The 144,179-nt window shown below is 38.6% G+C and overlaps 2 protein-coding genes and 1 long non-coding RNA gene across 9 annotated transcripts; 2 read left to right on the plus strand and 1 right to left on the minus strand.

Moving 5' to 3' along the window:
* The first annotated feature begins 19,899 nt into the window (after positions 1–19,899).
* Positions 19,900–31,225, plus strand: LOC106145155 (myoregulin). Of its 2 annotated transcripts, XM_013362411.4 has the most exons (3): positions 19,900–20,163; positions 30,227–30,356; positions 31,003–31,225. In XM_013362411.4, exon 3 carries the CDS (start codon positions 31,024–31,026, stop codon positions 31,162–31,164), a length of 141 nt encoding a protein of 46 aa, XP_013217865.1. In that variant the 5' UTR covers positions 19,900–20,163; positions 30,227–30,356; positions 31,003–31,023; the 3' UTR covers positions 31,165–31,225. The 2 variants fall into 2 exon arrangements, with proteins under 2 accessions (XP_013217865.1, XP_077897894.1); XM_078041768.1 differs by lacking the exons at positions 19,900–20,163; positions 30,227–30,356 and adding an exon at positions 30,379–30,837.
* An 8,358-nt stretch (positions 31,226–39,583) lies between these two features.
* Positions 39,584–52,273, minus strand: LOC144376001 (uncharacterized). Its single transcript, XR_013435988.1, has 3 exons — positions 52,094–52,273; positions 42,882–42,969; positions 39,584–42,781 (listed from the first exon to the last, which is right to left on the minus strand). It is a non-coding gene; the product is annotated as an uncharacterized LOC144376001 (long non-coding RNA).
* A 291-nt stretch (positions 52,274–52,564) lies between these two features.
* Slc16a9 (solute carrier family 16 member 9) lies at positions 52,565–108,447 on the plus strand. 6 transcript variants are annotated; one of them, XM_078041780.1, is made up of 6 exons: positions 52,711–52,867; positions 74,065–74,291; positions 89,810–89,953; positions 99,784–99,879; positions 104,530–105,447; positions 105,779–108,447. In XM_078041780.1, the coding sequence occupies exons 2-6, from the start codon at positions 74,096–74,098 to the stop codon at positions 105,955–105,957; spliced, it is 1,533 nt and encodes a 510-aa protein (XP_077897906.1). In that variant the 5' UTR covers positions 52,711–52,867; positions 74,065–74,095; the 3' UTR covers positions 105,958–108,447. The 6 variants fall into 6 exon arrangements, with proteins under 6 accessions (XP_077897922.1, XP_077897906.1, XP_077897926.1 ...); XM_078041783.1 differs by lacking the exon at positions 52,711–52,867 and adding an exon at positions 52,886–53,118; XM_078041786.1 differs by lacking the exon at positions 52,711–52,867 and adding an exon at positions 54,816–54,967.
* The last annotated feature ends 35,732 nt before the right edge of the window (positions 108,448–144,179 follow it).

A 144,179-nucleotide genomic window follows, 5' to 3' on the forward strand; every position in this document is an offset into this window, starting at 1 on the left:
CAAAACACATTTATGTCTTTCCATGATGTCAAAATTTATTGAATAATGATAAATTCACAGGTTACATCACTTTATCAGTGGTAGTTTACTGAATACTTCCGAGTCGCTTGGTAGTCATAAACTGGGAAAACACACAATCTTTTATTCCAGTCTTAATTTCTAATATATAAATACTCAAGTCCCACGTACTTTACAGAATGATATATAAATAACTCACAGAATTGTCCAAGCAGAGGGTCCAAACGAACAGAAGAACAGATGGCGGTTTCAGTTTCAGAGTGTCCGTTTGAGGTGTGTCAGCTTGGAGTGGGCAGTGTGTGGTCATGATACGCAGAGAAACTGTACTTGGCTGAAGCCCAATAGAGACAGAAGATTGGTGGCTCATTGTAGTGGCATTTTTTTTCTGGACAAGATCTGTGATGAATGAGTGAGCAGGTAACAGGGTCAAGGTACTACTGTGTTCAGTCTTAGAGGGCTGAAGTGAGGGGTTCTCATTTGGTGGGGTTGATAAGTTCTCATGTCTGGTGTTCCTGATATGATTGGGGATGTCCACATATCTAGGCATTCCTTGAGTTAGTTTGATAAATTGGCACATGTAAGTTTTTAAAAAAATCAATTTCTGCCGTATAGTGGTGCCAGACAAATGATGGGTGTTTACTTGCACAAACAATGTGTGGAGTTATTTTACCTTGGTACTTGTGCTCAAAATGGAACAGTTCATGGCAAATTACTATTTCACAAAATGAAGTAGCTCAGGTTTAGGTATGCCTGATAATAGCTGTTCTATATATCAAAGAGTCGTTTAGAGCAGGGCAGAGCTGCTGTCCACACAGCCCTATGAGAAGGATTCTTGGGAGGCTCCTGAGATCCAGACTCCCAGTAGACTCGCATTTGCAGGCCCTAGGAGTGCCTATTCTCTCTCAAGAAGACACTACCAAAGTTCCTAAGGTCTTAATAGACCTAAGCCCCAACAGCTGAAACTCTCCTTATGGAACTCTGTAGCAGCTCCAACCTGGGAGTTCGTCAGTCTAGTCTGTGCCAACAAAACTCCAACCAACAGTACTTCCCATCCCATTTAGCTTATACTGGTAATAAGGAAAGCTGAGAGTTCTTTCAACCATCTCCAGTTTTAGGCTATTCCAACAGTCAACTCAGCGAGCTACACTAAAAGAGGAAAAGGTTAACACCCTCCATCCTTGATCTCTCTCGCTCTCTCTGTATGTAGCCAAAGAAGAAACACTAAGGACAGTTGGGCATTCTTGTTGACTATGACTGACTCAGTGGAGAGTATGTCTTCGTTTTTCATTATGAACCTTTTCCCCATTAATTTTTTTGTTATTTTTTTCTGCTAAGGGTTTTTGCTGTGCTGATTAGTTCATGGACTTATATACATATACATATTTGTTTTCTTTTTTCTCACTTTTAATGTAGTTATTTTTTCTTTTGAGAGTTAGGGTTTTGGGTTTCTTTATTTTTGTTATGCTTTTGTTCCTATTTGTTTCTCTTTCTCTCCTCTCTTCTCCCACTCACAGCCAAATTCTCTTATTCTTTCTCTCTTTCTTGACTTTTTCCTCTATTTTTCATCCTTCCTTAAGCCTGTCACCTGTCACATCTCTTCTACATTCTCTGTGTTCACTTTTTGAACATTGAAAATTTTCTTCTACCTTCCTGTATCATTTTCTTTTCTCTTAATGTACTGCACTTTTGCCATCCTTTAGAACAAATTGGTTTCTATAATTCCTGTCCCCAAAATTCATGCTGTTGCAAATATTAGTGCTGTGGATGACACAGTGAACACCTTCTGTTTGCTTTAATGCCAGAACTAGTTCGTGGTTATTTATCGTTTTTGCTATTGGCAATTGCTGACCCCACAGTTCCTGTATTTTTTTTTTTTTTTTTTGGTAACAAGTGTTTTAGTATCACACTAGGAACTGGGTGTTTATTTTAAGGCTGTATATTGTTTACCTCAGTACTTGCTGTTTATTTCCCCCTATTATGTGAAGTCCTGGGAACCTACAGGGACACTAGAATTCACAGAATAGAGATGCTGCTGCTTAACTAAACTCAGCCAAAAGACATTACTCCTTGCTCCACATAAAATCAACAACATTCAAACTTCAGCTACACTTTAATACAAGGAATAGAAGACACACAAACCCACATTAACAACCAGACCCCAAGTAGGAATGTCTACAGGTGAGCCCTCAGAGCCCACTGATGGATACCCACTGCTGCAGCAAAAACAAAATTAACACAAAATTTGTGAAAACCACACCTACCAGGATGTATCATTCCAGATCACTTTAGAACACTTTGGCAAGAGAAGGCTGTGCCCCAATAGGAAAGAGAAATTCATTTCAACTGAGCAACATTAAGAAACCAAATGTAAGAATCTTTGGAAGGATTATAAAATGTAGGCTAATGGAATAAATAACCTCTTCAGGGAAGTAACAACAGAAAATTTCCAAACTTTGAGAATGAGATGGACATTCAGATACAGGGTGCCTTCAGAAACCCAAACAGACAAGATCATAAAAGAACCTGTCCATGACACACTTACATTTAAATTGCCTAACCTACAGAAAAATGATAGAATTTTAAAAGCCTCAAGAGAAAGATGTCTGCTCTCATGTAGAGGCAAGCCAATCAGAATTACTTCTCATTTTTCAGCACAACATCAGGAAGCCTTGGAATGATGTGTTACAAGTCCTGAAAGAAAATAACTGCCAACCAAGATTGCTATATCCAGTAAAGGCATCCTTCAAAATCAAAGAAGAAGTAAAACCCTTCCAAGATAAGCAGAAACTCAAATAATTTCTCACTACTAAGGTGTCAGTACAGAACTTGCTTAAAGAAACACTCCACAAAGAAGAAATAAAAAACAAACCCCAGAGCTCACAAATGAACAAGTCTCATTGAAGGAGTAGCTAAGCAAATGAGAAACAGAAAAAAAATTAAACATTAGAAATAAATCAAAATGGCAGGAATTAATGAACACTTTTCTATAATAACATTGAATGTAAATGGTCTTGATGCTTCAATTAAACGACATGGGTTAGCAAAAATGGATTAAAAGCAAATATTCAACTATACATTGTTTGCATGAGACTCACCTTACTGCTAGAGACAGTCAAAGGTTGAAAGTGAAAGGATGGAAATTGGAGTACCATGCAAATGAAAACAAGCAGAAGTATCTACTTTCACACTCAACAAAGAAGATTTCAAACCAAAATTAACCAGAATAAAGAAAGGTCACTTCATATTGGTAAAAGGAACAAGGCAACAATAAAATACAACAACAATAAATATTTATGCCACAAATGTGGGTATAACTATTCACATAAAAGAGATATTACTTAAATTGAAGCCACAGATCCCTCCCTGCACAATAATACTGGGTGACTTCAATACACTTCTCTCTCCAATAGATAGGTCATAAACTAAATAAAAACCTTTTGGACTAGAAAAATGTTATACATCAAATGGACTTAACAGACATCTATAGAATATTTCGTCCAACAAAAGTTGAATACACTTTCTTCTCAGTACTTCCTTCTCCAAAACAGACCATATATTAGGCCACAAACTCTTAGAAAATAAAAAAATTAATATACTTCCTTGCATCTTATCAGATCATAATGGAAAATAATTAGAAATCAAGACACGATTTCATTCTATAACACATGGAGATTGAACAATATTCTTTTGAATGACAAATGGGTGATAGAAGAAACCAAGGGAGAAATTTAAATCAAAACAGGAATAGTAATACAACATACCAGAACCTCTGTGACACTACAAGGCAGTTTTAAGAGGAAAGCTTACAGCTATGAGTGGCTATAAAAACAAACAAATAAAAAAACCAGAAAGATCTCAAATAAACCTCCTGATGATGCATCTCAAGGTGCTTCAAAAGCAAGAGCAAACTTAAGATCAGAGTCAAAAATCAATAAAATTAAGAATGAAAACCCACAAAGGAATAGTGAAACAAAGTATTGGTTCTTTAGAAAGACAAGCAAGATTGAGAAGCCCTTAGCCAAAATAAAAAAAATTAAAAGAGAGAACCCCCAAATTCATAAAACTAAACATGAATAGGAGAAGTCATCACAGATATTACAGAAATCCAGTGGGTCATTAGGAACTATTTTGAAAATTTATACTGTGATAAGAATTGGAAAGCCTAGAAGAAATCGATACATTTCTAAATACATAATACCTGCCAAAATTGAATCAAGAGGACTTAGAAAACCTGAAAAAACAAACAAACAAACAAACAAACAAACAAACAAAAAAACAACTGTCAATGAGATAGAAGCACCTTTCCAATAAAGAAAAGCCCAGGACCAGATGGATTCTCAACTGATTTCTGCCATACCTTTAAAGAAGAATTAATTCCAATATTCCTCAAATTATTTCATAAAATAAAAAGAGATGGAACACTTTCAAATTCACTCTATGAAACCATTATCTCATTCCTACTAAAACCAGATAAGGACACATCAAAGAAAGAAAACTATAGACCAATATTCCTGATGAATTTAGATGCAAAAATCGTTAATAAAATATTAGCAAATCACATTCAACATATGAAGATGATGGCACATCATGCCCAAGTGGGTTTTATCCAAGGGATGCAAGAATAGTTTAACATACACAAATTAATAATTGTAATTTAGCACACAAATGTAATCAAGAAAAAAAATCACTTGTCTAAATACAAGAGAAAACCTTTAACAAATTCAGCATTCATGATAAAGACACTGTTTCAAGAAAGTAGGGATAGAAGGAACCTACTTCAATATGATAAAGGCAATGTACAAAAAAATCCAAAGGCAACCCCATAGTAAATGGAGAAAACATATAAAAGCAACATAAAATGATCAATACCTTTCCTATTTACCAACAATGATTCTGTTGAGAAAGAAATCAGGAAAAATATCCTATTCACAATAGCCTTAAACAAATAAAACACCTAGGAATAAATCTAACCAAGGAGGAGAAAGACCTATACAATAAAAACCTTGGAGAAAGAAATTGAAAAAGACACAGAAAGATGGAAAGACCTCCTATGTTCATGGATAGGTATAATTAATTTTATCAAAATGGTCATACTCCCAAAAGCAATGTACATATTCAATACAATCCCCATCAAAATACCAATAACATTCTTCACAAAACTAGGTAAAATAGTCCTAAAATTCATTTGGAAGAATAAAAGACCCAGAACAGCCAAAGCAATTCTAAGTCAAAAAAAGCAATACTGGAGGGATCACAATACCTGACTTCTAATTATGCTATAGAGCTATAGTAACAAAAACCACATGAGACTGGCATAAAACAGACACAATAGACCAATGGTGTGGAATAGAAGATACAAAGACAAACACACCCATCTTGTTCATCTGATCTTTGACAAAGTTGCCAAAAACATACATTGGAGAAAAGAGTCTTTTTAAATATATGCTGTTAAGAAAAGTAGTTATCCATGTATAGAGGAATGATGCTAAACCCTTATCTTTTACCCCCCACAAAAATCAACTCAAAATGGATCAAAGACTCCTAGAAGAAAGTGTAAGTTCAATACTCCAACATATAGGCACAGGCAATAACTTTCTTACTATAACCCCTAAATCTCAAAAAATAATGCCAAGAGTTAGTAAATGGGATTGCATCAAATTAAAAATCTTCTGCATAGCAAATGAAACAAGAATGTGAAGAGAGAAGCTAGAGAATGGGAGAAATCTTTGCTAGCTACTATTTTGACAGAGGATTAATATCTAGAACATATTAACACTTGAAAAATGTAATACCAAAAATCCAAATAACCCAATTAACAAATGAATTTTACGGACATTCATGAAAAGAAAAAAATACAAATGTTCAACAAATATATGAAAAAATGTTCAATATTATTAGCCACTAGGGAAATGCAAATCAAAACTGTACTGAGATTTCATCTTATAATAAACAGAATGTCAATCATCCAGAATATAAAAAATAATAAATGCTAGAGAATATGAGAAGACAAAGGGATACATTTACATGGTTGGTAGGATTATTAGTACAATCACTATGGATATAGTCTGGAGGCCCCTTCAAAGGAAGACATGTAACCACCATATGACCCACGTATACATACACCACTACTTAGTTTTTATCCTAAAGAATTAAAGTCATTATACTACAGTGATACATGTATACCTATGTTTATGGCAGTATAATTCACTATAGCCAAATTATGGAACCAACCAGTGCCCATCAATGGATGAATGATAAAATGTGTATATAAAAACAATAGAGAACTCTAGATAGGGCAGATGGGTTGGAGGGGAAGGGAAGGGGCATGGAGTTATTAATGATGGTGGAATGTGATGATCATTATTATCCAAAGTACATGTATGAAGACACGAATTGGTGTGAATATACTATGCATACAACCAGAGATACGAAAAATTGTGCTCTATATACGCATTCCACTGTCATATATAAATTACAAATAAATAAATAAATGAATAAATAAATACAATAGAGTTTATTCAGCCATAAAGAAAAATGAAATTGGGCTGGGATGTGGCTCATGCAGTAGTGCGCTCACCTGGCATGTATGTGGCCCGGGTTCGATCCTCAGCACCACATACAAGTAAAGATGTTGTGTCCGCAGAACACTAAAAAATAAATATTAAAAATTCTCTCTCTCTCTCTAGAAAAAAAGAAAGATGAAATTTTGTAATTCACAGAAAAATGGACGGAATTTGAGAAAATTATTAAGCAAAATGAGCCAAACTCAGAAGGTTACAGGTCATATTTTTCTCTCTTGTATGGAAGCTAGAAAGGAAAAAGGAATAAGGGGGCAAAATCTCATGAAATTCCAAGGAAGATGAGTAGAATGGAGGAAAGGGACCAGAGGATGCAGGGAGGTGGGTATGGGTAAAGTGCTCTGGAGTGATATTGGCCAAATTATATTGTTATATTGTGTGAATACACAGATATTTTAAAAATCCCACCATTATGTACAGCTATAATGCACCAATAAAAAATGTGGGGGAGAAATCAATTCTGGGTTTGAATACCAGTTCTTGCCCTGGGCCAGTTACTTATACTCTTTCAGGCTGTAAAATAACATGGTATACATATGCCTTGGCAAAATGAGAAAATTAGTTTGAAAATATGGTTCAATTCTTCAAACAATAAAACATGGACTACTCCCACATCCATTCATTCAAGAACAAACATAGAATTAATATTTGGAATGATATCTACATGCATTTTGTGGAGGGAGTGTGGTTTGTCAGTTGCCTTTTGTACGCCCATATCAATTACAATTCACGTAATGGGAAGAAAATGCACAATACTTAGCAGGCTTCTCTCTTAGGAATAAGTTTCAACAACTTATTTGTGATACTGTCTTGTGAGTGGAAACTATTTAAATCTAGACCCTTTTCTGTATAAAAGTAAATTCAACTTGTGTAAGTCTTGGCTCAGTGTGGCTTAAGCAAGATTCCATTTTTACTATTAATGCAATGAGTTTTTAATTTGGTCAGGCATGAGGTCAAATGAAATGACCAAATGACAAGACAGCTATTTGCCCTTGGCAGCTCTGTTTTAATTGTAATTTGGTGAAAATATTGACCAAGAAATAACCTAAGTCTTGACCTCATTCACCAGCTTCAGTTTTCTATATGAGGGGGATAACTATTCTCACAAGTATAGTTTGAAGAAAACAGGATTAAAAGTACTTTAACAGGGTTGAGGGTAGAGCTTAGTAGTAAAGTACTTGCCTACCATGTGGGAGGCACTAGTTAAAAAAAAAACATTCTAAAAGACTTTAGCAGCAAATAAATAACTAAAATTTAAGGCACATGTGTGTTTTTCTCTTTCTTCTTCTTCTTTTTTTTTTTTTTTTTGATATTGGAGATTGAACTCAGGGGCACTCTACCATAGAGCTATATCTCCATCACTTTTTAGTTTTTGAGAAAGGGTTTTGCTGAATTAGCTGAGGCTGGTCTCAAACTTGCTATCCTCCTGCCTCAGCCTCTTGAGTTTCTCTTTTGATAACTTTTAAAAGCGTAAGTGTTCACATGACTTTTATAATTAAAATAGTTGGTTTAGAATATCTTATTTTTGTGAAAAACTCTAAGTAAATCTGGGAACTTGTTTTAATGCATAGGTTTTTAATTTAAAAAAACCTTTTAATTTTTTTTAGATGTAGATGGACACAATACCTCTATCTTATTTATTTTTATATATGGTGCTGAGATCAAACCCAGTGCCCCATACATGCGAGGCAAGTGCTTCACCACTGAGCCACAACCTCAGCCCCTAATTTAAAAAATTTAAAAAAATTTAGTTGTAGATAAACATAATATCTTTATTTTATTTATTTATTTTTATGTGGTGCTGAGCATTGAACCCAGTGCCTCACACATGTTAGGCAAGTGCTGTACCACTGAGCTACAGCCCTAATGTGAAAATGCAGTTTTTCCATCACTAATGTCTAATACAGGCTTAAAAGATTTAACCTTCTTTTTACATTGCATTGATATGCTATTGAAATAAATATATTTAGGTATTTTCCCAGAAATCTTATTTTCTGCAACACAACTACAGCTTGAATAGTCCTTATCTAAAATGCATATAACCAAAAGTATTTCAGGTTTCTGATTTATTCAGATTTTAGAATATTTGTGTATATATGATGAAACATCTTGACATAGGATCCAAGTCTAAATATAGAATTCATTTATAATTTTTATATACCTAATACATATGGCCTTATGGTAATTTTATACAATGTTTTTAATAATTTTGTACATGAAGCAAAATGGGACTTTCTACTTGGGCCATGATGAGTCACTCTAAATGTTTTGGAATTTGAAACATCTCAGATTTCAAATTTGCATAATGGGGATGCTCAACCTATAATAATTTAATGTAATTTTAAGATTACCAATTACCCAGCAGGATATTTTAGTGATTAATCTTTTAAAAAGGGAAAAAACAGACTTAGAAGTGAAACAGAGATAGAATAAGTAGATAATGATGTTATAACGGTTATTAAAATGAGGGGAAAAATAGAGAATATTAGAGCCCTAAATTGAATTTCAGCAATAAGAAATACAATAGGTGAAATTAAATAAAAAAATTGTTTTAAGTCCTTTGTGGATTTTAGTTTCTATTCTGGAAATACTTCCGAGCCATATTACAAGGCAACTTCTTAAATTCAAATTAAGCATAATTGACCTAATTTTTTATTTTTTATTTTAGTTTTTTGTTTGTTTGTTGCCCTACTCTTCTGCACACCCAGAAAGCTTTGTCTGTTCTGGGAAGAACACTAACCTCAAGTATATCCTACCCCAATGGGTCACTATAACCTTGGGTATAAAGTCTGAAGGTGTCAGGCAGCTGTACAGTGGAAAGCATCTTGCAAGTTCAAGTCTGGTCTAAGTCCAGTCTTTGGAACTTCAGTTTCCCCATCTATAAGATAGGAATAAATATACTTAATGGAATATTACTCAGCTTTAAAGAAGAGTGAAGTTATGACATTTGCCAGTAAATGGTTGGAGCTGGAGAATGTCATGCTGAGCCAAATAAGCCAATCCCACAAAACCAAAGGCCAAATGTTTTCTCTAATATGCGGATGCTAATTCCTCATTCCCCAATTATCCTATGCAAGGGAATCACAAACTCAAAAGTGCACATAACTCATCCTATAATAATTGTTAGGCAGAATAGTTCTGAAGATGGACAGGTGTTTCTCTGCTTTTCTAGGTGTAATTACTACTTAGCCCCAGTGGAGAGTGTAATGTGGCCCTGCTGCCATCTTATTATTTTTTTTAGGAGATGTTATAATTTTGATTTTTTTCAAAATAAAAAAGAAAGAAAGAAAATCTTCCTCATTTTAAATTAAAAATATTTAAAATTATCTTGAATACTTTAGGCTAAACAAAATGATGATGAGATATTTGGTCCCCAGGCATCTGTAGCAGATCTTGAGGAATCACGTCACATCCCTGAGGCCCACCTTATTTCACCATGGATACTCTTGAACCTTGTTGGCACTCCTCATCAAGCATGGGGTGGGCACTTGTCATGGCTTTGGTGCCTCAGGCTTATGCAGAAGACACTTAAGCACAATCTGGAAGAACGAATGTGGAGGCTCATTCTCTCCGCAGATCACCTCAAACAGGGTGTTCAAGGAGTTGATGGATCCAAGTCCCAGAAGCCTGATCCTCTAGTGGAGCAATTCTGAAGTGTGTTCTATGTGATTCCTTGGGGCTAACCACTGGAATTAAGCTCACGTTGCCGACGTTGTTAACCAACCAACTCTGTTCACGTAAACTCCCTCTACTCTGATTCTATCTCCTAGAATACCTATACTTCACTTATGATTGTAAAGAGCAGTGATTTGAATTATGGCCTGACTGTCATGGCTGCATTTACTCTAGGACCTGCCAGATCTAGTGTGTATGTTTGGGAAAGAGACATGGAAATTGGAAGGCCAGTTAGGAGAGAGTCCTGTGTTGGAAGTTCCTAGCACAAGTCCAGCTAATAAAAGGAAAGTAAAATATAGGTACATAAAGGACTTGGAAAATCAAACAATTTCTAAATAAATATTTTTAGTGGTAGACAGACAAAATACCTTCATTTTATTTATTTATTTTTATGTAGTGCTGAGGATCGAATCCATTGCCTCATACATGTGAGGCAAGTGCTCCACCACTGAGCCACAACCCCAGCCAGAGATGAGACAGGATTGAAATGTTCCTGGAGTCTCTTCTCTGTGCTATCATCCAATTTGTCCCTAACATTGCAAACTGGATACTCAGCAGGGTGAGTTGAGGATGTGCTCCTGTGCATAGAGATGAGTCAGATGGGGGTGATGACAGGTGTTTAAGAGTCCTGCTTTCTGGGAGAATGGCCCTGATTGGTATTGCTTGTCAATTTTTGTGATGTAAATTCTTCCCACCATAACTGAGTTGGGCAGTAGCACACCATTATATAGTTTTTCTTCCGTATATATTAAATATACATTACCTTAAGAGCACAATAAAAGCAAGATAATTAGAAAGCGAGATGCTTTGAGTATTTATTACCTTGGTTTTTAATCTTTTTAATTAAAATTCTATATAATTTAAGTGTCTATGTTTAACTATCAGCTCACAAAATTCCTGGAAATTTAGCAATTGGCTCCCCTGGGCCTTTCTGAGATAATTTCTAGCACATCTCTGGGCCTGAGAGGTCAGTGGAGGCTCCTTTATCAAGGTCTGAGATGCTTGCAGGTTCCATTTCAAATGTGGCAGTAACAGTGGGGGAAGAGATTTATTTTGAGAAACTCAAACCCTGTGCATAGCTGCAGACTCAGAGCTTGGATCAGAACATGGTGGAGGACAAGAAATGGTGTGAGTCTCCCTTGGGACTCTCAAGATAGCTGAGGCAGCTGCTCTTATGGGAAGGGTCTTGTGTCAAGTGCAATGTTGTGGACTAGAAATGGACACATTCCCCTTGGGAGTTTGCATATGTGCATGTCTGAGGCAGCATGGTTTTTGCACTGTTTTCCATCCTACCCTGCCCTTAGCTTCTCTTTCCATCATCCTAAATAGACTAGGATAAGAGGCCAGGAGTTCATTGCACAGAAGCAGGGGCATCACAAGGGGACCTGAGGAGCTCCTCTGGGTGATCACTTTTCTCTCAGCTTTCCTTATTCTTAGGCAGTCTAGATTAAGTTGGCTGCCCTTCATCCCATTTCTCTTTGTCTATAAACTGCATTCTATGAAGTTTAACTAACTTGTTGGAATCATGTGGCAAGTGACAAGGCCAAACAGTCTGGTTCCAGAACACGTGTTCTTGGCCACTTAATGGGGAAAAGAAATGTAGGAACAAGGTGGGTGTGTCCATGGTGAGACAGACTGACAGACTTAAGTAATTTCAGGCAATGACCCTTGGCAGCTACCATGAAATCCCTCAGAAGCTGTTGGGAATATAGGAAGAAAGAGTAAGGGGGAGCAATTTGATTCAGATTGGAGTGAAGAGAAGCCTGTGAACTTTTGAAGATGTATCTGACTTATTTGCCTGTGTATCTGTGCAGGGGAAGTCTGCTCTTGGAGCAAAGAAGCCTATCTATGTTCAATTCAGCACTTGCAAGGCCAAGGACATCCAGACCAGAGAGAGAATGAACACTCCCCAAATATTGAACATTAAAGAATATTATTAATTTCATTTCTAGCTATAATGATGATATTGTGATTATTTACTTTTTTAAAGGGTTTTTATCTTAGGCAATGGGAATTTTCTGAGATCCTGGTCTGCAGATCCATGAGAAGCAACAGAAACCTAGAATGAAGCTGTTGGGGAAACTCAATCCTACATATGGGGAAGATTCCAGGCTTCTCATGATTCTTTTCTCCAGGATTTTAGGCAGATGGTGTCCCTGGGGAAAATTTCTCCTTGCTCAGTAGAGCTATCAGGGAGTTAACAAGGTTGCCTGGGAAGTACAAGAGTATTCTGGAGTAGGGCAGAACCTCAAGCAACAAAAGATGCAGGTTTGAGATGAATCAGATATTGCCTGATTTATGAGAGTTCCCAAATGTTTCTATTTATTTCATGTTATTTTTTCTACTTTTTATTGATACTTAAGATACGTTTGTCAGTTTCTTATCTTTTTTGGTAAAAATAGTAATATTAAAGACCTGTACCTTTTAAAGGTTCATCAGTATAATAAGGAAGCGATGATATAATATTTTCTGTTTGCTTTAAAATAACTCATGAGGAGGATGGAGTAGTGGTGGTGGGGATAGAGGAGACAAGGTGGGCAATATGTCAATTGCCTAAACCTGATTATACTATTCTGTACTTTTGTATATGCTTAAGAGTTTCTTTCTTTTTATCAGGGTTTTGTTTTGTTTTGTTGTGTTGTGTTTTTTGGTGGTGGTGCCAGGGATTGAACCCAAGGTTTCTCCACCACTGAGCTATATCCTTAGCCCCCCTGTTACTTTGATTTTAAAACAGTTTCTCCTACGTTGCCAAGGCTGACTTTGAACTTGTCAGTCTCCTGCTTCAACCTCCCAAGTTGCTGCGATTACAAGTGTACACCACCACACCAGGGCTGCTTAAGATTTTCATAGCAAAGTTTTCAAAAATGGAAGGGATGGGTATCAGGAGATTTTAAGGATGGAAAAAAAGAAATAAGTCTTGAGAAAGAATACTACAGATGTCAACATAGAAAATTCTAATTTTTGCAAGAAAGCAGGAGTATCTTATATACCAATGTCCAAAATGAGAAACAGCAAAAAGTTGCTCTAAACATGGAAAAGTTTATGGGTTTAGGAGTTGTGAGTGAGTTCTAGGCAACTGGTTTGAAATAATTGACATCATGTTAGAGTTGAAGCTAAGAAAATGTTCTCTTTTTGATCCCATCTACACATATCTACGGATAATAGGATTGACATGGTGGGGCTGCCATTTGCTTAGGAAAGGCTACTAATTTTTAATGGGCATGTGATGTTGCTGTCATTATGCTTCGGATTACCTTATGGTACTTCTCTTAGCATGTTCAAGGCCCTGGATTCAATTCCTAGCACTAGTAAGGGAGGGGGCGGTAAGGATTGAATCATGCAGCTAGAGAAAAATAATCTACGTTTATCCAAGTATCATAGTAAGACACCAATGAGTATGTTTGAGCTGAAGAACTAGATTAGGGACATTAGGGTTTTTTTTTCCCTGTATGGATTTTGGTGGTGGTGCCAGGGATTGAACCCAGGGTTCAATCCCTGGGTTCTTTGTGGAAATATAAGATTTAAACTTTGGGCAATTTTTGATGGCTTTTCTCTCTATGAAGTATTTGTGACTCATTGTGAAATCTTTCATTGTGTACAATGGAGGCCCCCAAGTTGGGCAGCATGGCTGGGCATATAAATCAAGGGAATATATAGAATGAGGTCAACCTGATGGTGTGGTTCCAAAATGAGCTCAGGGTCCTCTTGACCAACTTCAGACATTGGTAGCAGCTTCTAACTTCTGTCTCAATGGCCCTAGGTCAGTACTAATGAACTAATATAAAAATTGTTGTAATTGGCCACATTGGTGTGGATGCACTTTTTGGATACTCTAAGCTCCTTCTCTAAGGGGATTGTCACACCTTTGGTCTTGACTGTTAAACCAAATGGTTTAATAGAACTAAAAGTAGAGCGCTGTAGGATGCAGGAAACTGTCAGTCTTCTCTCAGTTCTCTTAAGAACTTCAGTACGTCTCTTCTTAAGTTCTCCACAAGGGCAGAATCTGTTAATCCTATTGGGTTAGAATCTAAATGAGAGCAGTGGTTTCATCAGGGATCTACAGGAACCCAGATTTTCAGCCTCTTTCTTAAGTCTGAGAAATCTTCATATTTTATTGCCTCATTTGAAAAGAAGTCTTGTGTTTTCTTGATCCTAAAGAAAAGACCACAGGGATCCATTTAGCTCAGCTACCCAGAGTTGACTGACTGAGACAGGAAGTGTAGAATATACCTAGGAGGGGGAAAAGAGTGATTTTACTTGTGAAGCAATTAACAACCAAGTGCTTTTTTTTAATGTGACTTACTCTCTATGTACCTTAGGAAAGAAGTTGACTTAATTGGCATTAAGACCCTCAATTATTAAGTAACTTTTTAAAAATTGTTTTTATTTTGTTATGTAAGATAGCAGAATGCATTGCAATTCATATAACACATTTAGAGCACAATTTTTCATCTCTGGTTGTACATAAAGTATATTCACACCATTTGTGTCTTCATACACATACTTAGGGTAATGATGTCCATCTCATTCCACCATCTTTCCTACTCTCATGCCCACTCCTTTACCCTCCCTCCCCTTTGCTCTATCTAGAATTCTTCTAATCTCCCCATGTCCCCCCCCACCAAACCCATTATGAATCAGCATCCTTATATCAGAGAAAACATTCAGCATTGGTTTTTGGGGATTGGCTAACTTAGTATTATATTCTCCAACTCCATCCATTTACCTGCAAATACCATGATTTTGTTCTCTTTTATTGCTAAGTAATATTCTATTATATATATGAATGGATAACAAAAATGTGGTGATATCCATTGTTACCATTCATGTATGTGATATATATATATATATATATATCACATTTTGTTATTCATTCATCTACTGAAGTGCATCTAGGTTGGTTCCATAGTTTAGTTATTGTGAATTGTGCTGCTATGAGCATTGATGTGGCTGTGATGTGGCTGTGTACCTGTAATATGCTGTTTTTAAGTCCTTTGGGTATAGATCGAGGAGAGGGACAGCTGGGTCAAATGGTAGTTCCATTCTCAATTTTCCAAGGAATCTCCATACTGCTTTCCATATTGACTGCACCAATTTACAGACCCACCAGCAATGTATGAGTGTGCCTTTTCCCCCACATCCTTGCCAACCCTTATTGTTGTTTGTATTCTTAATAGCTGCCATTCTGACTGGAGTGAGATGAAATCTTAGAGTATTTTTGATTTGCATTTCTCTAACTGCTAGAGATGTTCAACATTTTTTCATATATTTGTTTATTGATTATATATCATCTTCTGAGAAGTGTCTGTTCAATTTCTTGGCCCATTTATTAATTGGATCATTTGGGGTTTTTTTGGTGTTAAGATTTTTGAGTTCTTTATATATTCTAGAGATTTGTGCTCTATCTGATGTACATGTGGTAAAAATTTGCTCCCAAGACGTAGCTCTCTATTCACCTCACTGATTGTTTCTTTTGCTGTGAAGAAACTTTTTTTAGGTTGAACCCATCTCATTTATTGATTCTTGACTTTAATTCTTGTGCTATAGGAGTCTTATTAAGAAAATTGGTGTGTAATCTGACATGATGAAGATTAAGGCCTAATTTTTCTTCTATTAGTGAAGTGTCTCTGATTTGATTCCTAGTTCCTTGATCCACTTTGAGTTTTGTGCATGGGGAGAAATAAGAGCTTAATTTCATTATGACGCATATGGATTTCCAGTTTCCCCAGCACCATTTGTTGAAGAGGCTATCTTTTCTCCAATGTATGTTCTTGGCACCTTTGTCTAATATAAGATAACTGTAGTTATTTGGGTTTGTCTCTGAATCCTCTATTCTATACCATTGGTCTAGGAAAGAGGTAAAAGACCTCTATGACAAAAACTACAGAACACTAAAGAAAGAAATTACAGAAGACCTTAGAAGAAAGATCTACCTTGTTCTTGGATAGGCAGAATTAATACTGTCAAAAAGACCATACTACCAAAAAACACTATACAGATTTAATGCAAATCCAATCCCAATGACTTTCCTCATAGAAATAGAAAAAGAAGTTTTGAAATTTATCTGGAAGAAAAAAAGAGCCAGAATAGCTAAAGCAATCATAGTAAGAAGAGCGAAGTAGATGGCATCAGAATACCAGATCTTAAATTATACTACATATCTTAAACTATACTAAAAACAGCATGGTATTAAGTAACTTTTATTGCCTTTCAGACAAAACAAAGGTGATTCATAGTATTGACCTTCTTTATGTTGTAGAGTTCCTTGAAAAGCTGGGCTGATAGGGGAGTAGATACTCACATATCAAACCCAGCCAGTTTGACCTGATGTATTCAGGAGCCCAAACCCTGACTTAAATTTTTTTTTCATGATAAATGGAATTCTCTATAAGTGGATCCACCCATCAATACCTCTGGAGGAATGTTTGACCTGTGAAGAGGATATCAGCCTGCACCCCCTCTGAACTCTCCAGCTTCATCAATGTCTGAGAGTTTTCCTTCTCCAGAATTTTCCTTCTTGTCAAATCTGGTTACAGGGGAGACCCCAGTACATAGTTCAGTTGACACTGGGTGTGGCTTCTTTACCTCCCTCCTTCCCTTCCTGCCTACTTCCCTTCCTATTTGGGCATCAAAATGTATTATTGCTTTTGCTACAGCTACTCCTGTATATTTTTGAGAGCATGGGGCTGACAGTAGGGTATTGGGACCAGAATGCCTCATTTCACATACTGGCTCTGACATCTGTTTCCTGGGATAAGTTCTATAATCACTCTAAAGCTCTCTTTTCTTCATCAAGTCATATGAGGATAAATGTGTTACCGAATGTGAAGCTTTTAGGAGGAGTTAAGTTCTCAATATATGAGAAACTTATATTAGATAATCCTATATTCAATGTGTGTTAGTCAGCTTTGCATCACTGAAACCAAAATATCTGCCAAGAACAATTTAGAGGAGGGAAAGTTTATATTGGATCATGGTTTTGAGATGTAGTTCATGGTCAGCCAAATCCATTGTTCTGGGTCCAAGGTGAGGCAGAACATCATGTAGAAGGGCACAGTGGAGGAAAGCTCAATTTATGACAGCTCAGAAGATGCACCCTTCCAGGGCACACCCCAGTGACTCACCTCCTCTATCCATGCCCCACAGCCTACATTTACCACCCAGTCAGTCCATTCAAACTAGGATGGACTGATTAGGTTACAGCTCTCACAATCCAATAATTTTACCTCTGAATACTCCTGCATTCACACAGAAGTTTTAGGAGGACACCTCATATCCAAGTAATAGCACAATAGTTTCCCAACATTAAGATTGCCACAACATTGTTCTGATGGTAAAAGTCAACATAACTTGTCATATCTTCATTTCTCTTATTAAACACTTATTTCTGAAAATGCAAAAAAAAAAAAGTTTGTATTCTTCAAAACGGACTTAATTTTCCTGGTAGCAGTGGTGTACAAAGGCTATAGTTAATTGATATAATATCACCTTTCCAAATTTTTTTCTGAGTTTTATATATCTCCTTTGCAGTGCTTTGATTTGTTAAGAATTGCTGATGTATCTTATTCTTATCAAGTTCCCACTTTCGAAATGTGATAACGTCTCTGTCAGTTCCAAAAACTGAGCAGAAGTATCTGCCTGTGAGTTCTTGAATCAGCCACACAAATTCCCCTGAACTTGCTCCAAAATTATAACTGGGCCTGAATTGAGCCAGGCAGGGCAGAGGCACGGGTAACGGCATTAGATGACTGTTCTTTGTCAGTTCCTCCCCACTACCCTGGCCATCACAAACACATTCTCATCTCTTAAAAACAAAAATCTTGAGTTGATTAAAGACAGGAAGTTAGTTTCCTGATAAATATTATGGCTGAAGGGCCATCCTTTCATCACAAATTGCCAGTTGACTTAATTTGGAAAAGTCTTCCTGCAAAAAGTCTGTCTCCCTTCCTGGAAGAAAGCTCGATCACATGGAATACTGTGTATTCTGATAAGGAAGCATGTGAACAAACCTCCTCCAACTTCAACCACATTGTCAGGCGCTGCGTAAAGCCTGGGAGTTTTACGTGTGCTTCCTTCTGCTCCTTGAGGGCACCTGGAGGGAGATGGATTCCTGTCATGGGAGTGTGTTGGCTCTTGCATTTTATTGTTTGAGGATTTCCTTAATGTTCTTACCAGGTTCACCAATTCCTTCATTTGACACACAGTTATCAAGCTTAGTTCTGCTTAATAACAAAACCCCAAACCAACTTCTTTAAATGATATAAGGGAAACATATTTTAGGTTTTTAATCATTTGTGATATCCAATGGGAATTTGTAATCATGACTATTCCAATAACTAAAGAAAACAAAAAAGAAAGCACACAACCACACAGAATTACTTTTTTAATAATCCGGAGACGGCTCTGGGTCCTTCAGGGTCCTTGGAAAGAGAGAGAGCCACCAGAATTCTTTATTCTTATATAGGGAACACACAAGGAGAGATTCCATGGAACATTCTATCCCCAAAAGGGCAAAAAGGTAGGATTACAAAGGAACAGGTGTAGCTCAACCCCTCTGGGTGCTGCCTACTCCTAGGGCCATGCTTTGTTATCTAAGCGAGGGAAAAGCCGTCAGGAACCATGGCACTACCCTGCCAGGCTACAGTGATCTTTCAGATCCCAGGAGTGCATCAGGACTGAAAGGTGCCTGCATTTGGAGTGACTCCCCTCAGTTTGTGGTTACCAAACTGTGTCTCACCACAGTGTGCCACTGAAAAACAGATTAAGTTGAAAAAATGGAGAGTTTTCAGTCCTGTGCTAGAGTAACAGACAAGTGGAGCTTAAAAACTAAACAATTGGGCTGGGATTGTGGCTCAGTGGTAGAGCGCTGGCCTAGCACAGGTGGGACCTGGGTTTGATTCTCAGCACCACTTAAAAATAAAGGCATTGTGTTGTGTCCATGTTAAAAAAAAATTTTTTTCTCTCTCTCCTTTTATAAAAATGAAGCAATTTTAACAAGTATGGCTCCATTCAAAACATATGATGCACCTTAATATAGTTCAATAACTTTTGTCTGAGTATCAATTTTTTTAACACTCATAACAGATCCAGTGTTTACTGTCATTTATTTCCAAAGACACATTATTAGGAATCTGAACAATTTGATGTCAACTGAGAGGAAGCTGGGGAGGACACAGTTTTGAAATATAGGTTTTCTAAAGAAGAGAGTCACTGCGGATCAGAAGCCAGGTCATGACTCTTACTCCTGTTTCTACGATGTCAGTTTTGCAGGTTTCCTGTTATGAATGGCACCAACCCCAGGTCCACTCCCCTCATCCCTCACATAACTATATTTTTCCAGGAATAATTTAAGGATCCTGGAGGAAAGGAGACTAATGAGCTAAGAGGTAAACAAACTTTAAAAAAGTGATAACGTACATTTGAAAATCCATTTGCGGATATATTTTGAAAACAGGAGAGTCAAAATAAATAAGGCGAAATGTATACATTTAAAAATATATTCAGTTATCTACAGAAAAGGAGTGATCAGCAGTGCTGAGGGTAGTATAACCATTGTGTTTTCAATATGAAGGGTATTTTTGTAGGTTGGCTGTGGAACTCAGAGCACTTAACCTCAGGGCCTATTGATCATGGAGAAGCTGATTCCCTCCTGGTGGCTTATTTGAGCTGCTGTATGGGATATTTTTGCCATAATTTATTCCACCTGTGTCTGTCAGTTCCTTTCCACTTGCCTTCTCCATGACATTCTGGCTCATGTTTCTTCATAAAGCTCTAAGCCAGTTATTAATAACAGCCCAGTGAGCTCCTGATCCACCAACAGCATATGGTGTTTTTCACCAGAAAGAGAGATCATTCCTTTGACTTTGGACTTTGCTTATTGAACCCCTGAACTGTAAGTGCTGGGTTTTCGTTTTGTTGTTTTTTTTTAACTATGGCATTTTAAGATATTGGTGTAGGAGGAAATTTAAGGGGGACTCTTGTTTGCTTCTGGTAGAAGGAGAATATAGTAGGTTAAGATTCACAAAGCCCCTTTCCATTTCCTGCATTTCAACATCTCTGCAAGTTTTATAGGGTGGACTATGAGAAATATTAATTAATTAGAATCCCATGCCTTTCATTTCCTTTCTGGCTAAATAAAAGCAGGAAGAGAAGCAAGGGATTAATGATGCTGTATATAAATTATTTGACTAAGCCCTGTGGCAGGCTTGGTAGTCTTTGACAGTGATGTCAAAGATTAGTTTCACATTTGAAAGTAACACGGGGGAGTTGGATGGGAGACATGGGCCCTTGTGTGTTCCACATTCCATGTTTGGGTGAGAGAGGGTGCTGTCTTGTTACTTCCTTGCTTTTTAGCCAAAGGCTTTGTGTCTGCAGTCTTTTTTTTTTTTTTTTTTTTTTTAATAACCGCTGTTTTTGAGAGTCTTGCAAAGCAGTCACTGTGCTTACTTTCTGGAAAAGGAGGGTCCTGAAGTCCAGAACGACAGACACTTTGCTTGCTCCTTGTGGACAGAGCTGAAACCTGACACTGCAGTCCTTCTGCAGGACCACAGACTAGCATAGCTTTCTACTTTGCTTATATATGTTCAGACCCTAAACATGTGCCTCAGGCTTCCAGATAGAATGTGTAAGGGAGGCATTATAATGACTTGGAAAGGGGCAGATATGTACCCGGTGTGGAATCCTGGTTTGGACCACTTACAAGTTGTGCGATGGCAAGCAAGAATTCAACCACCCTGAGCTTCAGTTTCCTCCCTTGTGAAATGGGAACCATAACTTGTTTTACTGGGCTTTCCAGTTTATTCATGATGTACATAGTGGCCAAGTATAGTGACAGCTATCTTACAGTTATTTATAGAATTCTCCTTCAAAATTTTCTTAAATCTTCCTAATCAGCTCTCATTTGTTTCAAATTCAGACCCAGAGCCTCCAAATATAGTCTCTAATGGGAAACATTAATCTAGAGTATAGAGACAATATTAAACTTTCACTGCTTTTAATGTCTTCATTTTTAGGATGGTATAAGCCTGTGAATGCAGAGAATGGATGGATAGAAGTAGGGTATTAGCAGCTCAGGACAATAAGTCTACAGTTACAATCAATGTTGATGGGAAGTTCCAGAAACTGTTCAGAACATAAGCTATTGCTTTTTATAAACTTACCTGACTGTTATAATCATCATTCCAAATTTTTCTTTTGGCTACTATTCTTCTACAGTTCTAAATATTACCTCCTTGCCACATTTGATTCCATTCTGTGTCTGTCTACAACAGAAAGGAAAGTTGTCTCTGAGGTGCATGCTTCCCACAGATTACTCTGTGGAGTAGTATCAGGAGATATTATAAGATTTGTTTTTCTTGTATAAAGTTTCATTCTGCAAAGATGCACTTAAGTCCTACTGGGTGAAACATACAGAGCTAGGCCAGGAAGTGGCTCATAAGCCTTTTAATATGGAGAAAGAATCCATTTTGTGAATAACTTTGGTAAGAGCCAGAATGGACTTGCTCTGATTCAGTGCTTTTCAGAACCTCTCCTTGAGTGTCATCTTCCAAGTAATGACTTTGTGAGGCATAGAAGAAAGACACCTTGATGTCACACCTCTCCTTTTTCCTCCACCATGAAAGAAAAAAAAAATGGTCGAGCACCAACTTTGTTGGAAGCTCTATGCTAAATGCTGGAAAGATCACTTCTTTTCTAAAGGAGGTCACAGTCTTTGACTGAAACTTGAAATTGTGCTCTTCTATTTACTATCTACTTTCTCAACTGAGCTTGACTCAACATGAAATCCAGCTGGTTTCAGAAATCACTTCTGCACCTAGAAAACATTAAGAGAAAATGCAGCAGTGAATCTCTGCAGAGGGGTGTGTGGTGCATGCCCAGTATGCAGTTAAAGAGGTTTTGCCAAATGATCTTGAGAACTTAAACAAGTTCGGAGATCCTATACTCTTTGTTCCTTGACCTCAAACCAGGGAGGACACTTCTTTGGATAGCTGAGTTCTGCAGATGAAAAACCCCACCAGTCAACAAATAACCCTCTCATTCCTTTTTCTTCATATCTCTTAAAAAATACATACACACACACACACACACACAAACACATACACACATATACATACATACATATATATATATATATATATATATATATATATGTTATAGATGGACTCAATATCTTTCTGTTTTTCTTTATTTTTATGTGGTGCTGAGGATCAAACACAGTGCCTTATCTGTGCGAGGCAAGCACTCTACCACTGAGCCCCAGCCCCAGCCCTCTTCATACAGCTTTGATTAGTGCCTCTGTGTTGGGGCTTTGGATGCAAACACATCTCCATTCAAATCCTTGGTCACCTCTTGCTAAATGTGTAATAGCACATTTGTATGGATTGTCTAGTTCTCTGGGCTTGGGTCTTTTGACTAAGAGAGCAGTGGTATTAATATTCCACCTCATAAAGTTTTATGAGATGGAAGTCAAAGTGTGTGTGGGCTTAACTTTAGTTTTGAATTAAGTCCTTTCAGATCACGTAAAACAGATGTTATTATCGCTTATTCTCCAGATGAAGTTAAGTGCCTTGTCCAAGGCTGCAAAGCTAACAGCACCAGAGCCAGGATCTAAAACCATTCTATATGGCTCCAAAATCTACATTATCTTGTAACCCCATCTGTGACAAATCACGTGTGTTTTAGTCCTCTTTTTCATCACTGTGACCAAAAGACCTGATAACAACAGCAGAGAGGAGGCAAAGTTCATTTTGGTTCATGGTTTCAGAGTTTCAGTCCACAAACAGCTTAATCCATAATTCTTGGCCTGGATGAGGCAGACCATCTTGGTGGAAGGCTGTGACAAAGAAAAGCAGCTCAGGACTTGACAACCAAGAAGCAGAAAGAGCTCTGCTTTCTAAAGTCCAAATATACACCCCAAATGTCAAGACCTCAGTGACAAACTTCCTCTAGCTACACACTCACCTGCTTAGAGTTACTGCCCAGTTAATCTATATCAGTGGATTAGTGCACTGATTAGGGTATACATCCCATAAATTTATAATTTACTAATTAACCTTCTTTCATTGTAGCACACATGAACTTTGGGTGGGGGATACCAAATATCTAAACCATTACAATAGCTTTTTGTTTTCAGTCAAAATTTACTTTGTCAAGTGCTTTACCTTTAGATATTGACCTGTTTCACTTGAGATTTACTTTATTCTGGCCTTTCTGGTCTTACATTAGCCTGAATCAATGATGTTGGAAGATGGAGAAGGCAGTCTTTACAAATAGCCAAGTCTGACGAAACACAGAACCTAATTTATCATGAATATCAAAAAAAAAAATGGCTACTGTTGCTTTCTGTGACCTCGGACAAGCCTACATCTCTGGGCCTCATTTGCCAAATGAGAAGTTTATGCAAGATCAAATGTCATTTCCGATACCAACAATTCTTTATTAATTCAAACTTTTTACAACTATTGTTTCTCTTAGTTGAAGAGAGGAAAATCACCTTGAAATCATGTTGTAAAATGGAAAAAAAGTACAACAATCAGGGCTGCCGTCACTTAAAATCCATAACCTTTTTGTTTATTCTTATACAAGCTTTCTCATATAAGGTTTATGTCAGTGATAAGTCAATTTTCAGATATGTGGTAGAATTTCCTTTCTGATATAATTCAGCTTTGGGCAGATGTAATGGCACCTTGATTAGTTCAGAAAATAAAACTTAAACCAAATGTCAGAAACTAATAAGACACTCAAAATCCATTTGCCATTAAATATGCACATTTTTCAATGAACTCCTTACTCACACGAATTTGAGGAGCTTAATGAGGGAACATCTTCCTTATGCCATAGGAGCAGTGGCCATCCCAGAAGGACACTCCTGTCCTGGACCCTGCAGGTCCTCTGCCACATTGTTGTTACCTTCCAAAAACTTGACTTAGTTCCCTAATTCCAAGCAAAAAACAAGAAAAGCAACAGCATTGACATAATTTTCATTTGATTTCTCATGTTTCAAGAAGGCAATTTTATTAAGCATAATCTTTATGGGAAAGGAGACATTTTCCAAATGGAAATAAGATGAAAGCACTCAACATTGGGGTTTATTTTTTAAAATTATTTTCTGGATAATTATTTTAAATATCTATATCTATATCTGTATATCATGTTTTCCTTACTGTAACTGTCATTTGAAAGAAATGAGCTTTCAGTTTTCCATGAAATCTTCTACCTGAAGTGCAGCTCTTAAGTTGATACTAGTTGAAAAATAATCATTGCCAGAGACTCTGAAGTTTTAGGATTCAGGAGAGACAAGGCTGTCCCCAACTTCTAGAAAGACAGCAACTGTCCATGGCATTGTGAGTGGTAATGGATAGAACACAGTGTAGTGACCGGCCATTTGTTATATAAAATTGGGAAATAAATTCTGAGGTGGTCAGAATGGATCCTGGAGGAGGTAACATTGAGTCTGAAAAGATGAGAAGTTTGACAGATCTATGTTTAGTTGCTAAAAAAGCCTGAGAATAATTCATTTAAGGGGTACAGTTTAGCAGGCAGCATGCTAAAGTATAATTAATAATAATTATTATCATTGATTATTTACTTTCTAGGCACAAATATTATTGCATTTAATTCTCCCACTATCCTATGAAATAGGACATTTTACCATCCTCAATTAATAGAAGTTCTGAGTACAGTTAATATAACTTGCTCAAGGTCTCATGATAAGTGGCAGACATGAGACCTAAACCTTAGTCTGATTCCAGATCTTTACTCAACCATCAGGTCCTGGGAACATTCTTCTTGGGTCTAGTTAATTTTAAGAGGTTAAGGGGAGAAGTTTTTCAGGTATAAGGTTACCAGTGATTAGAAACAAGAGCAAATTTTCATATCAGTAATAAACAAGAATAAATTAGATAATAAAAATAGACAATAAGAAACTGTTCTTTTAGCTAAACTTGTTGCTAGACAGTGATCTTGTAGTTGTGGTCTGGGGAATGTCCCATGGGCAAAAGGCAGATTGTTTTCATATGAATAAATTAACAGCTCACTGCTAATTGAAAAACCTCTGAGCCCAGATTGGTCACTGATGATCCATCAATTGTTCAACAAGTATTTCATATTTATAGAAAGTAGCCAGGATCAAAGAAGGAGCATGGCTCTTAATGATTATATGGATAGTTCCTTTCCAGTATGATCAATTACCATTGCATTACAGTTTCTTTCCAAAGTAACCTCATTTGAAAACATTGATTAATCAGTAGAGTTAAAAGAGATTGACATCTTCAGGTAGAGTCCTAGGTAGTATCTGGACTCCAGCACAGAATATTGGCAGCTTGGGTGGGTTACTCAGTGTCTTTCATCTCCCAGTAGTACATAATCAGTGCTTTAGTCAGCTTTTTTTCACTGTGATCAAAAGATCTGAACAGAACAATTTTGAAGAGAAAATGTGTATTTGGAGCTCAGGATTTCAGAAGTCTGTCTTAAAATATAGAGGACCAACTCCATTATTTTGGGCCCAAGGTTAGGCAGAGCATCATGGAGGAAGGGTGTGGCAGAGGAAAGCAGCTCAAGTCACCAAGAAGCAGAGAGACTACTCTGCTCAGCAAGGACAAAATATAAACTCCTCCTCCAGCCACACCCCACCTGCTTAGTTACTACCCGGTTAATCCATTCAAGTGGCTTAGAGCAATGATTAGGTTAAGGCTCCCACAACCCCATCATTTCCCCTCTGAACTTGAATTGTCTCACACGTGAGCTTTTGGGGGCACCTCCTATCTAAACCAAAATAATCAGGGACCAGCACATAGTAGTCCCTGAAAAAACAGAAGTTATCAAAATTAAGTGACCTATTAAGAAAAAATGGACAGATATCCATAGTTTCACTTTTCCACATGTGTCTCTAGGGAACTTCCATGAATATTATCTTAACTGTTAGATATTGATGGAAACAGGAGTAGGTTTAGAAAATTCTTGTCAAAAAAAGAAAATATTTTTGAAATGTAACTCATACTGTTAAGATTATAAACTTGAATCCAATGAAAAGTATCTTTCTTTTGATTATAATACAGACTTTGCAAAGTATGTTCTGTTCTTTGTCTTGACCAAAAGTTCACATCTAATAAAGGGAAGTAGTAAGGGTCGAAGGAAATTGAGAAAAGGGAACTAGTAATACATTTTTATGATAGATGGTTTACATTATTGTTTGTTTTGTTTTGTTTTGCCCCCAGAAGATCAAGCTATTTAGGAAATTCACTCGTAATGTAATCCCCAAGAGTTGGGGTTGATTTGGGAAACTTTTTAATATGAAAATAATAAGATAATAAAGCTTACAAAGGCAAGGACCAGCAAGCTGGTGGCGAGTGAAGAACAGGGAATACCATGAAGTCCAGCTCCTAGAAACCAAGAGTTATTGCTATTCTCCACTTGTCTAATGTACTGGGTGCACTACTCAGCTGTCCAATCAACAATGAACAGGTCAATTTGAATTAGATTATTTGAACCTAAATCTTGATAGAGTCAAGAAAAAGTAAAGAAAAAAATTTAAAAACTAGATAAGAGATTACCCATTTTACTTTCAATATGGCATTTTAGAAAATAATGAACAGGGCCAAGCTTGGTGGCATTTCCTGTAATCTCTGCTATTCTGGAAACTAAAGCAGGAAGATTGCAAGTCTAAGGCCATCCTTGGGAATTTAGGGAGACCCTGTCTCAAAAAATAAAAAGAACTGGGGTTGTAGTTCAGTGGTAAAATGCCCCTGGGTTCAACCCTCATCGTCTAAATAAAAAAATAAATAAAATAATAAAGTGACTCCCATGTGGCCTTAGGAAACGAGAAAAAGAAAGGGAGACACATTCAAATGGGAGGGGAAATTGTGATCATGCAAAGTTTCAATATAAATTTGCATAAAAATATGCTTTACCCCTAATAACTTAGGGTGTCATTGAAAGTCATGTCATTTAGCTGTATTTACTTGTCTATTTATTCACCTATCTATCGATCTATTTATTTCTATTTTTTGGTACTGAATATTGAACCCAGGTCCTTCAATATAAGTGCTCTAAGACTGAGCTACACCCAGATCTCTTTTTAGTTTATTTTGAGACAATGTTTCCCTCAGTTGCCCAGGATGGCCTGGAATTTGTTATCCTCCTGCATCAGCCTCTTGAGTAGCTGGGATTACAAGTGTGGCCAACTCAGATATAATGTTAAAAATTCTACATTCAAGATAAAACCAAAGCCTGGAGAGATTCACACTTAATAAGTTCCAGCATAGCTTTTACAGTATCATTGTCCCTCCAAGTGATGATTATTATCAAATAAAACCATAGAGATACTACTTAGAAAATACTAAATGGCTGGGCATGATGGCACATGACTGGAATACCAGCGGCTCAGGAGGCTGAGGCAGGAGGATCTTGAGTTCAAGGACAGCCTCAAAAAAGCAAGGTGCTAAGCAACCTAGTGAGACCCTGTCTCCCTCTAAATAAAATACAGAATAGGGTTGGAGATGTGGATCAGTGGTCAACTGCCTCTGAGTTCAATCCCTGGTATCCCCCCCAAAAGAAAATATTAAGTAATTAAATATGATTACAACTCATGCTTTAGCTTGTCATTAAACCCCTAGATTTTAAAAGCTGTAAGAATTAATATAAATCAAAATATTGTGATGATCATAATTTTAATCCTCAGTAAAACCAGTGTGTGTTAAAAACACTTTGTAATGATATAAACTTGTGTCTTCCAGTGATTTCAATCTAGAAACAAGGGGAAAAACAAAACAGGAATTAGCCAGGTTCCTGTTCGTCATGAACATTTTGAGCAAGATAGGAATGTGTCCTTTAGTGAAAGAGATTTGTGTTGTTGAGCACACAAATTACACATTTTCATTAAAATGTTCCATTGATAAATGTAATTTTCCTTGGATTCATGTTTGTTGTGTTTGGCTTGACAAAAGTACAATCAGAATAAATTACTTTTAAATGGATGGACAGGAAAAAAGACTACTTTCTGTATTTTCTGGCATTATAGAGACAACCACTTCCTAAATGAAATAGTATGAAAAATAGAAACAGGGTCACCCATACTCCTCCTTCCAAGCTTAACTACTATGACTACTACTGACATTTGTATATGTGTGTCTCATCTTTTTAAAATATTTCTATTATCAGGTGTAAAATACATACAGAAGAGCACAGAAAACTTCTATATACAGTTTAACAAATAGTTAAAAAACCGTTTGCCAGTGTAAACACCACCCAGGACTAGAAATGAAACATTGCTAGAAGCTCCTGTCTGTCCATTTCTGGTTTTTTTTTTTGTTGTTGTTGTTGTTGTTGTTTGTTTTTTCTGCTGTAACTAAGAGACCTGGCAAGAAAAATTTTAGCAGAGGAAAAGTTTATCTAGGGGCTCATAATTTCAGAGTCTCAGTCCCTACACAGGGATTCCATTCCCTGAGGAATGGGGATCCATTCCTCAGGGAATGGTGTGAGGTATAACATCAGGCGGAAGAGTGTGGGGGATAGAAGCAGCTCACATGATGATTAAGAAGCAGAGAGAGAGAGAGAGAGAGAGAGAGAGACTCTACTCAACAGATACAAAATATATACATGTTATGGTTTGGATGTGAGGTGTCAAATGTTCACATGTCAGAAAACGCAAGAAAATGCAGAGGTTCAGAGGAGAAATGATTGGGTTGTGAGAGTCTCAACCCAATCAGTGAATTAACCCCCTAATAGGGATCAACTGAGCTGTAACTGAAGTGGTAGGGTGTGGCTGGAGGAGGTGGGAGCTGGGAGCATGGCTTTGGGGTACATATTTATATTTGACAGTGGAGGCCTCGCTCTCTCTGCTTCCTGATGGTCATGTCAGCTGCTTCTCTCCACCATGCTCTTCCACCATGATGTTTAGTCTTACCTCCAGCCCTAAGGAATGGAGCCTACCTTTTATGAAATAAGACCTCCGAAACCGTGAGCCCTCAAGTAAACGTTTCCTCCTTTAAATTGGTTCTGGTCAGGTTCTTTAGTCACAGCAGCAAAAGAGCTGACTCAAGCCATACCCCAAAGCCAAGTTCCCCAGTGCCCCACCTCCTCCAGCCATGCCCTACACACCTTCAGTTGCCTGTCAGTTAATCCTGCCAGAGGATTAATTCATTGATTGGGTTAAGACCCTCCTAAGCCAATCATTTTACCTCTGAGCCTTCTTACATTGTCTCACACATGAGCTTTTGGAGGACACCTCCCACTCAAACCATAACACTTCTCTCCCCTTCACTTAGGTGCCGTGCCCTGAGCTGGTATTCATGAATGTTATACAAAATCTTTTATTTATCTATTTATCTCTTTCTTTTTTCTTTCTTTCCTTTCTGGTACCAGAGATTGAAGTCAGAGACACTCAACCATTAAGCCACATCCCCAGACCTTTTATGTGTTTTATTTAGAGACAAGGTCTCAGTGAGTTCCTTAGGGCCTCACTAAATTGCTGAGGCTGGCTTTGAACCCGAGGTCCTCCTGCCTCACCCTCCGGAGCTGCTGGGATTACAGGTGTGCACGGCCACAAAATCTTATCATACTTAAAAATCAAGCATATAATATGATGAGCCACTCTCCTACAAAGAGAAGTTTTTGTTTTGTTTTGCTTTTAGTGTTGTTTTGCCATGAAGATATTGAAGCATTTGTTTTAAAATATTTATTAGGGGATTTTTCCTTTAAAAATTGTGAATGTTTGCCCTGCCAGGAAAACTCTGGAATTCAGCTGAATCCTTCTGTTCAATGTTCAGGGTTTAGCTATACAGTTCTCTGATCAAATAAAAAGAATATTTCACATTTTCTAAAGTCCACTCTTCAACATCTCCTTCCTTCCTGTCTACTTTTGAAAGTAATTTCAGAGTTTCTGCAGGCAGGCTCCCCACCCCTCCACTACCTCCACTACCTCAAGGTCCAATTAAACCTTTTAATGTGCTTTGACACAGGAGCCAAGGCTGCTAGGAGACCACCTGTGCTGAATGTACTGGGCCTAGCAAGAGCAGACTGAGGAAAAATAAATAAATAAATAAATAAAATAAGGAGCTCGTTACCTACGACTACCTGGGATTGATTCAGGTGAGTTCAATTCAGAGATGTGGAGGAAATAAAACATTTGATGTCCCATTCAGTGACCAAAACATGAGGGAGAAATTTGAGGAAAAGTCAAAGAAGGAAAGGCTTTTTTAATTCTGGGCTGGCGGTGTGGCTCAGTGATAGAGCACTTGCCTAGCATGTGTGAGGCACTGGGTTTGATCCCAAACATTCGGTGGTGGTGGGGAATACACACACACACACACACACACTTATATATATAGTCATTACCTACCTTTCCCCATGCCTTCAAATCCTCATTTCCTAGTAATAACAACTGAACAGGTTAGAGGAATGGCAACTTCATGAATGCCAATAAAATGATCAAGTGATCAATGACTGAAGATCTCTCCTAAGTAAACTGCTGATGATGTGAAAAGAGCTATTTCTCTTCCTTAGAATGAAAGGAAGTTCAGCATTTGGCCTATAGACCAACCCATGATGGCCATGACATAGAATGGTGAATGTGAGTTGGGAAAAAATATTATGTTTGGTGACAAATAGGTGTGAAGTATTCCATAGAAGACATATCTTCATCACTGAATTTTAATCATGTAAATATTAGGTTGAGTGGAAAGAATATGGATTATAAATGGGTTCACTATGGATACTTTTCTCTTTTTTCCTCTAGGGAGCCAGGAATATTCTGAATATGACTGGAAAAAGCTGGATATTAATTTCTACTACTGCCCCCCAAAGTCTGGAAGATGAAATTGTAGGAAGACTTCTAAAAATTTTGTTTGTTTTATTTGTTGACCTAATGTCTATTATGTATGTGGTTATAACTTCTTAGAAAACTGATTTCACATGGGCATTTCAAATTAAATTCCAGTGAATAAAGATTTGTATTTTAATATGTTGAGTGATTTTAATTCGATGACATCACCAATTCATTCTAGAAGCCAACAGAACATTACAATAAAAACAACATTGTGCATTCTTCAGTACTTCATGGTTTATAAATAAAGCTCACAAAAATTGAAGTGGTAGGTTCCCCGTCCTCCCCCCACCAAAAAAAATCAACACTACTGAATTTTAAAACTGCTCAATTCTTAAACATTGTTGTTATTTGTTGTATTGACTAAAATTTGTAGGTGAAATTATAAGTGAAGTTAATTTTTAAGGATCTAGGCCTATGTGAAATTTTATGTTATTCTTTTTAACACACCACACCTAACATCCCAGAAGCACAATCTTTACATACAAAATAGCATTAGTTTATACCCATTTTCTTATAGACCTGTTTTATTAATTTATAGGTAGATTGCTTTTCTTAACCTTGAGCAATTAAATAAGAAGTATATTTCTATCAACAAAGACTTAAGAGTTAGGAATGGAAATATTTAAACAGATTCTTTTAGGAAAACAGTATTTATAAGAAAAGAGGGGAAATAGAGGATGGCCTGTGTTAGTTTCATATATGGAAATAAATACTCATTATATGCCTTTTAATAGGCATACAAGAAACCTAGGAGACAGGTGAGACAGGTGTGTGTTGTCCCCATTTTACCAGTGAAAAAAACAAATCTCAGAGGGATTATGCCAGATTGAGTCCATAATCAGAAGTAGAAGAAGTAGGCCTTGAGCTTTCCCAATCCATGGTATCAGATTCCTTCCAGAGGAAACCAGTAACATGTTACTAATATAATACAGTTAAAATCTGTAGAGCTCAACTTTTTTTTTTTTTTTTTTTTTTTTTGTACCAGGGGTTGAACTCAGGGGCACTAAACCACTGAGCCACATCCCCAGCCCTATTTTGTATTTTATGAGAGACAGGGTCTCACTGAGTTGCTTAGCACCTCACTGTTGCTGAGGCTGACTTTGAACTCTTGATCCTCCTGTCTCAGCCTCCTGAGCCACTGAGATTATAGGCATGCACCCACAGCGCACAGCTCAACTTTTTTTTTTTTTAAGAAAAATAATGCTCCATTTGTGTCCCTATTAGTGTATGTAGTATTGCCTATGTTTATTTTTTTAATTCCACTTTTAAAACTCTTTTATTAAGAAGGGGTATAGCTCTGTATTAGAGCACCTACCTAGCATGTACCCTTGGTTCCACACCCAGCCCTGGAAAGAACAGAAAAGAAAAAAATTTACCTTCTTATAATGTCTAAACTGAATTCTTTTGCCTTGTTTTCTTAATTCCTTCATTTTCTAACTACCAGTGTTAAAATATAACTGCTGAACTCCTTTGTAAACTTTTGAAAATCAAGATCTCTGTGTCCTTTAGACTTTTGTTTTCCTCCCTGGTACTGGGGATTGAACCCAGGGATGTGCTACCACTGAGCTGCATTTCCTATTCTTTTTATTTTTTATTTTGAGACAAGTCTTGTAAAATTGCTGAGATTGGCCTCAAAGTTGTAATCTTTTCTGCCTCAATCTCCCTAGTTGCTGGGATGATAGGTATGTGTCCCTGTTCTCAGGTGACTTTTTGAGTTTTTACATTGGATACACACACTTTAAAAAAAAATTCTGATTTCTTCCATACCATGACTGTCCTCTCAGATTTGGCCCAATCATTAATGCAAGGTTTCATAAGGGACCTAATGAAGTGTGGAAGGAACTGGACTTTGAGTCGTGTTCCTTCACTGATTCTTACCTAACCTTTCAGTGGTGTTGGATATTTAACCATAAGCCAAACAGAGACAAATGGAGCATTAATTGAAAATTGTAGCAGAAAATCGTACTCTTTTCAGCACCACCCTTTCAGACTCTTCCTTTTGTGTATAAGGGCCACCTCCTGGTGATGTGATATGTTTCTCCTCAACTCTTCTGGCTGGAACTTGTTGGAGCCTATTATTGGGTCACCAACAGATGAGTAAAATCACTTTCATCTTTTGGCAATCATTTTTTTTTTCCTGGAAACTTGCACACAGTAGGCAACCTTGTTAGAAACGTGAAACCTGAAGCTAGACTGTGTGGGTACAATGTCTGGCTTCACCTCTTATCATGTGATAACCCTATATCAACTTTTTACCTAAGGATGAGTCCCTAGATCCTAGATTTGTAGAGGAGATGAATTGAGATGACTGGTGCAGAATGCTTGGCACAATACCTAGCATATGGCAAATCCTCAATTTATAATCAATTGTTGTTCAGGACCTAGCAATTAGGGCTAGGTATCATATGTGACTTGAGAGAAGAAAAGATACATGATAAACATCCTTTTTCAAGAAGCAGAGTAATAATATGCAAACACTATGATTTTGTAGTTTGAGGTAGTTTGTTTTCCCTTCATGTTTCAAAAAATACTCATTCACTTTCTTTTTTACCAGAAATGGTGCTGGGCACCATTGTGTTATGGCAGCACAATTCATAATAGCTAAACTGTGGAACCAACCTAGATGCCCTTCAATAGATGAATGGGTTAAAAAAATGTGGCATCTATGGAGTATTACACAATGGAGTATTACTCAGCAATAAAAGAGAATTAAATCATGGCATTTGCAGGTAAATGGATGGAGTTAGAGAAGATAATGCTAAGTGAAGTTAGCCAATCCCAAAAGAGCAAATGCTGAATGTCTTCTTTGATATAAGGAGGCTGATGCATAGTGGGATAGGGAGTATAGACGAACTCTAGATAGGTCAGAGGGGTTGGAGGGAAAGGAAGGGGACATGGTTTTATTAATGATGGTGGAATGTGATGATCATTATTATCAAAAGTACAGCTTCAAAGACACGAATTGGTGTGAACATACTGTGTATACAACCAGAGATATGAAAAATTGTGCTCTATATGTGTAATAAGAATTGTTACGCATTCCACAGTTATATATAAATAAAAAATAAAATAAAATAAAAAAACAAATTTATGAGAGCAATAGAAGTGATCTAATTCTGTTAACTTTAGCAAATGACTTAACTTCTAAATGGTAGTTTTCTCATAAACAAAATGGTAACATTAATGCCTATTTTATTGGATTTTACTATGAGAAAATGCATGTAAAGTAGCTAGAACCTAGTGGGCATCCACCCTAGTTTAGATCAGTTCCTTTTCTTTCTTAGCACTATGGTTTCATTATCATTAGTGAAACATGCTGAGTGTACTTTTCAAATTGCTGTGTTGATTTTAAGCTTTTTCACTGAAAAAAAAGTTATTAAAAATAAATCCCAGTAAAGATGATAGATATTTTGGCAGGAAAACAAATGCTACACAAATGCAATCTCTACAGAGTTAACAGGGTCTAACCATAAAGAAGAAATATTTTATTTTAGAAAAGAGGCCAAAATGACTTCTATTAGCTTTGGCCATTGCCTGGCAAGGTAAGGTTTTATGCCAAATTTATAAAGTTAGCAAGTTTCTTGTCCCATGATCATTGAGTAAAATGTGACACCAATGTTTACCAAGGGGTGGTACTTTCTGGTGTCACTTGCCTTGTGCTGTGATGAGGTCCTAGCTTCATCCAGGGACTGATTCATTCCTCAGGTGAAACATCAGCCTCCTTAGCCATGTCTGAAGAGAATGGCAGACCTGTGACATTGATTGATCAATCATTGTAGCCACATCACAGGGCAAGAAGTTGAAAGATTTCCTAATATCTATGATCCACAAATGTGTGCCATTTAAATGCAGTGACATATCTGTTATAGAAGTGGCACATTATGCAAATGAAGTTTACATTCTTCTTTTTTTCACTTTGGCAACAGAATTACATGTTGGGGGTTGAGTTTAGGTCAGTGGTAGAGCACTTACTCAGCATCCACAAGACCCAGGGTCACATCTATAACACATGTATTACTTCTTATAGCAACTCTTCCTTTTCTTTGAAGCCAGGGTCAGAGAAATTCCTGCAGAGCAAAAGTAAGTGCTTAAGCACTATACTAAGCATAAAGAATAAAAATATCATGAAATTGGAAATAATGAGTGTTAAAAATAAAATTTAATATAAACTTTGCCAGGCTGTCTTTGATGTGAATGATTATATTCCATTTGTTTTACCCTCAGTGTTTTTCTTAGTCAATCCACGTATATCTCCCTACTACAGACTTCCTCTAATATCCTCATTTTATTTATACTCCCTTGCAAACCTTAGCTCACGGAGAAGCATTCTCATAACACAATCATATCACAAGATTGTGGTTAGGCAAGACCAAAATGATATATATGACATATATTCAAATGTCAGAAGTTAGTATTCAGATTTAAGAACCAGGGTGGTTACTAATTCCATGGAGGTTATGTTAGCATTTATTGTAGAGAATTGTAGTAATTTCATGTTTGTTACTGCCTGAAAGCAGAGTAAAGGACACTGGCTGAATTTCCCCTTATTCTTCAACAACACAACAGGTGTATCAGCAAGGGCTCTGCCTAACCTTCCGGGGCTGTCATTCATATCAAGCTGGTTCTAGCAATTGCAAGCCACTGAAGCTCCAAGACATGATGTCATCTGCTGAAGGATTCCAGTCTGTTGTGACAGAATAATTGCTCCCTGTTACAAAGGAAGCATATGCCATTGATCATGAAAACTCTGCCGCTTGATGTCAGGAATAAAAATTATAAAAAGTGATAAAATTTTAAAAAATCCCGCTCTTATGGAGTTCAGAGCCTCGTGGGGAAAATGAATGAATGAATACCTGAGTATCCCAGTGGTACAACTGCAATTGGGGAATAGTAGGAAGGACATGCCCAGAGAATAATGGTGGTATTAGAATGACAATCCAAGGAATACCCATAGCAGCAACTTCAGAAAGCTTGCTAGATATCCAGAATCCTACAATCCCTGAAACCTAATAAATTCAAAATTGTAACAAGATCCCCAGTGAGTCACATGCATGCTATGGTTTGAGAAGCTCTGGGAAGCTCCCAGGACAAAGTGTTCCTATCATTTTGTTGCTCTGACTACTGAACAGCTATGTGAACCTTGGACAATTTGCTTAACCTCTGGGTCTCTGGGTCTCACACTCCTTCTACATTGACATAGGAAAAAAGAACAATGGAATTCATGTCATCTGCTTTGTACAGTGGTGTATACAGAAGTACTGTGCATATAGAAGTACTGTGAATGTTAAACAAAATGCACTAAGACATATAGAAAACACATGAGAGAAGGAACTATATGATTCTAAGATGTTATAAACATCAAGAAGATAGGAGTGGCCCTGTGAAATAAAGGACACAATACTACTTAAGGTGACTCCTTTCCATAGAATTGGAAAAGGATGGTTTTAATGAATTTCAACAATATTCATGACGTGTGTGTGTGTGTGTGTTCACATGCAAACTGGATTAAATCACATTTTTTTCTGGGAGTGCTTGCTGTAGTATTTCATAGAACTTCATGCCCCCTACACCCGGGTGCTATTATAATCCAGCCCCTAACTAAAGTAGTTTCTTAACTTTCCACCAAGGATTATGAATTACTGGCCATACCTAAACACAGATACCTATGTGCTCTTAATTTTGTGACCTCTGGGTATCAATTCAAGGGCCTTTGTATCCTTTTCCCATTCTGTGGCCTGGGGAAGAAAGTATCCTGAATTTGAAAAGAGAGGTCAAAAAATGGAAGCCAGAACCCTGTTAATTATAAATGCCAATACTGAGAAACACACTGTGCAAACCTTATGAAATTCAATCTGAACTAAGAAGTCAATAAGGAATTTTCATCTTGCAGATGAGGAAATAGAGGCTTAGAGGAATTAAGTCAAATGTTTGCATTCACACAGGACATTCTAACTGTAGTGATGCAGCTGGAAGATGAGTGAACCAACACCTTCAACTCAAAACATCTGCCTCCGGCTGGGGCTAGGGCTCAGTGGCAGAGCACTTGCCTAGCATGTGTGAGGTACTGGGTTCCATCCTTAGCATCTCAGAAAAAAAATGAAACAAATAAAGGCATGCCATCCATCTGCAACTATAATTGTTTTTTTTTTTAATCTGCCTCTAGAACATTGTTGTTAACCAGTTATCTGGCCTCAGTTTAAGCCAAAGTGGTTAGTGATTTTGCTGTTTTCTCATTTGGAAGGTGAGAGGTTGGGACTGTAATAAGATGTCTCAATCCTAAACTCAAATTTTCAATGTGTAAAACTCAACCCATCCTAAATGTGTTGTGAAACCTTGCAATACAAACTTGTAACCTGACTATGTGATTGTTAACTCCTTCCTCTTTTTTAAGGCTTTAGTCTATAATCAAATGGCCTATGTATTCTATGGTCATTGAGCTCCATTGTATTGTGTGTGGCTTATAAATAGGAATCTCAGATCATTGTTCTACATTTGACATACAGAAAAAAATTAAGTTGTATCCAAGCCAGGCATGGTGGCACACCATTGTAATCCCGCCCTTGTAACAAGGAAGCCAAGACAGGATCGCAAGTTCCAGGTCAGCCTGAGCAAACTAAGCAAGACCCTGTCTGAAAATAAAATTTATAAAAGAACAGGGGATACAGCTCAGTGGAAGAGTACTTACTTAGCATGTATGAGGCCCTGGATTCAATCCCCAATACTGTAAAAATGACAAAAATCTGTATCCATAAAATCATTTTAATGTGAATGCTTGATTCAGATAACCAAAAAATTCCCCAATAGTGGAGCAACTTGTTTCAAAGAACTCACAAGGGACATCCCTGGTAATAGTGTCAATTTCTTGGGCTTACTAATAAAGTCAACTTATTGTGATCAGTACTCAACACTTGGTGAAGCACTTAGTGAAAAGGATTGTAAATAGTCTAATGGTTTAAGTGTCCACTTGAATGAAATTATAGCCATAAGAAAAACAAGCTGCATAACCATTCTAGTGAGAATGGATGTTTCCTAACATCGGGGCAATCTTGGCATAAAGTGCATCTGTGAAGACTGAGGGCACCGTTTGAGAGACGCTCTTAAACGCATGTTGTTTGTGTAGCTTCTTACACCCCAGTTGTCTTGGGTTGTTCTCTGCTGATCTTTCTGGGACCAGTCCTATTAACTGAGCAAACTGAGGGCAAGGTGCCATGTGGGCCAGTCTAAAACCAGCCATGAGGGCAGACTTATTTATAAACCCACAGGAGAGGCTCCTGAACATGCCCCGCCATTTGACCTGGAACCAGGGTGAGGGGAGATTAGTCTGAAAGCACGGGAAGTCCTTAGTGGCCAACTGTGTTTCCAGTATGAGCCACTGCCCTTTCAGCCAGGAGGTGGCTATAAACTGATCTGCAGTGTGTCAGTGCCCTTGGACTCCTGGAAAAGGTGTGATGTCAAGGCACAGAGATTGACCTTTCAGCTGTTGTTTATGGAAGTTGGTTATGACTTGGACCATGGAGATCCTTTACTCAAAGAATATTTGTCAAGTACCTACTTGCCTGTCCAGAAGTGTTGTAGGTTCAGGTCTGTATTGGAGAACAAGAGAAGAAGGGTCTCTGGCTGAGGGGAACTTGCTTTCTGGTGAAGGAGACAGGAAAATAAATTGATAAACACATGAGAATTTTGTGTACTATGAAAAAATAAAGGAAGAAAGGGAAGGTTTATATAGTAGAAATATTTTTTTGGTAGAGGGCTCTAGGAGCAAATGAGAGCAAATGTGAAGTTAGATTTTTCAGGATCGATAAAAATCAGTTTCTGGGTACGTTCTTTGACATTTGTCCTAACACCGAGTTAGGATACTTTTCCATGGCAGAAGTTGGAGAAAACATGAGGCTCTCTCTGTGGTCTTGTCTTCCCTTTGTGCTGGCACATCACAACTCACACTGAACAGTGAACTCGTTCTCTAAGCGTTGCAGTTTTTCCATGGTTACTCTAGGTTGATCATGTTTGGCCCCTAACTTGGCAAAAGACTAGGTGGCTCAATTGTTCCGATAGATGAATTTAAAAAAGAAATTTTAGGATAGCTTTAAAAAAAAAACACAGCAAAGTTAAAATTGTATATGTTATATTTTTTAAAATAATAGCTTTATTGAGAATAATTAATATATCATTCAATTTCAATTGGCCTACATCTACATACAATTTAAAATGTACAATTTAATGATTTTTGGTAGAGTTGTAAAGCCATCACCATAATTAATTGGGAAACACTTTCATTGTCCTAAACAGGAACTCTGTACACACTAATATCAAATAGGAGTTACTCCCTATTCCTTCAGCCTGTCCTGCTCTCCAACCCTAAACAACCAATAATCTATGTTCTGTCTACAGAAGTGTCTAATTCTGGCAATTTCAACAGAGTTATAAAATAAGAAGCCTTTTTTTTTTTTGGTCTGGCTTCTTTCACTTAGCATAATATTTTAAAATCTATCTATTTTGTAGTATGTATCAGAACCTTTATGTTAGAAAATATTCATTGTATGGACATACCATATTTTCTTTGTTCATTCAACAGTAGTGGACATCTGGGTTGTCCTATTTTTTGCTATTATGAATAATGCTGCTATGGACATTCATACGCAACTCTTTGTGGCGACATGTTTATTTATCATGATTCTATACTTAGGAATAGAGTTACTGCATCATATGATGACACTACATTCAATCTTTTAGGGAACTTCTGGACTGTTTTTAAAGTGGCTGTCCATATTCTGCAGCTTTTGAAATGTTGTCTACTGATTTCTATGGGGAAAAGAAGCTTTTAGACACTCTGATAATTATTAGGGTTCAAATGTTAAATAGATTATAAGATAAAGCTAAATATTAAAGCATTTGCCTCATCTTCATTTGGTTTGAATTTTTAAAACATTCACCTATTTTCTTGAAACCTCAATTTTAGGCTCTCTAGCAATCATAGTTTTTTATTTTGGTTCCATATTATCAGTTTTAAGTTAAGAATTCAATTATCTAAGAAATTCCTCACATTTTCTCTTAGTACCTTAGGTCAGGTGATGATCAAAATTGACAGGAGATGATTTTCACTGATGATGATTAGATGCATTTTCCTTATAATCATTGAGTACTTAGTCTTCATCTGGCATGTGTGAGATGCTGAGTACTTTACGTGCTCTTCTCTACTTTAAGAAGTTCACTTTGTTAGTTGTGTGGTTAGAGGAACACTGTGAACTGTAAACAATTCCTATGGCTCATTTTCTATAAGCTGACCCTTGGCATATTGAGTTTGTGGCTTTTGGCATTCATTAGCTACAGACTTCTTTTAAAATACACCATTGGAGCCGCACCTAGTAAGTCAAATTTAATACAGATCATAATTCTCAGCACCACAGGAATTCCATTAGGTATTTCTTTTCCCAACCCATAGCAATGTTCATTTCTTGATTTATTTGATGATAAATTGTAACACCGTTGGCTAAAGAATCTAGTGAAAAACAATCTTGACCAGCCAAAGAAAAGTTGAACTAGTAGCCTTCCAAGAATTATATCTAAGTCAGAATACAATCCTGGAGTTCATTAAGACCACAGCAGACAGGAGATCTAAAGTGTTGTAGAAAAATTGGTGTGATGTGGAATGAGGTTGATGCCCGAGGAATAACAAAAGTCAACTTGATTAAAAAGTTAATTTTTGGATTTTGTTCATCTCTAAACTGGCCACCATACCTGCCTGTCACTACAGAAACTTCCTCAGTAAATTTCAATAACTGGTTTTTATGATAACACCTTAATGAACAGCATATATGGCATTAATCCTAGGCACAGTAAATTTATCAATGGGTAGTACTGTTCTCTTTTAGCTATAAACAGGAGAGGTGGGTCAGAACCTTAGTTCTTTGGTACACTCAGGAAAGCAAGTACTCATATTGCATGTACTGTGTATTAGCCTACAATAAGCATGTTTTTTTTCTGGCTTAATTAACACATCTTTGCAACTACCATGCAAGTTAGGTATTATTCTCCCCATTTTACAAATGAAGAAATAGACAAAGAGAAGATTGGAAACCTCATCAAAGTTACAATGCAAATTGGTAGCCTTGGCTTCAGGGATTGAGTTCTTGTCCTTGATGCCCTCTGCCTCTTCATTCAACTTCTTGAGATTTCTGTTTCTTCATCAAAATATTAGCAGATTAAATTCTACACTGAGTAAGAAGTTTTATTTGCTAATATTCAGGCTCCCTTTCAGTTCTAAGTTTCTGACTCAAATTTAGCAGTCTCAAAAGAAAGCTACTCATAGCGCTGGAGTTGTAGCTCAATGGCTAAGTGCTTGCCTAGCATGCACAAAGCCTTGAGTCCAATAATTCCCAGGACTGAGAAAACAAAACAACAGCAAAATCTGTTGTTATCTCAGTTACTTAGGAGGCTTAAAAAGGAGTATTGCAAGTTTGAGGACACACCTCAGCAACTTAGTGAGACACCTTTTTTTCAGAATAAAAGGGGTTGGGATATAGTTTTGTGGCGGAGTGCTTGCCTAGCATGTGGATTCCCCGGGTTCAATTTTCAGTTACACACACAGACATACACACACAGCAAAACAAAAACACTTGCATGACTGTGACTAAGGGAAATAATCAACACACAAAATATCCTAGGAATTAAAATATTCAGAAACAGCCTCTTTCTGTTTCCAAGCATGTCTGGAGGACCATGTTCAATGGAAGGAAATGCCTCTCATTATCATTGTATGTATGATTGGTTAATTCAGCCTTAGCCTGGTGAGCACCAGAGTCTGTATGCTTGATCCCAGCATTGATATTGTGGGTCATACTATGCTGTGGATGTAGAAACATGATGTTTTCTCTGAGTACATGGTGAAGGATTTGGTGGAAGGTAAAAGGGCTGTTGGCTAACTTCTATCTGACTTGGCTGTACACCTGCATCTGATAGGTATTTGCTTATTACTGCCAAAAGATATTGCTCTTTCTTCCTGAAGCTTTTTAATCCTAGTCATCCACTCTTGATTCTTCTTGACTAAATCAGGCTATTTCTAAATGAAACTGAAGCATTGGCTTTGCCAGCCACCACCACTCACTCTACTGGCATCTAATGGGTTTCCTTCTTTTTGTTTGTGTTGCATCTATTCTGTGATCTATGATCACTTATTCCAAACCACAAATCAGGAAACTGAGACTGACTTTTGTACCATTTTCAGGTGCAAAAGAAAGTTTGGAGTTATTTTAGATTTAACAATGCTGGAGTTTCTCAGAATTTTTACGATATTATCGGAACAACAAGACATAATATTTGGAATCAGAACTGTTCTAGAGGATTCTGCTGTTGTGAGGCACACTTCCTTAATTTCCAGAAATTCATTGTGAACTCACAGGAAACCTCCATGTCACCCTGGGCCTTTCTCTTTGCTAATCCCTATATTCATCAGCTGCAGTTAGTTCTCTTACCTGTCTATGATTTTATTGAATTTAAATGTTCATGATGATGCCGAATTTAAATGTTTATGATTTTTTTTTACCTCAGCTATGAAATCAGCCTTCTGAAGAGTCTCTCTCTCAATCCATTCTCCACCATGGCTTCGAGGAGTAATGATTTTTGAAATACAAATTCGACCATATCATTCCTCTGTTCAGCATGTATCCACAGTTCTGTTTTGCCTCCTAGTTAGCTTTAATAATGGAGATAAAAATGTTCATGATCTAAACCATCATAGAGGACATTTATTATGTTTGGTTAATCAGCATCCTGATTTGCTTTTGGATAATTACCTCTTGAACATCCTGTCTTCCCTCACCTCAGAGATGATTACAAGACCCCAGCCATGTCAGTCATACTCTTTCTTTTGGTCCCTTGAATCTTGAAATAAATAGAAACAAACAAACAAAAAGCAAAACAATAAATAACAAACAAAAGCAATAAAATGTTATTTTTATTAGAACTTGATTTAATTTGTGTGGTGGTAAACAGCCCAGAATCCAGTCAGAAGGACAGCCTGGGTTAAAATTCCACACATCTGTTTTTTCACCTGTAAAATGGGGCAATAGTGTCTACCTCCTAAGGCTGCTGTTATGAAAACACAGGGATACAGTACAGGTGAAGTGCTGAGCTCAGTGTTAGGTGGTTCAGTTCATTCTCCTTTAACTGCCTGCCACCCCAATCCAATATCTGCTCTCTTCTGGACCCTTTGTGGGCAGCAATCCCTGGACTCCCTCTCTGCTTGGCTTCTTCTTGGCTTTGGCCAATGGTGGGCACCATCAAGAAAACTGAGAGCAGAGCGAGAGGTGAGAGTATTCTCTCCAAACCAATGTTTGTTCTTTGTCTCTGACCATAAAGCTCTTTTTTTTTTTTTTTTTTGTACTGGGGATTGAACTCAGGGGCACCAGGCCACTGAGCCACAACCCTATTTTTGTATTTTATTAGAGACAGGGTCTCAAAGAGTTGCTCAGCACTTTGCTTTTGCTGAGGCTGGCTTTGAACTCAGAATCCTCCTGCCTCAGCCTCCCTAGCCATTGGGATTATAGGCGGTGCCACGACACCCAGCTAAACCTCTTATCTTTTCCCAATTCCAGCTTTCTTCAGGTGGTCCCTCCTTTGTCGATGCTCTTTTCCTAGGTGCTAGGTACACTAGGTTTTCCCTTTGTCACATAAGCCCCAGAGGCAGCTGCAGCTTCCTACTGTACCTAGTCTGTGGATGGCTCTTGTTTATTTCTTTAACCTGCCCGCATCTCCACAGATGGTAGGTTTCCCTTATTTAACTGTCTGGGATAAACTCTATTTCCTGTCTGGACCTTGATACTGTGCCTAGCAATTGCTTAAAAATGTAAATTATTATCATTATATATTAAATTATTAATAGTAAATGTTAATATTAAGCATTTAAATAATTAAATGTTAAAGCAAATAGATATTATTAAAATAAAACAGGGGACCTCAAGTACATATCATGTCTATAGTTGGCCTTTTCCCCTATATTTTTTAATAACTCCCAAGTACTGTGATGGAAACATTTAAGTAACTCTATGATGTGGTTTATAGGGACAGAGATAAAGCAAATCTTTCTATATTAATCTCCCTGAGGTAGAGGCAGATAGAAGTTAATTCATTCATAATTTTAGATGATGATGATGATGATGATGATGGTGATGATGATGATGATGAGGAGGAGGAGGAGGAGGAGGAGGAGGAGTAGTCCTGGGGATTTAACTCAGGGGCACTCTATGTGTACCCTTACTCCACTGAACTACATCTCCAATCCTTTTAAATTGTTTATTTTGATACTGGTTCTCACGAAATTACTGAGACTGGTCTAAAACTTTCTGTCCTTCTTTCTCAGCCTCCAGAGTTGCTGGGATTACAGGGGTGTGCCTCTGCACCCAGCTAAGATTATTTCTATTTGTATTAATTTCAGTCTATGTTCAAATTGTTATGAAACTGTTATGGAAACTGTATGGACTTACATTTCTTCCCTTAGGGGTATATTTTTTTCTTTTTAATTTTTAGCTTTATGAGTTAGCTACCATCTTCCAAATCACACTCAGGAAATCAAAATTATAGCATGTTGAATAGACAAATGTTGAATTGACCACATTTTCCAAAGAAATAATGTTTTCTTGCTGAAACCATGGAGTGAAGACTTTGAACTAACTATAAATTTGGGCTGGTGTGGATCTTGTACATAAAGTAGAAGTCATGCTCTTTTCCTTACGTTATGTATTGAAGAAGAGAAGAAAGCTAAAACTTAACATTTTGAACTGAAGAATTGTTTGGAATTGTCTAAATTATCTTTATGCAATACATCTAAAGCAGATACTGAGGTGGAGGCATATTTTTAAAAACTAGCACTGTTTCATAAAAAATATTCAATTCACTGGTCTTATGCTTATTTTTAAATAACTGTCACCTACTCCGACTGTGTTTTCACAAAAAGAAACTGGATCCATTTGTACATTTGAGCTCAATAGCTTGCCACTGAGAGTAAACCCTTCTCTCCTAATCTAACATGATTACACCACGGATCATGTAAGCTGAATATGCAATGCATGATTCCATGCATAAATTAAAAATGTGAGTCAGGTACCATGGCCCATGCCTATAATCCCAGCAGCTTCAGAGGCTGAGGTAGGAGGATCGCAAGTTCAAAGCCAGCCTCAGCAACTTAGCAAGGCCCTAAGCAAATTATCGAAACCCTGTCTCAAAATAAAAAATAAAGAAGGGTTTGAGATGTGGCTCAGTGGTTATGCACCCCTGAGTTCAATTCCCAGTACCCCAAATAATTAAAATAATGTGAGAAATGTCCTTGAACTTTCCTTGTTACAAGAAGGAATTTTCTCCTCCTCTCCTTCAGTTCAGTATGAGAACCTAATATATGAACAGCACTCCATTGAATCCTGGGGTACATCTGTGAACAAGCATAGCAGAGGCCGTATGCCTCAAGTGTGGACTCTGGACTCAAACTGCCTGGGTTCACCTTTTGTCTCTGCCACTTTGGTGCCCTCTGGCTCTGGGCAACTCACTTCACCTCAAAAAACCTTGGTTTCCCTTCCATAAGATGAGTAAAAAGTATGGGACTAAATAAGAGAATGCTTGTAATTAGAATAAACAGAGCTTGGCAGAGTAAAGCAACTAAGGAATTCCTAAGACCTGTTGCAGCAAAACAGTTACTGAGAGTATGGACATGCACCCATACGTTTTTCTCATATGGTCATTCATTCATTCAACAAATGATCTCTGAGCAAATTTCTACTCTGTTCAAGCTCTTTTGTTATAAGGAAGTATGAAGAACAGGCTAGACCTCACCTGCTCTCAGGAGGATATAGTTTTGCCTGCAAATAGAAAGCAAGCACCATCGACATGGTGAGTAAATGTGAGCACCTTGAGTGCATACATTGAGCACATGGAGAGAGAATGTGTGCCCTGGAGACAACGTATACACCAGGGTGTGTGTTGTTTTGGTCAAGGCTTTAAAACCATTCAATGCAAGTCAGAAAGAGGTGATATGGAAAACATGTATTTCTGTATACATGTACTCACATATATACACATAAACACAAGGGGACATCATGCCTATTCTATGTAATGATGTTTCTGATTTTAACTTTCAAGAGAATATAGTGTGAAGGTTCAGAGCATGATTCTCTGAAGCCAGGCTGCCTGGATTCAAATCCCAGTCTCACCTTTCATTGTCTGACTTGGAGCAAGTGATTCAACTTCTCTCTAGTTCATTTTCATTACCAGCAAAACACAGATGATAATAATAGTATTTACATCTTCGGTTCCTTGTGAAACCTCAGATGAGTTAATGTTAGCTCTTACCTGTCTTGAATCTGTGTGTGTGTGTTCGCGCGCGTGCATGTGTGTATGCATGTGTTGTTTCTAGGTATTGAAGCCAGAGCCCTGCATGCTAGGCTCTACCATTAAGCTATATCCCCAGCCTTTTTGTTCAGAGACAGGGTCTTGCTATATTGCCCAAGCTGATTCTCCTGCTCAGCCTCCTGAGGGGCTAGAATTATAGGCCTGTGCCACTGCCCTAGTCTCTTGAATAATTTTTCCAAGGCAAAATGGAAAGAGCATGGGCCCACTCCTTTATTTACCCATTGAGTGATTCAGCAAGTAATTTAACCTCTCCCAGTTTCAGATCCCTCATCTGTAAAACAGAGATAGCAATCCTTAATCACAGGAGATCACTTTAAGGGGTAAATGAGATAGCAGACATTGAAGAATGGCATTTATTTCTCTTCCCCCTTCCCCTAAGATTAAAAGTCATTTGAACTAGTACAGTATGATGAAAAGTAAAAGTTAGAAAAATTAAATGACTCTCCCTAGAATTACCAAAAAAAAAAAAAAAAGTAGTACTGGGCAAGGTGGCACATGTCTCTAATCCCAGTGATCTGGGAGGCTGAGGCAGGAGGATTTTAAGTTTGAGACTGGCCTCAACAATTTGGGGAGATCCTGTCATTAGATAAAATATGAAGGGCTGGGGATATAATTCAGCAGTAGATCGCCCCTGGGTTTTCAGTCCCCATTTAACACACACACACACACACACACACACACACACACACACACACACAGTGAAGCTTCAAGGTTAATTTTTAAAATATTTTTTTAGTTGTAGATGGAACTCAATACCTTTCTTTTATTTATTTTTATGTGGTGCTGAGGATTGAACCCAGTGCCTCACACCTGCTAGGCGAGCGCTCTAACATTGAGCCACAACCCCAGCCCTTCAAGGTTACTTTTAACATTCTGAAAAATTATCCTTTTAAATAAAACTCTGTAAATATAAAATAAAATGACTGACCTACTTTTATTACTTGTGGTCTTTTATCTTACTAGAGTGTGAGAGTATAAAATGGAATTTATTATTGAATGACTTATAGCTGTCTGGCTAAAGTTTCTATAGTTTTTACAGTTTCTATAAAACCTAAAGTTTATCTTCTGTAGTTATTTTTAATTTCAATTTTTAAGTACAATGTTTTTGTGGATATGCTGTTACTCATAAATAGGGGAAGAACAACGTGTCAAAAGAATAAAATAACTTAGGGAGGAAATCTTGGTCACCTGGGCAACTGTGGGACCCTGCCCTACTGATACCTTTCTCTGCTCTCTCTGCTTCTCCTTCCACACTGGGGTGAGGACCAAGGAGCAATTTGGGATTAATTTCTTTCTCTAAAGTACTGACCTAGCAAATAGTTCAGGAAAGGGAAACCTTAGAATATTTCACAAATTACAAAGTTCTCCCCGCCTCTAGCCCCGCCCAGTACTGGGGATTGAATCCACAGGCACTCTACCACTGAGCTACTCCCCAGCCCTTATTTTTTTTTTTTTAATTTTTATTTTGAGACAGGGTCTAAATTGTCCAGGTTGGCCTTGAATTTATAATCCTCCTGCCTCAGTGACCAGAGTAACTGGGATAATGGACATGCACTACTACACTTGGCAAACAAAGTTCTTAACAAATGCTCTATAATAAGAATAATGCCAAGGAAAGCATTAACTCCTGCTTTTAGGGCATCAGCTCTGTACCGATTCCTTCAAAAGCTTTGTCTCAGCCTTCTTTTCTTGCCAAGGCAGGCTCCTTTAGGTCCAGCTTATTTAATGACCTACCATTTCCTCTCACTCCATCTGGTTGAAAGTACATGCTTATGGTTTGGATCTGAGTGTCCCCCAAAAGCTTTTGAAAGGTTCAGAGGTGAAATGATTAGATGATGAGAGCTGTAACCTCAGTGGATTGATCCACAGAGAGGGATTAACTGGGTGATGATTGTAGGCAGGTAGGTTATGACTGGAGGAAATAGTTCACTGGGGTTTATACGCTGGTGAGCAGAGCTCTTTCTCTCTGCTTCCTGACCGCCGTGTTCTGAGCTACCTTTTTCTGCCATCCCCCTTCTGCCATGATGTGCTACCTCATCTTAGGCCCAGAGTTATGGAGTTGGCCAACCATGGACTGAACTCTGGAGCGGTGAGCCAAAATAAACTCTCTCTCCTCTAAATTGTCCTTGTCAAGCATTTTGGTCACAGCAATGCAAAAGCTACATGAACTTTGGGACCTGGTGAGAGGAACTGGACAGATGCTCCTCAGAGCAAGAAAACTAGCAATATTCAACTTACGTGACCCTCACCTTGCCAGCAGACCTTGCCTTTTTCATGCTGCTGGGAATGGATCTTTGGGAGCATAAGGAGGTGTTTTAAAAAATTTTTTTGCTCACCAAAAAATATTTTAAGTAAATATTTCAAGTAAAATATCATGGGATTTTCCCCCTTTATTTTCTCTTTTAGTACATAAAATGGCTTTATGCTCATTGTTACATATTCGTGCATGAGTGTGCGTGTATAAATACTGACCCGTAGAGAGGTGATTTAGTTTTTTTCTCTGCCAACCTAACTGCCCTTCCTCTCCCCAGTGATAGAGGCACTTCTCAAGCTTCCCCGGGTCAAATTCCATCTGTAGAGACAGTGTGGGGATTGGACTAGACCTCTGAATTCTCTTGAATGTCTCAGTGATTTGCTGCATTGTGACGGAACGATGACCTGTTACAGGACACAGTTTTTACTCTTCAGCCTGGCAAGTATCCCCTGTGCCAAGCAGCCATCACGCCACTGTCAGGTCCTATGCTAAGTTCCCCAGGCTGCCTTCTGTCTACGCATTCATGAAACAAGCCTGGCCCTGAAGCCATTTGAGTTTTCAACCCCTAGAGTCTAGCCTTACTCTAAGCTGTGAACTTGCCTGTGTGTGAGGACAAACTCATTTTCAGTTCTGGGTAGAAATGAGAGTGATGGCTATTTACTGCATCTAAAAGAGATCTGGAAAAAAATTTGGTGTGGGTAAGTGTAACAAGGGTTCACTTGATGCTTAGACTATATCCCTTGTGGCTCTGAAACTTATACATTTGTTTTCCTTTTCCCCCAATCTTCTTCCCTAAACTTCTCCTCTCTGATCTTCTCCTACCTGATCTCTCCTCCCTATTCTCATTTCCTCTGAATCACCTCTATAAAAGCCCCCCTGTATCTGTGGATAGGCAGAATCACATCTTTGGGACAGGAGTCCCCTGTGTTTCTTCTTTGTTAGCAAAGAAATAAACCTTCTTTTCATTTTTCTCAATACCTTGTCTTTGTTATTGGATTGGTGTTGAGGATGAGGATTGAGCTTTCAGTCGCATAAGTACATAGATTTCAGAAGCTATTTGGTGTGAAGAAATATTTTTCAAGTAGGGTTTTGTGTTCCTATCATAGAATTTCACATACATTGAGTGGTTTGACCATGATCAAGAAGACATGGGCTCTGATGTTAGAATCTATTTAGATCAAAGAAGCAACTTTCTACACTATCTTTTATTAAAGCATATACAAAAAGTTCATCAATTACCAGTGTACATGTTAACACATTATCTCAAATTTAACCCACCTGAGTAACTACAAGCTAGGTCAAAAATAGAATGTGATAAGCAGCCCCTATTAGGTCCACCTCCTCTTCAGAAATAAGTTTTTGATGGTGTTGACAGTGTTACCCCACCCTATTCTGCACTGTCTAGGTAGCCCAGATGAACTTCTTTTTCCTCCCAGGGGCTACTCCCTTGCTAGACAAACACTCTACCTTTGAGCTACATCCCCATCCCCCTTTGTACATATATATATTTGTACTGGGAATTGAACCAGGGAACACTTCTACACTGAGCCACGCCCCCAGCCTTTTTTATTTTTATTTTGAAACAGGGATCTGCTAAGCTGCTGAAAAATCACAAAGTTGCTGAGGCTCATCTTGAACTTGCAATCCAATTGCTTCAGCCTCCCAAGGTGCTGAAGACTATGACACTGCACTCAGTCCCATCCTTTTAAAAATATTTATTTTGAGATGGCTAAATTGCCTAGGCTGTCCTTGAACTTGCAATCCTTCTGCATCAACCTCTTGATTCACTAGGAGTACAATAGTGAGACACCATTGAACTTCTATCCCATCCTACTCTTGCTTATTTTTGAGGACAGTATTACTAAGAGCCAGAAGTTTCTCTTCTAGTGGGCTAACCGAAACCAGTGGGATTGAAGATGGCTGCTAGAGGAATCATCAGACAAATGCAAACTTCATTATAAATCCTTCTGCATGCTAAATGACACACCCCTTCATTCCATATGAGGTTCTTAATCGTCCTGAAAATGACCAGAAAGAATCAAGAAAGGAAGGGAAAGAGATAGCATGTAAATTTGCAGAAAATCTGCACCCATTTTCAGAAAAGGCATTATATTCCCTCCTTTATTAGCCCATCTTTCTCTCTCATTGCCTTTATATCTATAACCTTCCAATCCCCAAAAGAGAGGCTGATCTTTGAGCCTTTCTCCCTGCTTCTCCTATTATTGGTCAAGAATAAACCTTCCTCAACTGCCCAATTGAGCTCAGTCTTATTTCTATTTCCGCAACTCCAAGAGAGAAAAAGGAACCAATCTGGGGACAAAGATTGGTAACAACAGCATCACCTTTTCATTTGTATTCCATCCAGAAACTATTTGAGACCACCTCTCTCCAATTCTTACTGTAGTAATATATTCCTTACTCTTTCTTCCTTTTAGGGGAGGGGGACAAAACAAAAACCTGCTCATTTCCTTTCCCATAACCTGGAAGTCAGTAAATTGAATAGAAAGGAATGACATGGGGGAAAGGATGACCTTCACCATTTCTGTATTGTAGAAAAACCATGACAGGTGCAGCCAGATTTCACAGGCCTTTTTTTCTTTTCTTTTCTTTCTTTCTTTTCTTTTTTTAAATTCTCATCTCACACAGACTCCATGATGCAAGCAAGAGTCTGGGAATCTCATTCTGATGTTATAAGTAAGGAAACTTATAACATATAAGGCTCAAGAGAGTTACAAAGCTTAATCTGGCTTTCTGACATCAATTTTTTACAAGATGTAGTCTTTGTCCAGGTCTGAAATCAAATCCTTCATTGTGTAAAGGGGATACTCACTGAATTGGTGCATGGCTCTAGTCCCCTTTTTACTTTGAGTAAAAAAGCAGTGCTGCTTCCCAGAAAAACAGCGCGCGCCCGCGCGCCCGCGCGCGCACACACACACTAATACAGAAAGTGCCTATCACTGGAGTTGGGGTCCCACACCTGGTGAACCACGGGTATCTAGGAACTGTGTCCAGTTTGTTACAGTGATTTTTCTGTTGGGAATACAGCACACATCCATGTTAGCTCCCGTTAACCGCCAAAGATGGTATTGTTAGTGCAGTTCAGTCAACTACTGGGCAGACTGACCATCCTCATATGCAGTATCTCTCTCTCTCTCTCTCTCTCTCTCTCTCTCTCTCTCTCTCTCTCTCTCTCTCTCTCTCTCTCTCTCTCTCTCCTCCTTCTCTCTTCCCTCTCTCTGGCTGCCTCCCTCCCTCCCTCTCCTGTGCACTGCAGGACGCCATCCTTTCTAGCAGAGCTGTCACAAAAGACAGCACTTGGCATTTTTACTTCCCACTGCCCAGGAGTTCTGGTACCGGTTTCTCTGGATCACTGCCAGTTGGGTATACTGCTTTGGCCAGCAGGGCGCCAGGTGGCCTTGGAAGCCAGAGAGATGAAGGGGGACTTGCATTCATAGCCAGACTCCGGATCCCCACAAATGCACACGGTTCTTGGCCTGCAGGACTACAGCACACAGTGGGCGGCGACTGGGCGCAGTGGTGCCAAGGAACGCGCGCGTGTCCGCATGGAGAGGGCGCCTAGCCAGCGGTGCCCACCTCTCCTGCGGCCTAGGTGGTTCAGTGCTGGGCCCGGCCGCGGTCAGGCAGTGTCCTCCTTCCTCCTGGCCGGCCCAGCCTGGAGCCACGAGAGCAGGCGCAGCGCCCCTACCGCCCGCTTTTCTGCCTCCTTCTCCTCCTCCTCCTTCCCCCAGCCACCAGCGCAGTCACAACCGGTTCAGACTGGCCAGGGTGCCCGGCAAAGAAGAGAAACAAGGGGAAAAAACTGGGGGGAAAACTTCGCAGGGAGGAGGAAGAGAAGAAAAAAGGTGGAGCCCAAAGGAGAGGGCAGGCTCCCCAGCTCCATGTGGCCGCCGCCGCCGCAGGTTTCAGCGGGGGCAGAGGGCGGCGGCCCCCGGGACAAGGCGTAGCGGGACGGATTGCCCAATACAGCTGCAGGGGCCGGGTCTCGGGATAAATAGCCGCCCGGCCGGGAGCTGCAGGGGAGAGTGGCAGCCGCGGTCCCTACCGCACCATCTGCCCGGCCTGCGCCGGGTGCTGCGCCCCGGAGCCCCCTCCGAGGCCGGTACTCAGGTAAAGGGCTAGGGCTCGAGGGGAGGGTCCCAAGGGTGTGAGGCCGTTTCTGCTGCCTAGCCTCCTGGAGGCGAGAAGTCACTTCTCGTATGCACTCTGAGCAGTAGAAGGAGATGGCCACGACGCTGTCACCCGCGGACGGTCAACTTGTAACCGGTTTCTTGTTTGGGGTATGTGCTGGGAGCTGAGTGTGCGCGGTGCTCTCACGACCATCGCTAACACCCGGCTCTTGGATGGAGTGCTTCTCCGCGGTGAGCACATTTCCCAGGGAATCTGAGGGCTACATTGTGCGTGGAACAGGCAGAGAAAAAGAAAGGGGGGTCCTAGAGGGAGGACGGTGCCCCGGGATGGGGCTAGCGGCGTTATGTCTTAGAACTCCGGAGATAGTTTCTGGAGTTGGGGGCAGAGCAAAGGCGTGGGATCCAGATGGGCCCCCATTTCCTTGAGAGAGAATAGGCCTCTGGTCAGGATTGGGTTCAAAGAAGGTCCCCGAGAGAGTCGGTGTTGGGGCGCACCGGGTGCGCTTGGGCTGCTAGGAAAGCAGCACGCAGGGCTCAGGGCTGGCAGATTACGCTGGCTTCGCCAGGTTCAGCACCACCCGGGGAAACCCTTGGGCCAGCCGAGGAGCCCTGCCTGCTCCAGGATCTGGAGAGGCACTGGCACCTCTGCTACCTGACCACTCAGCGGAACTTGCTGCTTATGCCTATCTGTGGTTCCACCAAGGTAACAAACCCTGGCTTCAGAACCGCCCAGAGGCTTACCAGAGAGATGATAACTATTTTTAAAAACAAATCAGTGCTTTGCCTTCTAGGGATGCCAAATCTACCTGGCACAAACCATCCAGGAAATATAGACAGCATTCATACTAACTATATAACTTATACAGTAAGCTACTTGATATAACTTTCATTGGACAAATCTCCTGGGCTACCAGAGTTTGGAGATACATAGAAAATGTATATTGAAGCCAGGTGCAAGCCTGAAATCTCAGCGGCTGGGGAAGGCAGGAGGATAGCAAGTTCAAAGCCAGCCTCAGCAATTAGTGAGGCACTAAGCAACTCAGTGAGTCCTGTCTCTAATTAAAACACAAAAAAGGGCTGGGGATGTGGCTCAGTTGTTAAATGCCCTTGAGTTCAATCCCTGGTACAAAAAAAAAATTTGAAAATGTATATTGGCAGTACTGAGCATTGAACCTGGCCTTCCTCTTGCTGGGTAAGCACTCTACCACTGAGCTACAATCTTGGGCAATTTATCAAGATCTTGTTTCAGAATAAAAAATAAAAAGGGTGGGAGTGTAGTTCCCTGCTCCCACACACACCCTGGGTTCAACCTCCAGTACTGAAAAAAGAAAAAAAGAAAAACAAATCCTTAAGGTAGATAAAGACAGACCACTGAAGAAGCTAGAGAAGATTATGAAATGGAAGGACAGATTATACATTACATGATTACAGTCCCATTCAGGTAGTATGTAAATGCAGAAAATAGATTTAGTTTACCAAAACCAAGATTTTCTCTCCCTACAGTTTCTTGAAAGTAGAAATTAGATAATAAAATTCTTTAACCTGAAATCTTGCACCAACTCATATTTTTGGTTCCACTAAGCAGCTTGAGAGCATCCTTGGATTGTTCATTTTGTGAATAAGTTCTTAGGATGACAGGGGCCCTTCAGATCTATAGGATGAATTTCTGGAAGGGCAAAAGGTATGGTAAGGTAGTTCAGGACATTAGGAAATCTTTACTGGTTTTGGATTGGACTCTGGGAAACTGGTAGTGATGGTGGTGTGCATTGGTTGGTGTCTGAATCTATCTGGACAGATTGTAGAGTTAGGAGATAACAACTAGATGTGGTCAGATTTTCAAGTTTTACCTTCTCACCCCAATATTTAGAACCCTCAAATATGTTTTTTTTTTCTTTTCTACATTGAGCTTTATTCATAGAATGCAGGAGAGTGTAGAAGGCCTGTGGGAAGATGAAATGAATCGAGGTCTTGCTTGAGAAACTACAACTTTCCAGGAATGTATCACCTAGTGACTTAGAACCACCCCTCCTACCCCCACCCCTATTACTGGGGATAGAACTTAGAGCCTTAGGCATGCTAGGTAAGTTCCCTACCACTGAGCCACATCCTCAATCCCATGACTTCAATCTTTTTTCTTATTTTTAGATATACATGACAGTGGGGTTTTTGACATTTTGACATGTTATACATACATGGAGTGCAACCCATTCCAATTATGATCCCATTTTGGTTGTACATGATTTGGAGTTACACTGGTCATGTACTCACATATGAACATAGAAGTTACATCTGCTTCTTTCTACTGTCTTTCGTATTCCCATTTCCCCTTCCTTCTCTTCAGTCCCCTTCATCTAATCCAAAGAACTTCTATACTTCCCCTTTCTACCATCCCTTGTTAAGGGTTTAATTTTAATTAAGGATTGCAGCTGGGCATGGTGGTGCATGCCTGTAAACCCAGCAGCCCTGGAGCCTGAGGCAGGTGGATTGTGAGTTCAAAGCCAGCCTCAGCAAAAGTGAGGCACTAAGTAACTCAGTGATACCCTGTCTGTAAATAAAATACAAAATAGGACTGGGGATGTGGTTCAGTGGCCAAGTGCCCCTGAATTCAATCTCTAGTGCTCCCACACTCAAAAAAAAAAAAAAAAAAAGGATTGCAAAAACACATAGTTTTTGAGCTAGCTGATATTTTATTTGGGAATTCCCCCCATCCACCCACACACACCAATGAATTCTCTATGGATAAAGGAATTGAACTCTAACTTAATATTGAGTTTAAGAGAAAGAATGATCCTTTCTTTTGATGACTTAAGCTAATGGGAAAGATAAACATGTTTATTAAATATTAACAATACAAGATAGTATGAATGGAGTCATAGGACAGAACATCAATGGGCTGCTGTTGGATGACAAAGAAAAAGAGAAGTTCATTCATTAAGAACTGAGAAATATTTGTGGTGGGTGCAGCATTTCAGCTGGGACTTGAGAAGGGAGCTCCCTGTTATAAAGTGGCCACTGGAATGAGAGTGGCACAGAGGTATGGAAGTCTGTTGTGATCCAAGGAAATGGAGCAATTTGAAGTGGGTGGAAACTGGAATGTGAGCTAGATAATATTGGGAGGTAAAATAGGGGTAAAGTATGGAGAACAAGAAAAGTCATGCTAATAAGTTAAAATGTGACAAAAATTATTATAGTCATGCCAACAATCTTAGCATCCTTTACCTCCTTTTGACTTTATATTCAGTTTTGTAAGTTTCCCCCTAAAATGAACAAACGGTTAAAATCTCAATGATGTTTGCTTCCTATCACTATAAAAAGGGAATGTGTTCCAAATAGCCTTCAAAACTTTATTCATATCCAACAGTGCTTCCCCCCAAGTTGGCAATCTTATGGTAGAATAACTTAGCTGATTCAAATTGTGATAGGGAAACATCTCTATTATCTGTTTCAATCGTTAATAGTCATAGTGTTTATTAAACATACTTATGTAAGGGGAGCCACTTATGTGATGTTACCTAGGGAGATATTATTTTTATTTTAGGCTGAGAATTTTGATAAGGCAACTTAATTAAGTGAATGGTAGCACAGGAATTTGAATCCAAGCCATCTGCTTCCAGAGCTGATGCTTTGAACTGTTGTGCTCTCACTAATAAGGGTGTCATACATGGTAACCTTTATTAATAGCAGTTAGAACTTGGGCCTGGTACCTGCAGGAGTATTCCTCCATTTCTTTCTTGGCATCCTCATTCCCATCATTCAGATCAATTTCCCTCTACACATTCAATAATGGAGCATTTTTCAACATCTTAACACTCCTTAAAACTATTTTATGATCTGACTTGGGAGACTGAGTCAGGAGGATCAAAAGTTCAAGGACAGCCCTGGAAACTTAGCAAGACTGTGTCTAAAAGTAAAAATAATAATAATAATAATAATGTGAATGGCTGGCGATGTAGCTCAGTTATAGAGTGTCCCTGAGTTCAATCCCCAATACTGAAAAAAAATTATTATATGATCTTATACTTTAATAAGCCACTCAAAAGAAATGAACTCTTCGAATAGAGACAGGATATGGGATGAGAAAAACATTCACAAATGTGATAGCTTCAAATATGTGTACAAACTAGACAGATTCTCTGGAAGATTTCAGTACTCTCATTATTCCCCCAATGTACCAGATACTTTTCTATTTCAGCATCCCATACACATCAGTGTTATGTCTTAATTTTTTTTTTATTTTGAAGGTGTACAGCAAACGTACTAGTTGTACATAGAATACTAAAGTGTGTTCAGATAACAGTCTGGACTCCACATGATCGTGTATAAATTTATATGAAACAGAAGAGGACTTCAGGGTCCATAGCATCATCATGGATTTCTGTACCAGAACACCACTCCTTGGCCAGGCTTTGGGGAGGGTTGTATGGAAGACAGATAAGCTATAGCAAGGGTCTGTCAGCACAGAGAGCATGTCAAGAATGTGGGAAGCAGGTAGATGATGATGCCCATCTGTATCTGTGTGGATGACCCTCATTTTGCCTGTGGTTTAACTCTGTTAAATTTCTGGACCTTTCCAGCTGTTCTCAGACTCTGAATGATTTACAAAGCCTGCTGCCTTCTCATCTGAGCTTGAGAGCAGGACTTAGAAATAGATGACAGTTCACTGGATGGGTAAGAGATGTTGACACTGGTTTCTGCCCCCACGTGACATCTTTAAATCTGTCTCCTTGTGTAAATCAAACGAACATGATCCATGGTGGCAAGTTCATGAGGTTCACCCAAGTGAGACACCGTTTTGTAAATGAGCAAAGGAGCCTGAGGGTGGAAGCATGAGGGTGGTGGGAGAAGGCACAAATGCAAACTCCAAATGCAATTCAGTCTTGGCCCTTTGTCAGGGAGATTTTAGGAAGTAGGAAGAATTGGAGAGAATAAGCCTCATCCATTGAGGGCCAAGGTTACTCAGGTCCAATTAATTGTTATATAAAAATGATAGCCAGTGTTAATATACTGATTTTTTGAGTGAATTCTAAAATTCAGATTTTTATGAGAAATCTTCTTTTATTTTTTTCATGTTTTTGGAGATGGGGGTCTTACTAAGCAATTTGCTTCCAGAGCTGGTTCTTTGAAGTATTGTGCTGTCACATAACAAGTATATTACACATGATAATCTTTATTAAGAGTAGTTAGAATTTGGACCTGGTACCATAGGAATATTCTTCTAATTTTTTTTCTTTGCATCTTCATTCCTATAATTCTGATTATTTTCCCTCGACATATTTAATCCTGGGACATTTTTCACTCTTAATAAACCCTAAAACTCTTATATGACCCTGTACTTCAGTGACGCATTCAAAAGAAACTCTTAAACTCTTTGGGAAGAGAGAGGATATGGGATGAGGCCAAGGTTGGCTCCAAACTTCTGGGTTCAAACAATCCTGTTATCGCAGCCTCCCAAGTGCTGGGACTATAGGCAAAGCACCACCACCCTTGACTGAAATCTTTCAGTTTTAAAACATTGGCAATTTATTCAAATTTGCTAAAAACAAAAACAAAAGCATTAGCACTGAGCAGATGAAAACACACAGACACACATTACACACACACAGAGACACCCCTAGAGATGAAATTGGCCTTAGTGTTGCCAGTCTTTGATTAAATGATGTCCAGGGTCCCTTCTGGCTTCAGCTTCTATGACCCTAGACCAAATCCGCTTTATCTCCAATCTATCTTTCCTTTTTGCTGAAACACGTTGGTCTTGCTCCCTGTATCCAGAGGGTAATATCTTTGGAGGAGCTCTTTGGCAAGCATGTGACAATCTACAAAACCTTCAAGGTCAAAGGATATCCTTTTCCCATGGCCATACTGGTGATAGAATTTAGAGATTCCAGGAGTTAACTCATGTTAATTATCCCTTTCAGGCGCAATAGTATGGTTTAATTCCAGGACCCAGAGACCCAGAACTGGTTCTCTAAACATTTTCCTTCCTGCCTCAGAGTGAAATAATAAACTGCTAAGAAATTGATCCTGGTTTCCACTCGGACCAAGTGTATTTGTACACTTGGCTCATAGTGCTCAAATCTTCGTCATGGCTGGAGATGCAGCTCAGTGGTAGAGCCCTCACTTTGCCTAGCATGTATTAGCCCTGGGTTTTTATTTTGAGACAGGTCTTGCTAAGTTGCTGAGACAGGCCTCAAATTTGCATTCATCTTGTCAACCTCCAGAGTTGCGGGGATTGCAGACATTCACCAGTGCCCCCAGGGGAGCTGGGTGTTTAAAGGTAAAAATATCTAATGTAACGTGGATAAAATATGGATTTATAAAATAAATATTTTTATTTATAATTTTTGAATAACATCACAGTTTCAGTGAAGGAAACGATACACTTCCTGAAGGTCAAAATGATCATTAACGATTTCCTAGTGTGCTTTTAAACAATAAATGAGATTTAAAAAAAGAATTAAAACAAAAACAAAACCCTCTGCTCTGCTCATGGGAAAATAGTGGATGATGATGAACAATGGGAGGATTTGAAAAGTTGGAAGCACAATTAAGATGATCCAAGAACTTCAGTTTGGAAGCATGGGTCTGGTAGCAGCTGGGCAGATGAACTGCATCAGGGAGAGAGTGGAAGCAGAGGACCCATCAGTAAGTAGGTGGCTGTGACAGGCCGAGGATTTGTGGAGGAGATGGACAGGAAGAGTATGGTACAGAGCCCACTGTCTGAAGGACTGGGATTCTGGGACGGGAGGAGCCGGGATGCCATGAAGAGGAGGCTTTGTGCTTAGGCTGATGGAATTAGGTGATGTTGGTTTCCAGATGGAATTCAGGAAGAGGGATAATGGACATGTTGAGTGTGAGGGGCCTGAGAACATCCAGGTGAGATCTCGACATGGACAATGGTGAGAAGGTGGCTGGAAATATGGCTCTGGAGTTTTGAAGAGAGGTCAGAGCTGGAGATCTCAGATTTCTTGCTTTGCTTGTTTGCCTGTGATCTTACTGGAGTTAGAGCTTGGGAGGGTCATATGTGAGAGTGAGTTAACAAAAGCTACTGGGGAAATTTTGATTTGGGGGGGCTTGTTTGGTTTTGTGCAAAGAAGAGGTGTAAATAAATAGTGTTAGGCTTGAGTAGACTGCATTAAGAAGGTGCAGGGCAACACCATAACAAGGACTTTTTCTTGTTTGGATGCATTAGAAACCACAAGATACTGAGTTGAGGAAATGGAGGCAAATAGAGTATTCTTTCAATTTTTTCTAAGAAAACATTTAAAAGATTCAACCAGAGGTTCAGTGGCTTGAGAGGCTGAGGCAGGAAGATCACAAGTTCAAAGTCAGCCTCAGCAACTTAGGGAGGCCCTTAGCAACTTAGTGAGACCCTGACTCAAAATAAAAAATAAAGAGAGCTGAGGATGTGGCTCAATCATTAAGCATTCCTGGGTTCAATTCCTGGTGCATGCACACACACACACACACACACACACACACACACACACACACACAATGCAACTATAATACAATATATAACATTTACTAAATCTTTATTCCAAGCAGTGAGCCTAGTGTTTTGCAGCCATGTTTGAAATTCCAACAGGCTAGTGCAGACTTTTCTTTTTTCTTTTTAAAGGTGGTATGGGCAGTTGAACCTAGGAGCATTTTGTTTTTCTTTGTTTTTAGACAGGGTCTTGCTAATTTGCTAAGGCTGGCCTCAAACTTGTGATCCCCCTGCCTTCTCAGGCTCCCAAAGCACTGGGGTTACAGGTGTGAGCCACCATGCCCAGCTCCAGCATAGATCTTGATTGTTAATACAAACATGCTCATGTGGAGCAGGGACCTTGGAATAGAGTCCTTCATTTCCTGTTTGATACACCTTGAGTTTGTACACCTGTTTTCTGAGAACTGGTTTGGAAAGGAAGATCCTGAACATCTTTGGAAGAAGAAAGGGGTCTCTTTGAGTTGGATAGAGAGAGGAAAACTGGGGCATGAATGATGTAATGGCAAAGTTGACATGCTTAAGAGACAAAGCAGTTGGTTTTAAAGTCACAGGTAGCTTTTGTCAATTTTGAAGATTAATTTTCATCTTCATTTTACCAAAAAGAATTACCATTGGTAGTCTGGGGATTGTGTTGTGCTTTTTGCCTCCTGTGTTTTTACAGGAGAAATTGTCAGAAGGCATGAAATGTAGTAAAAACATAGCATGAAAGCACTCTCAAGAGCAGGGGAGAGAGTGGGCCCTCTTTAAGAGAAGAGAGAAATGTTGTGGCCTCTTTGTTTCCTAGGGGTGTGTGTGGGTGTATGTGTTTTACTAAGGATTCAACCTGGCACTTAGCCACTGAGTTACATCCCAAGACCGTTTTTAAAATTTTATTTTGAGACGGGGCCTTTTGAGTTGCCCAGGTTGGCCTTGAACTTGTGATCTGCTGGCTCAGCCTTCAGAGTCACTGGGGATTACACACTGAGCCACCATGCCCTGCATGTGTCCTACTATTGGAAGTCTTAAATTTACAGAAAGTCCCACCCAGGTACCACCTGTCAGCTTTTGACTTACAGTAAGCTTACATCAGATTTTTAAGTTCTCGCTGTGCTTGTTCTTACCCACACATGCCCAAGCAAAACTCATGGAGGAGGTGGGATTAAAATCATATGCTAAAGATGTAAAGGCAACTCTCAGTCACCTTGGTGTGCACTGACTTGTTCTAATTGGAATTTGTTTTTACAGATTTTTACGGTAGGTGGCTTTGATCAGAGTCATAAAAGTCTCACCTCTAGGGTAGCTTGTGTTCTTATCAGCAGGGAGGAATCTTACAATCAAGAGCCTTGAGAGATACAGCTCTATGGATAACAGGTTGTTGGCCAGGAATGTAACCTGTCCTGTTGACTTAAGTCAGAGCAGAGCCAGAATGGCCTTAGGTAAAGAGCTTTTTAGGAGAAAGCATGTGGTGGGTGGCTGTGGTAGGCCCAGTCTGTGAATCTTCCCCTGAACGTCATGCCCACCCCCAGGTCTTTCTGCTTCCTATCACAAGCATCCTGGTGACTGTTCCGCAGTGTCTGCAGGAAGGATGCTCATGAGCCTTGGGGCTTCCTGCACTGAAGAGAAAAAGAAGAAAGGAAGAAGGAGAGGGAGGGAGGGAGGGAGGGGTAGAAGGTTGATGGGAAGGAGGGAAAGAAGGAAGAAGGAAGGGAGAGGGAAGGAAAGAAGGAGAGTGGGAGAGAGTAGGGAGGAAGGAAAGGAAGGAAATGAAAGAAAGAATATGAAAGCAAACCTTGTTTGGACTTCAGGGCCTCTTGTTTTGTTTCATTTATTTATTTATTTTTAACTCTTCATGGCTGTTGTGACCTGAGGGCTCTTGGTGATCTGTAAACAGACAATTGGTCACCGTCATTGTGGTCCTTCCTCACCGAGACTGCCTTCCTCCCATTGGTTGACTTTTCTTCTTTCTGGTAAGAAGTTACGCCAAAGGATGTTGAAAATATCGTTTCGATTTTTAGGGGATGTAGTAATGTACGTGTGGGGTGTTTTCAGTGCTGGTGAATGTGAGATAATGAAATTCTAGAACCAAGTGTCTAATAGAAGATGTTCTGTTGTGTCAGGGCAGGAGGGCAGTCAAAGACATTCTGGCCAGACTTTTTTTTTTTATAGGCTTTATTTTCAGATTTTAGGAGGAGCTCTTCCAGTATTTTAAAAAAATCATTTTATAAATAGATTAGGTGTAAAGGTCTAAGAAATAATGACTTATGTTAAGATTACTGTATGCCAGGCACCATGCCAAGTATGTTATATAAATTAACTCACATAATCACTGCAACAGTCTGATGAGGTAAATCCTATCATCCCCCTACTAGATACATGAAGCAAGTGAGAGATATGGGTGACCTGCTGAAAGTGACACTGCTACCTAATACCACAGCTGGGAAGTGCACTAAGTTTATCTGGGTCCCGAGCCTGTGCTCCCATTCCTTATACTGCATTTTCTAGAATTATATCTCTACATAATAATGTCTGGGTGTGTACTCTTGCAAAACTGTAGTTACTGGGGTACGAGAAAGGTGAAAATCCTGCCAGCCTTTCTTGTGGACCACATGACACTGTTACCAGAAGATCATAGCTTCCCAACCTTTCCTAAACTGAGAGGTGGTTTTGCTAATGTGAACAAATTAATAGGTGACTACCATGTTGACTGCCTTATTATAATTATCCTCCCCCTCAGCAACACCATCATCATAGTTAGAATCTTCTCAGGATTTTTCCTGACAACCCCATAACTGCTATGCTGGGGCCGGCAGAGGCTGGCTGTGGAATGTGGTGTGGACCAGGAAAGTAGGGGTGAGTATCTTGACACTGGCTGTCTGGAGATTCTTGGTCTTACCTTGGCTGCCAAACAGCATAAGGATGACACTGTGGGGTGGTTGGGCCCGTGTTTGGCCTTTGTGGACAACAGGAAAGATAGGAAAGGACTTTCTTCTGGCTGGCGATGGTGTGTGCTGACTTTCTCTGGAGCTGCCAGGGTAAAACTAGGCTCATTCTCTAACCAGAAAGCAGCCAGTAGATTCTGGACATTTGCCACATCCAAGTGTGGGGTTAATAGCCTTGTTACCACCCATGTGGACAGAGCCAAATACCCCAAGTGAGGAGGGAGCAGGTGACTGTTCATGTCTCTGTTCTCTCTCTGCCCCAGTGTGCTTAGGAAAAAAGGCCATATTCTCCTGTGACGGTCCAATTGTTCTCTCTTGTTGTGCCAAATTTTGCTTCTTTGGAGAGAGGTGCTTGCTTTTCTACAATGACACAATTCACCCGGGCTCAATGGCATGTTAGAGATCTTTTTAAAGAGCCATTTGATACACTCTCTTATAACACTTTCTCCAGTTTGTGAAAAAAACAACAACAAAAACAACAAAAAACCTTTGCAAATCTGCTGATAAAGGAATCTATTCAATTTTAAGATTTTTCATCATTGGCAGTGTTCTCCTGCATTTCCTCCCAAATTTTGTAGAAAATCAAGAAAACATCTTTTTTCCACAGCCATCCTCTCTGTTAGGTGGCTAGTCAGCCATGAACCCGTGAGCAGAGAAAGGACAAAGAGGGAGAACTGGAAACCACAGGAAACTTTATCTAACAGACAAGTAGGGGTGCCTGGTCTGTGAAAACCTCCCCCACCCATAATTGCGTCCCTTTAAGGAAAACCATTGTTTCATGATCAGGTCACACCCTTCCAGGTTGGTCTAAACCCACTCACAAAGAATGTTTTCTGAGGGCGATTCAAAGGGTTACAAACCAATTAAATGGGAGGCAGGGAACTGAGGCAAGAACTGGGGGGACTCAGTTTCCTTAGCTGCAGTTCTATGAGTACCACACCCTCCTCTCTTGAGGTGGTCTGTGCAATTCCTATGCTGTCAGTCAAAAGTCAAGAGGCAGACCTGGGTGGGATTCTCTGGAAACTTCCTTGAGACCTCCAGTAAAACTGGATGGCAGGAGGGGGTACCCTGTCCTTCGCTCTGAGCAGGTCCACTTTCCCTTGAGAATGCCCCTTTTCCATTTTCCTCTCTCTTCAGCAAACTCAGGGCTGCTTACTCCGAGTGACATGTCTGAAAATTTATTGTCGTGTTCGCAAGAATCAGGGTGAGAAAGGATTGCTGTAGCTGCTTCAGCTTCCTGGCAGGCCTTTGTCCTGTAACATTTCCTACAAGCATTTGTTTTCATTTCTATTTGAAACCCAGATACGAAGATTAAGTAAGATCAGTGGGTGGTGAGCTAAATAAGCTACGCCCTTGACAGTGAGGAACAGTGGAGTTAAAAGAACAACTGACTCTGGTTGCTGCAGGGGGTGGCACAGGGTGCTCTATGTTCTGGGTATGAATGCTCCTCCTCACAGATTCATATGTTGAAATCCTAGTCCCGAAGGTGATGGTGTCAGGAGGTAGGGCCTTTGGGAGATGATTAGGTTCTGAGGGTGGAGGCTTCATGAATAGGATTTGTGTCCTTATAAAAAAAAAAAAAAAAAAAAAAAAACTCATCCCTCCTGGAACCAGGTGAGGACACAGTGAGAAGGCACCATTTATGAACCAGGAAGTGAACCATCCATCACTAGACAGTGCATCTACCTTCATCTTGGATTTCCAATTCCTGACAGCTGCTGCTTATCCATTTCCCTCTCTTACCTGAGGATCCATCACCTTTGGGACTAGGATTTCAACATATGGAATCTATGAGGAGCAACATTTATACTCTGAACATAGAGGACTCTGTGCCACCCCCTGCAGCAACAAGAGTCAGTTGTTCCTTACCCTCTGAGTTAGAAGAGGGTTTCACAGGGCAGTGACCCTGACCCCTGCCTGTACATCAGACTCTTCTGGGAAGCTTCTGAAGGAAGCAGGGGGAGGGCACCCTTCTGGAGTAGTCTGGTGCTGGGTTTTGGCATCAGGTTTGTGTAGTTCTGCCGAGGATTTCAGGCAGGTTGAGAATCACTGTGGTTTGGTGAAGTTTCTCAGAGTGTCAGTGCGGATGACCTGGGTCAGAACCACAGGGTGCCTTTTTAATAACGCACAGATCTGCAGGGGAGGTGGCACAGTTCTGTAATCCCAGCTACTTGGGAGGCTGAAGTAGGAAGAACAAGGTTAGCCTGGGCACCAGAGTGAGAAAACCTATCTCAAAATAAAAATAAATAAATAAATAAAAAGGACCAGGATGTAACACACACACACACACACACACACACACACACACACACACACACACGCATGCGCGCGCACTATTCAGATTCTAAAATTTTTATCACACTAAAATACTCTTTGCAGGAGAGGGGAGGGGGATAGGAAGGGCAGCAGAATAAAATAGACAATATTATTACTGTATACGTGGCTGTATAACCAATGTGATCTGCAACCTATACAATCAGAAAAATGAGAAATTATCCCCCTTTGATTCAAATGTATGAAATGTCAAGATCATTGAACTGTCATGTGTAACTAATTAAAAAATAAATAAATAAAATAAAATACTCCTCGAACCCCCAAACTAAAGGGAAACAAAATTCTAAGAAATCTCTTATGCAAAATGCTTGGGAAGTGTTTCAGATTTTTGTGAATTTTGGAATATTTGCTTATACATAATGAGATATCTTGGCAATAGGACTCAAGTCTACACATGAAATTTATTTGTTTTGTATCTACATAGTCTGAAGATAATGCTAGAAAATGTCTTTAATGCACCTGTGTTTTGACTACAACAGTTCAGGAGTGAAATTTTCCACTTGTGGCATCATGTTGCCATCAAAAGTTTCAGATTTTGGAACATTTCAGTTATGGGATTTTTGAATTTAAGGATATTTGTCCTGTAAACACTACTTTTGAATTTATTTCCTTCCTTTGGAGCTGGGGCTCAAACCCAAGGCCTTGACCATTCTGGGCAAGCACTCAACTATTGAGCTACCTCTCTAGCTCTTTTTATTTCTGATTTTAAGACAGGTCTCACCAAATTGCCCAGGCAGGCCTTGAATTTGTGATTTTCCTGCCTCCATCTTCCAAGTAGCTGAGATTATAGGCATGTGCTACCATGCCCAGCTAAAAGCCCTAGCTTTCTAATGTTCTGGTAATTAGTTGTTTTAGAACAATGAGTGAGTATCCAGTAACTATCCAGTAATTTGAGTATGCAGTAACTGAGAAAGTGGGTATGAAATGATGAGAAATTCCTTCAGGTTATTAATTTAATAGCTACTCTTCATTAAGCATTTTACTGTATGACAGTCATAGAGCTTTGCATTTTGAATCCACTCTTATACCATTTAACGTATGAGAAAACTGTGGCTCAGAGCCCTTAAGTAATTAGCCCATAATCACCTGGTAAGTAGCATAGACTGAATCAGAATGCAGATTTTCATTTAAAAATAAAGCCCATGCTCTAAAGCATTACTCACTTCCTGTCACTCTGGAACCAGATATTAGCCACACTTCCCCTCTTCCCCTCTTACCTTACCTACTAGCACTCAGAGGAGTAAGGGAGTTTGTCAAGGGAAGATATTGCTAACTTGCTTTAGAGGATTTTCTTTTACTTCTTTTTTCCATAGGTACATAAAGCAGCCAAAGGTCTCTGGTGTTTGCTTTAGAAACCTGGGATTTATGCTGTTTTACTTGCTCTGATTCTTTCATGATGTTTAGTCATGACTGTGCCTGAGAAGCTGTGTTCCCTTGTTGTTTGAGGAGCTACAATGTGAAATAAGCAACATAGGATCTCCTGTTTTATTGCCCTTGTACAAACATGTTTCTAGGTTAAAAACCTGGGTGTGTGTGTTGGTGGGGGTGTAGAATGAGTGAGAGAAGGGCCACCGCCTGGGAGTGCCTCATAGATGTAATTGATTTGATCTCCAAACCAGGCCAAATATACGGTCATTGTAACCGTGGGTATTCGTAGCATCAGTTTTATTCTTTTTAAAATCATATAAATTATTGAAACATAATTTACATACAATAGCATCAAACAATCATAAATGTAATGAATTTTGACAGTTGGGGGGGTCTACATTCATTTTGTAAATAATAGCTTTATTAAATTATAATTAATTACCACACAATTCACCTACTTAAAGTGTATCATTTGGTGGAGTTGACTGTATACATGGTGGTGCAGCTGTCACCATAATCAATTATAGAGCATTGTCATCACACCCAAAAGAACTCTCATGATCATTAGTAGTCTCTCCTCTTTCTGCTCCTAAACTTCTTAGGCAGCCACTAATCTACTTTCTGTCTCTACGGATTTGCCTATTCTCTACATTTTGTACAAACAGAATTATGCATAAAAGCTTTTCTTAATTGGCTTCATTCCCTTGGTTTAAGATTTTTTTGGCGAGGGGGGGTGGTGTGTGCCAGGGATTGAACTCAGGGGCACTTGACCATTAGGCCACATCCCCAGCCCTATTTTGTGTTTTATTTAGAGATAGGGTCTCAGTGAATTGCATAGTACCTTGCTTTTGTTGAGGCTGGCTTTGAACTTGTCATCTTCCTACCTCAGCCTCCTGAGCCACTGAGATTACAGGCATGTACCACCATTTTTTTGAAGTGGGATCTCATTAAGTTGTGTAGGCTGGCCTTGAATTTGTAATTTCCCTGCTCCAGCCTTCTGAGTAGCTAGAATTACAGGTGTGCCACCATCTGTGGCTGTGCTGGGTATCAGACCCAGGGGCATCATGCATACCAGGCAAGTGCCCTACTACTGAGTCATATTCCCAGCTCTGATAACACTAATTTCTTTTTTTTTTTGTGTGTGTGTGTGTGTGTATGGCTCTACTGGGGATTGAACCCAGGGGTGCTTTACCACTGAGCTACATCCCCAGAACCCTCCTTTTTATAGGGCCTCGCTAAGTTGCTTAGGGCTTTGCTAAGTTGCTGAGGCTGGTTTTGAACTTGGGATCCTCCTGCCTCAGCCTCCTGAGTCACAGGGATTATAGGAGTGCATCACTATTGCAATATTTTTGTAATAATAGCTTATACAGCTATTTCATATTATAGAAATGTTTATAGAATTGTAGATATAAACTCAGTATATCTATATCATGAGAACAGTGATATGATTTTACAGTTTTAAAATGTTGAAGTACAGCAGTGTAGACTCCTTTTCTTTACCAAACTCATATTGATTTATTATTAAGTTTACTTGACTTTAGAAGAAGAATCATAGACAAATATTATTGAATGCTAGTGAACAGTGACAAAAATTGACCCAGTGTCTATAACTTCCAAAGGACAAATGTTGGTGAGACAACGCTCACTCATATGTAGATTAACAAATAGGTTGAATTCATTTGCATTATGTCTTTGACCTAGATGGAACTTATATTATTTTAAAGCTTGCTGCTATTTACAATTGTTGTAAAAATTAGATAATAAGTATGTGGACACCACTGGTGACAGCAGATGTTGTACTTTTTAACCCTTGGTAATTACAGACTGAAAGTGCTTTTCATTACTGTAACAAACACCTGAGATAACCAACTTATAAATAGAAAAGGTTTATTTTGACTCACAGTTTGAGAGGTTTCAGTTAATGATTGGCTGGCCTGCACATCATGGAGGGAGTGGGAGGCAAAGCAAAGCTTCTCTCCTTGTAGCCAAGGTACAAAAGAGAGAGAGCGGCACTATCCCCTTCAAAAGAATACCCCCAAGCCCCACTCCCCACTTCTGCCTAGCCCCCACCGCCTCCCTAAGCCTTTAATACATGGTCCTTTGGGGACATTTAAGACCCAAATTATAGCAGCAGGGGTAAGGATGGAGCTCAGTGGTTCAGCACTTGCCTACCATGCCTGAGGCTCTGGGTCCAGTCCTCAGTACTGCAAAATAAATAGATAAATAAAATTAATAAAAAACAAGTTATAGCCAGGTGCAAATCCAGTATGTTCCCCAAAAGGCAATTAGCAAATTCCTAATGAAGGAAGTGCGTACAAAAAGGGAGAGGTGAATATTAGGTGTATTACTGGAATCACCTTATTCCATCAGAGGAATAGCAGCTGAGGGGTATCTAAGCAATAGAGGAAACTGTAGGAGTAAGGTGAAAAATGAGAAATCACTAAATGGTATTTTTAGACCCTATATGTCTTAAATTATGAGATGACAACAGATCCGAAGCTTTTAATCATCTCCATAAACACATGTCTCCTAGTTTAAGTTGATAGGCACGGGTACTTTGTATTTCACAGGTATGTATTTCTAAATATTTAACACAAAGAAGAATTTCTTTGGCTTTTGACCTATATGTTGAAATGTCTCCAGAGAAAAGACAAAAGAGAGCAAAGGTTTGGGGTAATTATTATTATTATTATTATTATTATTATTATTATTATTTCTTTTGTAGTGTTAGGAATTGAACCCAGGAACACTTTACCACTGAGCCACATACCCCAGTCCCACTGCCTCCCCCGCCCCCCCCCTTTTTTTTTTCCTTTCTCTTTGAGACAGCTTCCTGCCAAGTTGCTTAGGACCTCACTAAATTGTTGAGATTAGTCTTGAACTTAAGATCTTCCTGCCTCAGCCTCCCAAGTCGCGGGGAGGCATGTGCCACCAGGCTGGGCAATAAAAGGAATTTCTGTCTACTTAGATTTGAAAGCCAATAAGAGAGATAATCCTCTCCACTGTCATCTTCTGGAAAATACAAGCTTTCTTCATAATTCTGCTGCTCTGCCTGTGTCAGTGTACATTTTCTGAAGTGCAAAAATTTGAGAATTTCAATGAAAGATGATCCTGTATGCATTTGTCTTTATACAAATTCTTAGTCTCATCAGTTTCTTTGGCTTGATTTTTCCTTTTTTTTTTTTTTTTTGTTATACTGGGGATTGAACGCAGGGGTGCTCTACTGCTGAGCTACATGCTATATCCTCATCCTTTTTTTTTTTTTTTTAAATTTTGAAACAGGTTCTCACTAAGTTGGATGTTTGGTTATTTCTATCACATATTATCTAGTTAGTTAGGGTAATAAGATTATACTGAGTCTATATAAAGGGGATTCTGAGCAGGAATTTTAAAGTACTAAATAGTCATTAGAAGGACCGAAATTATACTGTTTACTTTTACAATGGAGTAAGTACTAGAGACAATACTCTCTCCTCCCTGATGGAGGGATATTACTGATTATTTCAAATGATCTCCATGTCTGGAAGTTTGAATTATTTTCCCTTTTAACACAATTGTGTGTTTGACTGTCTACATTTTAGACTCTACAGATTTCTGTACAAATTCTAACATCTTTCAATTTTCAATGATTAAATATGGAAAGTTATTTCGTACAAAGGCCTTTTGCAGGTTATGACATGAGTTTTGCCTAGTGCTCTGAATTTGAAGTGAAGAAATTCACTACAGCCCAGGTAAATGATGGGTGTATCCATGACTCTTGAGGTAGCCAAGTGCATCGTCATCTAATTAAGGAAGTGCATGAGTGGATGAATGATATTCTACTGTCCTTACCTATTATCTGATGAAACCACAGCCAAGGGAATGGCTTGGCAAAACCTGAAGGCAAACAAGATTCTTGTTGAACCTGACTATAAAACTGGCATGGTGAAGAGTCACTGAAAGAATAGGTTAAAGTAGAAAGGCCTATTGGAGACATGGAGGTTAGGCCTTCAGTCTCTAAACCCATGGTCATGTAAGCTTTTTAAACCCAGAGAAGGAAAAATTTTATTTTTTTTTAAACTAAATATCATTTGAAAACAAAACCTAGTAAAAATTAAACCAAACGTAGATAGATATCACCTGTGAATTTAAAAGTCCCTCCCCCAAAATAGAACAACATGGTAAGAATTGTGCATTAAGTAAGGAAGATTTAATTCAATGATTCATGAATATTTCAATAGTAGAATATATAAATTTTCTCATGTTAAAATCTAAAGAGGAAAATTCATATTGTCATCATCCTGTTCTACTGCAACAAATTCCTTTAATTAAATGTAATAACCATTCTTTATAATAACACTTAAAAATAGAAAAATATATTTTCTTAACTTAATGAAATAAATCATGAGGTGACACATGCCTGTAATTCCAGCAACTCTGGAGGCTGAGGGAGGAGGATTTATAAGTTCATAATCAGCCTCAGCAACTTACCAAGACCCTAAGCAAGTGAGACCCAGTCTCAAAATAAAAAGTAAAGAGAGCTAGGGATGTGGCTCAGTGGTTAAGTGCCCCTGGGTTCAATCCCTGGTACCAAAATTAAAAAAAAAAAAAAAAATCTCAGCTACAGAGGCAGTACCAGGGCATTTGAAGGCATTCTCATTAAGGTTAGGAATTAGACTAAAATAATTATTTAACATTATTCTGGATGACTAGTGAAAGCAAAGGAAAAAGAAGGAAATAAGTAGAAATGTTCAAAATAAGCAGTTAAAACTACCACTGTGTAGGTGATTGTAAAACTATATTACATTATAAATTATATATATAATGAAGAAAATCATCTGCAAATCTACTGCTAAGAGGAGAATCTAGTAAGGTAATGAGATACAGAATTAGCATACAGATACTGATAGCTTTCATCCATATTAAAAAAAGGCAAATTAAACAACTGGACCCAATTACAATATTAGCAAAAAGAATAAGATATGTAAGGATACAGTAAGTAGAAGTGTTGAAAGAAATTTTAAACACTAAGAACACAAAAGGAGACTTGAATAAATGCAAAACACATCATGTTGTTAGAAAGATTCAACATCATAAAAGAATCAATTCTCCTAGTCTATATTTGTGTGTGTCTTTGTGTGTGTGTGTGTGTGTCTGTTGTGTTTGTGGTGCTGGAAACAGGCTGATTCTGAAGATCGTATAGAAAAGTAAACCAGCAAGTTGACTCATGCTGGTAGTGCCACCAACTAGGGAACCTGAGGGTAGAGGATTAGAAGATCAAGGCCTGCCTAAGCAATTTAGAGATACCCTGTCTAAAGGTCTGGGTATATAGCTCAGTGGTAGAGCACCCCTGGGTTCAATCCCCAATTACTGCAATAAATTAATTAATTAGGTTGATTAATTTGATTAATTAATTAAAATGAAAGTAAAAAAGAATAACCAGAAAATATTGAAAAAATTACAGTGATGGAGAGAGAAGGAACTTCATCCCACTAAAGACTCAACTTTAAAGGAACCCTCTGACACAGCAATTCCTCTTGAGTTCTGCCTGACAGATACGCATATGCAAAAAGAGATGTGTGCATCTGTAAGACTAGTCGCTGCAGCATTGCTTTACAAGATCAGCCACAGGGGACTCATTAAACAAATTAAGAGAAAGCCCTGTACTGGAATACAGTGTAACAGCAAGAATGAGGAAAATAGTGAGCATTAATATGAAAGGTCTTCAAGATATGATGCCAGTGTGTACAGGACGCCTTGTAAAACATAGAGGAAATCTAAATTTGAGTCTGCTTGTGTGTGCATAAAGAAACTGTAGATATAAAAGAAGCTCTTGTTACCTGTGGAGATGGGGATTAGATGGGAAATAGATTGATGGGTGCTATATACCTTTTGTCCTTTTTTTTTCAGTTTTGAACCACACAAGTGTTTTGCCTGTTTACTATGTAAGTCAAGGAACAAATAAACATATGGCCATATAGTGAGATACTATGTGCTGATTTAAGCAACAACAAAGGAGTAAGGATGTTTTCTGGGTGTTTGAGGAAAAACATCTCCAAGGACATTAAGTACATGAAAAAAGGTGCAGAATATGATGTACAATAGGATTATTTTTGTTTGTTTTGTTTTGTTTTGTTTCAAAAAGAGGGAAATCTAAGTGCACCTGCTTGGTTTTGCTTGTACATGTGAAAGGACACTCAAGCTGGCAAATGTTGTGATGTGCTGCCAGCACCCGCCAGCCAGCCCCTGTCAGGAATGAAAGATTCCTTGCCCCAGCTGCTGGGACTGCTCTTGGCAGATGGCCATCAGCTGATTGCCCTAATGGGCCAATTGCCCCCCTGGGATCATCACATTATCTCTTCTTCCTGGGTTGACCTGTATCCAGTGAATGATCAGCACTGGGTATGAGGTCCCGAGGGCAACTCTGAAGTGTCATCCCAACATTAGAACCCCCTGCTTTTAACTGTTTTGTGGTTTATCTGCTCCCTCTGCTGGGTTCCCTTCTGTAGGTGCAGACACAATGACACTCCTAATAAATTATTTTCTTGCTAAGAGTCTACTTCCAGGGGAGTTCATGAAACTAAAATCATGGGTTCCCCGCCATCGGGAGGGGATGAAAACGTGGTGAAAGCGGACAAGGTTGGAAAAGCAACAAGTCATTTTACTCTGTTCGCTTTTTTTCGAACCCAGAGATGCTCTTCCACTAGGTATATCTCCAGTCCTTTTTAATTTTTAATTTTATTTTGAAAAAGAATCTTGTTAAATTGCCCAGGCTGGCCTCGAAATTTGTGATGCTCCTGCCTCAGCCTCCTGAGTGACTGGGATTACAGGTGTGTGCTACACTGTGCCCTGCCACTCTTTGCCTTTTTATAATCAAAAAAAAAATTTTTTTTTTACTAGTGGATCCAAGATTTCATAAGTGAAAATTTAAAAAACTAACTTGATATGTCAGTAGTATTTTGTGCCTGTTCATGTATATTTAGGGACTCTTTTTATTTCTTGATTTAGAAAGAGATATTTTAATCTAAAAATACTGTGCTACCACAATCTAAGTTTAATTTGCCTTCCTTTTCTGCTTTTTTTTCCTTTTAGGACCTACAGAAAGCACCAACTTCACCTTACAATGGAATTTAAAAAATCACCTGATGGTGGATGGGGCTGGGTAATTGTGCTGGTCTCCTTCTTCACTCAGTTTTTGTGTTACGGATCCCCGTTAGCTGTTGGAGTCTTATATATAGAATGGTTGGATGTCTTTGGTGAAGGAAAAGGAAAAACAGCCTGGGTGGGATCCCTGGCCAGTGGAGTTGGCTTGCTTGCAAGTAAGTGGAGAAATGTATGCCCCTCCTTACTGTTTCATCCTTAATTACATTTGCTGCATTGTGCATTGTTAACATTGTGCAAGGCATAGAAAGGCTTTCTTTTCTTTTTCTTTTTCTTTTTTTGAAGTATAACATGGACTGGGGTGTAGCTCAGTGGTAGAGTATTGCTTAGCATGCACAAGGCTATGGGTTTGATTCCAAGCACTGAAAATAAAATGTCTAACATATTTTCCTGATGTGTCCTCTTTGCCCCCTTCTTCTAACACATCAATATGAAAACACAGGAATTCCATAAAATAATCAATTATTCATGAATGAATGAATGAATTCCTCTACTGTTCTCCCTAAAGAGGACAGAAATCGTAGTGTGCCAGGCAGTGCACTAGATGCTAGAAATGAAAAAATGAACTGCAAACCCAAGGTTCCTATCATTAAGAAGCTCATAGTCTGGGGCTGAGGAGGTAGCTCAGTAAATGTGGCTCAGTGGTGGCATGTTTTCTGCATGTCTGAGGCCCAGGGTTGGATCCCTAGCACCACGCAGGGGAAAAAAAATGAAGCTCACTTTTTCATGAGGGGACTTATATACTTTCTTGAGTACAAATGAATCAGTGATGAAGGGAGTGTGCTAAGTATATTCAAGATGTGTTGGTGACCAAAGGACCAAAAGATGTGCAGGAGATGTCTAAGTCGTTTCCACATGACTCTTAATTGCTCTTCTGGTTTGCTACCCTGATCAGATCAAATGTCCTATATTCATGACAGCTTCATAAGAAAAATATGGCACAGCAAATTGTAGTCTTGTCTTATAATGATGATGTTATTAAGGATTTTAATCTGGGTTCTGTAAAAGGTAAATGTGTGGTAGTTTGTGTGTCTTTGAAAGGAAGTTTTTGAATAAATGGTTGCATATTATATAATACTGATTTCTATCATCTTTATGCACTAGAGGATTTTTAATTTTGTTTTACCATCATATTCTACTTCAATTTCTGACATCATTCTTTGAACTCTGCAGTAATACTTAGTGATCGTCGCTGTAATTTACTTAGAACTACTGAAGCATAAATGTGCTAAGACAGTGACTTAGATAGGGTCAGTAGCCCTGGAAATCTCTTCCTGTGTGTCATGAATTTGACATGATTTGCTGACCAAATCACATTCTTTCTTCTTGTGAGGAAAATAAGAACATTGAATTGGTTATTTATTAGATGTTTTTGAGTTCTAAAATGCTTATAACAAAGTGCATTAGCTGTTCCTTCTTTTAAATATGTGTGTCTCTTGGATGTTAAAGGGACTCTTGGATGGGAGGTGGGGGTGCAGTCAGGAAGCAAGTGCTTCCAATTGTTGTGTTACCTTTACAAATTAAAAACAGGACTTGAAAAATAATGTTAACAATCTGGCTGTGACAGGCAAGATAACTAAGCATAACTAAACAAATGAAAATAATATTGGCATTATGAGCACAAAAGAAATAGGAAAAGTTTACCCAAGTTTTATTTGAAAGAAATTTTCAAAATAGGATCTGCTTATAAAGTTGTCAAAGTACAACTGGATGGTAATTGATATGCTAATAAAGGGATTTGAAAGTACTGATTTCTAGAAAACAACCTGGAGTGGAAAGGAAAGAAATTTTAAAAAGTCTTCTAATTTGTCACTGTTATGATTTGGACATGAGGTGTCTCCCAAAGGCTCACGTGAGACAAACAGGAATGTTCAAAGGTGAAATAATTAGATTATGACAGCTGTGACCTAATTAGCAAATTAACCCATTTGGTGGATTAATAACTTGAAAGGTCTACTATACTGGTAGTCATTGTAGGCAGGTGGGGCATGGCTGAAGGTGGTGGGTCACTAGGGGTGTGCTTTTAGGGATTATATTTTGTCTCTGGCTCCTTGCATATGTCTGTCTCTCTCTGTCTCTCTCTCTTCCCCTCCCCCCCACCGCCTTCCTGGCTCCCATGTGTGGAATCACCATACCCTTCTGCCATGATGTTCTACCTTACCTCTAGCGCACGGGGTGGAGATGGCCAACCATGGAGTGAGACTTCTAAAACCGTGAACCCAAATAAACTTTTCTTCCTCTAGTTGTTCCTGTCAAGTGTTTTAGTCACATTGACAAAAAGCACAGTCACCATTTCCATTAGGAAATATTTAAGTTAAACAGAAATGTAACTACCCACCTTCCATCAAGGGTCCAAGGATAATTCTAAAATGGCATCTTCCTTAGTACCTATTTGGAGAATGAGGCATCTTTTCATGAAGTCTGTCCAGGTAAGAGAAGGCTGAGGTCTCTTTGAGGTGAGGCCAATTTTCCCTTGAAAATTGAAGTGTAGCTATAAACTTTCTCCACATTCCTAGTGGATATTCAATTTTCTCCAGGGCCAGGGGCAGCCATCTGTACTTTTAAGCAAGAGGGTACATAATTTGTAGGCCCTGAAACAAAACGAAAATAGAGGATCCTTGTTTAAAAACTTATTAATAATTTAAAGACAATGATGGCAGAGCATTAAATAAAATGTGGGGACCTTCTAAAAAGCTGAGCCTTGTGCAACTAATTAGATTACAAGTCCAAGAGGCCAACCTGGCTTGTAGGGGCTAGAGCGATGAAGAATCTTACCAAAATTCGGGGAGAGAACAAGTACTTGGAGAAGCTTAGTCAGAGGCTAACTCAAGTCCTGGGTCTGCTACCATGTAGCTGAGGAACCTTGTGCAAAGCCCTTTATTTCTCTAGGCCTGATGTCATCAGTTTGATGAGGAGGCACTTGGACCTGCCAATCAAAGCTTTTGAAGATGAACATAGAAAAAGGAGAGCAGAGAGTTCAAGATGAGGAAGCAGTGAAAAACAAAACAGCTAAAAAGCTAACACTTATGGGACTGCGTGTGTGTCCTTCCGACATTGTGTCCAGCTGTGAGCATAGTTCACGCCACTGAAAATATGTGATGTTTTCCCTGTGGTTCTTTATAGCACAAATTAAGAGATAAATCTTGAAAGCTGAGGTTGAACTGTGTAAGCAAGCAGTGTCTAGCAGTATGTAAGCCAGAATGAAAACCTGCTTTTTTGACAACTTTGTTCTAGATAAATAAGATCAATATTACTTTGGAAGTGGGTCAAGCATTTTTCATGTTGGCAGTCCAAATGGTTACTAGTGGTTCTTAACCAGAGAGATAATTCGAATCATTTATAGAAAAATTTCAGCACATGATTGCTTAGGTTTTGCCCTTTAGTCATTCTAATTCAGCTGTAAGGGGGCCATGTATATTAATGTGCGTCCCTGTGTATGTGCATGTTGTATGTGGGCACATGCATGTGTGTGCGGGCACGTGCATGTGCAGGCATGCAGGGGATCAGATCAGGGCCTCACTTGAGCTAAGCAGACCTTCTACCGCTAAACTACAAGACCAGTCCCATTTTTCCCCTGAAGTCTCAAAAGTGGTTTTTATTTGGGAACTATACTGGCTGAAACCTTTTCTGTTTAGATTTTGGCTTTGTACTTTTTTGATAACTCTCAAGTTTCTTTGTGTATATGACATTGCTCATGCCATATAGTTATGAAAAATAAATTATGTTTTCAGTGACCCTGGTTCTGGTAGTATTCTAGTGAAAAAAAATGCATAGATTCAGGGATATGTATGAAAAATACATAAATTCAGGGGTATGTATTAATTATTTGAGTTTGTTTAAAAAACATAGTTCTTACACATCAGTGGGTGGAGATGGAAGTGGGGATGGGAATAGGGTATGGTCCTGGGAATCTGCATTTTAACTAACTCCCCCATTCTGATGCAGGTAGGCTATGCAATCTCTGAGACACATTGGTAATTTTCTTTATCCAATTTTGTCCAGAGAAGACATCATGCTTGATCAATTCTGTGATTTGACCTCTAGAACTTTATGATAGCAGAATAAGGACATTTGCCAAGAAACATACAAATTCTGGTTTTCATGTATTTAATTTTCCATTACATTCTCCAACTATTCATTGAGTGCTTGGTTTCTACCCATCACTTTTACTTGTTTAATCTCAGTCGATCCTCATAACAGTGCAGTGAAGTGGGTGTTATTGTCCTCAAGGCTTTAGGGACAATGCTCAAGATATACATTCTCTAATGGGAAGAGTAGTACCTGAGATCAGGCTTTTCTAACCTGGCAACACTGTTCACATTTAAATTGAAGATAATAAAACTACCAACCATATAGGATTATTGTGTAGAATAACTGAGATAATGCTTGACCTGTGGTAAGTGCTTGATAATGTTAGGAGTTAGAAAAAAAATCGTGAGTAAAATTACTCACTCAAGCAGTTCCATCAAAACTATAGAACCTGAAAAAGAAAGGGATCCTTCAGAATGAAAGACAAAGACACTTCTTGGAAGAAAGGGTTAGCAAAGAGTGCCAGAACTTTCCTGGGGTTGCAGTTAAACATCTGGAATTTAAAGACCCATCCCTTATCTCTGACAAAGCTGACAAAGCCAGATTTGGACAGTTGCTCTTTATATCAGAACTAGGAAGAGGCAGGCATGCAATTCTAAACTTTTCTCTCTCCATAACCTTGATTCTTTTATTATTTTTTTTTATTTTTTTAGTTGTAGATGGACACAATACCTTTTTTTATTTTTATGTGGTGCTGAGGATCCATAACCTTAATTCTTAATAGCTCTTCTTTGAAACTTGAATTGAGGAGAAAATACTTTTTTGCCTGAATTACTATTATTCATTCTGGTACTGGGGATCTAACCTAGAGGTGCTCTACTGTTGAGCTACCTGTGCCCTGCCCTTTTTCAGATAGGGTTTCCCTAATTTCATTTTGAGACGGGCTTATCTTGATCTTGTGATCCTCCTGCTTCAGGGTCTCAAGTACCTGGGATTACAGGTTTGCACCACTGTACCCAGCAGGTGGCCTGAATTATTTGTTTATCCAGATGATCCTTGGGATTGTCACTGGAGGTGGTATGAGTAGGTCCTGGAGAAGGGAACTTCAATTCAGGACAATGGGGTCCTTGACATACAAGACAGAAAAGAATTTCAGCACTTGTCAGATGTTGAAGCACAGGGATTTATTTAGGAAAACAAGCAGGATACAGTCAAGGGAGAATGTGGGCCGTCTCTAGAGTGAGGGGTGGGGCATGGGGAGGTGTGTGGGGCTGACATCAGTCTGGTGATCACAAGATGTTTTATGGTGGTCTGGCAATTCTCAGGATCCTTGTATTGATGTATTTTCCATTATCTCATCGATGGAGAATGTTAAGAAAGTAACTGTAACAAGGACTTAGACGCTTTTACTTTTACCTGCAAATGTTTGATGGGTGGCTAAAAACAGGATCAAAGACTTGGCATCTCTGCCTCCATTGCATTGTTTCTAGTTACCTTGGCTTCCAGGAATAGTGCTGATCCAATAAAAATCTGGTGATGAGTCGAAGCTGACTCCCAGGCAATAGCAACTTTTATGATTTTATCTGGAACAAGGCCCTGCCCCACCAATCTGGAGACAGTGAGGGACAGACAACACCAGATCAAGATCAGCTGCTTCTGCAGCTATGAAAAGCCCCCAGTACCCTTGCCCTCATTCCTCTTTCTATAGAACCTCAAAGTCATTTTCAGCTCCTTGAAGACAGAGTTGAGGGCATGGTTACCCTGATCTTCCCAGAGTAGCTGTTCTGACTAATATTTCTTTCATGCTTGTCACTGCTACCTTTTCTGTTTGTATTTTTGGGAGGTGAATACCCAGACCTGATTTATTGGAACTCCAGAGTCAAATCTCTAGCCAAGGACTCTAGTTTAAACAAACAAACAAACAAACAAAAAGCTATCCAACAAACACATATGCTAATGCACTAATAAGCAGTTTACAGGTCAATTTTTAGAAGTCAATGGATTTCTAGTAACTTTAAGATTGTGGGTAAAGATTTGTAGATTTCCCAGAAACTTGAGAGTGACAGATCTGGGAGATAACTGGCTCAGGAAGGAAAGATAGGAGGAACTTTAGCACAAGACTTTCAGAACTTTTGTCTTCGTTTTACCTCTCTTTTAAAATTTCTTCTGTCCTACCCCAGGGTGAGTAAATCTGGGCATTGAGGGTCTTCACTTCCTGGCTTGTACATTGCAAAATGAGCTCTTCATCATGACACAGATTCATAAGGTCTCATCTGTGCTAGTGGTGCCAAGATATCAGACACCATTCATGCTTATAAGGAGTAATCTCAGGGAAGAGACATTAAAAAAATAATGAATAATTTGAAACTTCACAAATACTAAGGAAATAGCAAGGTTGAGAAAATCTCTAGGATTTGTTGACTGAGAATGAAATCAACCTACTCAAGACCAAAAAAAAATTACTTTTATTTGGGGCTAATTAGGATCACAACTCAGGAAAACAGATTCAAGCATCTTGAAAATGTGGTCTGACCACAAAATGATAGCTTTAAACTACAAGGGGTTTGGGAATGACATCATTTATCAATCTGGAATTAGGATTGGTGCTGTTGGAAGTTAAACTGCTTCATGAGAAAGGGATTGGGCATGGTCTCACTATCTAGGTAGTGTGGGGAAAGGGGTTCCTTGTACACATGTGACAAACTTGGTCAACTTGCATCCAGGAGTGGGTGTGTCTGCAGCCCAGTTCAAAGGTTCAGCTCTGGATGTGTCTGAGGTCTGCTGAACTATGGCCTCCTGACTCTAAAAGTGCTCTAAACCCCTGAAACTCCTTTTTGATTTTGTTACTGGGATAAGTCTGGGCTGCCCACCACTAGAAGGCCAATGTTCCAAAGATGAGCTGGTAGGAAGGAATGAGGTCTATTCAAGGACTGAAAGGTGGAGGGGTATAAAGCTACACGTTGGGAGTTTCATGGGCACAAAACATTTTATAGGGAAGGAGGGAAGGAGACAGGCAGGAAGGTTGTGTGCTGAGCAGAATCATCTGGGCATTTCTCCTTTCTCTTCTCCTGGAATAGCATCCTATGGACCTCAGCCAGCTGGGGCTAGCTCATGTAATTCTTTTTAGTCATAAGTAAAGACTAAGGAGGGGCATGGCAAAAGTCATCAAATGTTTTGGGTTCTGTAAATCTAAAGAAAGATTTAGCAGGTAGCATCCTAACTATTTAGGTGGAGCTTCTCTTTAAAATTTAGACTACCAGAGAGAAAGGAGGGACCCAAAAGGAATAGAGAGAAGTCAGGTGAAGAGAAGGGGAAATGAAAGTGACTATTAAGGACGAGTTTCCAAAAGAGCCACCCTGCGATAGTTTCTCTGCATCCTTTTTGAAGCCACACTCATTCCCACATCAATCACAGTTTAACTGTCCAGTTTAACCATCTCAGTCTTTGAAGTGAGCCAGATAGGAGGATGCACTGTTTTACAGGTGGACAGGTATGGAGAGGGCTCTCTGTGCAGGTTTCTGTATGCAAAGGTCTGGAGTTGACACACTGGTGACAGCTCTTGGTGGAGGAAATTTGGCTGTAGAAGAAGAAATGTGTGGGGAGTTGGGGAGGAGAAATGATGATCAGTCTTCCATGTCACCTTGGTTAGGCCACATTCTCTGGTTATTTAAGTCCTAATCTAAGTATCATTGTGAAGGGATTTTGCAAATATGAATAATGTTCATAAATGGTGCAGTTTCAAAAGGGAGATTTTTCCTAGCTAATCCTGGTGGATTGAATCCATCAAAAGCATTAGGAGCAGAAATGAACTTTCCCAAAAGTTCTACCTGAGGGCTGCCGCTTCAGACTTTGCCTGAGAGTTCCAACTTGCCCTTCCTGTGGCCTGCCCTGTGGATTCTGTACTTTCCTGTCCTGCCAAGGGTCACCTGACCATTCACCCAAACCAATTACTTGCCATAAATCTCTTCATATTTATTCCCTACTGATTTTGCTCCTCTGGGTGAAACCTGAAATACGGAAGGAATAGAAGCAGCCAAACTGGAGGACTGTCATGACCTTGCAGTTTTTTTTTTTTTTAATGATGCATTAAAGCATCTTTTGGCTACTTGTCATCTTCAGATCCCAGAAGGGTGGAGCCACTTCTCAGGCAACCCAGTTGCTGAAACAGCAGGGAAATCTTCTGTTCTGTAGTTTTGTGCTCAAAGCAGATTTCACAGTCTCCTCCCCTATTTTTTTTTTTTTTGGTCCTTGCAGCCTCCCAGCTCCTAATATGAGTCAGTAAATTTATCTCCAGGTACATAGAGTGAACCAACACAGGAAACCCCATTTGCTGAAAGAGTTCTGACTGTCAGCAGAGCCGGGTTTTAGCATTAGCCCGCTACACTGATAATTCCTTCAAGGAGGACTGAATTCCTGCCACCCACAGGATTCTGTTGCCTTGGCCAATTTCCAGTGTAATCTCCAGTTCCAGAATTGGAGTGACTGGGTGTTGGTACCCTTTCCACCCTTCTATATGAATATCACCAAACCAGCCGACCCACGAGGCAATCAGTACAAATGAGGTCAAGGGTTTCAGTGGGATTCAGCTCCTTCGTACTTTTTTTTTTCTTTCTCAGGGAGATGCACTTGAGATTCGCAATCTCAGCTGAGCCAGGGGTGAGGACCTGTCAGTTCAGGGCAGCCAGCACTGTGGGCTCCCTGCGATTTAGGTGGAGAGGAGGGCTCTGATAAGCCTAACGGATCCCCTCTGACAGGAAATCCTTGCTGTGAGGCAGGTTGACTACCAGTTTATATCGTATTTCTTACTGTCCCAGAGGCTAGTTAATAGCTTCAAAACAGCAGACCTGGCCATCCTTCTATTCTAGGGTCTCTCTGAGACTTTTGGGGTAGGGGCAAAGTGTAAGGAGGTTGAGTTTATTTCCCAAAGGAAATAATTTCTTTCTCAAAGCTACCCTTATAATAATCACAAACTGGAAAATTGCATTTTGTTTCTGTTCCTTTCATATAGAATGCGTTTTCGTCCTTTTTTAAAATATTTTTTAATATTTATTTTTTAATTGGAATTAATATCTTTATTCATTTATTTTTATGTGGTGCTGCGGATCGAACCCAGGCCCCTGCACATGCTAGGCAAGCGCTCTACTGCTGAGCCACAATCCCAGCCCCATCCTTTTGTTGATATAACCATATTTCACGGCCCAGTTTACGTCTCAGTTACTAGGCCCAGGACTATCTCTCTCTTGTGAAATCTCAAAATGCATGGTTTGAACCTTTGTTTTGGTGCTTTCTGCCTGTGGCCTTGGGCTTTGGTTTAACTCTTGATGTGTGTGTGTGCTTTGCTTTCTAGTCTAGGTCCTGGATTGTGTGTGATTTTTCTGTGTTATGAGATTCTAGTGTTCTGTCTAATACAGTGCACACATGTGGTTGGGTTTAATGGGCATTTGAAATTTGGTTTATTTGATGGCTGTAGGCATAAAAATACACAATGACTTTCAAACACTTAGTATAAACTGGGTGTGGTGGCACATGCCTATAATACCATAGCGACTCTGGAGGCTGAGGCAGGAGTTTGAAAAAATCAAAGCCAGCCTTGGCATCTTGGAGATACCCTGTCTCAAAGCAAGAATTAAAAATGACTCTGATGTAGCTCGGTGGTAGAGCAGTACTAGGTTCTGTCCCCAGTACTGGGGGCAGGGGTTACATATCTCATTAACGATTCTGTTTTTATTTTTATTTTGAGACAGGGTCTCACTAAGTTGCCCAGGCTGTCTTTGAACTTGAGATCCTTCTACCTGCCTAATTAATGATATTCAAATGATATTTTGGATATATTAGGTTATTTGGGTATATTTAGGTTAGATACAATGTATTCTTCAAAATAATTTTAACTCTTTTTATTTTTAAATATTGCTGTTAGAAAGTTTAAAATTCCAAATGTGGCTCACGTGTGTGACTCTATGTATTTCTGTTATACAGCACTTCTCTAGTAGATGCTTGGTAAATAATGAAGGAATGACAATGGTTTGTTATTCATTTTCTCTTTGATTAACTCATAGATCTAAATATGATGCTATTACCTGTTTTAAAAAGTCAAGTAATTCTTCCTTCCCACTAACTTTCTTTTTCTTTCCTTCTTTTTTTTTTTTTTTTTTTTTTTTGCTGTGCTGGGTATTGAACCAGAGAGCTTTGAACTTGCTAGGCAAGTATTCCACCTCCACACAGACTTTGATAGCAAAAATCAAATTCTGTTGATTTCTTCCCCAATTCTCTGAAGGGTTAAAGGAAGCAAAGCTCTCTCTTACTTTCTTACTTGTTTAGAAGTGATTCATCCTTTTCATTTTCCTAATTCACTTGTGATCATAACAAAATACTTCTTCAATTAGACTTTTCTTTTTCCTTTCCCTCATTGGTTGAAAATTATATCAATGCATCTGACGAGTAAAGAAGTATTTTCTATATTTTGTTTTGTTTTGTATTTAAGAAATCACAATACTCAAAATCTCATCTCTCTTTTATTTCTTTGCTCCTCACTTTGATTGGGTTATTTGTTCTTCCCAATGCACACATTTTTACCTTTTTGAGGGCATGTGTCAGCATTGTGCCCAAAAAAGTGGTGCCCAGGTACCATGAAGGAGGGTAGAATATATTTCACAAGATACTGCCTCATATGGCCTAGAAAGGATGGAGCCATTCACCTCCCACTGCCCCATGCTTCCATTTAGATCTTCCTCTGTGCTGCCAGCTCTGTCAGCTAACAGTTTAGCCAACCAGACAAGAGGGATCTCCAAAACCCAGGTAATAATATTAGTAGTGGCTTCCAAAGACCAATTCCAACACTACTAATAATGGTTCTTACAATGACACACACCTTAAATTCCAGAAAAAATTTCTGGAAAAAAAAAAAGAGAGAAAAGGCAAAGAATGTAAAGGCCGTCATAGGTTGTGTGTGTATATGTGTAAGATTTTATTTTTCTGTTGTCTTGCATTTCATTCTGATATGACATCCTTCTTATGTTTCCTTATTAAAAGATTTCTCCTTTTCCAGGAAAGTGGTGGTGATAATGGATGGTCATCGAATTAGTTAATTAATTAATTATTTTTTGATACCAGGAATTTATCCCAAGGCACTTAACCACTGAGCAACATCCCCAGTGCCCCTCTCCCCCCCCCCGTCCTTTTTTTTTTTTTTAATTTTGAGGGGGATCTCAGTAAGTTGCTTAGGGTCTCACTAAATTGCTGAGGCTGTCCTCAAACTTGTGATTCTCCTGCCTCAGCTGGGATTACAGGTGTGTACCATTGTACCTCCTGGTTGTTTGTTGCATTTTAAAATGTCAATGACAAAATAAGGAAACTGCTTTTTTTTTTTTCCTAAAATTTTCAGGTTACTGATTCATATTATGGGTTAACTAACTTCTATTCAAAAGGTCCCTTGTGCAATGTGAAAGACTTGAAGCCTCATAAGAAATCTCCCTTCAGAATAGTCTTTTGATTTTTACTCATCTCTTGAAACTTATCCAGTGTTGAGGAGAAATGCATGGTTATTATCTTGGAGAACTTGTGTGTTATGACAACAGCTAAAACAACTAAATACAGTTTTACAGATGTGACTTGAATAGTTACTAGTGGTACTTTGTTCTAATTGTTTTTGTTGAAATATGAAGCTATTATGGTTTGAATCTTTGCAGAGAGAATCTATAAATACTCGCGTTCTTAGGATGAGGATTCTAACAATTTGCTCTAAATTTTTAAATACCAAGTGATCATAAATATTTTGTATTAATTGGATATAAATTTATAAAAAGTACTTACTCTGTCAGATATTAACAAACGTGATTTTTTTCACACATATTTTGATTTTTAGGGAAAAAAATTAAGAACCTGATTGAAATACATCTCACTGAGAAGAATGCTGGTCTGACTCTGGCCCTAGCTAGGGCCTTGACTGGCTATGTATAGGTCTTATGCAAATTACTTACCTTTCTGAGCTCTAGTTTCATCATTTAAAAATGAAGTGTTTGAGCTATTTCAATGCCTCTTTTGTCTTCTTTTCTCTTTTCCCCCTAACTTTTGGTGGTACTGGGGATTGATTTCAGGACCTTATGTGTACTAGATAAGTACTCTATCACTGAGCTACACCCCCAGCCTTACAATTTTTTGTCTTTAATCTCTGACATCAATAATTTTTTTCTCTAAGTAAGCAGCAGATGGCAGTGTGAAAATAATTTTTTTAAAAAAGCTTTCCGTTTGTTGTTTTCCTCTGTCAAAGAAGTTTTGTTCATTTCTTCTTAGAGCTCAAAGTTTTTTGGAAAGAATCATGATTTAATGTTTTATCACATAATTGATTATGATATTATATTTTTATTTTACTTTTTTTTTGGTACTAGAGATTGAACTTAGGAGTACTCTACTACTGAGCTTGGTTCTTAGTCATTTTTATTTATTTTTTTATTTTTTGGGACAGGGTATCGCTAAAAACCTCTAATTTGTGATCCTTCTGCCTCAGTCTTTTAAGTCACCACATGTGCCACCATGTCCCAAGATGTCATATATTTTATAAAATGATTAACTTTTATCACTAACTCCAGACACCCCAACTGTGTGTTTTTTTTGTGGCATTAATAAACGTTAAGGAGCGTACATTTAAAGTCTTATTTTGAAGATTCAACTTGAAATCTTTCGAGCATGTCAGTAATAATCTCTCTGTGCTTCATTTCCATTGTGGCTGTTAAATTTATAAACAGTGACTCTCAGTGTCAATGCAGTTTGGTAAACAACAGAGAAGGGTCATGCCTTTATGTTGTCAGACATCCATTTATGAAATTTGATTCTTAAAACCATGTCTATTTTTGAAACATCTAAGTATTTCTCATTGGGTATACAAACAGCTCAACTCTTGGATGTTAAGTTTCATCTTTCAAGTGGATTTTCAATTTTAAACACTGGTGCGGAATATTCCTCAGCCAGATGTGGTGGTGCATGCCTGTAATCCTAACAGCTGGGGAGGTGCAGGCAGGAGGATCGTGAGTTCAAAACCAGCCTCAACAATTTAGTGAGGTGCTAAGAAACTCAGTGAGACCCTGTCTCTAATAAAATACAAAATAGGGCTAGGGATGTGGCTCAGTGGTTGAGCGCCCCTGAGTTCAATCCCTGGTACCCCCCAAGCCCCAGAATATTCCTCTCCGTTTGTCATATAAATATATCTGCTGTTCTGCATTTGCTCACAGAAGAGGGCCTGAAAATGGCAGAAGCCAGTTCATGGCCAGAGAGGAATGGGTGATCCTTAGGTATTGGAAGTTATGTGGTTTTAGTCTCAATGGTCATAATTCAGTTTTAAATGTATGTAAATCATGATATTGGGAATAATGTTTGGCTTTGGGACATGGGATCCTGGCTCTGCCACTAACTAATAGTGTGAATTGGGAAGGCTTCCATTATTTCTCAATTTAGGGTTACTTACAAAAGAAGGAAAAGACTGGGTGCAGTGGCACACATCTATGATCCCAGTGGCTTGGGAGCCTGAGGCAGGAGGATGGCAAATTCAAAGTCAGACTTCGCAATTTAGTGAGGACCTAAGAAATTTAGTGAGGCCCTCAGCAATTTAGTGAGACCCTGTCTCAAAAATTAAAAAAAAAAAAAGAAAGAAATTAAAAGGGCTGGAGATATAGCTCAGTGGTAAAGTACTACTGGGTTCAGTCTTCAATACTGAGAGAAAAAAAAAGCCAACAGTCCATACAGAAGTGTGCACATAGCATATGAGTAAAGCTTAATAAATTTTCATAAATGACATAGCCATGTAATCATTCTCATGCAAACCTAGAACATGAGCTGCATCTGGAACACAGTTCAACTGCATTCTCTTCTAGTTACTACTCTTCCCCACTACAAGGAAAACACTATCCTTGACTTTTAACCATAGATTTTTTTTTTCCAGTACTGAGGATTGAACCCAGGGGCACTCTACCATTGAGTTTCATCCCAGTACTTTTTATTTTATTTTCGTCTATTTGTTTGTTATTCTAGTGTTGGGAGTGGAGCCCAGGGGGTGGAACTGAGCCACATCTCAGTGATCTTTTAAAAAATTCTTTTTAGATATACATGATAGTAGTGTGTACTTTGACATATTATACATACATGGAGTATATCTTCCCATTCTTGTGGTTGTGTATGATGTGGAGTAACACGGATAGTATATTTATATATGAACATAGGGTTTCTTCCTGCCTCAGCCTTCAGAGTTGCTGGGGTTATAAGTGTGCACCACCATGTCTAATCTAATGATCATTTTGCCTGTATTTGTACTTTTATGGTTGTAATTACATGGTTCATGCCTTCGCATTGTGTGTCTTTCAAGATGTTTGAGAAATTACATTCTTATCATTAGTGTAGTTGTAGATCATTCTTAATACCATAAGTAGCCCATTATAAATATAAATTAGAATTAACTCATATACTCCATTGCTGATGAATGTCTGAGTTACCTGATTTGAGCTGATTTTAAAGTCAGTTACCTGATTTTATTAATAGCTCTGCTATGAACATTTGGATGACTTTGGGTATAATAGTATTTCTTTTGAGTATATCCACACAATTAGAACTTCTGGGTTTCACAGTGTGTCATGTTCATCTCTAGTAGATTATGAGGATCCTGCTTGCTCTACATATTTATTAACAGTATTGACTGCCTTTAGCCATGTGGGCAGATGTGTTTTTTGAAAATTGAAGATTATAATCTGTACCTTGCAGTGTTGTTAACTCAGCTAAGGTATACTTCTCTTTGCTTCAAATCTTGGATCTTTTTTCTACTATGGTCTTGGACAACTTACCAGAACTTCATTTTCCCACCACATAAAATGAGACCCTAATGTCCTTTCATAGCTCTGTAATTCTGTTACAGTGTTAGTGGAATTTTACTATTATTTAAATCCCATTACATGAACACTTACCTTCTCATACATAGAACAATAAATCCAGGTGGTGATCGGTTTTGCCAACAGTGCAGAGTAACACTGTAAGGTGGGCAGTTTCATTATTTTAGTTCTCAGATGAGGAAACTAAATGAAATGAGATAAAATAAGTTGTCCAAGATCAAATGATTAGCAGGTAGTTATGCTAGAATTTGAATTAAGTGACTCCAAAGCAACCCACTCTCCCTTCCTCTCTTGCTTTCCTTTCCTTTCTTTCCAGGAGTATTCTATCTCTGCTCAACACCCTCACCCTGCTTTTAATCTTCCTCCCTCCCTCCCTCCCTCCTTCCCTCCCTCCCTCCCTCCCTCCCTCCCTCCCTCTCTCTCTCTCTCTCTCTCTCTCTTTCTTTCTTTCTTTCTTTCTTTCTTTCTTTCTTTCTTTCTTTCTTTCTTTCTTTCTTTCTTTCTTTCTTTCTCTTTCTTTATTTTTAAGTTTAGGGACAGAGTCTTACTAAGTTGTAGAGCCTGGCCTCAAACTTGGGATCTTCTTGCCTCGGCTTCACGAGTAGCTGAGATCACAGGCATGCACCACCACACCTGTCATGGGGGTTATTTTTGTTGTTGTGTGTTTTATGATAGAAAAAAGGTCATCTTGAACTTATGATGGTTTGATCATATAATTGTGGGAAAGAGATGAATGTTAAGTAAGTGATGATTTCTTTCTTTTTTTTTTTTTTTTTAAGGCCCTGTCTGCAGTCTCTGTGTCTCATCTTTTGGAGCAAGATCTGTCACAATCTTCAGTGGCTTCATGGTGGCTGGAGGCCTGATGTTGAGCAGTTTTGCTCCCAATATCTACTTTCTGCTTTTTTCCTATGGCATTGTTGTAGGTAAGGAGCTTGGTCACTATGACTTTTCTAACTTCACAAATCACACATCATTTCACCAGAGTCAAGATTATTATTCAATTAAGATAAGGAGTGAAAATGTTCAGTAATAATTTACACTCAGTGAAAATTCTCCAAAAATTGTTGCTTTAACAATGTGTCTTCTCAGTGAATCAAAGTATGTGAAAGGGAAGGCTGGCTGGGGTTGTAACTCAGTGGTAGAGCTGTTGCCTAGCACACACAAGGTCCTGGGTTTGATCCTTGACCACACACACACACACACACACACACACACACACACACAAATGTGTGAGAGGATGAGCATTTGAACAATCCACTTTATGTCTGCTTGTAAGGCACAAGAACGTTTTCATGCTAGCACTTGTCTTGCTGTAAGCACAAAAAAGGAAAAGCAAGAGAAGAGAAACATACAACTTAGATGTCATGGCATCTGGTGCTTCTCAGACCTAGAAGTGGTCCCTTTCATATTAGGCAGTCAAGCAGGGCTCTGATGAACTGTTTGTGTTCCACAATAGCTATTGCCAGGGCCTAAATTAAAAGTTACAGTGGAAGTATAAGGTAGATTTTATAACACATTATTTTAAAAGATAAGGCATGAACCAGGTGCAGTGGAGGGTGTCTGTAATTCCAGTGACTCTGAAGGCTGAGGCAGGTGGGATCAGAAGTTCCAGGCCAGCCTGAGCAACTTAGACCCTATCTTGAAACAAAAATTAAAAAGGAGTAAGGTTGAAACTTAGTGGTTGAATTGCACTGAATTCAATCCCTAGTACACCCCCTTTCCAATAAAAAACAAACAAAAACATAAATAAAGCGTGAGAGTGAAGAAAACTGTATGGTAGGGATAATTATTGATGAATGATCTTGGTTACAGAAGAGCCAAGAGTAGAGAGCTCATGACCTAAGGATGCTGACAATGGAGGTGGGGGTGCTACACTTGCCATGGGTTCCACTAATTGCATTCAATGTTAAAAATCACCAGACTCTCTGAGGTGATACATGCTGGTAATCCCAGCTAAGGCAGGAGATCTTGGGCAACTTTGCAAGACCTTGTATCAAAATAAAATAAGAAGAGCTAGGGCATGGTGTAGTGGTAAAGTGCTGCAGTCTGGCTGGGCACAATTCAGGAGCCACTTGTCAAAAGAAACTAACTTTATTTTTAGAACCACACACGCCAAACAAAACAGCTCCTCAGGAAAAAACCCTCAGAGCCCAACTGCCACCACTGGCTTCCCACAAGCCTCTCACCCCAACACCAACCTCTCCACCTCCCACAATCCTCCTGCTCTTGAGGCCGATTGGCTGGGTCGTGTGGGCGGGGCCAAAGAAGTCCCCCAATGAGCAGCTCCGTGGTCTGAAAGGGCAGGGAAACAGCCCAATGAGCATCACCGCAGAGGAGCCAATCAGCTAGATGTTGCTGGGGCCGCTGTGAGCCAATCATCAGCCAGCAGCTGGAAGTTTGCTGGCAGCTGGAAGTTTGCTGGGGCCCCTTTGGCTGTGGCTCTCAACAGTAGAGTACTTGCCTAGCATGTGCAAGGACCTGGGTTTAATCCCCAGTACTAAAAATGAAAAAAATAAAAAACAAAATCACTGGACTCTATACCTAACAGCTGTTGAAATTTGAAAAAGATGACCTATAACTTCCAAAAGTTTCATCTAAGTATCTGAAAGAACCTAATTTTGTTTACTACCAATATTCTTTTTTACTTGGAAATATTTCCCCAATAATGAGTACTGGAAATTACAGCAACTAATATCATTTACACTTTGTGTGTGTGGGTGTGGTGCTGGGGCATCAAACCCAAGACCTCATGCATGCTAGGCAAGCCCTCTACCACTGAGCTACAGCCCAGCACCACCACCACCTCTTTTATTTGGCCAAAGAACCAAGGAACAATACAGGCATTATACCAACTATCATGTTTTTGTGTTTAAACTAAATATCAGGGCCTAGAGAAATGAAAGTTGGATGGGCCCCTTGGCCCAGTGAACCTATTATTAATAAGACCTGAGTCAGATCCCTTATATTACCTAGCACTCAAAGGAGCCCACTCCAAGGGGATGCCATGTAAACTCCTCAGGTCCTTAGTTAGCAATGTCAACCCATTCATTCTGTATCTATCAATGCACAAAAGAATTTTCACTTTCCCTAGTATATAAATAAATAAGATGCCATAGCTATCTTCAGGGGAGAATTCAGATTATCATTACTTACATACCTGTCATAGTGCTTATTGCAATCTCCTTCCTTCCAAATCCTGGTCTTTTCTTTTTCTTTTTTTTTAGAGAGAGAGAGAGAAAGAGAGAGAGAGAGAGAGAGAGAGAGAGAGAGAATCATTTATTTATTTTTTTTTAGTTTTCGGTGGATACAACATCTTTGTATGTGGTGCTGAGGATCGAACCCAGGCCACACGCATGCCAGGCGAGCGTGCTACCACTTGAGCCACATCCCCAGCCCCTCCTGGTCTTTTCTTAAGTTAAGGGTTCTGAGTCAGAAAACAGGCTCATGTCTGCTAGGTGGTGAATCCCAGAGATTAGGAGGAAGTTATCAGTTTATGAAGCAAACAGTGGACTTCAGGACAAGAGATGTAGGTCCTATGACCTTGAGAAAGCCTTTTAATGTTCATGAATGACCTTCCCTTCATCTGTGAAGACAGGCTATGAATCCTACCTCATATGGGTCTTGTGAGGGCTAAAGGAAGTCAAGCAACATTAATAACAATAAAATAGTAAAATAATTGAGTTAGATTTCAATAAATGAAAAAAGAAATCATTCACTCTGGTAATTGTTGGGGTCCTGCGAGCTATTCCTTGCTATTATATTATTAATACTTACTCCCATGATTGGCTTCTTTGTGATTTTACTTTTTTAAATGTTCATGATACAGGGCTCATAGAATATTTGTGGGACAGAGAAATGGGATAATGATGTACAACACCATTTCCATTCTGTTACCATTTGAAGTAAAGTATCCAGTTGAAAAGAAATGGCAGGAAATTACTATACAGTCAAAACTCCTCTCCTTTCTGTATCATGAGCTCCTTGGGTGGGGGGGGGCGGACAAGGAAAGTTCAGTCTAAACGTAGCATTTACTGAACCCAAGTTTTGTGAAGAATCATACTCTAAGAACTCTCATGTGTGTGTAATGAGCTAGATGGCCTCATAAGGCAGAGGGTATGGCCTAGGCAAAGAGATAATGCTAACAGGCAGGCTCTGGGGTCAGATCATGGGCTGCCTTAGCCAATTCCCAGCTAACAGTCTGTAAACATGTTTCATGACTTCTGTTTCTTCTATTTTCTTATTTGTTTTGGGTACTGTGAATTGAACCTGGATACTTGACCAGTGAGATATATCCCCAGCTCTTTTTATTTTTTATTGCAAGATAGGGTCTCCCTAAGTTGCCGAGACTGACCTTGAACTTGCAATGCTCCTGTCTAAACCTCCAGGTTCACTGGGATTGCAGGCATGTGCCACTGCACCCAGCTGTTCCTTTATTCTTAAGTTCCTTTCTGACTTCAAGACTATGACAGCAGTTTTGGCTGTCCAAGAGGCTGTACTGAATCATAAGTACTTGTGTAATCGATTAAAGAATATTAAAAAAGAAATCAAACCTATATTGGATATCTAATTTCAACCTAAAAGGCCAAAATAAACACTAAAATATATTAACTGGCATAATTCTCTTTAATAGTTGATCTTTTAAAAAATATCATCTTAAAAATATGTTATCCTGTTTAGGTTTTTTCTTTTTCAGCTCAAATAAAATTGTGTCTAGTTTTCAAATAACTGTAAGCCTTACAGTCAATCCTGGTAATTTAGACTCCTATTTTCTCAATAACTTTACTAAATTAGAAGAAGACAGTGTAGTGTGAGATTGGAGATTAGATGGGACAGGGAATGGTAATGTAGAAAATATTCCATTAGTGAATTGCTGAAGTCTCTTTCTAATATATATTTTTTTTCTGAAAAGCATACTTCCAAACTAATTTGTTTCTCAGAATTCTCTTTTCTGTGGAATATATTGTCTCTTGGCTGCTTGATTATGATTTTCTTAATACCCCCTTCTTGATTTTTGGAAAAATCCAATTTCTTTTCCTTCATCTTCCTTCATTTTCTATCTTTCCTTCTCCCTTCCTCCTTCCCTTCCTCCCTCCCTTCTTTCCTTCCTTTCTTTTTGGTACCAGAGATTAAACCCAGAAGCACTTAATTATGGGGAGGTCACCATTGCCTCACCAGGGGGTCCTTTTTCTTGCTCAGGAGGGTATAAGTCACTAGAGAAAATAAGTCAGAAATAATTAGTGAAAAAATAAGAAACAGAGTCAGAATTATAGTTTTGAAGCAGAGTGCCTGATAGATCCCGTCTACACAGGAGCTGGAGCTGGACAATTAAAAATTGGCTCTTGGTGATTTATTTAAGGGAGTACATCAAAGGCAGGGATAAGGTTTCAGGGGTGAAGTCTTGCTTCTGTAAGCCCTGCAGTCGGCAGGTTGATTGGCATCTTGGCCGGTCACACCTATCTCTAAGAGGCAGTGTGGCTGTACCAGGTTACCTCATCTCCAGTGCTGTGTGGGACCAGGCAGAGCTGAATAGAAATTCACATGTATTTGGGCCATCTTACCTTGTGCGACGGCCACGGGAAGTTACCAAATACCAGATGTTCCTATTCAAAGGCTACAATGCCGGTGTAGTTCACACATAGCCCATGGATGGCTGTCAACACTTAACCACCAAGCCACATTCCCAGTCCTTTATATTTTTTATTTTAAGACAGAATGTCACTGAGTTGCTAAGGACCTTGTCAAATTGTTGAGTTTGATCTTCCTTAATTTTCTTGATATCTGTATAATCCACTGATATAGAAGGAGAAAAACTCATTTTCATCTGACTTTCTTACTCTAATTGTGGCAAAAGTAGAATTTTACGAGCCTCTCCTCCACTCCTCCTTTTAAATGGTTATATCATTAAAGATAGTCTTTTGATCATCATGGATATGCAGTTGTAGTAAGGAACTAAGATTTTCTAATACAATCTGAGGTTAAATCTATACAATGCCATAAAACTATAGAATTATAAATGTACAAAAATAAGTACAATAGTGAAGTGAAACCAGCATTCAGCACTGGTGTACTATGTATGTGCAGGAAGAGGGTGTGGAAATTTAAAGGACAGCTGGATATCCATTGGAAGGGTAGTTTGAGGAAGACATTTCAGAGCCCAGATGCTTAGAAGCATGAGATAGAATGGATAACAGCAGTCTCTCCCTCCGCCCCCCCCCCCCGAGTCACATGGGGAACTGTAAATATATCAAAGCAGAGGCCTGATGAGAAAAAGTTTTATGTAGTCTTTATTTCAGGAGCATGATGTAATGAGTACCGTTGGGAAGCAGCTTAGATTGGTGGGGAAAGCACTGGAGGTTGAGACAACTACTAATTAGGAGGCCATAGTCAGATCAGAAAAGCTGGAGGAGGTCAAATGAGGCAGTAGCAGTGCAGAGAGAGATGATGGTGGTTGATAATGCAGAGAGTGGGTGTGATAAACAGCTGGATGTGCTAACCTGAATAACAATCAGAGAGAGATTCTCTAAAGATCAATTAAGCTTATCTGAGAGTATACTATCATTGAAATGGGGATATTCATGCCATAGAAAATGATGAGCATAATTTAAGGAGGTTGAAGGAAGAGGAAGTTTTTAAAGGTGAAATGAGGTGGATTATATAGGATTTTTTGGAAAAAGATCCTTGGCTACAAGAATCAATAACAAGGGTGGCATCTGCCCAGTTGTTGGGTGGATGTCCTTGCAGAAGATTTTCCTCCTTTGTTCCTTCCTTTACTTCCCTCCCTTCCTCCTTCCCCTACTCTCTCTCCTTCTCTTCCTTCCTCTCTTTTTTTCTTCCTTCCTTCCTTCCTTCCTCTCTTTCTTTCTTCCTTCCTCTCTCTCTCTCTCTCTCTCTCTTTCTTTCTTTCGGCCTTTTTGCAGAGTTATAGATCTGGCAGTATCTTTTATGAATAGTTCTTGCATTCATGCATGAGATCCTCTTTTTTATAACTTCCCACCTTTATTTAGTTTCTGGTTATGGATGGACAAAAGTGACTCTGCTTTGATCTGACAACTTTTATAGATATGAGGATATGGGGGAAAGAGGCCTCTGGAATTGTGTTTTTACCCAAAGATGTGTGAAATCAAACAAAGAATGTGGAAAATAAATGTTAGACCATCTAACTATATTTAGTTTTAATTATTTAAGCAAAGGGAAACAATTGTATTTAACTCATGTTTTATGCTTTGAATTCTCAGCAGTGTGGATATTTTATTTTAAAATTATGCTTCTACTGGAGATCGATGCTCATCATTTTTTTTGAGTCTGATCAAAACTGATTAGGACCAGGGAATGCTTTAAAGCAGTAGTTACCAGATGTTTTCATCTTACTTTCGTATTTAGGACCCCAAGGAGCTTTTGATTATGTGGATTATATTTTTCTTTATTCTATAAAAATTTACTACATACAATATAAGAAATTTTAAAAATATTTGCTTAGTCATTCATTTAAAGAAAGCAAACTCAGTACATGTTAACATAAATAACACATTTATTATATGAAATAACTCTGTTTTCTAAAACAAAACAAAATTCAGTGAGAATTTAGTAAGAAGAATGTTTTTGTTATTGTTGCTTTTTTGTTTGTTTGTTTTGTTTTATTTTGTTTTGTAGTGATAGGGGTCAAATCCAGATCCTGGTTTGCTAGGCAGGTGCTCTTTCACTGGGCTACACCTCCAGCCTGAGAAGAGTGATATTGTTTTCAAACTTTTGAAAATCTTTTAGTACCTAGTTTCATAGAAGACATGGGTTCTCATATGTATACCAGTACTGACTCTGTTGCAATATGTTTTTTTAATCATGTTTTATGCTTTGAGTTTTATGAAGAAAATTTGGTATTACAGAAAGATGTAGGTAGAAAAGGGAAGTGTTTTTAATAGCTTTTTCAGTCAAGTGGACATATTCTTTGATACTATATGAAAATTCTGTAGGAGATAGTTTCCTAAAAGATTAATTGCAATGTGCACCTGATACCACATCAGTATACATTTTTGTACTTTGTTATATTAAACTCATTTATTTTGTAACTTGATTATTTTTTCAAACTTGACTTTATAACAATTATTATTATTTATTTATTATTTATTTGAAAAACATTAGTTTTCTAAGTAATTCAAGAACTTTAAAAATATTAAGATATTTCAAAAATCACTTTCGTTAATATTACCAACAAGCTCATTAGAAAATCTGTATGTGTTGGAAAGCTATAAAATTCATGGTGCAAGATACAAGTTTTCTAAAATTCTATTTTTTTTAACTGGAAAATTTGGCTTTTATCACTGGTGGTAATTACTGACACTTGCTTCCCTTGTTAGTCCATTTTTAAGGAAATATCTGCCAAATACTCAGAGTGAATAATCACAGTTTATTTATTAGACATTGTACAAATAAAAAACACAGGGTTATATAAAAAAAAAAGCAGTGGCTATTTTAGCTGGCTACTGAAACAATTGCTTAAGTGCTTGTCTTTAGAGCAATTTTTATAAAACAGACGAAGCATTTAAAGCAATTTTGTTTGATTTCACTGTGAGTATGTGGTGGTAAAGCCTATGAGATATGAAGTTTGGTACAAATACCTTGATTTCTGCTAAGTCTTTTGCAATTTTTTGCCATCTTTTTTTCTGTACCATCAGCATAAATATGAACACAGTGAAAAAAGTCAACAACATCTTGGCATTCTGGTAACAATATTTTTGGCTTCATGGACTCCATGAGTTCTTCACAACCTCTCTTTAATAACTGTTGGCTTAAGATCTTCCTAATAGAGGTGTGAGAGTAATGTGCTACTTTCTGCATTTCTGAAAACGTTGAAGAAAATACATTTTAAATTTCTGCTAGGGTTAAAAAAATAAATAGCATAAGCATTAGGAAAACGCTATTAAAAGCACAAAGAAAATAACTGGAAATGCAGAGTACATAGGATTACAAAATGCTAAGAATTCTCAATCAGTTATCTTTTGAGATTTTCATGCACTGTTAAATACTGACGATAGTTTCCATTAATAATGCAGTTGAGATGATTTCTCCTTGAGTGCATTGCAACTTCTGGAAATCGGTAAAATTCAAGAATAAGTTAAAAGAACAAATAAATAATAATCTTATTTGACATCCATGAACTTTAAATTATTTTTTAAAAATTCTATGTAATCTAAGGTTAAAAATTTAAAAGTTGTTGCCTCAATATTGTTGGCATTGGCATTTAGAAATCTGAAATGTCTTTTTTCATGCCACATATTTAATAGAACCCTGACAATCAAATCACAGAAAATTAAATCCATTTCCCTTCCAAAAGCATTCAAAAAGAGTCTCAGTTAAGGTTGACACTTTCTGGTTTCACAAAATTGACTTTTTAGAACTAGTATCACTTTACATCATGAAGTGTTCTATATGTTGTAATGACAGCTGTATAAATTAATCCAATTAATGTTTAAATTAGTGAGATTTTTTCCCCCCTCAAACATACAAAATAAAGTATTATGGTACTGAGGATTGAACCCAGGAGCACTCTACTACTGAGCTATATCCCCAGTTATTTTGTAAAATTGTTGTTGTTGTTGTTGTTGTTAATTACTTTGAGCAGGGTCTTGCTTTAACCCATCTGCTTCAGATTCCTGCATCACTGGGATTATAGCCACGCACCACTGCCCAACCTGGAAAAGATCTTAATTCACTTAATGGGTCATGGTTAAAATTCAGTTTTCCCCTTGGCTTCCAGTGAGCCTCAAAGTTATAATGTTGAAAAAGACAGGCAAAACGAAAATGCATTAGAGAAAAAGGAGAATTTTGTGAAAAATAAACTGGGGTTATCAGATACTTCACAGAGAGAAAAGGATTATGCTAACAAACAAGAGACTTGGATATAATTTGGAGACAAATATTACCTTTAAGACTCAAGAAGGGAAATTTAGTTGTAAGATTTTTTTAATGATGAAAAAATTCAAATTTACAGGACATTACAGAATAGTATAGCAAATAATCATACTTAAATAACCACTACTTAAATTTAACAATTTTTAGTATTTTATCATATTTGCTTTTTACACCCAAAGTTGCTTTAGGCTAAATTAAATGCATCATCACCACATGCTTCTTCTAAGTTATAAAGTGTACATCTCTAAAAGATGAAGACTTACAAATATTAATTGTTCTGTGATGGGATGATTGAGCTCCCCAGAAGAACTGCCTGAGACCTTTGCTTTGCAGACTGGATGATAAGCCAAGCTCCAACAAAACAGCTCTTGGAAAGGGGTTATCTAGAAATTGTTTAGGGTACCTAGAGGAGGAACACTGAGTTAGGGGTATTGACTTGAAAGAAAAAACAGATATTCAATGGGCAAGTTTGGTTAAATTTTACTAGTTGGTGTACATTTGAACCATTTTCTCTGTTTCCTCATAAAGTCTTAAAATGACATTTGCATGATTGATTTATGCTTTAGAAATTAGATTTTTTTAAAAATTTGACCCTGACCTTAAGGTAGGTGTAGGGTGAAAACTGCCCAATTTTTCCACTGGGGCACCAGAAGTAACACAGATGGAGGGGTCCAAAACCTGAACTCTGAGGTTTTATCCAGCAGTAGCAATGCCCTGTTGGAAAAACTTGGTTGTTTCTTTCTTCTTTCTTCCCTCTTTCTTTTTTCCGATCCTCTCCTTTCCTTTTTTTTTTTAAATTGAAGTATTTCAATCTGTCTTAATATGTGTAATATATTCTTATGCTTAGGTCTCGGATGTGGCTTATTATACACTGCAACAGTGACCATTACGTGCCAGTATTTTGACAGCCGACGAGGCCTTGCACTTGGCTTGATTTCAACAGGTACACTTTCAAAATAAGTACAGTATTACCACTAGTCATCCCTCTAAACAAAAGTTACCAAGCACAAATATGTTCAACCAACCACTACCCAGCTAACAATCAGGTAGCAAAATTGTTGTTTACTCGTCTCCTAGAAGGAAATTTCATTTCCCACTGTAAATATAGGAGTAGCTTTCAAAGAAGCACTAAAATCACTGGGTATTGTGACACACACCTGTAATCCCAGCAACTGGGAAATATGAGAAAAGGAGAATGGCAAATTTGAGGCCAGCCTCGACAATTTAGCAAGGCCCTCAGCAACTTAGTGAGATTCTGTTTCAAAATTTAGGAAAAGGGGCTTAGGATAGAGCTTAATGGTAAAGCACCTCTGGGTTAAATCCACAGTACTAAAACCAAGCAAGCAAACAAAAACCCGACTAAGATGCATATATGAAAATTCTGGGGCATTGTATGTACAACATAATATATAAAAAGGAAGCTTATGGGCCCAAATATATTGAGAGCCCCATGCTGGGAGGGCTTTGCTAAGAGAAGCAGAGAATGCTGTATAGAATGCTTATTCTTGAGAAAGACATGAATAGGGGAAATAAAATGAATGCTCCTAGAGCCACTGTCAGAGACTGCTGGCCATCTCTATACCTCAGAAATTGCACAGTGGTGTTTTACTTTTCAGATTATTTTTTAAACTGTTTAGTGAATTTAGCAATTTTTTGTGGCCAATATTTTATGAGCATCTTGAGGGGATATAGCTGTCATGTTATCAAAAGCTGTAAGTTTACATAAGCTAATTATTCATAGGCAGTATTCCTTAGAGATCAGACTTCAAGATAGGCTGAAGAACTTCAGTATTTATTCTGGCAACAGGATCCACACTAATTTTTGTTAGCATTGCCACCCAGTAGCAATAAGATTTGTAGTTCAACTGAATTGAGTTGAATATTTACCTCCAGTAGTCCTATCTCCCCACCCCACATGCTGGGAATTGAACCCAGGTGTGCTCTACCACCAAGATACATTTCTAGTCCTTTTCCTTTTTTTTTTTTTTTTTTTTTTTTTTTTTGAGACAGGATCTTGCTCAGTTGCTCAGGCTGGCCTCAAACTTGCCATCCTCTTGCCTTAGCCTCCCTGGTCTCTGGGATTGTAGGCCTTCGATATTGTGCCCAGCTTACCCACAGCAGTTTAAGGAAGCATTGCCAGGTGGAAAATGTGAACCATGGTCCAGGAGGAGACATGTCCAGAGTCTGAGGACATGGTTAAAGCAGAAATGGGAGAAGAAATCCAAAACACAGATGATGGGGAAATCAAAGCAGTTGGAATGCAGTTTAAAGAACCTGTCAGTGACCTGAACTGGTCAGTATCCCCACATGTACACAAGAGGGTGAGAGTAGGCATGGCAACTTAAAGGACAAAAGATCTCACCTGAATGGTATGTTTTTCTTTCTTTTTCTTTTTTTCTTTTTTTTTTTTTTTTTTTGTGGAGGCAAAAAAAATAGACCCTGGAGCCAGACTGCTGGATTTTGAATCTTGATTGTTACTCACTAGCTGTCTGGTATTGGATCACATAGTCAAGTATGTGACACACTATTGTGTGCTTCCATTTTCTGAATTAAAAAATGGGGATAGTGCTACTAGCCATCATATTAAGTTATTAAAGATAAAAAGGAGTGTATGTGTAAGACATAGGGTGAGGGTTCTAAAAGTACCAGTCATTAAAATTGACTGAGGTTTCCCTTAATGACCAAATTTACTTGTGTTGAAGATGTTGGAGATTGTAGGCTATGAAAGTGACTTTTGCTTTTCACTCAGTCTAGAGGGCAGGACACAGGAGCTGTGCCTCACTGAATCAAAATGGAATAATTATGAACATTCAGATTTGAAGGCATTTTTAATTTCAGCTCACAAGAGCTAGGGGAGGTGAAATTAGGAAGAGGAACGAATCTACCTTCAGTGAAAGTAATCTACCTTTAGGCAAGCAAAAGAAAAGTCACTGTAGAATTTTTTTTTAATTAAAAAGAAACCTCAAATAAAAATATTTGAAATATTTTGATTTAGTTGAAATGAAGAAAAATGTAGGCAGAAAACAAAATTTGGGGTACATCATGTTTCTCTGTGGTGGACAGGGGTTGGTAAATGGATGCCCAAAGATCAATTCTGGTGCACTGTTTTTTATATGCCTCAGGAGCTAAGAATGGTCTTGACATTTTTAAAAATCAAAAGAAGAATATTTAATGGCATATGACAATTGTATGAAATTCAGTGTCCATAAATAAAGTTTTATTGAAATTCAATTATGCTCCTTCCTTAATGGATTGTGTCTGGCTATTTTCATGCTTTACAGGCAGAGCTGAGTATTTGGACAGGTTTTATAGAGACCATTATGCCTTAAATATTTACTCTCTGGCCCTTTACAGAAAAAGTTTACTGACCCGTGGTGTCAATGAGTTAATCAACACATGAGTTTGATTAACTCATGTTTTTCAGTCACGCTGTTTCAGTTTCCCTGAGCACCAATTCATATTTTCCCTCTTTGTAATAATGTATAATCTAGACAAGAATGAAAGAAAAATTAGTGTTTTATTTCACTTTGTTCTTTACATGACCATTTTTTCAATTAGGTTGTTCTTTTTGAAAATTTAAAATTACAGTCTTATAGTTTATAAAATTGCGCAAGGAAATTCTTAGATTTCTGTCCCTTACCCTGAAAGAATTCCTGCATCTTTTAAAGCCATAGCCATAGAGAAGATGGGAGGGGAGGAGAGGGGGGATAGTAGGGGATAAGAAAGGCAGCAGAATACAACAGTTACTAATATGGCATTATGTAAAAATGTGAGTGTGTAACCGATGTGATTCTGCAATCTGTATTTGGGGTAAAAATGGGAGTTCATATCTCACTTAAATCTAATGTATGAAATATGATATGTCAAGAGCTTTGTAATGTTGTGAACAACCAATAAAAAAAAAGGGAAAAAAAAGCCATAGCCATGTTCTTGTGGGATGTAGCCTGAGGTGTATAGTTTGATTTTTTCCCTCATCTGTCATATAATTAGCATATCATAGGTATCTAATAAGTATCTATTTGATATGTTTTCTTATATTTCAAGATGTTGGCAGATTAACTTGGCAGATTAACTTGGTTGGCAAACAATGAGAAAGTTATTTTTTTTCTTGATTAAGGTCAGTACATAGAACATTCCAAACACCAAGAACTTTTTAAAGTATACAATGGTGTCACATTTTGTTAGAATCTGTACAAAGTTAGTGGTTAGGGAAAAATCACAATTGACAGTTAATGGATGCTAATGTAGAATAATGATCCATGTAGTTGCTCTGCTACATTCAATCATTTTAATTTTTCATGTCGGACGCTTTTACAAAGATAAAGAGTTAATTTTTTCTTCTATTACTCTCAACAGTCAGTAAAGTTCTACAGTAGGAGGAAAAATGCAAGGGTACTTACTCTCCCACCAATGGTACTATTTCAGCTGCCAATACATTAACCTGAGTCATCAATTAATGTCTGCATGAAAAGAATTATTTCCTCCTTTGGGAATTAAGGAGTAAAGTAGAAAGGGACAACTGAGGTCTCTAAGAAAACAAATTTCTTACAACTCCATGACACTGAGCTATTCAGTTATTTATAAAATCAAGTTTTTTTTAAAATAACATGGGTTTTTACAACAAGCTGTCCATGTCATTATTCATGTGTCAGAGCATGTTTCCACTTGTGTCCTGTTGGATAGAGATCCATTTTAAATGTATGGTCAAACTGTGTAGACTTTTAAAAAACTGATCCGTTTATATTTCTCCTGATTTTTCATATGACATTTTCCAATGATACTTAAATTTTAAAATACTTGATGTTTAACTAAAACCAAAATTAGAACCAGAAGAGAACAGTACAAATTAATTGAGTCAGTATAACTTGGCATTCTGGTGTGTTGAATATGATTAATGCTGAAAAGGAGGCATATATGTCCTACTACATGATATACAAAACAGCACACTTTGTAATTAAAATACTGTATCAAATTCTACTTTATACTCTTTTCCAAATTTTGTAATGTGTTAAAATATGAATCAGTCATTCTAGTGATTTAGTAATGGATTTTAACAAACCACTATAAATATCCTAAAACTAAGCTAAAACTAAGCTGTATTATTCATCTCAAAAATAAAACATGAAAATTTGCTTTTTCAGTGGCAATAAATACATGTTTCATGGGGTTTGGCACATAATAAATGCAAAAAGTAGTTACATAATGATATTTGTTAAGAATATGGGCTCCTGGAATCAGACCAATTGAGTATGAATCCTACTCATTATTTATAGCTTTGTGATCTCTGGCAAATTTCTCAAGCTTTCTAGTCCTCAGTTACTTCATCTGTAGTTTAGAGATAATAACAGAAACTACTCAACAGGATTATTTAAAGGATTAAACAGAAAAACTCTTTAGCGGAATTATATAAACATTGTATATCAGTATTACTGTTGTTGCAATTGTTATCTTTAATATTCTTGTGATTTTAACATGGAGGTACCTATGAATATCAGAGTAAATATAAATTGAATTGTGATAAATATTAATGTTTGTGCTGAGAGCCCCAAAATATAGGTACCCTAAGACTAAACAGCCCCCATTTCCCTTTCAGGTTCAAGTGTTGGCCTTTTTATTTATGCCGCCCTGCAGAGGATGTTGATTGAGTTCTATGGACTAGATGGGTGCTTGCTGATTGTGGGTGCTTTAGCTTTAAATATATTAGCCTGTGGCAGTCTGATGAGACCCCTCCAGGCTTCTGATTTCCCTTTACCTGAAAAAACAGCTCTGGAAAATGTGGCAGAGACATACTCCATTTACAGTGAAAAAGAAAAGAACCTGGAAGAAAACATTCACATTCTTGAAAAGAGCTATAGTAGCGAGGAAAAGTGCAAGGGCACTTTGGCCAATGGTGACTGGAAACAGGACAATCTACTTCATAAAAACTCCACATCAATGACTCACACAAAAGAGCCTGAAACGTACAAAAAGAAAGTTGCTGAACAGACATATTTTTGCAAACAGCTTGCCAAGAGGAAGTGGCAATTATATAAAAACTACTGTGGCGAGACGGTGTCTCTCTTTAAAAATAAAGTATTTTCAGCTCTTTTCATCGCCATCTTCCTTTTTGACATTGGAGGGTTTCCCCCTTCATTACTTATGGAAGATGTAGCAAGAAGTTCGAATGTGAAAGAAGAGGAGTTTTTTATGCCTCTCATTTCCATTATAGGCATTATGACGGCAGTTGGCAAGCTCCTTTTAGGAATACTGGCTGACTTCAAGTGGATTAACACCTTATATCTTTATGTAGCTACTTTAATAATCATGGGCCTGGCCTTGTGTGCAATTCCATTTGCCAAAAGTTATGTCACATTAGCATTACTTTCTGCGATCCTGGGGTTCCTCACTGGGAACTGGTCCATCTTTCCCTATGTGACCACGAATACTGTGGGAATTGAAAAACTAGCTCATGCTTATGGAATACTGATGTTTTTTGCTGGACTTGGAAATAGCCTTGGACCACCAATTGTTGGTAAGATATTTCTCTTCAAGTCAGTTCACTTTTACTATTCTTCATTGTGACATCTCCAGATAAAGAAAGACAGATTGTGATAATAGTGCAGATTTGCACAACATTATTCAAGATCACTTTGATATAGTTGAGGAACCAAACATACTTTCTCCGGTGTGGCCCCCATTCTTTATTTGGGAGAAATGTCTGCCCACCCACGTTAGAAGTAGGTGGGGTGACATATAGAAAACTTTCCTAATCCTAACTGCATATAAAATTGATGGAACTTGGATATGGGGTTGGTATTCGTACTATTTTTATGAAACTCACTTTTTTCTTACTGTCATTTCAGGTTGGTTTTATGACTGGACCCAGACCTATGACATTGCATTTTATTTTAGTGGCTTCTGTGTTCTGCTGGGAGGTTTTATTCTGCTGCTGGCAGCCTTGCCGTCCTGGGATACCTGCAACAACAAACTCCCTAAACCAACTCCAACAACGTTTTTGTACAAAGTTGCTTCTAATGTCTAGAGGAATATTGGAAGCCATTCTTTTGCCATTTTATACCATAGAGCAAAACATATTTTTTAAAAATTCTCAAGCAAATTCTCTAACAGTTAAAGACTGTTTTCTCACAACAAAATTTCACTGTGGCTGACTCTGAATGTGGATTTTTTAAAAAACAGATTTTATTCTTTATGTACTGTATGTGTAGCCTCTGTCTCCTGTATGTTTCCCCTCCCTCCCTCCCTCCCTCCCCCAAAGTAGACTATTCTGTTCTACTATTATTCATTAGTTATGTTTCATATTGTAAAACATTTGACCAGCCTCTAAAGATTTTCTCTGTAGAAGTATAAATTCTTTGCCAACCCCCCTTAGTTCCACTACAAAACACCCAGAGGGCTCTCTTCAGTTTTAAAATTGACGCCTGCTGGGTGTGGTGGCACACACCAGTTATACTTTCTGGAACCCAGGAGGCTGAGGCAGGAGCATCTTGTGTTCCAGGCCAACCTGGACAACTTAGTGAGACCTCGTCTTAGAATAAAAGATAAAAAGGCCTGGGATATAGCCCATTGTTAAAAGTATCCCTAGGTTCAATCTTTAGTATCCCCCAAAATTAAAAATAAAAATAAATGAAACTGATGCAAGCCTCATGATGAGATATGTGTAAAGGTCACTAGGGAGTAAATGACTTCCTTCTCTGTTACACCTGCTGCTAGTCAGTAGAAGGCATCAAAGCCATTTCATTTCCGGAAATAAAAGTGGCTATAAAAACAACATTAGACCAGGCATGGTGGCGCATGCATGTGATCCTCGTGACTCAAGAAGCTGAGGCAGAAGAATTGCAAATTCTAGGCCAGCCACAGCAATTTAGTGAAAGCCAGTCTCAAAGTAAAATATAAAAGTCTGAGGATATAGCTAAGGGTTTGAACACCCCTGGGTTCAATCTCCAGTACTACCAAACAAACAAACGGGCAGAAAATAGCATTAAAAATTACAGTGGAATGAACTGATCACTTAAAAAAAAAAGATATTTTAAATGATAGTCATCAGTTTCCATTATTCTATTTTATTTACCTTGAAGTACTCACATGGTGTTTGGGGCCCATGGTGCATCAACTGTTTTGATTCCTAAGGTGTTTGCTGAGATGCAGGCAAACTCCAGCAGCACCCACCAGAGCCCTTCTTCATGGCTGTCCACTAGAACCTCACTCACTTGTGTTTGTCATCACCCATTCAGCTGACATTTCACAAGAAGTGCTGATTTTACCCATTTCCAAATTGGAAATGTATTTTTTTAACCATTCCTCCTAGCAAGTAGCAAATATCCATTTGCTTTGGGCACAGTGGTGATGGGTTGCAAACCTTTGTATAACTTCCTGTGAAAGCATTTATTTGCTACTATCAGATCTTACCACTATCATTTTTTAATTCAAGGGCAGAACTAAAAAGTGTGTGGTGTGTGTATGTGCATGTGTGCATGTGTGTGTGTGTGTGTGTGTGTGTGTGTGTGTGTGTGTGTGTGCTCTGAGTCTGTGTGGAACATGGGAAGGTAAAAAAAAATCCTGATAAGTTGATACCCTTTCCAATCTCACTTAATCTTAAGAACAATGTTCTAGAAAGAAAATAATGTTTAATAAATTGATAGTTTTCCCCTCTAAAGAAATGGGGTTTTAAACTTTGGTATGTATCTGAATCTCCTATAGATCCTTCAAAAATTATGCGGACATGGATATGCTTAGAAATTTTAATTCTGAATGTTTTAATTCTGTAAGTCTATTTGGCTGTGGCCAAGCATCTCTATTTCTAACAAACTCTACAAATGATTCTAATAATAAGGCCTGGGTTGCAAATGACTGTTAAAAAGATAGACAATAAGTAGACATTTATTCTCTTAAAAAAAAAAACAAACCCACAAGGTCTGAGGTTTTTATAAATAGCCAAGTATTCTTTAAACAGAATCCTTCCCATTGTGCCAAAATTATCTTTTCTTTTCTTTTGAAATACATGATTATTTTTGTACTTCTGTTTTGCCTTTCTTCAAAGGTATATGAGGCACTTTATTAATCTGAGCCCTCGAAACACCTCTGTGAGGTAGGTAAATAGTACTTTCCTGTGTAGTAAACCTGGAGTATGGAGAATTCATAATTGAGTTAATCCTACTCAGTATGCAATAAAGGGGCTCCAAGTCCTCTTGGACTTCTGCTCCATACTCAGACTTCTGGAAAGTTTTCTGTACCTCATTCTTTAGTCAGTTTCAAGGTTAGCAAAATAAATGAACAAGTGACATTTAAAAGAAAAAAAAAACAGCTACATGTTTTTGTATTGAAAGTTCCTTTTTTTGCCAATGTTATGTTCTAGAAAGTAATCTGAAAAAGTTTGACTTTTGTGATGTCTCTGCATTCATCAATGTTGATAATTACCCAAATGTATCCACCGTGTCTACTAATACTGTTCAACGTGGGCATTATCCATTGTCTAGGGAATGAATTTTAAGTCACAATAAATATTTTTACATCAGTTTGTTTTGTATCAGTTTGGTTGCTTTCTGTCTTATTAGTTTTCTTCCCAATTATAGTGCCACTTCATTTGAATGCAAATATACATTTCATAATGTAATTCAGACTTCCAGAATTTGATGGCCAGGTAACAGTATATTCAAAAGTCAAATTGCTTAACTAATTTGATCCTTGCCTGCCCCAAAGTTAATATATCAGACCTGCAGAATCCTCTTGAGGAAAAGACACATTATTTTTAGATTCTTAATAATGATCCCACCAATCATTTAAGGCTTTTTTTTTTTTTTTTAAGATGCGGTCTTGCTATGTTATCTAGGCTGGCCCCAAACTCCTGCCTCAGTCTCCCAAGTAGCTGGTACGACAGTGGGAAAACAAGTGCATGCCACCATGAAAGCCTAATCATTTTTGGAATTCTTTTTCTTTTTTACACTACTGGGAATTGAGCCCAGGACCTATACATACATTACACAAACTCTCCACCACGGAGCTACGTTCCCTTTCCATTTTCTTTAGAGACAGGGTTTCACTAAATTTCTCAGGTAGTCCTCAAACTTGCGATCCTTCTGCTAGTTATATAAATAATTATTCAGGATTTGCCCTTTTTCCTAAGATTTAGCATTCAAAAAAATACTTAACAAAATCATATTGATTGGAATAATTTTTTTTTTTTTTTGGACCCTGGAAGTACCTCCAGCTGAGTTCAGGAAGTGTGGTGTAGAGTTTGTCAGTCGCCCTCGCACTGGCTTTTTTTTTTTTTTAGCAGTTCCTCACTCCTTTCTGCCTCCTCCCTCTCAGGATGAGCCTTAAGGAGCCAGGTGCTGAACTCATTGTCTCTAGGGCAATCTTGTTTTCAGGAGACAGTTTCAGCCACTAACTTGTAAAGGCCCCATGAGGAACAATTCCCAAGTACTGCAATTCAGCATGAGGAGTTCATGACTGGATGGCAAGTGCTGATCTAGAAGTTCCATGACCTCAGGTAACCTCAACACCATCAGGATGTTCCTGGAAATGAAAGAGAGCTCTATTTTGAAGGAAATAATTCTTACTTTTACTGAAAAGGAGTAGTACATTAAACACAAAAAACACAATTTACATTAGCAGTGCTACACCCATTTTTTTTCTCTCTGATCAAAAACTTGGGACCTTTTGCTGTCTGATTAATTTTGTCAGAAGTGCAGTTAGTAAGATCCCTCTTTGAGTCTGGAGTTAGCCCAGCCAGGTGAAATGATCAGAGACTTAGGAACAAACACATGGATGCTATTTGGGGATGCAGTAAACACACTGGGGAAGGTTGTGATTCCACAAGCAGATTGCCTGGGTTGGAATCCTACCTCGTCCAGTGCCTGTAGCTGGGTGACAGTGAGAAAATGGTTAGCTCTCAGAGCCTCATTTTCTTTATTTATAAAACACACCATTGAGCTATTTTGAGAATTGAATAATACAGAGATCCTTGGCGTGTGATAGGCAGCCAGTAAACATTAGCCTTTGTTCTTCTTGGCCATTCTAAGATTATGGCTTCTCAGTACCTGCAGGAGGCGGCCAGTGTTCCTGGCACAGGTGAGGGGTAAATGATTGCAATAAAGGGCTTCATTTAGGAGAATAATGAGCCTTTTGTTATCCTTAACTTGTCCAACTGTCACAGCTCTTGCCCTCCCTGGAGAATGTTTCTGTCAAAATCTTTTATCCTCAGGGATTCATGACTCAGCAGATTTTTCTGGAATTGTCATTCAGAAGCTCTGACACCCAGCAAACAAAACAAAACACAAGCTGTTCCTCCACCAGTCAAACAGAATCCACCTTTCAAGTTGAATTGCTAGGGAAATTTGAACTTTTATTTTTTGCCTTAAAAATTTAAGGTGAGCAGCTCAGAAAGTGGGCTTGAAATGGGGTAGAAAGGAAATTAATCTGATTTGTTTACTGAGTGCTAATTGGCTTGAGCTCAGGGGCCACCTTACCCCACTGCCTTTCCAGTACGTCCAGAGACTTACTCTTGGGGGAATGTAATGTCTTGCCAAGTCTTCTGGGATTCTATTCTCAGCAGACTACAGTGACATTACTTGCTTTTTACTGCATGTATTTTTGTCCTATAGAGTCATTTACTTTTAATGCTTTCTCCTGGCAAAAAGGAGAAAATATATTTTTTCTAAGTGGTATTTTTTATCATTCTAATTTGTTATATATGACAGCAGAATGCATTACAATGCATATTACACACATAGAGCACAATTTTTCATATTTCTGGTTGTATACAAAGAATATTCACAGCATTTGTGTCTTTATACATGTACTTAGGGTAATGATATCCATCTCATTCCACCATCTTTCTTATGCCCATGCCCCTTCCCTTCCCCTCCCACCCCTCTGCCCCATCTAGAGTTCATCTAATCCTCCCATGTTCCCACCCTCCCGGCCAACCCCACTATAAATCAACCTCCATATATCAGAGAAAATATTCGTCATTTGGTTTTTTGGGATTGGCTAACTTCACTTAGCATTATATTCTTCAACTCCATTCATTTACCTGCAAATGCCATGATTTTATTCTCTTTTATTTATTTTATTCCATTATGTATATATACCACACTTTCGTTATCTGTTCATCTTTTGAAGGGCATCTAGGTTGGTTCCACAGTTTAGCTATTGTGAATTGTGCTGCATTAAACATTGATATGGCTGTGTCCCTGTAGTATTCTGTTTTTAAGTCATTTGGGTATAAACCGAGGAGTGGGATAGCTGGGTCAAATGGTGGTTCCATTCCTAGTTTTCCAAGGAATCTTCATACTGCTTTCCATGTTGGATACTCCAATTTGTAGTCGAACCAGCAATGTATGAATGTGCCTTTTTCTCCCCATCCTCAACAACACTTAATTGTCTTAATTAGAAAGGACTTCTCCATCCCAAGATTAATTTTTCTTGTTAATTTTTTTCATTCAACTAATATTTTTAGTTTGTTATGTCAGGTTTTGTCCCATACTTTTTAGTGGTGTATTACAGGTATTCATAATGATGGGGTATGTTGTTACATATATGTATATGCACACAATATAATAATATATTTTGGCCAATCTCCCCAAGATTAATTTTACAAATGCATGTCAGGATTGTTTCACCATAAGTTACAGGATATCAAATTAAAAACTTAAAGTATATTGAGAGTATTTATTATTTTGCATAGCAAAAAATTGGGAGCTAGTTCATTTTATGGCTCAGTGATGTCATCCGGGACCAAGGCTCCTTATGTCTTTCTGTATTGCAGTCAAAAGCTTCAGAGTTAACTCTCTTCATTGCCTGAGAAGGCTATATGTCCACCTTTGAAATATCACATGTAGACAACTACAGAGGTAGAAAACGGAGGTTCCTCCTCAGACTGCAGGTTCCAACAAAGTAGAAAATCATCTCAGAAGGCCATGGCAAGTCTCAGATCTGAATCATGTCCGGTGCCCATTTCCAACGCAGTCAATGGCATTAGAGAGAAAACTCAAAATGACCCATGGAGATTTAACACTGGGATTTGGGAGGGTCCTGAAGAATATCTGAACATAATCTAGGTATTGAGAGCAAGGAAGAAGAAAGAAATCAGCAATGAGCAGTTTCGCAGATTCATTTCTTACACATAAACCTTTGCTCCACCATAAATTGATGTTGGGGTAAACAATGAGTTAGGAATCAAATTTATTTCCCTCCCGAAGTTGCTAAATGTCCTATTTATTAAATATTTTTTCTTTTAAATCAGTTTTGTTATAGTTTTCCTAAGAAATTTAGGAAAACCTGCTGATACTGCAGGAACTTCTGGCCAATTCTCTTTCACAATCATATAAAGCCACAGTGAGACAGACAACTCCTTCAACTCACATTGCTTAGATCACACCAAACCCACAGTGTACGAACTCACAAAGTCATATCTTCTGTGCATCTAAAGCCTCTACAAACAAATAGTATAGGATGTAACTTAAAATCCATGTACCCTACGCTGAGAAATCACATAGTTTTATGTGACGGCTATTTTTATTCTGAAAACTGGGGTCTTCAGTGTCCTTGCTTATATGTATATGTATGTGTGTGTGTATATGTATATATATATAAATATATATATATAAATAATATATATATGTATATATAAATATATGTGTATACACACAAATACACACACACACAAACCCTGGTTGCCTACCATGTACCATTCACATACTGGCCCTAGAAAGCTTAGATTTCATGTGAAGAAGAGAGGGAAAAAACCAAATAGATATTGGGTGGGTGTGAGCAGACAGGGTATGATGGTGTTTTTGTTTTGTTTTTGGTTGTAGCTGGACATTTATTTATTTATTTTTATGTGGTACTGAGGATCGAACCTAGTGCCTCACACGTGCTAGAAGAGCGCTCTACTGCTGAGCCACAACCCCAGCTCTGATGATGTGTTTTTTAATATGACTGGCAGGAAATATTTCACTGAGAGGTTAACATTTGAATAAGGACATGATAAGGAGAGAGCAAGTTTAGACCATCTAGGCAGATATCAACATACGTAGAGGAATGAAGTGCCAAGGGCATAGGCAGGAGCATTAACTCTGGAGGCAGAGTACATGAAGATGAGTTGAGATTAGAGAAAGAAATACTTATGGGTTTCATACAGGGTCTCAGAATCCATTGCAAGGATGTTGGCTTTTACACTGGATGAGGCTGAGACCAGGGAAAGAGAGAGGGAGGGAGAGAATGGACAGGAAATGAGGGAGGAAAGAACAAAAGAAAAGTGGCCGATCTGTTTAGTGTTCTGGTTGTTTTGTTGAGAACAATTGTATGGAGACAAGGGAAGAAGCAGAAAAACAAGGAAGGAAGAAATTAAAGTTATTCAGTTGGGAGATGAGGATAAATAGGAACAGATTATAGGTGGTGAGAAGTAATCAGACTCTGGACGTTGAAGGTAAAACCAATAAGATTTGTTGATGGGTTCAATGTGTGGTATGAAGGAGAGAGGAAAGCATATTTTCAGGTTTGGGGCTTCAGCACTTGAAAGCCTGGAGGTGCCATTTGCTGAGATGGAAAAAGTTTTGCAGGTTATACAAATAGAGATTCTGCTGTGGATATGTTAAGAATACATTCAAGTGCAGATGAGTAGGTAGATGGATGTCAGTCACGGAGTTCAGGGATGTTGTCTGTGGATGTGCAAGTTATCAGTCCTATATTAATATGTAAAGCCACGAGTCTGGAAGAGATAGACAAGAGACCAGGGAAAGGACTGGGCCTTGGAATTTCGTTGTTTAGAATATTGGAAGATAAGATGGAACAAACAAATGAGGCTGAAAATGACCCAGTTAGTAAAATAGGAAGAAAAAGAGAGAAGAGTGTCTGTGAAGCCAAGTGAAGAAAGTGACTCTAGAAGGAAGTGACCATTTGTGCTAAGTGAAGCAGATGGGTCAAGTAAGGTGAGGACTGTACACACATTGTTGACTTTATCAGTGTGAGTGGAGATCCTTTGGTGACCTTGAAAAGTAGTTTGGAGGAGCAGTCAGCACACAAGTGTCTGATGAGAGTGGGTTCAAGGGAGAATAGGGAAAAGTGTTTAGGAACCTTCAATATCAACTCTCAGGGAGTTTTATGATGAGAATATTATTAACTCTGCTGCCTGACTTGGGGGCATGGTATCAATTAGCCCCAAATTTCTGCCTATATCCCTAAGTGAGATTTAAATTCAGGGCCAGTTTGATTTGCTTTGACTCATGGTCAAAAATGAATTCCTGACTTTGATCATTCATGAGACTCACTACTGGGAGAGTGTGGACAAATCATTGCAAACTCATTCACAGTCCTAGATAAACAACATGAAATGCCTGGCTAACTGTTGATCCCTTTTCCTGAAAGGTATCTCCATTGAATGGAATAAACTGGGACAAGGCACTCTGGTTGGACCTTTTGGGTGGCAGTCGCACGGATGGGGATGTAAAATAACAGCTTCCATTGATTCTGTAGTACAGTCTGGTTTGCAAAGTACTCTGTTCTTCATGTTCCCATCTGATCCACATACCAATCACAGATGTAGGCCAGGGTGATGATGCTGATTATTTTACTGAGGAGGGAACTTAGAAGGAAACTGAAGATTCCAGTGGCTGGGGAATTTCTGCAAGGCACAGAGGTAGGATGAGTACCCAGGACTGCTGACTACCTGTCTGTTGTGGTTCCCTTTTGGTCAGATTCTAGAAGCTGGCTCAGCCCTGCTGCACAGAGCTACAGTGAGCAGCAGCCTGTGCCTTGTCTTCCTGGTAACAGGAAGGGAGAGAAGGATGGCTTTTAGCTCTCACAGCCTGGTACATTCACAGCCTGGGGCAGCCTCGCCCTGCCTCAGTTTCTGGAAGTCGACTCCAGCTGGATTCTTTCTTCTCTCTGACCTCTCCAGACTGTCTGTTTGTCACAGGTTGTGCCTCAAATTTGGACAAGAGGCGAGAAGACTATCAGATTGCTCTGGATCCCATCTACCTCCATTAAAATCAAGCATAGCTCCTTTTAAGCTCAAGAGATTAAAGCACTAGATGAAATTGCACACAAGCACAACAGGGAGCATTTCATTTTGTGTTGCTGAGATTATATAACTACTCTCCCATTTCCAAGAATGTTCCAGAACAACTTTGAGAGGCTCTAATTCTCATTTTAATATTCCTAGTCAAAGAAAACAAAACGTTTATGTTATGTGTAGATGGGAGGGCATTAAGGGGACATTTGAAACGCAGGAGGCAGAGTTAATGAATCTGAACTTATTTTTGAAAAAGAATCTGATCATTCTTCCATTGATATGTGATAATGGGTTCAGAAAGACACATAGGAGAGGTGCTGCGACTCCCAGGAAGCAAACACACAGTGAGTAAGAGTGAGAAATGTGGGCACTGTTCCAATTCCTGGCCAAACGGTAAGATGTAGTTACCTATGACAGTCTCCTGATTCCAGGTTAAACTTCCAGTTTTCTACCCCTAAACACTTTAATGGAGTCACTAAAGGCATCCTGAACTCAGAGGGGAAGGAGAGAAAATGGAAACTTCTCCACTAATCACATCTAACATGGTAGCCCTGAGAATCACAAGATAGTCTTCTGGGGATAGTAATGAGTGTGGGCAAAACAGGGGTGAAGGTACATGTGGGCCAAGAGTGATCTTCCTCCAGTTCAGCAAGAAGTCTGACCCACAGGAGGCACAGGCAGGGGACAAAAGAAAAGTCCTCTTTAAGGGCAGACACATTTTTGGTGACTATGTGGTGACACAGCCACTCACATATACCATGATGCCAGGTATCAGAGTAAACTTGCAATGGACAATCTGACAATATCTATCAAAATTTAAATATACATATCCTTTGATTCAGCAGTTTCACTAATAAGAATATATGCAAATCTTTGCACAAATTCTCAGGGCAGCATGGTTTGTAAGGGCAAATCTGGAAACAACTTTGATGTCTAAAGTAAGGGATTTGATAAATACATTATATTGATTACAGGGAACTGTCATGTAGCCAATATAGAAAATCAGACTGAGATGAGCTGATACGGAATGCGCTTCAAGATATATTAAGTGGGGCTGGGGATGTGACTCAAGCGGTAGCACGCTCACCTGGCATGCGTGCGGCCCGGGTTCGATCCTCAGCACCACATACCAACAAAGATGTTGTGTCCACCGAAAACTAAAAAATAAATAGAGTAACCCTAACCATTTCAGCATCAGCCAAGGCCTCGTTGAATTGTATTTCAGGTTAGATTTCCTTTGACCAATCCTCTTTTCTTCCTTCTCTTATAGGTGTGTCTCCCAGAGCACTACTCCATAAGCCACCTACATGTACGACTCCATCTCAATTTGTTTTCAGGAAATCTAATCTAGAGTTCAAGGTGCTGGAGCTGAAGGGGCTGAAGGTGTTGGAGCCTGGAGTGGGGACTCCATGGAGGGACTGATATTGTATAGGGATGGAGTTGCCAAAGTAGAGAAGGAATGGGTATCCTGCATTTTCTCATCTTTTGCTTTATAATCCTCTTCCATTATCTCTCATTGGAAAATCCCAACTGGAAACATGACAGCACAGGATCCCAGGTCGTGAAGTACACAGGGGCCATTTCTGGAGGTAAAGAATAAGACATAAACTGGACAGAGAATGAAGAGTAGCAGATGAAGAATAAATAGCACAGTATCTCCCATTTACACAAAAAAGGAGGCATAGACACATACAAATGCACAAAAATAAGCATGGTTAGGAAAAAAATTCTGAACTGATACGGAAGGAAATAGAAATAGGGATTGCTTTTGGCAAGGGTGATTTTACAACTAGAGTATGTAGAAAATTCATTCTTCATTCTCTTCTGATCATTTAAATTAAAAAAGTTTTTTGTTGTTGTTTTTATTTTTGGTGCCAGGGATTGAACCCAGGGATTAACCACTGAGCCCTGTCAGCATTTTTTTTTTTTTTGAGACAGTGTCTTGCTAAGTTGCTGAGGCTGACTGTGAATTTGAGATGCTCCTGTCTCAGCCTCCAGAGTCACTGGGATTACAAGCATCTGCCTGGCCATTTGAATATTTTTTATATAGAGTATATGTATTTAATATTATACCAGAGAATATTTTAAATGAAAGTATTGAGCTTCTCAGTAGGAAACGGAGGAGAGCCGTTCCAGTGAATGATGGGCCCTTTCCCTTATGGATGGACGCCAGGTGTCTTGCATTGTATGATGTGACTACAAAGAGGAAAGGTCCCTACTTTAATGAGGAATTTACAATTTAGTGGAGAGCAAAGAAGTGACAAAAAAAATAGTGCAGTGGGTCAGTGCTTATAACGAAAGTGGGCTGCAAGACGCTGGGAACCAGAGAAGAAAGTGAGTCTAAGTCTATCAAGTCCTCAGCTCACAGGAGATGGAGTCAGGGCAGAGACTGACATGTGGAGTCAGAGTTCTACCACACTTGGACTCACAGAGGGTAACAAGAGGAGGAGGCCTGAGGATAAATAACGTCAGGAGAAGGAAGGACTCGGTGTGCTGTATTCAACATGTTCAATATGGAAAATTCGTGGGGGATAGTGTTTGTTTTTCGAGGTAAGTATGCCAACTGAGGAATTTCATTAGGTGTGTATTTAAGTGTATATATGTATCTTGCCTGCTCATGAACTTCACACAACAGAATCTCTCAGGAACCGCTCTTTTGTACCTGAGTTTGTCTGTTCAGTATCATGGTTCTGAGATTTTTTTTTTTCCATGTTGTTTGCCAGATACAATTTAGGATGCCCCAATTAAAGTTTGAATTTCAAATCAACAAAAATTCATTTTTAATAAAAGTGTTCCACGGACTTCTCTGTCTTTATTTGCTAAAGCGGATCACCCTAATCTGTATCGTTGTGTTAAATAGTTGTTTTATTCTTTTTTAATGCCGAGTGGTACTCTATAGTATGAATAGACCAAAATCTAATAACTTATTCTCCTATTAATGGATACTTAGGTTTGTGGGGGCTTGGTTGTTATAAATAAAGCCGCTGTGGATATTATTGTCCAAATAGTTTTGTGAATATGTTTTTTTTTTTCTCTCCTGGGAGAAGTAGATATACATTTTGTTGTTGTTTGTTTTCTTCCCTCCATAGAAGAATTTTGAGCAAGTAACAGGGTCAAGTTTGCATTTCAGAAATCTCCCTCTAGCAGAAGTGTTGAGGGGATGGCAGATTGCCTGGGAAAGAGTGGAGGCAGGGAGGCTGGAATGGCCCTTTTAAGGTCTAGATGAAGGCAATGGGTATTTGTGATGGAGCGATGTGTAGGAGGCTGACTCAGTGACTTTTATTTCTTTAATTTTTATTTTAATGGTACTTGGGATTGAACCCAGGGGCACTTTACCATTGAGCTGCATCTCAGTCCTTTTTATTTTTTGAGACAACTTGCTAAGTTGTCCAGGTGGCTCTGATCCTCCTGCCTCAGCCTCCCAAGTCACTGGGATTGTAGGCATGTGCCACTGCACCCAGCTCAGTGACACTTCTTGATGAGCTAGCTGTTCGTGAGAGGTTAAGAGAGAATGAAAAGTCTGAGTGTCTGTGTCCTGCCAGAACATTACCAAGACTGGTAGGGAAGAAGTCGGCTGTGTGTCACTAAACTGTGTTCAGTTCAATATTTAATCATAGTAGGCTACAAATCAACATTCATTTCCTAACTCCTACTTTCTGTGACTCTAAGGAGAAAAAAAAAATCCCTTCTAAATCCCTCAGATGATTATATTTCCATCAATATTTTTAATGAGTACAAATATAAGTACTGTATTCAATGGCCTATGACAATACAGAGAAAAGATGGCATTTAATTAATAAGGATTACCTTTGGCAGGCACTGTAATTTCAAATTCTTTTTTTGGCACCTGAATTTCTCCTGTGGTCACACAATCATGAGGTTCAGAATGACCTTGAAAGGGTATCTCATCCAGGCGGGGAAGAAGCAGCCTGTTACTATAGAAGCTGATAAGTCCTCGCTAGTCATGTGACAACTGTCAAATCCCTTAACATCTTTGACCTCCATCCTCTCCCCTAAACGATGCGAGGGTAAGTGGTATGCACAGACACTTCAACACACTCTCTTTTGTACCTCTAATTAAGTAGCAGTGGATCCTCACATACAGTTGATTGACAGTTATGCTCATCAATCATCTCCTGTATCAGCCCCTGGAGTTGGAGAACAGTTATAAGGTGTCAGCTGTGACGGTGTTACCTGAATGTCCTCCCTCCAGGCCAAGCCCCCCTCCCTGCATGTAGAGACAGGGGTTGAAGAGACTTATCTTCTGTCAGGCCAATGTTTTGCACAGTCTCTACTTGAATAATTAACAGCCCTTGTGTATGAGAAGCAGCATTTTGTAGTGAGTAAGCGCTGGACTTTGACTTTAGACAGAGCAGAGAAATTCTTAAAATCGATTTGCTCTGTGATAAGTTGCTTAACCTGTCAGTTTCCCCAAGTGTAAAAAAATGAGGATTGATAATAGCACTTATCTTTCTGTTTAGGTCGTTGGGTCAGGTTTGGAACCCCCTGGGCACAGAGCTTGGGACCTCAGGAATACTCATTACAGTGTAGCAGGGAGGCTGGCCATGACTGGGGACTCAATACTCTTGGGAAGGAGCTGTTCCTTCTTAATGAAAGCCACCTGCATTTATCATTATGTGCCGATATCTGCGGCTCCTGCCTCCCCACCCAGTGGAAACACCTGGGAGTCTGAGAAATCTCACCAATCATCTCTACATAGAGAGAGCAAGCCGTTTCCCTTCACACTTATGATTAGAGAGCTGAGAAGAAACAAAAACAAAAACAAAAAAACAACCCTGGAGCAGAGTTTCTATTCTCCATATCAATGCAGTCCTTCCTGTGATCGTTCAGGTATGGGGGCCATAAACTCCTGCAGGTCTGCTGACAAGTTTAAGTCTCCCTGGGGGCATGAATGAATCCATCCACTGTCTGTCCTTTCAATCTGACAAGGGATTCCTCTCTAGGGACCTCAGGTGGCAACCCGGGCAGCTCTTCTTCAATTGATCTAGGTGGCAATGACTTCATTTCCAAGGCCTGTTTTGGCAAGGATGATGTTAGACCTACCATCAGAGAGGAGAAAACTAATTCTGTGTCCTGGATTTTGTTGACTCAAGTGAGAGCTTGGAGAGAAACAGATCTCTATAAGTGGGAAATTGGAATGAAAGGGGGTTTAAAGAACTAGTTCAGATGGAACCGAAGCCCACAATGAACGTGACTTGGTCATTTCGTGCTATGAGATTCCCAACAGAACAGTTCAATTCTCCATTCCAGCTTTCTTCCCCCATGTAAATACTTCAAAGATTTCCTGCTTTGTGTTTTTCCCTAGACTAACATGAAGGGGGACACTGAGTCAGTACTTCTGTGGGGAAAACAGCCTCCTTTCTGGATATGAGAGGCAACTTGGTCAACAGGCCTCAGGAGTCCAGGGGCACCAGGTAGCCTCCTGATACTGGCTTGGGGTCTTTCCCTTACTCAGCTTCAACATCAACACCAAGAATGTATGCACAAAAGACATGAGCATGTGCTCACAGTTCTGGGAGCAGGCTGGTTAAGATTTTTCCTGTCACCTATGAAGAGACCAAGTACAATTAGGTTGGGTCATGCGGGGCTCAGACCTAGGAAACAGAATTCTGGCAGGTGGAAGAAGATGCAAGAGGCAGCTAGGATAGTAGATGTGCTTTATTCAGAAGGGGCAACAGCCTCCAGCCTCCAGCCTCCAGCTGTAGCTTTAGCCTCCATCAGTGTCATTTAGTCCACAGTCAGTTCCATTTAGCCCCCATCAGTATCATTTAGCTCCCATCTTTTCCATAGGCCCTTTTTTATATGCAGGTCAAACAATGAAGGCATACTGCCCACAGGTCACATCAGAGGGCACATGCTCACAAGTAAATGTTTATGACCTTGAGCACAATATGCTGAATCAGAGCGTTTAGCACCTTGGCTATTCACCTAATATAGCTGATTCATGGCTTCGGTTACACACTAAAAAAATAAAACATACCTAGGCAGAAGCCACGGTGAGGGATCCTAACTGTAGCCATTTGGGGGCTGCCCCACAGGTTGCAAGTTGATAAATGTCATGATAGTAAAGATAAGCATAAACTTATCTCTACTATTCAAAATCTCTGACAACCAATAGAGTCACTGCAACAGCCATGGTAGGGTGACTTAGGGGTGCCAAATGGGCCAGGATAGTTTTCTGCCAACCCTCCTTTGGGTCCATTCTAGAGGTGATAAAATGAACACAAGGGCTGAAGGGCTTAACTTAGGCTGACTGGGTGACAAGTACCGCAGGGTTCTGAGAGACTGAGTGGCCAAGGCATTAGGGATGTGAGGATGGGAGGAGTTAGGGGACAGACTGAGGTGCTGCTGTTATCCTGGTGGTACAGAAGTATTTCAGAATTTTTCAAATCATATGGCTGCTAGAGCATCATTATTCCGCAGAAGGGTAATGTGAACCACATATGTGATTAAACATTTTTTAAGGATCCAAATTAAAACAGTAAAAAAAAAAAAACAGAGAAAATTAATTTTTCTATTTTATTCACTGAATAGATGAGAAATGTTATTTTGGCATGCAATTAATATGCAACATGAGCTAGTTTCTGTGTTTTTGTTTTGTTTTGTTTTGTTTTGGAAATTCAGTGTGAATTTAGCGCCCATCTTAATTCAGAGAGCTCAAAAGTCACGTGTGGTTTCGGCAGTGACTGGCACAAGGCTCTAAGGAAGGGGTGTGGGCAAGGCCATTTCTTTTTCCTCGCTCTCTGGATTTTGGAGATGGTGTCTGGGACTTCCGGAGGATCTGCCTGTGGTTTCCTTCACTGCTAGCCCGTGTCTAAAAATGCACAGCCCTTAACAGGTGCAGAATTTATAACATAGAGTGGTAGCCTCATGGTGGCTTTCTCAGCTCTGAGCTCAATTATATTAATTGTCCAGCCTATTGCTTAGCACTGCCTTCATTACTAAATTAAAGACTTAATTGCCCTCTTAGGTGCCTTTGAATTTTCAGACCTAATGTGCCTGCAACCTTGAGTTCCTGAAATCAGGCTCTGGTGAGTTTAAGGGGGACTCTGTTGTGCACTGAGGCCTGAGATGATGGATCTGTTTCCAGTTTTCCCTCCTCCAGGCAGGTGACAGTGGCAAGTTTACGAAACATTTCCTATGCTTTACCACCATCTTGTGGCAGGAGGAGAAAAAAAAAAACAGAGATGGGTCGCATCCATTTTGGAATGATTGCGCGTAATGAACAAACAGCCTTGAAGGGCCATCTGGCTTTTGTTGTTTCCTTAAGTCTGAGAGGAAAAGACATTTGTTACTGATTATGGAATGTCTCCCACAGACTGAACTGCGTGCTGAGAAATCAGGCAATGTAGAGGCTCCCATTTGACCTAAGCAGACATCATGCAGGAACATAAATCCTGGCTGCCTCTGCTCTATTATTTAAATTCAACCGTGTCCACATTTCACAGATGACTCCGCTTAGCTGGAGAACTTGGCATCTCTATCTGCTGTTACTGTAAAATGGTGAGTTAATGTTGTCAGTTGTTCCAAATTAGGAATTAACTCCTGACCCATTATCTCAGGTGAATGCATTTTCAAAAAGAAAAAAAAAAAGTGGCCTGGAAATGACCTCTAAGGCTGAACCCAGTGTCTCTGACCCTTCTTTGCTATCAACTGAGCTGGTTGCCCTGGTCCAGAGCCATGAGCTCAGACACAAAGAAATGCACATATACCTGCTGGATTTGAACTATGTACTTCAAGGATGGCTGGGAACAATGATGGTACTTGACAGGGCCAATCTACTAATACCTCTCCCTGAAGCCCCCAGATTAATGGTTCCCTGGGTGTTGTAGCTCCCCTTTTCCTTAGAGTCTGAAGGCATCTGTACTTTCAGATTCCAAATAAAATCAGACCCAGCCCCTGACTTTGCAGGCTCCCAGCTCAAAGGCCACAAGATCAAGCCATGTCTGCTCTTGGTCTCATTCTTCAAATTTTTGCTGAGGCTCATGAGCTGCTGTACTAATCACACCTGGTTACAATATGTGAGGGATGTAAGTGACCAGGGGAAAAGAACCTCGGAAATAAAAATTCCTTCCCACCAGGTGGCCTCAACACCCATAGTTCCTGACTTGAGTTTCTTCTTTCCTTTAAAGCATTGGAAGGCCTTAAAAGTGCAATTTTGCTAAGGGAGCAATTTAAGCTTTTATGTGACATTTTAACCTTAGCATAAAAGGACATTTTATATGGGTTCTGTGGAGGATGAGTTTTAATGGAAGTTAGTGGCATGAAATTTGGGAATTTCCCTGAAAGAAAATGTCTGCATGAAATACTGCAAGAGGTAGGACCATTAGGAACATTGCTGCTCATCGGCTCTCTCTGTGCTCTCTCTCTCTCTCTCTCTCTCTCTCTCTCTATATATATATATATATATATATATTTCTCCATCATATATATATATGATGGAGAAATGTCTGGAGTCTATTAGGAGCAGAAAGTTATGCTACATGAGACCAGAGTATTTGCCTAGCATTTATTTCTCACTTGCCTTGGGCTTCTGGGTAGCACCTGGACACTTCAGTTGGTCCTTGTAGTAGGAGGAGTTTATGCTTGGGCGGTCCTGTTGGAATTGGAACCTAACGGCATGTTACAGCTTTGAAGGAGAGGCAGATTTAGGGCCAACATCAGCTGACAAGTCATAAACCAAACTATTGGACAGTGGGCCTAGTTCAGGAGGGAAGCACACATAGGTGAGGAGCTGAATACGAGGCACAGGTGTGAAGACAGCAAGGTGGAACCTGGCAGGGGGAGTAGACACTCTGAGCTTCCTTTGAATATTTTTCAGCCCAAGAGAAGCAGAGAATTGAAACTTCTGTTTTCAAGGAGACAGAATAGAGTTCAAACCTTGACCCCTTGGCTTTCTTAGTGAAAGGAAAGCGAGGGAACCTGGAGACGGGAGAGCGAGAAATGTAATACGGAGACCAGGCAGAGATACACACACAAGTTTGTCAGAGCTGACAAATAAAGGCCATCTCACCATAGATGGAGAGAGGCAAAACAGGCTTGGGGTTTGGGCACGCTCAGGGATTAGAGCCTGCCAGGTCTAATGTGGGTGGTTAAGGGTGGGGCTGGTATGAGAGAGTGGTGAGCCTTTCTCAGAAACACCCTGGGGTCGGAAAGCAAAAAATTTTCTTAAAATGGTGGCTGTCACTTAAGATGGCCATCCAGATGCTAAGCAAGGAACTGACACCTAATTTTTCAGTTATGGATGTGTGGATGAACTTTATTATATCATGTAAGAGCAGGTTGGACCTCAGGGCAGTTCTAAGGCTAGTCACTTATGCCATCAGATCCACCAGTCCTATCTCACTTGATGTTAAAAAGTCTTGTCTTTCTGCTCTGTCATCATTAATCAGAATTCTGTCTTTTATCCTCAAAAAATTGTCTCATGGTATAAGATGACTGCCATAGCTCCAGGCCTCACATTCTCACATAATCACAGCAAAGACAAAGAAAGTGAGAAAGGGTCGTTTCTCAGGCATTCCTCTCTAGGAGAGAAGGAAGCATATCTCAGAAGTCTGAAGATTGCTCCATGAATACCACTGGTCTGGGTGGTGCACATGCTCATGTGATGTTTTTAGCTTCTGGAGTAAAGGTGCCTTCTGCCAGCGGGAAGTAGTGAGGTAACATGGCCAGAAAGATAGAGTACGAAACACAGGGCAAGAGCCTTAATATCTCTTTCTACAGTTTCTACATTCATAAATGCATGTTCAGAATTATGTTCCTAACAGAACGTCCAATATACAAGATAGACTCAATAAAAGTATATTCTTTCATTTCCAGCATCCACAGGGCAAGCATTTCGGGAGTTTGTTGCTCCAACGGTTGTGTGTTGATGGGTCATGAGGGGGGAAGTGCCACTTTAGAACAGACAGGCATGGGGTGATAGTTTTTGAAGATGTGATCACAGTTAACTACCCCATGCTGAGCAAGGCAAATGTGGAAGCCCATACGTTCATATGTGCTCCTATTAGCCAGAATATTAAAGGGACCATTAACATGATGCCCTGGAAATTCACTATGGGATTGAGGACACTTGTGGTGCTCAAAAGGGAATGGATACTTTTCATATGCAAAAAAGGAAAGAAATGGAAAAATATGGTTTTGGAAACTCGTAAGGAAATTATTGATTCATACCTAAATAGTCAATTTGTGCTTAAATATCTTTGGAGGGATGGCAGAAGGAGAGGGCCACAGTAATGTCCCCCAGAACTGCTCACAGATGTAAGGGGAAAACTTTACAATAAGATGTGATACTAGATTGTCACCAATGCAGGGGTCAAACTTAACATCACCAATAATGTGTGAAGATATTATATGTCCTTAGATATGACGTAACTTGAATCCATCAAGACTTTAGATTGAATTTCTGTTTTAAAGGAAGAGCTAAACAACAAACTACAAAATAGAGAAATAAAGCAGTAATAAAATGTAAATAGGTAAAACTTCAAAAATAAAAACAACAAACTACAATAGAGAAATAAAGCAAGTCCAAACCCGGAAAGAGGGATAAACAAGGCTACTTCACAGATCCAGGTTCCAAACTAGATTTTAAAAGGATGAAGAGAGAATTTTAAAAATCTAAGTTAAAAATGCCATCAACATCCTGGGTAAAATATTAGCTTAAACAAATCAGTTCAAGGACATTTTGAGGTTGGCTGGGAAAAGTGGATATTGTCTGGATTTTAGTTGAAATCATAATGTAAAGGATATTGACTGACTGTAGAAATATATTATGCGCAATTTATATACATAGATACATATACATAAACTTTGAATTTTTGGAAACTTTATCTGTGCTGTCAACTTTGGAAAAAGTGTTCAAGTTTACTGTGCTCAGTTGGCATTGTGCAGAAATTAACAGTCTTATTGTTCTTAGAGTATTAAACTTAATCTTGAATGTATTCCCTTTATATTGTATTAAATATATAAGGTCTTATCTGTGTGAGTTTCATTACAGAAACCAATAAAATATCCTCTAAATAAGAAAATAAAGTTCTTGATGGTAAACAGAGGTAATAAAGTGGCCCATGACCTCATTCCCACACGTATGTTGAGATACACATGGAAAATGATCCAGAATGACACATGCTAAAGTGTCAGGGCAACCTCTGCATGGGGTTGTGATGTCTTTATTTTTGCAGTTTTACCTACTTACACTTTATCATTTTCTACAAGGCACATGTTCTGTTTCTGTCATAACAGTTGCTTTAAAGGTGAAAATTATTAGACTGAGCACACAAAGAGGGAAGAAGAATGGAGAGCAAAAACTGTTTAACTCTCCATTTTGCTGACACTTGGCTTGGTCTGGAAAAAAGCCTTGAAGAGCAGCTGTACTGTTTGTTCTCTCTCCCCTTTTGAGCCTCAGGAGCAATTTATGGAGGCAGCTAGAAGTGGCAGCCTAGATGTTTTCTGTGACTGTCACAAAATTGTGATCAAATCTGGCTCCTTTCACCCAGCAGTGACATTTTCTCAGTAGGGTTCCTGGAACATATTTTGAAGACCATGAACTTTCAGTAAAAAGTATGCAAGAATGTTTTTGCTTTTTAATGGTTGGAATAAACTACTTCCCTCATCCCTGCTTGCAAAAAAATGGAGGCCAAGAGTTACCAGGTGGTTACGGAAGGTCAGACAGCTAGTTATTGGGCCTTCTAACATGGGAATCTGAGTCTTCTCATCTAGTTAATTGATCACTCACTTTGTGTTTACTCACCATCTATTATATTTGTGGGCACCGAGGGGTACAGTGAGGCAGCTACTGTCTGCCCACTGTGCTTGAATCCTCTGAGAAGAGTGCTTTGTTTCTTTGGGAATGCCCTTCCCTGCATGCACAACACTCCCATTTTTTTGGAATAATGAATTAAAATCCAAATGTATTTATATGAACTTTCATATGACATATGAGAATTCTTAATTCAACATCAAAGTTTAATTACGGGGCAAAAATGGTTACACGTGGGGAAAGAAAAGAGAAAGTTCTATACAAAATCAGAGTTTCTGTCTGAATCCAGTGCACCCTAGGAGAAAATGCTCTTAACCACATTTTTGGATTGGTAGTCAGCATTCTTAAGAGATTTAGGGACTCGCTCTTTTGTTGATTGATCATTTTGCAAGTATTTCATAAGTGAGTATTGCAGGCAGAAACCACAAGACAGGTGTGGTTGGGATGAGAAAGACTGGGCTCAGCACTTAGCTTTTATTTTTTTCTCTGTTTTCCATTTTGGGAGAATAAACTATAGGAGCAGAGCTGGACATGGAAACAGATTGTTCCAATAAACAGCATTGATTATTTCAGCGGTACAAACAGCCTGGATCCTTGGTCCTGTTTTCCACTGGAACATTGTATTTTATAGCTTTGTAAAAGTACATTCTGTTATGTATTATTCCGCTTTCAATTACTATAACAAAATAGATGAGGCAGGGTGCTTTATAAAGAAAAGATGTCTATTGAACTCATGTTTGGTAGATATACATGACCTACTTGTAAGAAATACTACATAGAGATTCCATATGTCCTTTACTCAGTTTCCCCCAATGGTAGTATTGTGCATAATTATAGTATAACATCACAACCAGGAAACTGCCATTACTATAATCCATTGGCCTTGTTCATATTTCAGTAGTTTCATGTGCACTCATTTGTGTGCATGTGTGTGTGTGTGTGTGTGTGTGTGTGTGTGTGTGTGTATGTGTACATGTGCCTGTCATTTAGTTCTATTCAATTTTATCACTTATTTGGAATGGTTGGATTAGCATCATAACCAAGATACAGAAGAGTTCCATCAGAAGGAACCCTCATACTGCCTTTTCAGAGCCACCATTACCTCAACTTACGAAACCATGAATCCATTCTTCATCTTTGTAATTTTGTCATTTTGTGAGCACTGTATAGATGGAATCACGTGGCATGTAATTTTTGAGAAAATTTTCACAGGTTATTTCCTTTGTGATTCACTCAAGTTGTTATATGTACCAACAGTTTTTAATTTGTTTTTATTGCTGAGTATTATTCCATCATATGAACATGGCACTGTTTGTTAAAGTATGCATTGGTCGCATGGCATTCAATTTGGATTGCTTCCAGTTTGGGAAACTTATCAATAAAGTTGCTGTGGACTTTGTTCATAGATTTTTATGCAAACTTAAGTTTCCATTACTTTGGGATAAATGCCTAAGAGTGAAATTGCTGAGTCACACTGTAAATATACGATTAGTTTTGAAAGAAACCACCATACTTCTTTTTAGGAGTTTCTGTACCATTTCACATTTCTATGAATAATGTATGAGTGATCTAGTTCTCAACTTTTACGGTTATCACTGTTTCTTGTGTTAGCCCTTTAGATAGGTATGTAGTGATAGTGCTTTGGCATTTTAAATTGCCTGTCCCTAAGTGGCTAATAATGTCGAACAACTCTTCATGCGATCCTCTGCCACCTGCAATCCTCTTCAGTGAAATAACTATTCATGTCTTTTACCTATTTTCCTATTATTTCTAATATTTTGCTTTTTTCACTGTTGAGTTGGGAGTATTCTGTATACATTTTAAATACAAGTTCTTTGTTGGACTTGTGTTTTGCAAATATCTTTTTTCCAGTCTGTATGTTGTCTTCTCAACCTCTTCACAGGGTATTTTGCAGTGTGGAAGCTTAATTTTTTTTTGTTGTTTTAATTGTGATAATTTCCAGTTCATTGAATTTTTTTTTTTCATTTTATGGATCATACTTTTGATATCCCACTTTATTTTCTATATATTTTCTTGAGGTATGCATATTTGTAGTTAAAAGGAAAACTTTGAGCAGAACTTTTTTTTTTGTACTTTCAGCTAATTGCTCATGTGGGTGAACTTGGATTGTTTCTTTTATAGTCACCTGTGCAGTGCAGGTGATGTCTGGAGCCTTGGTAATTATCAACTACATTTATTAAGACACCTTCCTCCTTGGTTCCACAATTGTTGTTCTTTCTCAGGTTCTGTCATGGTTTTGGTTTTGAGGATTGCACCTACTTGGTACATAATCCAAGCTACAAGCCTAGGCTACTAGCTGTATAAAGGCTCATTTGTTTTATAGCAGGAAATCTATGTATCACAGGTAGAAAGCACATGTGTGGAATTCCAAGGTGGCCATGCCCAAACTTGACTCTTCAAAGCTTTATGAACTCTTCATGCTTCCACTTTCTCACCAATATAATGGGGCTAACAATCCCAAAGTCACCATGAGATCAAAATATAGTAAAGTATGTAAAGCAGTTTATAGAGGATCCGGTTTATTGAAGTGCTGAATAAGTATTACCTATTATGGTTATAGCTTTTCTTTTTTTTTTTTTATAATTTGAGATGGAATCTCATTCTGTTGCCTAGGCTCACCTCAAATTTACCATCGTCTCACCTCAGTTTCCTAGATAGCTGGGATTATGGCAGGAACCACTGTGAACAGCTTTAGCTTTTCCTTTCGGCATGTATTCTGATTATTTTCACCTAAAATAAAGAATTTTCAAGTTTCATAGCTACCATCACTCCCTTACCAAACTCTTTAAGAACAGGGTAGCCTAAAGGTCAGTATTCTCACAGTCCTCTACTGCCCCAAGGGGGATGAAAACAGTGGATTCATGCCCAGAAGAGGAGCAGATCCTCTTAGGTTTTATCCAGTAAATAAATACATCAGTAATGAATCCACTGAAAGAGAAATTAAGAAAAGTATTCCATTCACAATAGCCTCAAAAAAAAATTGGGGAATCAATCTAACACAAAAGAGGCGATTCTTTTGAAATTGTGTAACAGAAAACACATTCCTATCAAGTGTGTCTTCTTAAAGCAATTTCCAAGACTAGGATTCAAGTTATTTGGAAGATGGTCCAAAAAAACACTGGTAGTGGAGTAGAAAAATGAAGCAGGAAGGAGAGGCAGTTGAACAAGAATCATTGTCCAACAAGATCCTGCTGTATGGGCAGCAGGAATTTAATTCTTCTGGGAAGTCTAGAAGATAGTATAGAAGACAAACTTGAATTACCTCATTGGAGGACTGAGGAACCTGGGTGTTTCATCCATCAATTCCCTTGACATTGATCAATAGTTGCACCAGAATAAAGGTGCATTAGTCCCAGTTACATTTCATCCGTTGCAGGACAAAGAAAGCCCTCAGGCAGGAAGTTGGAGGTGGTAGACTTTGGAAGTCGAGCCAAGAAGATGGTGTCAAGGGCACATGGGTGAGGCTCTCATGGCTGCCATTACAGTCCCTTGCCCCTCAGAGATACATTTGTGTCCCATGTTATGTTTACTCCATCACATACTGTTTCTTCAAATTTGTGGCCAGTCACAGTGGCAAAAAAAAAGTTCTAACAAGAGGAGAGTTTATGGACAAGCTATAGTCTCCACGGCTGCAGGTGGTCCCAAGGACATAACTGATACTTATAATCCCCTGCCTCCAGTGTTCACTCTAAATGTCCGTCACCCTCAGCCAGCAAACCAGGACTTCTGCACATGGAGGTTGCATATGTAGAGGGGAATCCTCACCTTTACCTTCAAGGATCTGGGTCCCTAGGACCTTTCCCTACCTGTCCATAATGAGAGGCGTGGTGGAACACTTACCATTTTCCTTTATAAGAGTATTACCCTCATCTTAGGCCCACCCACATCCTCATTACCCAGATCTAAACGAATGTGAGAGTTTTAACTGGGATAAGGTTATCATCTTTATTCCATCTAGAAATTGAGAAATTGACCCATTGTGAGACAGACTTAGGCCAGGACTTCATTTATCACCTAAAGGCCAACTGCTCCCCCTCTTCTTTTAGGGAAACTTCCGGTGATTTGCATTCCCCCATATTTGCCCAGACCCCATATCAAAGAATTCTCACGCAATCTGGTCAATCCCCTTTCCTCATTGCATAGTTATGTGGGTAAATGACTGTAGGCCATTTTGAGGTGGGATTAATGGAATTAATTTTGTACATATTTGTCTTGGTATTGCAGGTAAAATGCCTTTAATTAATTGGCTACAGATCGGAAAACCCATTCTGCTGTAGATACCAGGCTAAACTAGGGTTTACAGCAGGTAAACTAGGGTTTACCCTTCAGTTCTTATCAGTCATCAATTAAAGGTTTTTTCCAGACATCATTAATTCCCCAGCACATTTTGGTCTGCATGGTGGGAGCAGAGTGGGTTCCTGTGCTCAGAGAAAGGCCTTAACGAATTGCAGGCTTTGGCAGTGACAATTTGGGCAGTCATATATGGAAATGGTAAGCACAGAGGGGCTATAGGATAGAGGGCACCCACTACGTATAGACAACCACTAGTTTGGAACAATTTGGGAACCCATTGGTATCAGAAAGTTCAGTGGATTTCTGTATCAGCCAACTAAAACATTTATTTTCTCCTATAATCTCAGTTTATAGCCTGATATGGCTAAGATCTGTATTTTTTCTTTTAAATTAAAATACAAAGTTCATTAATTAAAAAAAATCATTATAAAAGCAATAGGTATAATCAGTGAGATAACATTGTAACATAAGGCATGGAGTAAGAGCCACAGAAGCATAAAAAGAACATTAAAATTGAGATGAGTGAGTTAAGGGATAAAACTAGGCAGGAACCTTGAACATCCCTGCAGATTCCCTTGTGGTCTGGTCTCCTAAGGCATTAGAACGTCCCCATGAGATAGATAAGATCTGAATATCATTATCATTTTATCAAAAAGGAAGATGAATAATAAAACATTAATATGTTCAAGGTTACAGAATAAATTTTAGAGATACAGCTGATTACCATTGAGTATTTTGGTACTCACTAAATTACTCTTTATCTCATTTCTATTGCTGTCTCAAATTATATTGGTAAGCCCATACTCCACAATCTGTTTTCGCTAGGGGAACAGAGAATGACAGGCTATATATCATCCATCTTTGCTTTAGAATGAAATGTGACTTTTATATAACTATGGTAATATATGTATGCTGTAAAAATGAATTGCTGCCTGAAAATGCTGCAAATAAATTGGGAAATGAAGACTAATATGCTACTGAAAGGTTATAATTTTCAACTCTCAGCATAATTCAGATTGCATGTGCCAATGCTCCTTTGAAATGAGGTTGACAGTTCTTCAGCTTTAAGTGGAAATATGATAGAATTATAAATGTCTTGCATCCAATACCACAAATGACACATGAAAAACTTGAAGCTTTTTGTTGAAAGAGTGAACCCCAAAGCAATGTAGCCCCATAGTAAGATTTTCCTATTATTATTTGTTCTTACCAAATTTTCCCTTTCAGGAATATTCTACACCAAATGACCACAAAACATGTTTTCAGTTATATACAGAGAGATTTGTGCACTGAAAGTGTCAATCCTTTACCTCGGTGTCGAACATCATTTTAGCAAAAGTTTTGTAAACACACACATACACGGAAGATGGGGTATGTATGTCAGAACTGCTTTTTCAAGTGGTTCATCTATTCTGTACTTACAAATGAAATCATAAATTCTTGTATACAGCAGTCCTTCTACAAGGAAGTCATATTTTCCTCCTTGTTTTAAGACTGTGGACTCCTGGAGTTATAAAGCTTAGTTCAGCATTTTTCTCAGAGTGGTAGATAGAAAGAATATAGGTTTAGAGATCTAATTTCAAATTTCAATGTCAACACTTATTATCAGTGTATACTCAAGTGAACTGCATACTCTCTTTGACAGTCAGTTTTTCCATCTGCAAAAGGAAGAAAGGAATGTCTACCATTCAGGATTATTAGATAAATGAGGTAACATGGAAAGTGTTTGGAGTAGTTCTCAGACAACCCATAACTGTTTGGAGGGCTAGAAGAGTTAGAAAATTCTTACAGTTGGGAAATCGAAATGTATCTTTAACTTTCAACCACTGAATCTTGTTTTTTTTTTTAATTTATTATTTGTTCTTTTTAGTTATACACGACAGTAGAATGTATTTTGACATATCATACGTACCTGGAGTGTAACTTTCCATTTCTGAGTTTGTACATGATGTGGAGTTACACTGGTCATGTATTCATATATGAACATAGGAAAGTTCTGTCTGATACATTCTACTCTTTCCCATTCCCAAGCCCCCCCTTCCCCCTACTCCTTCCTGTCCAATCCAGTAAACCTCCACTCCACCCCCACCACATTGTGAGTCAGCATCCCCATATCAGAGAGAAAATTTGGCCTTTGGTTTTTTGGGATTGTCTTATTTCACTTAACAAGATAGTCTGTCCATTTATCAGCAAATGCCATTAATTTCATTCTTCTTTATGGATGAGTAATATTATATATTGTATATGCACCACATTTTCTTTATCCATTCATCTGTTGAAGAGCATCTAGGTTGGTTCCATAGCTTAGCTATTGTCACTTGAGCTGCTATAAATATTGATGTGGCTATGTCACTATATATACAGATTGGATACAAACTGAGGAATGGGATAACTAGATCAAATGGTGGTTCCATTCCAAGTTTTCTAAAGAATCTCAATACTGCTTTCCAGAGTGTTTGTATCAATTTGCAGTCCTACCAGCAACTTTCTTTACATCCTTGCCAACATTTATTGTTACTTGTATTCTTGATAATTGCCATTCTGACTGGGGTGTATAGTTTTAATTTGCATTTCTCTAATTGCTGGAGATGTTGAACATTTTTTCATATATTTGTTGACTGTTTGCATTTCTTCTTCTGTAAAGTGCCTGTTCAATTCCTTAGCCCATTTATTGATTCCATCATTTGTGTTTTGTTTTGGTGTCAAGTGTTTTGAGTTCTTTGTAAATCCTGGAGATTAATGCTCTATCTGAGGTGCTGATAGTGATTTTCTTACATTCTGTAGGTTTTCTCTTCATATTCTTGATTCTTTTCTTTGCTGTGAAGAAGAGTTTTGGTTTGAACCATCCATTTATTGAGTCTTGATTTTACTTCTTTCACTTTCAGAGTCTTGTTAAGGAATTTGTTTCCTAAACCCACATGACTGAGATTTATGCCAACTTTTTCTTCTAGTAGATGCAGAGTCTCTGTTGACCACTTCCTTTTGATCAACCTTGAAAAAATCATGTATAGACAGTCTAATCTTTCTTCTAAGTTGAGATCCTTTGCATACAGGAAGTTTTCCTTCTTATAAGATATTAATTTACAATTTCTTACTATTGTGGTTCCTGCCAAAGGCCCGTTTCATTGTTCACTCTGTACTCCCTCTCTGGGTCTTCTCATCCATTCCCAGGCCTTAATCAAATAAAAATCTTCTTGTGTAAACCTGTTTATTGGTCAGTGTTTGAGCCTCAGTAATGGTGGCACTTATATACCCATATTTGAGCATTTTGGGGCTGCTATAATAGCCTCACTAGTGGCTTAGAAGTAACAGAAATTTATTTCTCATTTTCCGAAGACTGGGAAGTCCAAGACGAAGGCACTGATAGATTTTGTGTCTGGTAAGAACCTATTCATAAATAGTGCCATATTGGTGGATCTTCATGGTGGGGAGGGACAAACTCTGTCTCTTGGCCTCTTTCATAAATACACTAATCTCATTTGTGAGAGTTCCTCCCACATGACCCAATCACCTCCCAAAGGCCCACCTTCTAATCCCATCTCTTTGAGGGTTAGGATGTCAACATGCATTTGGGTGGAACATGATCATTTAGAGCATAGTTATCTCAGTTACTTGTACCAGAAATCTGGGGGTTAACCTAGATTTTATTCTTTCCCACACTGACCTCCTCCTTTCAATCGTTTTGCTCAGTTTTGTGATTTCCACCACCTCAACATCTCTTGAATTTACCTGCACCTGTCTTTATTCAAGACTAACACTCTAGTCCAAACTGCCACACTCTCTAGTCTTAAAAAAAGCAGTAGTTCCCAACATGGTCACCCTCTATGTCCCCCATTCAAGTCACTTCTCTACCCTGAATGTAGAGTGATACTTTACAGCTGCATATCTGATCCTGTCACTCTCCAGTCAAAAAAAAATTAATGGCGTCTTATTGTCCTAGAATGAAATATAAACTCCTTAACATAGCTATAAGGGTGACTATCAACTTCTCAGTCTTGCTTTTATCTCTCTTCTCATTACTTCACTGACTTAAACCACTGACTTCTTTCAGTTCCTTGAACAGGACGTTCTTTCTTTTGCCTCTGAGCCATCAGTCATGTTCCTCCTGGCTGAAAACCTCTTTTCTTTCTACTTTCCTTCCCATTCATTTGGCTCAATGTTGTCCTCAGGCCCAGTTCCAGGCTACTTTCTTAGGGAATTATTCCCTGTCCTTCTCCACACTAGAATGTGTCTCCCTGTTATGAATTTCAGCGCAACTTATACCTTTTATTTCTTAGTACTTTTCATGGTTGTGATTATATCTTTGTGTTATAGTTAAAGCTTTGTCCCTGGGTTTCATAAACTGACTTCCACACGACTCACATATAATTCAAACAAACCTTTATTGAAGCACACCCGTGGCGACTGACCAGAACATAAAGCTGTTCCCCTGATCAGCCCTGAACACTTGCAAGGGCGCTCCTTATAAGTCTGAAAACCACAAAAGGGACATTTGGGGGTCTAGCCAATGCAAGCAGGCCAAGTTACAGAAATGGGAGGGTGCAGTCAGGCAGTGGGACGCTTAGCCAATCACAATTAGCCCAGTCACCTCAGTTACAGAAACAGAGCCCTGTTACCCTAGTTACAGAAACAATGCCCCATTAGGTAGTTCCTCATTAGATCAGTTTCTCTGATCAGGACCCTTCTACTTGGCATCGTTGTTTCACAAAATGGAGTCACAAACCGAAATGGAGTCACTTTGGCTTGGACTATCACATTTGTTCCAATTATTTTCCCCTTTAGACTACATACTCTATTAAGGTTGTGAATTATCAGGTATATATATCAGGATATTCATCATAAAAACTAGATGTCCAACAATGGGAAAGATATTTTTTCCCAAGGGGCATCTCTAAGACAGAATGAGTACTATATCATCATTAAAAATTATATTAAGGAAGATATTAAATGGCAAAATATCTAATAGGAATTTTTTTCATCGTATGCTATTTTATGAGAAATCTTTATGTGGCTTAGCTCATTTCTGTATCTCCTTTTTATCAGGGCATTAATTCCATCATTAGGGCCCTACCTCATGACCTGCTCTATGCAGTATGGTTGAAAGGTGGGGAAAAGATACCTGGCATGTCAACATCTCTCTGTGTTCAAGTAAAGAGGAGATAGTACTGGCTTGGGGGCTATGTAGGCTAGGGTTCAGATCCTCACAGGTATTTACCAGTTGTGTGTGTGTATGTGTGGTGTACATGTGTGTGTGTTTAAGAATCCTGAATATAATGCACTTTTTCATTTTTATTTTTTTAGTTGTCGATGGACCTTTATTTTATCTATTTATCTATTTATTTACATGGGGGTGCTGAGACTCAAACCCAGTGTCTCTTACATGCTAGGCAAACATGCTTCCAACCCAGCCCACCAACTGTGTTTGTGGACTGAGTTGGATGACTTTTTAAGGATCAGTTTTCTTATCTGTAAAATTGCAGAATTGTGGAACTTGTGTTAGAGGGTTACTGTGAGCACTGAACATGGGACCTGGCATATGCCAGGGACTCTGTATTAGGGACCTATTCTTTTGTTCCATGTTTTGTTTGTGGAAGTGGAGCCCTGGTCATGGCTAACATATCTGGAGGTTTAGCATCATCCTGCTGATGCTTGAGGAAGAATGTACAGGTCACTGGTTCTGGCCCCCTCACTTCCCTTATTCTCTGCAGTGCATAGGCTGTGTCCTTTTCCTCCCTGTTGCTTAGCTTTCCTCCCTTTTGCTTCATAGGATGTGATCTCCATAGTCTTGGGGGGCTCAACCCAGGCCATTTTATGGATCTTTGCTCTAAATCGCTGCTTTTTTTTTCAAATATTGAGTGAACATCCCGTTCTCCTTCACTTCAACTTTGTAGGACATGAACTGGATGAAGAGGAACTGGTTCCATTTCTTTAGTCACCTCCCAGCTCCCAGGCATCCATTAGCACAGTTGGTAGATCACATTAGGCCTTCTACAGTATTTCTGTTTGTATATTTAAACTACTTGGAGCTTGTAGATTCCACTGTTTCATTTGTGACAATAGGAACTATAATTATGCTTTATTTTCCTTTTATTTCTCAAAAATTATCCGCAGCAATTCCCTCGGCATCCCTTGGACTCATTCTTTGAGCTTGAAACTCATTTATAAGCAGCTAGGTCTGGTTTACAATCTCCTTATTTGTATGTGGCTTTGATGCTCTCTTACCAATATTAGTTTCACCTTTCCCAGTGTAACAACAATGTGTTTAGACAGGGAGATGAAAATAAAATTGAAGTTGGAGAACACATTTGTTCTTATGTTTTATTAGTATTAAATCTTTGTCCCTAAAGCAGATTCAATATAGCTTTTATCATGAGCTAAAACAAAACAAGCGGCAAAAACTTGAAAATAAAAACCAAAAATAACAATGCCATCACTGTCACCATCATCGTTTCCTCTAACTCCCAATACCTCAAATTTTAAAAAATACTAGTTTATTTTATATCATAACATTTTTGTTTATTAATTATGGCTCTTATTAAGGCACCTCCAAATAATACACTTTATTATTTCTATTTTACTGAAGAATTGTAGACCATTTTAATTTGTAAATATTTTCAATGTTTTCCAGTGAACCATTTATTTTTGAATTATGATTGGTACATTGAAATTACAGAATGATTTGGAATTTACTATTTCAAACATGGGCTTTGTAATTTAAGGGCTTTATTTTCTAGCATTTAAAAACTTGGGTGACCATCAAGCAGATTAACATCTTTGAGCTTTAAGTTCCTCCTCTATAAATGGGCTCTTAGGATTAATAAAATACCATATGTAGAAAGCCCTGATTAGGGTACTTGACATATGGCAGAAAATCTGTACAAGTTCCTTTGCCCTTTCTTTATATGAATTGTGACAGGATTGAATCAATCAATTTTGAAGCAATATGAGAATTTAATTTTTACAGATTTTTTTCTGTAAAATTAAGGCAACAAAAGATAAATTCATTAATCAGGATTTTGGATATATTTGCATTTATATTTTTATATAAATATATCAAATCAGTACTTTAAGCTCTCCTGATGAATTTCCCAATTTTCCTAACAATATTTATTTTTCAATGTTTATAATTATGATGAGTGATATGAATACTATACAATTTGTCAGAAGATCTTTTAATTAATATGCCCTCTTTCTCATAACCAATTCATACATCATACATTCAATATCATTCAGATAGCTAATAAAATTATTTTAATTGCAGACCTATATAATCTTATGTATTTCATTATAAAGAGTTTTATCATGGAATGGAGAGTGGAGATTGGTGCTGATTAGACTGGATGAAAAAAAATTCTGTTGTCTATTATCTTACTTCCATTATCAAACAAGAGGTATAAATTAACTTAACACAAAATAAGACTTATTTATTTATTTATGGCACTAGGAATTGAACCCAGGGGCACTTAACCACTGAGCCACATCCCCAATGTTTTACTTTATATTTTGAGACAGCGTCTCAGTGAGTTGCTGAGGCTGGCTTTGATATTGTGATCCTCCTGCTTCTGCCTCCCAAGTCTTTGGGATTACAGGCATGTATGACTGCACTAGCATAAGGCTGCTTTTGAAATAGAAAAATGAGTGGGAAAATTCAATTTTAAAATCCTTAATTTTTTTAGTTTTAAAAAAAAGTGTGTTTTTAAGGCTTCTTTTGATTGTTGATAAAAACCCAGTTCAACAAGGTTAAGCAAAAATAAAAAAAGTTTATTGCAGGATTCTGGGGTACTCATGGAAAAAGCTAGCCATGGTGTGACAGAGGTGCCACTGAGCCCTAGAAATACAGACTAGAACACAACTGAGACTTTATCCTGCCTTCCACGTCTCCAGTTCTCTCTTGAGTTTCCATCCTTTCACTTGCTGTAGATTGACTTTCCACGTGGCTTAAAACTCAAGCTGGTGGTTTCTGAGTTCATATCTTACTGCTCCAGGACCAGAGCACATGCTATTCTGACCACATGGAAGACCGGGGAAGGTGGTCACTGGCTGAGCTTTGGTCAGCTGTCTATTACTAGTTTCAACAAGGGTAGGGAGGAAGAAGATAGAACAAAACATGGCCGTCCCTGTGGAAATCATTAGATCGCATGGAAGGCAGGCGAGAGTTTGCTCTGTAGAGAAAAGCAATTTTAGGGATCTTTACAACTGGGATCTGTTATCTGTAAAACTATCACGTGTCCTCCTTCTACTTTTACCACTGTGAATGCCATATTGCCATCTTTCATCCATGGGCTTATATTTATTTCTCTAGGTGAAATACTGTTCCTCCCATCTATGACTTTGTCCTGATTTTCCTGTTATTTGCAATGTGAACATTCTAACCCACAAGAAAGCCTTCCCTGATCCCAGTCCAAGTGGCAACATACCCTAGGCTAGGGAATCCAATTATAACCTAAATTTCTCATCTCAAGGCAAGTATCATGTTATATTTTCTCAGCTCTAACTAGGCCATAAAACCATGCCAGCAGAGAGCTTGTTTATTATGTTTATAGCTATGTTTTAAGCCCTTGTCCCAACATCTGTCACAAATAATCATTCAATAGAAATTGTTTACTAAATGAAAGTATACACAGCAGAACAGGGAGTGAGCACATTTTAAGAGCTGAAAAATCTGGGAAAAGGTGGTGGTAGTGGTAACAATACAGGGAATATGAGTTCTTGAATAAAGATCCCTGTAGCCCATTTAGAACACCTATGCATCTGACACTGTGCTCAAAACTTGACATAGGTTATTTCCCTTAATCTCCTCAGGATTCCCATTTCACATAGGAGGGAGCTGAAGTAACATGCCCAAGGTTCCACAGTGAATTCATGGAGTAGTTGGTTTTAGACCTTATATTGACTGTAATTCCTGTGTCCCTAACCATTGTCCTGCATCGATTTCTTTGTAAGTAGCCCCCAGATAAAGGAAAAATGGACGATGGATCTTCCAGATAAGACACCCATTTTTCAGGAAGGAAATTTTCCAGGTACCATTAATACTTTTAAGGTTTTTTTGACAATTGAATAAGTTGATAAATTTTTGTTCTTTCTTATAGTGAATAAAAATGTGAAAAATGAAATCAGAAATCATATTTCCAACTATGAGGGTGAAAAAGAAAAGTAAATTGATCAAACAATTGCTGTAGCTTGTTTAGATTCAATGGTACAAATTATTTAGAGTAAAAACATGCTGAATTTGATAAGTATTTTTATTCATTTTATTTGATAAAAATTTTCCAGAATCTAATGAATTATCTGCTTCTGAATGGCTCATAATTTAGCAAAAAAGCCATAGTTACAAAAAAAAAATTTTTTTTTTAGATCTGCTCCATCTCAAAGTTCATTCTTACATAATCAGTTTTCAGGTGACAATTATCAGACATGTTTTACAATCCTCTATTTGTTTTTATTCTGATGACAAATTTGTTTTAGGTAGCTTCCCCAGAAAGCAAGTTTCTTTTATTTTACTCTGTGCTCTTTTTAGTGCAGAATCCAAAACACAAGTTTGATAAGTAAAAATTTTGTACATTATTCTGATAGACTTTTCTTTTCAGTGCTGGGTACATTCAGCTGAAGAATAAAACAATAACTATCCTGTCATTCAATGACAGCCATTATGCAAACATGAATGCTAAAGATGGTCACTTGGGATTGACTTCCATATTTGCCTTAATATATTTTTAACTGGGATCATTTCCTGACCTTATAATTATATACCACATCAACTCTCAAGCACATGAAAATATCGTGTGTATGTATGTGTATATATCTATTTATCTATCTATCTTTGATATATATATCTATATCGATATATATCTATATCTATCTATCTATATCTATCTATCTTTCTATCTATCTATCTATCTATCTATCTATCTATCTATCTATCTATCTATATATCTTTGTTCTTTCCCTGCCTCACTTATAAGCTCATAAATTTCAATTAAAAAAATTGGTCCCCTCTCTTTCTTTTACACCATGTTTAACAATGTGCCCTATCAGTATTTTAGCACCCAGTGTGCATTTACTAACAGTACGTAACCAACCCTTCTCTCTTTGGGGCGTAGTTCCTTTGGAGCAGCAGTATGGAGGTTTCGATGACATGCTCTAAGTGTAAGGCAAATCCATATTTCCCCAGAAGTTGTTAGATTCCATATGACTTGGTAGTGATTTTCCTCATTTCTCTTTTTTCCTGTCCATCCTACAACCAAACCCTTAGTAAGTTAACCAAACCCCTTATTCTTTAAAATACATAGCATTTCATGGAAAGAACTGGAGATTATCATACTAAATGAAATAAGTCAATCCCCAAAAGTCAAAGGTCAGATATTTTCTCTTATATGCAGAAGCTAATTCTAAATAAGATGCAGGGAGAGGGGCATAAAATAAAAGAATAGAAGAAAAGTCAGTGGACTATACTAAGGGGAGAGAGTAGAGATCGGATAGGTAATGACTTTCTTACGTACATTTATGTAGACCACACTGGATCTCACCATCATGTTCATCACAAGAGATTAATTTAAAAAATATATAAATAAATATCATAATAGAGGGAAGGGAGCAGGGGGTGCAAGGAATGGAAGGGAAAGGAAAGTATTGAAGACTGAATTAGAACAAATTGTCTTCTATGCTTTTATAATTACATCAAAATAAATTCTGTTGACATGTATAACTAAAAAGAACCAATAAAAAATTTTAAAAATATATAATTTCTCTCCATCTCTACCAGGCCTAGCCATAGGTTTATGTACTTGCCTTTTATACTTCATCCTATGCTTCTGCTTTTTATGAAACAGAAAGAACATGTAAATTTGGTTCTATTGCTACTCTGTTGAAAAGTCTCAATGACTTCCCATTACACTTTAGAATAATATCCAAGCACCTTACTACTGCATACTTACCTCTCCAACTTTTTTAAAAGAGAGAGAGAGAGAGAGAGAGAGAGAGAGAGAGAGAGAGAATATTTTAATATTTATTTTTCAGTTTTCAGTGGACACAACATCTTTATTTTATTTGTATGTGGTGCTGAGGATCAAACCCAGAGCCCCGTGCATGCCAGGTAAGTGCGCTACCACTTGAGCCACATCCCCAGCCCACCTCTCCAACTTTAGGTCTTACCACCCCTCTCCAAGTTTACCAAGCATCAAACACTTCAAATTTATTTCATTTTGGAGGCTTTGCTGTTCTTATACCTTCCGCCCAGAAAATTCTTTCCCTTTGCAAGGCTGGTTCTGATGGTCATTCAATTAATTAAAAGTCCCCTTTGGGAGAGATTCTGAAACTCTTACAACTCCTCTTCCATTTACTTTTCTATAAATATATATATATATATATATATATTTATTTATTTATATATATATATAAATATATAAGTATATATATATTTTTATATATAAATATATATATATATATATAAATATATATTTATATATATATATATATGGCATACACTGAACAGTCAGTCATATTTTGTACAAAAGATAACGACTTTCCATTGGACTTCATCTTTCAGTACTTTAATAATCTGAATCAAATTCAAAACACATTTTTTCTGGTTGTAAAATTAGTTTACACTTATGGAAATGTGAAAACTCAGAAAAGTAAAAGGTCAGTAACTAAAATTACCGTTAACTACCTATCACGGATAACTATTGTTAATTTCTGCTAGTTTCTCTTTTTGTGTACAACGATATGTATCATAGATCTTTCTTTCTGTTTAGGATTACATATTGTGCTTATCTTCCCTGATGATCTCAAGGGTTATATCTCAATATATCTTATTAGAAATTTGCTTTAAACCAAATAGGTTCCAACTATTTATTAATGTGAATATTTTACCACCTTATAGCCATGCTCTTTCCTGTTTGCTCCCATATAATTTATATAATTCACAGTCCCAACCTGTGACTTTTATATCAAACTAAACTAAATTTCCTTTTTAATTAATTTATTTACACAAATATTTATTGAAGACCTACAATGTGCAAGGCACTATGCTTAAGCTGGAGACACAGTCATAAATCTGACAAAGTCCCTTCTCTTATGGATTTATTCTGTGAGTTAAGTAATCAGATGTTCCAAGATTAAAGTGAGATTAAGGGGAAGAGAATCATGGAGGTGAGGAAGGCATTTTTTTTCAGTTGTGGTCAGGGAGACGTAAGCAAAGATCTGAATGAGGTAAAAGAGTGAGCTACACGGATATCTGCAGTAGTCTCCCAGACAGACACACAGCAAGTTCAAAGACCCAGAGGCTAGAGTGTGGTTGGAGGATTTGGGAATCACAAAAAGGCTCGTATGACTTAAACTGATCTCTAAAGCAGAGAAAAGGAGGCAGATGAGCAAGATCAATGGGGTCAAAGAAAAGACTTTGCATTTTCTTCTCTCTGAGATGATTCACCAGTGAGGACTTTGAACAAAAGAGTTTTATGTCCTGTAGTCAGTAAAAAGATTCCCCTCATTTCTGTTAGGATAAAGGACTAGAAGGAATCAGCAATGGGAATAGGTAGCCAGTCAAGAGGTTATAGGAAAAATCCTAGCCAGAGATGACTGTGTTAGTTAGAAGTGGCTAGATTATGGGTATATCATGCATATATAGCCAAACAAGAATCATTTGAGAAGTGGGGACTCAAAGAGAGAGAAGGGTCAGCATGAGTCCAAGGTTTATGCCCTTTGTGACATGAAGTATATATCTATGAACATGGTGAAGATTGTGTAGAGTTGGCAGTAGTGTTGTGTGGTGGGGCTTATTAAAAGTTTAATTTGAGAACTCCATATGGCAATGTCAGTTATGCAGCTGGAAATACAACTGAATTTCTGAAGAGAATTGAGTCCTGGAAATATGAATCTGGAAATTGCTATGCTATATAGATGACATTGGAAATCATAGGACTGGATATGGTTGCCATGAAATTGTTACAGAAAGAGAAAAATGAGAAATGGAAGGAGAGATGAGGGAGGGGAAGGGAGGGAAGGTGTCCATAAGCTTAAAAAAATCTTCCACTCTCAGATTAAGTTTCACTTTCTTTTCAAAGCTTGTCATTACCTAGATTGTATTTATCTTTTGATTTCCTGATCGTTCGATACAACTTTAATCCTATACGATGCA

This window comes from Ictidomys tridecemlineatus, chromosome 1 (genome assembly GCF_052094955.1).
Source record: "Ictidomys tridecemlineatus isolate mIctTri1 chromosome 1, mIctTri1.hap1, whole genome shotgun sequence".
Taxonomy (NCBI): Eukaryota; Metazoa; Chordata; class Mammalia; order Rodentia; family Sciuridae; genus Ictidomys; species Ictidomys tridecemlineatus.

What these genes read in the sequence shown, in the direction of transcription:
- Slc16a9 (XM_078041780.1), top strand. Translation starts at nt 74,096, where the DNA reads ATGGAATTTAAAAAATCACCTGATGGTGGATGGGGCTGGGTAATTGTG. An exon ending in TGGAGTTGGCTTGCTTGCAA is followed by an intron (nt 74,292 to 89,809) that starts GTAAGTGGAGAA and finishes TTTTTTTTTAAG; the next exon opens with GCCCTGTCTGCAGTCTCTGT. An exon ending in TTCCTATGGCATTGTTGTAG is followed by an intron (nt 89,954 to 99,783) that starts GTAAGGAGCTTG and finishes TCTTATGCTTAG; the next exon opens with GTCTCGGATGTGGCTTATTA.